At 35.0% G+C, this 144,179-nt stretch overlaps 1 annotated feature.

The window, feature by feature from the left end:
* Window positions 76,026-76,544: an enhancer, noted in NCBI's record as "NANOG hESC enhancer chr12:61375160-61375678 (GRCh37/hg19 assembly coordinates)". NCBI's record gives its function as "activates a minimal SCP1, AML or CMV promoter by ChIP-STARR-seq in naive H9 embryonic stem cells {active_cell/tissue: H9 hESC(naive)}" and the evidence as "EXISTENCE:reporter gene assay evidence [ECO:0000049][PMID:30033119]".

Genomic DNA, 144,179 nt, shown 5'->3' on the forward strand with positions numbered 1-144,179 from the left:
TTATTGCTATTACTTTCTTTACATATATTTTCAGTACAATGTCCTTTAACAAACTTAGAAAATCTAAGACAATAGGAAACAAATTGTGACACAGAACAAGACAGATGTTACCATATGTCAAGATGTTTCAAATGTACTCTTCCCCTGAAAAGTCCTAACAATCAGATATCCCTTATTAATTGGAAAGGGAAGAAAGGAAGAATTTTCCACATCTGTAATTGTATACTAGGTGCACTAAGCTGGCTGACTCAGTACAGTCAGCTTTAATACAGAGAAAATATATGGAAAGGTAATTGCAATTGAAGTAACAATAGAATAAGTTTTTTATTATATAAATTTGAAGTGTACAACATGTTTGGATGTGTATATATATAGTAAAGTTATTACTATAGTCAAGCAAATTAACATATTCATCATCTCACATACTTACATTTCTTTGTGTGCTTGTATGGTAAAAGTATCCAAAATCTGCCTTTTACCAAAGTCCCATTATGCAATGCAATATTATTAAATAAAATCAACCCTCCATATCCAGGAATTTTGTATCCATGAGTTCCACATCCCTGGATTCTGCCAACCATGGATCAAAAGTATTCTAACCAAAGGATAGTGCATCTGTACCGAACATATACATACTTAAGTTTCTTGACATTATCCCTAAACAATGCAGTATAACAACTATTTATGTAGCATTGACATTGTATCAGGTGTTGTAAGTATATATCCCACATCAAAAATTTCACTTCCAGCATATATTCGAAGTAAATAAAATCAGCATTTCAAAGAGTTATCTGTATTCTCATGTTCTTTGCAACATTATTTACACTAGATATGGAAAGATATGGAAAACAATCCAAGGTAATGGAAACAACCCAAATCCTACCTAAAGAAACAAAGCCAGGTAATTAAGTTTCTCATTAACAGTGATAAAGCATGTTGATAGTATATGCTCTTGTTATATAATTAAACTGGCAATTTATCTCTATGGTCTTCCTTCCAAAAATCCAGAGCCTCAGCTGAACAATGAGCAAAAACAATGAACAATGAGAAAATTCAATTAAGAGGAATTCTACAAAATATCTGACTAGCCCTCTTCAAACTGTTAGTCCTCAAAAACAAGATAAGTCTGAGAAAATATCACAGACAATAAGAGTCTAAGGATATCTGATAGCTAAATGTCATCTAGAATCCTAGGTGGACCCCCAGAACAGAAAAAGAACATTAGATAAATCTTAAGCAATATTAATTACATAAAAGATCCCTCACTTGATCTAACATACCTTATAAGATTCTTAGGGCATTCAGTTTCATCTCTGGACTGCTCAGGAAGGATGGCTCTTCAGAGTATGAGAATCCTATTTCTAGGAATATTGGCCCAATATTATATTAAAAACAACCCTTAATAAAAGCGTCATCCACTAATCCTACCAGAACTTTCTCTAGGATAATAGAAGAAAAAGATTGCTTTAAATAGTAGAAAATCAAAAATTACATATTTAGTGTATTTTGGTTGCAAAGAACTGAAATGTAAAATAAACCGATTTTGGTAAAAAATAAATTAATCAATACAAGTAACTGAAAATTGCCAGTTGAGATTGGCTTTATCTTATGGTTTGGGCTACAGGTTCATGACGTTAGGGCTCAAGCTTCATATAACTGTCGTTGCTTCTAATATGTCTTCTGCTATTCAGGCTGTCTTCTCAAATGGTAGCAAATATGTCTTTAGACATTTGTGACAGAACATCTGAGATCCATGCACCAGCACTTCCCATAAAATTCTTCAAGTTCACCCTAATTGGAGGACTTTATTTGCATAGTCACCCTGGAGTTATTACTGTGACAATAAGGATGTGATAATCTGCTTAACTTTACACCATTCAGTACACAACCCTAGAGATAAGTTGACGACAATCCCAAACAAATATAAAAGAGAGTAAGAATTGGGTTAATTGTGCCCAAATGTAATGTTAGAGAAGTAGAATGAATACTAGAAAGTGAAAAACAAATGTATATAAAAACATTATCATTAAAACATACTCGGAGGGATGTATATAAATTCATGCATTCATGATCAATGCGTAACATAGCTTTTAAAATCATCCAAACAGATTAGAGAAAATTCATCACATAAATAGGGGATTTTGCAGACGGTGCTTCTCAGTCCTTTTCATCTGATGGCACATGCAGAAAATATGAATGTGTACACAGAAAAATGAGATAATCAGACAAGGCTGTTCTCTGTAAGAGAGACCTGGCATAGAGCCACTGGCTATTCCTGGTCACCTACAGTGTCAAAATTAGGAGGAATCAACATTACAGGCATCTCTGGAAACCAGTCACAGTCCAACTGATGTATCATGTCATAAGACACTGACCAGAAAGCTCTTGACTAGATCTTTTCCAAGGTTCTTGTAAATTTTAAAATATTAAAATTTTTGACTATTGACATCAACAGTAAAAACATCCAGGTTGATCTGGTAGCATAACGGGAAAAATACAGGATCTTTCCTCATGTTTGTAAAGTCAAGAACAGACCATGAAGAAGAATTATATCCTTTTCCAAAATAAGTCCTTTAAGGACAACAGAAGAAATGGTGTAAGAAATATGATAAATATTTGATTAAATTTGTCATTGCATCCATTTTTTCTTAATCTTGTATTCCATCGAATCCTAAGAAAGATTCTACTGAATCCTAATTCCAGTTTTATAACCCATTAAAAAATGAGCTGTGGTCCTTAGGGTAAGAAAAGAAATAATCTAGAATTCATGAAATATAGTCACAGAAGGAAACCTAACCTGCATTTGTAAAGCTTAAAGCACCCAGAAGTTTCTCAAAAACTTAAAAATATTTCTGGTCCGAGGTGGGTGGGATCACCTGAAGTCGGGAGTTGGAGACTAGCCTGACCCACATGGAGAAAACCCACCTCTACTGAAAACACAAAATTAGCCGGGTGAGGCGGTGTATGCCTGTAATCCCAGCTACTCGGGAGGCTGAGGCAGGAGAATCACTTGAACCCAGGAGGCGGTGGTTGCGGTGAGTCGAGATCGCACCATTGCACTCCAGCCTGGGCAACAAGAGCGAAACTCCACCTTAAAAAAAAAAAAAAAATATATATATATATATATACACATATATATATGTATATATATATATATATACATATATATATGTGTATATATATATATACATATATATATGTGTATATATATATATACATATATATGTGTATATATATATATACATATATATATGTGTATATATATATACACATATATATATATGTGTATATATATATATGTGTGTGTGTGTGTGTGTGTGTGTGTGTGTGTATGTGTGTGTGTGTGTGTATTTCTGGAATCTTCTGAAGAGTTTAATTTCTACTTTCCTCCAAAAGCAGAGTTTGTCATGCATCATTTAGAGGTAAAGGCTCTCTATTGTTCATATTGCTATATATGTTATACTTCTGCTGACTGAAACATTATTGACAATGATTATGATGTCATGTGTCAAGTATCAAAAAGTGGAGCATTAAAAAAAATCACCTATAACAAGGCAAGAAATAGGCCCAGTTGTGAGGGGTATTTTGAAAATTTGTTTTAGAGTCCCTTAATAGGTCTCAACATGTCTTGAAATGACTTCCTTGTACATATAAAAATACATTATAATGATACAGTGACGATCTGATGGGTGAAATTGAACTGACTAAATCTCATCTCAAAACAACTATTTTTTTTTTCTGGACAAAACGGAATTTCTGATTTTGGGATTTAATCTATAAGAACTTTCCTACCATTGAACTGAAGAATGGGGCAAGGAATAATTGCAGCACAGTACATTTTTTGATTGTTGAGTATACATAAATAAGCGTTTTAGAGGAAAACAAATCAGAAGAGATAAAAATATGGCAGCTTAGATTTTGTGTACTTGTGTTCTTGCGTGCGCTTGCATTCTTGTATAATTGAAGCACCCTTGTTTATTGCAATAATTTAGCAGAGCAAAAATGTGGACTATACAAGCAATATATTGCATATTAATGTCTCTGATTTACCCTTCGTGCTCTTTAAATTAATTTATTCAGTAAGGAAAGATACTATCAGTCAACAAAACTCATACAGACAAGATACTTTTTATACATTAGGAGGATATTAAACAGTGCCTAACTCTACCTCTGCCTCTGCTGGCTAGGTCTAGAAAGGTGAATACAGGGCTGATATGGGAGTGCAGAGCACAAGCTCATGGATCAAACTGTCTCATTTGAATTCCGGCTTTACCACTTGCCAGCCATTTGACATTGGGTAAAATACATCATCATCTCTCTATGCTTCAGTTTCTTATCCCTGAAGTGGGGATAATACTAGTACTTACCATCAGTGGATATCTGACCAGTAAGCCAATGACTTCTCACCAGTCCTTTATGGTTACTTCTTGTTCTAGATGGTCTGTGCGTCATTCAGCTGCATTACCTGATATTCTAGCAGTTGGAAAAATTTTGAATGTCGCCTAGATCTTTATCATAGATTTTTTGTGCTTAACAAATGAGTTAATTTGTATAAAACAATTGATTAAGTTTCTGGCACTTAATGATTTTTCAAACATATATAACAATCTATTACAAATCTCAAGAAATTTAGTTTCTTCTTGGATATTAACAGTTTACAGAAAAAAAAATCCTTGAATCCTATGCCATCCTTATGCTTGAGCCACAACAATTTAGTGGAAAATTTTGTATAGAGTCTACTGTTTATTTGAGAAATGGCTTGGCTTAAAGAAGTGGTAGTAATCATTATGGGAAAGAAAAAAGCTCTCAGCTTGAATATCTTGAAGGTGGCAGCTAAATGTGTATTTAGCTAAGAGTTTCTCTATTCTTTCATATCCCTATAACCTTAGTGGTAAGAAAATAACTATATATAAATAAGCCTTAACTATGTAGGGAGACATTGACTTCTGATAATTCAATGCATTTTGACTTATTGACTATGATTTGTCAAATAAGGTGCATTAATTTATAATATACCAGGAATAATTCCTTTTTAAAATTGTATTTTTATATGGCACTTACAGATCTAGGCCTCAATTACCCGAACATGTCCCTTTTGAGAAGAACCTAACTTCCTAATTTTTCCTCATAAATAAAGCATAACTATGTTATGTTAATTCTGATCTATTTTCTTGAAGAAGTTTGCCTTGGTTTTCCAATTCAAAATGAACCAATAGAGTATATTACATTGAAAAAAATGTGTATATTACAGATCACTAGATAAATGGCATGTCTCATTCTATGTTTATAATACACTAAAAATAAATGAGAAATGTTATAATTGTTTTTGTTATTGAGAATGTCATGACAAACTTAGCTCTGAGTTCCCTTTTGTTGGATTAAGCTATGTCCTGAGGGGTTCGGCTCTCCCACACTTCACTAAATAATCTTATTCTTTCCCCTTAGAGAGCAAAGATTAATCATTCAGAAACTTAATGAGCTGGAAAAACAAATACCAGTAGAATAAAGGTGCCTGAACACTTTAAATAAAATAAATTAGTTTTCATTTGAAAAGTAAATTAGTTGATTTACAAATCCCTTTTGTCTTTTTTCTTTTCCATTTGTAGTTCTCTGTGTTTTTACCATCTTCATCAAACCCTGTATCCATCCAAAGGTGAAGTCCAGTTTAACAGTTTTTGACTTTTCTTCATTTTTCATTTTAAACATATCTTCTCACCAGCAAATATTTTTACTTTTTATGTTTACCTTTCCCTAGGTTGCATTTCTTTCTAAATATTTACTGACGACTTAGCTACTAAACTACTATAATTAAATTTTGAAAAGTTGTAGAGATATTAAGATGGGTATATAGAAATCAAAGTTAAAGGGGTATTTATATAATAACCTACTGGGAAAATATAAATTTTCTCCTATTAAAAGAGTAAATAATTTTAGTTTTGACATATTGTAAAATGTTATTGCTCTGCTTATTAATATGATATATTTTTAAAAATTTGTCTTAATCTTAAAATGTTTTAAAGTATATTATCTTATTTAATTATTATGAAATTTTATATAGAAATGTATTTTTAAGAAGCCTTCAATAATGTTATCCTAATTTACAAAGAAGACTACTATACTCCATCTAGAATTTGTATATCCTTTCTCTAATCAATGCTTGAAATTTTGAACATTTAATTTATAATTATGTAACATTAATATAAATTATTATAAGGTAAGACACTTATAGAGAGAAGCGTAAAAACAATCTGTACACATACATAACGGTGTATTCTTATTTATTCAAAAGTATGGTTTTATTTTTTTAGAATGTGCTGCATCATACCACCATTTTCTTACTTTTTCTACCTAGTATCAATATATCTTTTAAATTATTGCTTAAATATGACTTCTCCACAAATCTTCTCTGATTTCTTAAATCTAAAGTATCAGTTAAAGAATTGTGATTCCATAATACTTTTACCAACCCCATCATTGATGTCATTGTTATAATTTTATTTTCTGAAATGATCTGTCTTTATTCTGCTATCAGAAAACAAAAAAAAATCCCCGAGTGTAAACAGGAGAAATGTGCTACTAAGTTACTCATCATTATCTTACTATTAACAAAATAAATCACTATCTATGTTTACAGTCATAGAAAAAAAAAAGAAACAGCCTGGAGAGAAGTTGGGACTTTGAGAATGGGGAGGAGAGAAGACGTGGTGGTGGGGGCGGGGGCAGACACAGACTCCACATCTTGCCCTGTGGGATTTGGGGTTCCCATACTGATCGGAGGGCTGTTTAGATCTTTAGAGTCAGGTGCCGATGGGATTTGATTTCCTTAGGGAACTAACTTGATGTCATTATTATATCCTCTGGCACACAGTTAAGACATTAAATTTTCTAGTTAATGCAAGGTTTTCAGTTGTCATCTAGAAAATTTATTACTCTCCTGGATCTTGTGGACCTCTGCTAATTTACCTGTGAATGCTTAGGGGACCATAGGTTATGATTTGAGGGGAAAAATAATTTATCTAGGTAATGGTTTTTTACAAATTAGGAGTATCCTTGCATTTAACAGTAAAAGTCCTGGATTTCAATTTGTGGAGTCGGTGAAACTACTGAGGAAATCTAAGCAGGACTAGAACATAATCGGTTTTTATACAGAGGGAGTCTTCTGCTAGTGCTATGGAGAACAGATTTGGAATTGGGAGTTGATACGACAACACCAGCAGCTTGATGACAAATAGATGAGAAATGATAAGTTCTAAGTAAGTGCAATTAGAATAAAGATAGAGGAAAAGTGACAAAGAAACAAATTTAGGAGAAGAAAATATTAGGAAATTGATAATCATATATGAGAAGTGAGAGAAAACAAATTTCAAGGCTGACAACTTTCTCAATAAAACTGACAAGCTAAAGAATCCCTACACATTATTGATTGTAGTTTTTTCTTATATATGAGTGGCATTGAGGGAGTTTCAGGAAAATGATTTTTCCACTTGTTTATATTATGTAATACAAAATACGATAATTTTTTCAGATTTCTTTATACTTCTGACTAATTTTAAATAAATGTTCTCCTTTATATCACTTGTAATTATTTTTTCTTGCCTTAGAAACATTGGAGTCAGGGATTAAATAAATTTATTGACTAAAAATAAGATTGGAGGATATATAGAATATGAGGCTGTTGATATTTCTAAAAAAATTATTGTCATTGTTTTCCATTCTTAAACTTAACTTCCATTGAAAAATATTGTGTCAGTTATATAGATTTGTCCATTATGTCTATGGATGAATTTCCCAATAGGCCTATAAGTGAAAGTTAAATAAAAATGAACTCTAGTATTAAATAATCATGTCTATAAGAAATGGGAAATATATTTGTTTTAAATAAGAAATATCTTTAAAAATAGAGGTATTTGAGAAACAAAGGATAGAATAAGTTATAAAATAAAAATTGTCTTAATAAATTACAGGTTGAAATTATAGGTTGCCATCTCTCTCTCTCTCTTTTTTGACAGGGTCTCAGCCTGTCACCCAACCTGGAGTGCAGTAGCACAAAGTCGTTCATCACAACTTTCTCCTTCCAGGCTCAAGCAATCCTCCTTTCTCAGCCTCCCAGATAGCTGGGACCACAAACGTGTGCCACCATGCCTGGCTAATTTCTGTAATTCTGTAGAGACGGGTCTTGCTATGTGGCTCAGGCTGGTCTCAAACTCCTGGGCTCAAGCAATTCATCTGCCTCAGCCTCCCAAAGTGCACCTGGCCGCAATCTCTCATTTTTGTAAATGTAAATGTTCTTCTTTTCTTTCAAACTTGAAACACCATTATATTAAAAAAATAGAAATTAATTTTGATATTCTCTGATTCTTTAGTACAAAAAGTCTCTCCCAACATTTTCCAATTCAATCAGTCACCAAGTCACGACACACTGGCTGATGAATAGCAGGAGAGACAAGGCAACTGCCACTGCAAGAGTTATAATTGTATTTCTAGAGACATGAGTCCACAAAGTTTATCTAAAATAAAATGGTAATAACTATCAGAAGTGAATATACATAAGTGAAAATCCTGGTGGAAAGGTAGAACAGTTGTGGTTTGATATCAAGACCATAGCAACTCCTGTGCCTAAGGACCAGCTTTCTGCCCCACAATGTTTTCTTTTATTATTTTTTCATAGCTGAGCACCTGTCATTATTTAAGACTCAACGTCAGAGTTACTTTTTTTTTGGAGAGAGTGTTCCTGAACACATTATCTAAAGTAATGCCCCACACCTGCCCCACCTTCAGGGCTTTATCTCATTTAACTCTTCATTTTCTTCTTGATATTCTTCACTGCTGGAATTGTCAATTACAGTCACTTGTGCAAGAGTTTGATGTCTGTCTCTCTTCATTGAGAAGAGACCCATGGAGACAGGAACATTCTCTGACTTTTACTGTTGTGATCTCAGGACACACAACAGGGCCTCACTTGTAAGAGGACCACAAAAAAGAGTTATAAGAAGAAGCTATAAATGGAATTTGTATTATAGAGTGTCCTTCAGGAATATTATAGGTAATCTTTCTTAGGTTGCATAAATCATGGCTAATTGATATCAGTGTGATTTTGGACATTATAATTGCACACTATATGTTATAAATTTCAGCCCTCCCAGGCAAACTATGCTCAAGGGTAGTTGTTTTTAGAAATTTGACCTTCATCTCTTAAAATCTTTGGCTCTTTATCAGTTTTCAATCCAATTTGTCAATTTTCCTTACTCTTTGACTTTACATGTTACTCATCAGCTTCTAGTGCTGAATATTATACATGGTTCTTGAAAACCTAGTTAGTACATAATATTTGTTACATACTTATTTTTGATGCCAGGTACAAAACCACATCAAATGCCCAGAAGCTAGTCAAACGATCTTCCAACTTCAAATTTAGCTTAAATAAATGAACTATGGTTTTGTTTTCTAGAACTGTCATTGGGAATTTGAGTAGTCGATCTCTGTAAATCTGTGAGAACTATGGTTAAAGGGTAGTTCAAAATCATTTGGAATAGTCGGTTCCTACTTGGCAGTTTCTGTGCCATTATATTTTTCTGTGTGTGTGTGTGTGTGTGTGCATGTGTGTGTGTGTAAGAAGATGCCAGATAGCATAGAAAAGTTACTAAAAGTACCTAAACATGATACACTTTCACCTATTACAGAGAGGAATGGAATCCTACATGTAAGGCACTTAGAGAATGAGAAAAACAAAACCTTATGAGGATAACATTTTTTATAATAGAAATCAGATGTTTTCTTGTCTCAAATAAATATTACTACTTTCATTTCATTTCTATTAAGTTGCTTTCTATGCTAAAAATTATATTCAAATAAAAACAAATATTCAATTTTTAAAATTTATTTGCAAGTTAGTGAAGATATTTATCTTGGATATTTAATAGGATTAAGTAAATAGCAAAATATTGAGTGAAGCAGTATTTGTTTTAGTTCATTAGCCTTATTGTCAGGATTTTTAGAAGACTTTTTTTTCCTTCAGATGTATTCACTGTGTTTTCTTTATTGTGGCTAATTTTGATGGTTACTGGCATGTGCTTATTAAGACGAAAGTATTGCCATACGTTTTGACTTGTGGAATGATTAGTGACTTCTTCTTGCTCTCCTATTTCATTTTATTCCTATTTCGTAAATAATGTCAAATTTTTCAGACATTACAACATATACTACAAATAATTGTTTACTGCATTTTTTTTTATTTGGTGCTTTCTATTTATCCATTTGTTGTTTCTCTGTCTCCCCAACTCTTGGGGATGTAGCAAATCTTAAAGTCTTAAGATTATTGTTCCCAGGTTAAGCAAAGGGGAAAAACAACAACAAAAACCAAAGGCCCACTAAAATTTCAATTTCAGATAAATAATGAATTCATTTTCAGTATAAATACCCATGTGGTATTCGACACATGCATGATTTTTTAAAATTATTGTCTAAATTTAAAATGTAACTCAATGTCTTGATTTTTTCCTGGCAGTCCTAAATGATATGGAAGTTGTCCAACTGTTTTAGGCCCCTCAACTCTTCAATATATCACTCCTGCCTTGTATGACCCCCCAAATCTTGACTGGTTTCTCTGTTCCTCTCAGTGGCCCTGTGCCTGGGCCCAGCTTAGATTCGCAGCTTCTGGCCAATAATCAAAACAGACCATTAGAACAGGCAGAACAGAAACTTGAAATTTCTTTCCATATAAATAAAAGTTTTTATATGGGCATAGTGACTTAACCTTCCATAAATACCAAATCCAAATGGACAGTGATACTATCTACCTATCCTTTTACATAGAGCTTTTTGTGAATGTAAATACCTGGGAAGTAAATTTGGTTGAAATTGTTTAAATTTTATAGCTACCTAAAGAACGTATCTTTTCCTAGGATGTGTTCTGCAAAAAAAAAAAAAAAAAAAAAAAGAAGAAAACTAGTGTCAACCCTGTGGTTTTAGCAAATTTAAGAAGGAAATATGTGTTGCATTTCTTATAAGCACACAATTGTATTATAAATGCATTTGGTAGGTTTGAAATTACAAATCCACATATTTGGTTAACTAATATAGGACTTTGGCTGCAGTAAAGTAAAAATCACTAGCAAAGAAAAAAAAAAAAAGAGACAGATTGCTTCTAAAGAAAGCTACAGTACACCACCCCATTCCTTCTATGGAGGTTTATTTGCCTAAATCTTCATTAATGCTTTGGCAATCTATTGCCTTTAAATAAATAATTTTCCTAATTTGTCCAGATTTTTGTTTGTTTTCAATGGGATGGTTGGGCTATTGCAATCTATTCCATATTGTTCCACATCCAGTATGATTTTGTATGAGCTATATTTTATTAACTTTTAGCTTAAAATATTTTCTTAATTTTATTATAGTTTCTTGTTTGACCCACAGGTTACTTCAAAGTATACTTTCAAAATGGTTGACATTTTAACATTTGTATGTTTAAATATTTTTATGTTATTGAGTCATAACAATTACATTTTGGTCAGATAATATTCCATAATATTTTGATGTTTGAAACTTTGCATTTTCTTCATGGCTCATTATTTGGTCTGTTTTTGTTAATGTTCCATGTGTTTAAAATGAATATTTTGCACATCATTTATGCAGTATTTTATATATCATGTGAGTCAAATATATTCAGTAAATTGTTTAAATATTCTACATAAATACTAACTTTTAGCTTTTTGTTCAGTGAACAACAAAAATCAAATTTATAATTTAGTATGCCTTTCCTTTTAATTCTGTCAAATTCAATTTAATACAAAATTGAAGCCAATGTATTAAGTGTAAACCAAATTAAATTTATTATATACTTCTCATTAATTAAACCTTTAATCAATATAAATTGGCCATCTATATAATTAAATTTTCTTGCCTTATATTTTTTGTTATACTTGAAGCTGGCTTATCAATGTTAAGTATAACAAAAATTATACTTAATTTGCCTGGAATATTATTTTTTACCTTTTTACTTGACTCTTCTTGTTTCTTAATATTGTAAATGTTTTCCTTATATTGCTAGATATGTTTAGCCAGACTGACAATCTATCTTGTAAATGAAGCATTACACACATATTGTATGTATTTTATTTATGGATATAGTTGAATGTAACACCAGTGTATTCTTTGATGTCTACAATTTGTTCTTTAACTTTTCTCCCCACTGCTAATTTGCTTTATTTTGTATTTTTTTAAACTATTCCACACATTTCCTTGTATTCAATTGGTAGGTAAACATTCTTTTAGAAGTTGTCTTACACACTAATCATCAATATTTAACCTATTAAGACCTTATTTAATTACTATCTTTCATGCCTTGTTGAATAATATAAAGATGCTAGAATACTTCATTTACTCCATAAAGACTTTTGTGCTATTATTATTTTATTTTAAAACTCTTACTTTTAAATCTCACTAAGTTTGTTATTGCTTTACTGTATTATTAATTTTGTTTACAAAGCTTTGGTTAATTTTATTTAGGTACACTTACCACTTTCTTGCTCTTTATTCTTTCTGCATCTCAGGACTTAGACTTGAGATAATCTTCTTGAATTACATGTCAATAATATCCATTAATGAGAATCTACTTGTATAAAACTATCTTAAATTTTAGGGTCTGAAAATGACAGGGCATATTATTTTCCTTGAGAACATTGAAAACATCACATCACATAATTTGGCTTTCATGGTTTCCGATGAGGTGTCAGTTTTTGGTTTGCCACTGATTGAAAATAATACCGTTTTTTTCTGGCTAATGTTAATATCACTGTTATATTTAGTATTTTCTGGTTTCACTATGATGTATTCATCTTTAGTTTCCCTTTTATTTATTCTGTTGGCATTTTGTAGTATTCTTTTTATTTTTAATCTGTGGAATCTAGGTGGGTATAATCAAGTAGCATCATTAAACACCAAATATGTAGGAATACATCTAACAAATGATGCACAAAACTTCTGAAAAATAATCTACATAGTGATATAGTATTCTAACATCTTTATATCATTCAACAAGATATAAAAGATACTAATTAAATGAAATTGTAATAGGTTAAATATTTATGATTAGTGTGTAGGACAACTTCTAAAAGCAATATTAACATTAAAATGATCCAAATACATAGCAGTATATGCCATCTATATAGACTAGAAGACTCAATATTACAAAGATGTTGTTAGTTTTTCTCAAATTGAACTATGTAATGAACATATTCCCAAAGACTTCAGGCTTTGTGATATATGAAAAATGCCAAACTGATTTAAATATTTCCATGGAATGCCATAGGACAAAAATATATAAGTTAGTTTTAAAGAAGTATGACAAACTTAGGACTTATGCTTCTACATTAAAGTTTTCTATAAAGGTAGTGTAATAAAGACAAGATGCTATTGGTCAAAAAGAAACAAATGGGCGTAAAACCTAATAGAGAATACAAAAACTAACCCACATATGGTCACTGAATTTATGAGTACAGTCCTCTAGTAAAGCAGTGAAAAAAGTGTAGTCTTTGAGTAAGTGTTGTTGAATCAGTTGGATAATGTCTTAGCCCATATGTGTTGGTAAAATGAAATACCTGAAACTTGGTAATTTATAAAGAATAAAATTTTATTTCTTTATACTTTTGGAGGCTAAGAAGTCCAAGATAAAGGCACCAGTATCTGGTGAGGGCTTTCTTGCTGCATCATCCCATGGTGGAAGATAGAAGGACAAGGGAGAGCAAGAGAATGCTGAATTTGCCCTTTTATAACTGCACCATTCCCACCTGTGAGCTGAGAGCCCTTGTGGCTCAATCATGTCTTTAGGGTCTAACTTCTTAATATTGTAACAATGGCAATTGAATTTCAACATAAGTCTTTTAGGGGACAGACATTCAGACTATAACAATAGTCAAAGTGAGGGAAAAAACAATCTGGACTCCTAACATATAAGAAATCCAGGTAGATCATAAATCTAAGTTCAAAAGTTACAATACAGCTTCTAAAAAAAAACAAAAAAGCAAAAAAAAAAAACAAAACAAACCCAGAATATCTTTTTATTCTTAGGGAAGGCAAATATTTTTTAAACATCACCCAAAATGTACTAACCACAAAAGAACCTATTGATTAATTTGACTTTAATAAAATTAATAACTTCTGTTAATCAAAAGATCCATTAAGAGATGGTATTACAGAGAAAAAGTTATTTGTAATGCCTATCTATGACAAAGGAGTACTATGAAGAATATGTAAATAACTCCTATAGAGCAATAAGAAAGTCTCAGGGAACTCTATAAAAAATGAGCAAACACTTGAACATTAATTATTTTAAGAGGATATTCTAAATTGATGAATGAGAACAATGCATATTATTCAGGTGATGGGTACCCTAAAGACCCTGGCTTGACCATTACACCGTCTATGCATGTAATGAAATTGCACTTGTACCCCATAAATTTATATAAATATATAAGTATATAAAAAGGTATTCATAACCTTTTTTTATACTTATGTATAACAAGCATTGGTGAGTTGTGAACCAATTTTATCTCTCGTATACTATTTGTAAAACTATAAACGAGTAAAATCACTTACTAAAACTTTTTGACAGTATCCACTAAGGCAGATGCCTTCCCTATGAATAAAAAAATTATATATATTATATATAGAGAGTCATATATCACATAATGACATTTTGGTCAATGATGGACTGCATATTTGACAGTCATCCCAAAAGGTTATAATATTATGTTTTTCCTGTTTCTTTTCTATGTTTAGATCTATTCAGATACACAAATACTTACTATTTGTTACCATTGCCTACAACTTACAATATTCAGTACAACAATATGCATAGAGGTTTGTAACCTAGGAACAATAGACTATACTATATAGCTTAGGTGTATAGTAGGCTATACCATCTAGGCTTGTGTAAGTCCAGTCTATGATCACTCAATGACAAAATCAGCTAATGACAAATTTCCCAGAACATATCTTCATTGTTAAGTGATGCATGACTGTATTTATATTTATAAATATGTACAAGTGCACTAAAAGAAATGAAATAGATATAAGAATTTTCATAGCAACATTATTTATTAGTTCATTCTCAATGTTCATCAACTACAGAAGGGATACAGTGGTTCCAGCTTCTCCATGGAGGATATGTTCCAATGCCTCCAGTGGATGCCTGAAACCATGGATAGTATTAAACCCTATGTATATTATGTTTTTTTCTATATGGATTTTACCTATAATAAACTTTAGTTTTTAAATTGGGCACAATAAGAACTTAACAACAATAGCTAATAATTAAAATAGAAGTATTATTACAATATACTGTAATAAATATTATGTGAATATCATCTCCGTTTTTCTCTATTTAAATACTGTAATATTTTCAGACCATGATTGGCCACACGTAACTGAGACTGCAGAATGCAAAATATCAGATAAAGTAGGTACTGCTACATATAAATTGTGGTTTGTTCATACATGAAATAGTATATAACAATAAGAAATAACAAATTATATTTACAGACAACAAGAATAAAATTCACACACATGTATTAAAGAAAAGACCCATACTCAAATGTATATCTCGTGTTAAAGCATTTTTGATAAAGTTAGAAAACAATCATGGTGAGGTAATTCAGGATGACGGTTATGTCTGGAGAGTGAAGTAACTGGGAAGGAGCATGACTGTGCACTTTTCTGTTTGTAGATTGTAATTATTTTTTAAAGGATTTTTTAAAGTAAATTAAATGCATAGAAATTACAAATGCATTAAAAAATGAGTAAAACAAATCCTTGACTCAGTAAACATTGCATCAAAATATTGCAAAACATCAGATTCTGAGTTGTTGAAAAATTAAAGACATAAAACAAGACTTGGCTTATGTCATAGTAGGAATTAGGAGGCCTTACACATTTGTGCCACTCAGCTACTTTGTTTACAAGATTTCTGACATGTCTACACATGTATGCTTTTGAGCATGCCTGAAGAAAATGCCTTCTCAGAAGCTTATTCTTAGTGTCATATCATGATGCAAAGATATAAAGTATCAAATCTGTATTCTAAAAATTACCATAAAATAAAAAGTTTATTTAACTAAAAGTTATTTTTCATCTTCATTTTCTATAATTCATTTATTTTATTGTGAAGTATTTGTTAAGAGGAAACTCTACTTATTTTCCTCATTAAATATAAACCAGGTGTGCACAATTTCACACCTTTGTAATAATGGTTGTGATTCCAGTAGAAAAAATATCAAGACTAAGACAGGAATATATGTTAGCATGCATTTTCTTCTCCGTTAAAGAACATGCTGTACTTCCTTTATTTTTAAAATAGTTACTGATCACGGGGTTACAGCATTTGAAATGGACACATCATTAGAATGGAACGTGTTCCACGTTCTTTTTCCTGAAAAGGTCAACAGGAAAGGAAAAATCTAAGAAATGGGAGTCAAGGTGTCTCCTTGCCCTATTATGGTTTCCAACTTTATGAGTTCTGAATGTCATTTATAATTTGAAAAAGTATAAGAATATAATTTTTCAAAATATTAATATTTGTTCTTGTAATAAGCATTTCAATTTTAAAGAATTTCAAGTTTATTAAAAATGAGAATCCTAGAAGTTTTAAAAATAGCAACATAAGAATAAATATCATACAATTTGATAATATGCAGGAAAAATATTAAGGTACTCCATGAATGAGAATAAAGGACATGTAAATAATCTAAAATTTTTTTATCTTTAATACATATTATTAAAATTGATTTAATTTAAAAGAATGTCTAGCAGATACAAGTATAATGAAAATGGAAACCAAAAACAGCAGGGGTTGCAATCCTAGTCTCTGATAAAACAGACTTTAAATCAACAATGATCAAAGAATAATAATTATGTTTATAGAATATGGCTAGTGCCTTCCAGAATAAGATATTTATGTACTTTATCTTTTGTTATTTTCATGGAATTGCAACTAAAGAATGCTAAGAAAGTTATATTTGTGCTCAGTTCTGAGATTACAAAGAAATTATTTCCATTACATTCTACAAAACAGAACCTCTGAAGTTAATGTAGAACTACAACACTGAAATTTTAAAAAGGCAAATCTGAACAAAACCGTAGTCATTAAAGAAACATTTATTTATGGGTTATGTAGTTAATGTTTTTTAAGATGGAAACAGTAGTGTTTGAGGTTATAATAATTCACTGAATTATTGTAACTCCAATATGTATGTAGAAGTGAAAACTACAATTTTTTGACATTTTATTGATTACGCTGAGAAGAGCTGAAACGAAATCCCATAATTATATGAGAAGTGTGATAAACTTCAAAGCTTAGAGGAAGAGACAGAGTTCATAAAGGCAATTTTCATGTGCTTGGCAGCTTTCATTTACACTTTTCCCTTCCTTTTTCATTTTTTTTAAATTTTGATATCTTGCAAAGAAATCTATAGGACCACAATGTTTTGAGTGGTTATAACTGTTGTGGAAAAAAGAGAAAAAAAGCAAAGTGAACTTAATCTAACAAATGATGCAGCTAAAAAAAGTCTAAATAATACCATGGAATGTTAAGTGAATAAAGAATTTTTGATAATTTGAATGCAGAAAAGCAGTCATATAATTAATTCAATATACAACTGTAGACATATGAATATTTCAAAAAACACGTATACCTTTGGGACCATATCATATTCTTGGGGCAGGTAGTGATTAAATTTCAGTGAAGCATCAACTATCACATCAATATGGTAAATTTGAACGTATTGATTTTGGGACTTTAGTTATCTTCAATATGTATCATTAAAATAAGTTGAATTTTAAAAGAATGTCTAACAGATATAAGTGGTTACATGCCAGTAAGTAATTACATCTTTAGAATATGATTTGTAGAGTTTGTCGTTACAGATAACCTGCTACCAGACAACATTCCAATTTCTCCACTTCCAATAACAGCAGAATTGTGATGAAGCTTCATGAAAATAGAAAATATTTTCCATAGTGATACAAATATTAATAGTATTGCATTTCTTGAAAGATCTGTGTCTACCCTGCCCTGAAAATTTCTCAGCAAGCATTTAACATATGCTACAGCCCAGAATGCCAGGCCTGCTCACGTGTTCTCTCTCTCCCTCTCTTTCTCTCTTACTCTTTTCTGACTCCCTTCTTTTTCTTCATCTTGCTATTTATTCTCTCAATTTAAAGATTTGGTTAATGGGTTATTGCTGTCTCTGTTTCTTTGCTTCCTTCAAGTTCATGTCATTGGTGGGAGTAAGGATATCTAATTTTCCACACATACACCCTTCCCAAAGAGGCATACTATGGGCATTTACACCACAGTGTTTTCTCAGTAAGATGGTAGCTGTATCCAGTTTTTTGAAAGAACATATTTCCACACTAATTTACTGCTTGGAATAGTTCATAAATTTTATGAATTAGTTTAGAAGATTTAATACTTTTATATATAAAAAATATGTTAGCTAATAACTAATCAAGGAAAATATGGGGGCAAATCTTAGCATTGCAAGCTAACTAAATAGTTCCAAACAGTTTATGGATCAACAAAATCTTTTATGAATCTGATAAAATCTATGGACATCCAATATGGACTCCACATTGCAAACCTTTGGCTAGATGAATGTCAGGGGCCTTCAAACTCTGTTGTTCTAAGTTTATCAGTTACATAAATTTCACACTGGTTAAATTATTTTTATTCTTATAGTGGCAAAACCATAATACCATTATAGTGAAAATGAAAATAAAATACAAATTAAAAAGTAGCCTCAAATTACTAAGCAATTCCTTTTTCATATTAATAGGCTTTATTTTTTAGATCAGTTCAATACTCACACAAAAACTGGGCAGATAATTCCTGTTCCACTACGGTTTCACCTATTAATATCATCTTACTTTTGTATGGCACCTTTGTTATAATTAATGACCCAATATTGATACATTGTTATTAACTACAGTCCATAGTTTACTTAGACTTCCTTTTTCAGTTTCTGGATCCTATCTAGTATATGCTACCACATTTAGTTGTTACCTCTTCTTTGGCTCATTATGGCCGTAATAATTTCTCACACTCTTACACATTTTTGTTGACCTTGAGAGTTTTTAGTTATGCTGGATCATATCTTATGTACAAGGCCTTCTATTAGAATGTGTCTGATGCTTTTCTCATTATTAGAACTGGGAATATGGGTTTAGGCAAGGAAGATAATAGAGGTAAAATGCCAATTTCATCATGTCATATATAAGGTACATACTATTAATGTGATTTACGACTGTTAATATTGACTCTGATATCTGGCTGACATAGTGGTTGTCCAGTTTCTTCACGATAAAATTATATTCTCTCCTGCCCTTTCCAGCTTGTACTCTTTGAAAGAAAGTCACTATTGCAGCCTACATTTAAGGATTGAGGGAGCTATACTCCCACCCAATTAAGATACAATATCTACATAATTTATTTGAAATTCTTTTGTACATGATATTGGTCTCTTCTTCCTTTAGTAATTTATTCAATTATTTATTTATATTAGAATGAACTCATTATATTTATTTTATACTCTGGGTTATACTATCATTGCATTCATTTTCTTGCTCAAATTATTCTAGCTTTGTCCATTGAGAGCTCTTTCAGTTGGCTCCTGTATTACTTTGATATAACCCTGTCACTATAGTGGGTTATTTTGTTGAACTACTTTTAACCAAAGAAAGACATATTTTTATGACTGTAGAATCTGGGTCTTGTTCTTGTTTAAACACACATACACGTAAAAACACAGAAAAGAATGAGGGGAGAGAGAAAGTACAAGGAGAGATTTTCATCATAATAGATAGGTTTATTTTATCCAGGGATTTAAAAGAAGTACTATCAATTTTGACTTTAAAACTTTACTCAGATAGTCAGAAATACAAACAGTGTCCAACTAAGGGATGTAAAACCAAGTCAAGTTCTATTACTATAATACATGAGATAATTTTCGAATGGCTATAGATTTTGTACTTCTATGTGTGAATGAGTACTCACAGAGATGAGATGAGAAGAGAAATTACCAATTTTAAGCTTGCAAATAATTTTATCATACATCATCTCTAAGCTTCAAAGAATTCAGGATCACTCCTTGTGCACTTAACGGTTTTGGTTCATTTTGAAAGTCTGACATAAGAGAAAAAAACATAATGTAGAAGCTTTACTTTACTTGTACATAGGTCACATCAGAATTGACTCACATAGAGTGGCTGTATTGTAATTAAATGCAATGGTTAGTTTCATTTCTCATTATAGTATAGAAAAAGTAACACTGAGATAAATGTTTTTACTCTTTTTTTGGTCACTTTTACTTCCTGGTCATTCCTATAAGATACTTAATTATTCTGGCAGTATTAATAAAAGACTTAAAAATATAGCCTTTCAAATAATGAAGAAGAATGCAGATCATTTCATTAATATCCCTTGGCAGCAAATATCAAGCCAAATGCTCACATGGATATAAAATATTCTCACATTTTTCTGAATTATATATTTCTGAGCATCAGTCATTATCAATAAAATATTTGCAGAGTGTAACTGAGTACTCAATATGTCGCTGAAATAATGTTATATTGTTTCAAAGAAGCAGCAGACATGGGCTACTTTCCTGAAAGAAACAAATATTCTTCGAATGTATTATAGAAACTTTACATATTTTTGGCTGTGTGTGTATCTATATCAATATGAAGAAAGGTCTCATTCCTGGAAAAGGTAACAAATTAAACCATTGTTTAATTTTGTTTAATTCTGCTGTATTTCCACCCTTTCAAACCCACAATTATTCTGTATTTATTGCTCTGCTATTCAGATACTGCTACCAAGTGCTAAGAATATCCAGTGGTGAAAAATTTCAAGAATTTTATCTATTCCCCCCCAAATCATCATGTCCAGAGAAGTCCAGTATTTTGGCTTTATAGTATACTATTTAGGAGCCCAAGGTTTTAAGTCAGATAAGCCTGGCTCGAGCACTTACATTGTAATCTTTTCTAAGTAATCTTATTTAACCTTTCAACACTCCAGTTTCTTTGCCTGTTAAATGGCCTCATTAGGAGTTTTATAAGGATTAAATGCAGTAATCTGTGCAAAGCACATAGTGCAATGCCAGAAACCTTCATTGTAAAACTCTCTATGGGAAGTCAACCATGTACAGAAAGTGAGTGATAGATGGTAGTTATTGTTCTTATCATCAGCATCATTATTACTCAAAACACTCTGGTCAGCTACTCACAGACAAATATAACATACAGTTCCTTGGGAAAAACATTTCTCACATTTTTTGCTTCCAACTGTATGATCGCCTTATACTACAGAGAAAATAAAAGGGTTCTTATTCAATTTTCTAGGCTGTTTTAGAAACCTAAAATCAGAGGCTGAGGTGAAGAAATGATGAATTGCCAAGTAAGACCCTCAAATTTGTAGAAGACTTTCAATACCTAACCTGAGTCACTGCAGTTTTAGAGGATTTTAGTACAGCTCAGCAGGTATAAATAGGTAGACAAAAGTAGACAAAGGAACCTCTACATAATTTTTATACATGTATTATCCCTGAAAAACTCTACAAAGATAAGCATTCGTAAGAGAAGGTATCTCATGTGCTCATATCTAAAATATTAACCTTCTGTCTGGAGCTTAATACCCAAACTGCAGAGTCAACCAGGGGAATCCCAGACTTAGCAAGATACAAGAATATTTGTTAGGTAATATACTAGGATTGAAGGCCTAAAATTAAGAATAGCTTCACAAATAGAAAGAAGGGGAAATTGTAGGTTAAGTAATCCAACATTATTAGGGTATAGTTACAGTTTAGAGATAAATGAGAGCATATAAAACATTTCATGAGGCAACAGCAATAGCTGTTTAGAATTTGACAAATCTAGTTAGATTTCCCATACCAATTTCACTTCCATTTATTAATATGTGTCTTCAGTATATTAAAAAAAGACATTTAGTAATCAGCTTTTTAGAGACACATATAAAATTAAAATTAAAAATAAATTATTTAACTAAATAAACCTTTAGGAGGAAAGCAACATGAAGAAACTGCACTTGGGGAAGAATGTTGAAAAAGGAAAAGAGAAGATAAAGTTTAGTAGCCAGGAGCCAATTTCAAAAGAACACCCAAATACCTTACTAAGTGAGTAGGTGTCTAGAGGTTAGTATGTTAAGCCTGTCCTGAAACAGCTGACCACATAAGCAAGCATGAAATAGGTAAGGTAATAGTGGACTTAAAGGCCAAGCATCTTGAAGGCAAAGATCAAAAGATTAGACTTCAGGAGAAACACAATTGGCAGCTGCTTCAGTATAATGACAAAGAAGGTCATGTTGCTTTGAAGGAAATAATTCCAGTTGCTTAGAGTTAAATAAATTGGATAGGAGAGAGGTTGAAGACAGGGCTCTACCTTGAAGGCTGTCTCATTAGCCCTGGCACAAGGTAAATGTATTCTAGATAAAGACTGTGGCAGTGTGAATAATGAGTGGACCTCAACAATGTCCCAAAGGGCAGAGTGACAGGATTGTGATGGACTGAATGACAAAGTCAAAAGAGAAAGTGAGAAATCAAACATCAGTTTACTCCTATGGCTCTCAGACCTGTTAACTTGCGGGTATAAGAAAGTTTCTCTAAAAAGTTTACGGAGCTAAAAGCTCTACTTTTGTCCAGAGGGCTATCTATCAGATCCTGGTAAACATGGAGTGCTAGAATATGAGAAGTAAAGTAACTTTAGGTAAAGTAACATTAGGTAGATGAGCTTCTGGAAATACTAATAGAAAAACAGAAGAATGTAAACATGTGAAAAAAAGACTTCTGTAAATTGTAGTATTCTAGGGATATTATACACATGAACTCATCTTCACTTTATGATAATTGAATTAACTCCTGGACTAATAGAATAGTCCTTCCCATTTGATAACCAGCTCACTGCTTGGTATATAAAAGCTGCTTAAAAATACTTGTTAATAAGGACCAGTATAACCTTTGTCTTTAATGTGAAATATTGAACAAATCACCGAGTAATTAGATTGAATAAGATGTGTTAGTCAAAGTGTGTGTGTGGCCGGGGGTGGGGTGCGTGTTACAAAAAAGAAAAGAATGAAACAGAAAATTAACTTTTAAGATTGGGTACAATTATTCTCCTAATTATCAACTTTAAAGTTTTTCTCTGTTAGGCAAGTGTGACTATTGACTAAAATATTTGTGTTTTTCCTTCTCATCCTAAAGTGAGTTAAATAAGTTAGGTGAGCTAAAATTCAATGCTTTTTCAGAATCAATACAGTTTATCTAGAACATATTGTACGTTTATTTCACAGTTTGAAAAAAATAGTTTTCATTTTTTGATTTATTTAATAGGAAAATGTAGGCATTCATGCTTCAAAAACATCGTGAGGATCAGTTAATATCAAAAAGTACAATTTTCAGATGCTTGGATTGTGAGAGGCAAGGCAATTTATATATTGTAGTAGTGTGCCTTCTTTAAGTATTTCTGATTTTTCTTTCAGTGTACCTACTGTGTTCCAAAAGAGTGAAAGAGTGATAGGACAGTTATTTTGATCTCATTTGTAAAGGCCTCTGTCCCAAGGGAATTGAAAGAGGAGTTCCTGAGAATGTTCATTCCTTTCTATCATTAAAATTATTTTTGCAAATCAACATAGGGCCAATCCCTGCAAATACATTCTATTTGATGTGAAAATTAAAATACTATGCCACCCTATTTTGCAATGTCTTGATAAAAGTGTGACTCTACTACACATAAAAAATGCATATCTTTGAAATATTTACCAATATTTCCAGTAAAGGGGAAAAATCTTCCATAGTAATTAATTTTGTTATAGGTCTATTTACCAGTTACATGAAATGATGTTAGTATGTCAAAATCTAGATCTTACTCTCACGCAACTATTTCATATAGCTCAACAAATAATCTGTTTTAAAGAAAGCTAGTTACGCAGAAAACCACCTGAAATTTGTGACTTAATTTAGGAGAGGTGAAAAAAAAATCAAAGGTCTCAACGTATCTGTCTCAGTGGCTTTCTAAAAAGAAGTTATTCCCTAAAAACTAAATTTTCCACCAGAGCACTTTGTTTCCACTGCTTCAGTTTTCAGTGGACTTTTGTATCCAATTATCTCCCCTCGTTCCTTCCACCCTAGGCATGACAATGCCTTTCCAGTGTTCTTGCTGCTGTCTTAACTGACTACATCTCTGCCAAATGGTAGTTTCTATCATTGAACCTGTCTGGATCCTGAATGAAACCGTGGTTCATACTGGAGTAGCCTCAGGAAATAGATACTTGAGACAGTTTTCAGGTACAGGATTTTACATATACCTATTTGAGATAAACACGGATAATTTTCTTGTTAGGGAGATATGTAGAGCTGGTAATATATGACAATCGTGTTATCATTTGGATTTCAAATATTATGATTTTCTAAGAAAAATCTCATAAGTATTTTTCTATAGCCATTTTTCTCCAAAATTCCAAACATCCCATTTTCCTCAAAGCATAAATCTTAATCAGTGTACCTATCACGAAGCAGGTAGTGAGAAGCTATTATTTTTGAAGAACTCTAATTCCTATTTTGATGGAGTAGGAAAGCACAAGATAAAAGCCATCCAAACAGACAGATACCCAAGTTTTAAAACTAGAGGTAGTTAAAATCCAGAAAATTATTAGGTCAAAATAGCAATATGCATAAACAGTATACTGTTGAATTTGTAAGTGTGTATTTGTGTGTGTGTGTGTGTCTGTGTGTGTATGTTTCTCTTCATGATTCCTATGGCTAGAGTTATCTTTGACAGGTTGAAAGTATACATTATTTATTTATTCTTTTAGAAAAATTGGTTTAAATGTATAACCTTCCTGATGATTAGGCATGTAGTTAAATGGGGATAAGCAAAGAACAGAGCCCAAAGGCAAGGTTTGTAGGTAAGATAAGGAGAGTTAAGCTGTTCTGCAAGATAAGCTGGCAGCAAATGAATGTGTGTTAGGAGAAGAAGGAAGAACCATGACAGCTGAACAGGAGACATGAACAAGGTTTTAACCAGTGGAATACTAGAAGGAATCCATTTCCCTTTGCTTCATGTGTTCATAATAAGAAGGAAAATGTAGGTCAAAATTAAGTTGAATAAAAGTAAAGTAAAAGTGATGTTAAAATATAGAAAAAGAGAAATCAGACTAAAGACAAAACTTAAATATTTATTTAAGTATTTGTAATTGTTATTTGTTTAAATAACATTTGTAATTTAAGTATTTGTAATTGTTATTTGTAATTGTTATTCTGTTTAAAATTATAATTAAAATCTCACTAGGGTCATAAGTTGAGAAAGAGAAAATTTTCAAAGAAAACACTAAATGCAATTGAAATATTTATATGTACTCAATGTACATATTTAAAGGTAAATGTATACATATATAAAAATGTTATATATACACGCATATGTATATGTATGTATATTTTCACATGTGTGTATGTACACATAGATATGCATATATATACATAAATATGTGTACATTTTTACATATATACACATAAATATGTTTACATATTACACACATATAAATATATGTATAACTGTACATGTATATGTATATATACGCATAGCTATGTGTACATATGTGTATGTACATACATGCATATATGTATGAAAATTTTCCACGATATATAAGACAATAAGTAAGCTAAGCACTTCTGATGAATAAATTAAATGTAAGTACAGTTGTTTAAAGAGTTTCTGACTCTAAATTCTAGTATCACTTTACAATTCTGTGTTTTGTGAGAATGCTTGAGTTTCAGATTATTTATTATCCTACCTTATGATATTAAATATAACCCAAATAAAACTGTCTTCTTGCTCTCGTGTTAAATCTAGTTTCAGCATATCTTCCATGTAAAAAAGTGCCCTCTTTCAAAAGTACTGAAAAACTATAGAAACCTTTACTGAAGTTTTGTCAATACACTAAGGAGAAGATGACACAACACATCACACATCATAACTCCTTAAAAAATATTCTTAAACATTTTCTCTACTCACCCAAGTTCCACCCATTATGGCAGCCTCTTAACTCTCTCTGATCTCCATCTTCCCTTCTCACTTAACCTTACCCATTGGCTTGCCTTTTCTGTCAGATATACTTGTTTCTTCCATGTCTTTCCCTCTATTTCTCTTTTATCTTTTCTCACATACAGAAACATGAGGTCTCTCAGTTACTCAAATTCTATTTGCCTATCCACTAGGCCGCCCAAGCAAATAGAAACATAGTAGCTGAGCAGAACAGTATCCTCCTTAGAAAATGATGTTCTGGTTTTCTATTGTATAATTAACTACCCCCAAACTTAGTGAATTGAAACAATAATTACTTAATTATACATTGTGTGGACCAATATTTCAGACAGGGTTTGGCTGGGTGATTCTTTAGTTTCATGAGTTTCCACCTGGAGGCTACACAGTGATATTCTGCTGGTGTTTAGTGTAGTCTGTAGGGTCTAGGAAGACTTTGCTTACATATACGTGGTTCCCCAGCAGCAGTGGTTGGAAGACTCAGCTGAGCTGAAATCCTCTACTTCTCAGGGCCTCTTCATTTGTTCTATCTAGCTGGGAAGTCAACTCTTTAAATGTCAACTCAGGAATTTACGGTCAAGTGTTTCTAGAGATTCAAGAGGAAGCTCAAGGCCTCTTACAACCTAACTACAAAAATCCAAAAAAAGTCACTTCTGCCTTATTCTATTGGTCAAGCAAGTCACTAAGATCAGTGCAGTTCAGGGTAAAAAGAATTGCACTCCATCATTCAACAGGAGGAGTAGCAAAACAAACAAACAAAAAACAGTTTAAATTACCACAGAACGTAAAGAAAAATGGGTGGAAATACTCACACTTTAGTATGCTGTGTCTCTTTTACACAATACACGGTCTGAACTACCTGGAGATTTATAAAGCAAGAATGATTATATAGCATGTCTCACACATCAGGGTGAATGAATTGAGGAGACTGGAAAGGGAATAAAATATTATGTTCCAAGATGAATAAAATTATTTTTATATTCTTAAAGTGAAGCAAACAATGGGTCATGACAGCATTACAAAAGTTAAAAACTGAATATTATACAGGCAACAAAAATATGAAGTTTATTTCTGTAGATTAGCACATTGTCAAATTTAAATATTATTTGAGCCCCACTTGTAATTTAAAATTTTCTAGTAACCACAATAAAGCTAGAAAAATATGGGTGAAACTAATTTAACAAATGTATTTTATTTAGCTCAATATATTTAAGAATGCTATCTAGTCAACATACAATGAATATAAAAATTAGAAACATTTTTCTGACTTGTTAGTGGGGCTATTGGTTTTTATCTTGTTCAGTTGTTTGGGTTTCTTGTAGATTCAGAATGTTAGTCCTTCGTCAGATGCATAGGTTGCAAATATTCTCTCTCATTCTGCATGCTGTACTATTACTCTGTTGATTGTTTCTTTTGCAGTGCAAAAGCTTTTTATTTAAGTCCTATTTGTCTATTTTTTGTTTAATTTTTATTTGAGGCTTCATCATAAATTATTTGCCCAGGCCAATGTCCAGAAGAGATTTTCCTGGGTTTTCTTCCAAGATATTAATAGTTTGAGGCCTTAAGTTGATTTAAGTCTTTAAATAATGTTGACTTAATTTTTGTATGTGGTGAGAACTAGGAGTCCAGTTTCATTCTTTTACATATGACTATCCAGTTTTCCTAGCACCATTCAATTTATAAGGTATCTTTTTCTTAGTGAATATTTGTATTGACTTTGTTAAAGCTCAGTTTATTGTAGGCATTTGATTTTATTTCTGAGTTCATTATTTTGTTCCATTAATCTATGTGTCTGTTTTGTACTAGAACTTACTGTTTTGGTTACCATAGCTTTGTATTATAGTTTGAAGTCAGGTAATGTGATGTCTCCAGATTTTTTCACTTTACTAAGAATTGCTTTGGCTATTTGGGCTCTTTTGGTTTTATATGAATTTTTGAATTATTTTGTAATTCTATGAAAATAATGCTAATAATTTGATGGAAGTATATTCAATCTGCAAATTTATTTTTGCAGTATATTCTTTATAATGATATTGATTCTTCCAATCCATGAGTGAGGATTGGAAGTTATCTACAATTCTAAATTATCTACACTTTAAATAATTTAAATAATCTATCTAAATTATCTACAATTTTTTTGTCAGTGTTTTGTAGTTCTCCTTGTAGAGATATTTCAAATCCTTGGTTAAACGTATGTCTAGGTATTTGGGATTTTTTAGTTTGTAGTTGTTGTAGATGGGATTGAGTTCTTTGTTTGGGTCTCAGTTTGATTATTATTGATGTATAGAAATGCTACTGATATTTGAACATTGATTTTGTATCCTGAAACCTTACTGAGGTCATTTATTGAATCTAAAAATCTTTTGGAAGAGTCTTTGAGATTTTCTAGGTATAAGATCATATCATTAGCAAACGGAAATAATTTGACTTACTCTTTTTCAATTCGAATGCCTTTTATTTCTTTATCTTGCTTGATTGCTCTGGCTAGGACTACCAGTGCTATGTTGATTACCAGTTAAGTGGGCTTCTTGTAAACAGTGTGTGGTTAGAACCTTTTTTCATCCGTTCTACCGAACTATAGCTTTTCAGTGGAGCATATAGTTGATTTGCATTCAAAGTTAATATTGATATATAAGATTGTGTTTTTGTCATAATACTAATTGTTTCCTCATTGATTAGTATTCTCAATTGTGGAACTGCTTTATAAAACATGTGAGTTTTATACTTTCATGTTTTTATGATGCTGAGTATTAACCTTCCATTTCTCAGATTTAGAACTCCTTTGAGCATTTCTTATAAGGATGGTCAAGTGTTGATGAATTTTCTTAGCATATGTTTGTGTGGGAAAAATTTTAATTATCCTTCCTTTATGAAGCCTAGTTTAGCAGAACACAAAACTCATGGCTGATAGTTTCTCTCCTTAAGAATACCGAAAATAGGACCCCCATCTTTTCTGACTTTTTAGGTTTCTGCTGAGAAGTCTGCTGTTAAAGTCTAATTTCCTTGACAGCTAATTAGACACTTTTTTCTTGCTACTTTTAGGATGTTTTTCCACATTTACTTTAGATGGTCTGATGACTATATGCCTTGGTGAAGTTTTCCTTGCTATATATCTTCCAGTAGCTTCTTGTATCTATTTGTCTAAATCTCTACCAAGACCAGGGAAGTTTTCCTAAATTATTCCCTCAAATAAGTTTTCTAACTTTTTCACCTTTTCTTCTCCCTCAGACATATCATGACTCATAGATTTGGATGCTTTATACAATCCCATATTTCTCAAAGGCTTTGTTCATTTTCAAAAATTCTTCTTTAGTTTTGCCTGAGTGAATTAATTTGAAATATCTGTCTTTAAGCTTTGAAATTCTTTCTTCTGTTTGTTCTAGTCTATGTTAAAGCTTTCAACTGTAATTTGTAATCCCTTCAATTAATTTTTATTTCCAGAATTCTGTTTGTTTGCTTTTCAAATATGTATTTGTTTAGTAAATTTTTCATTCATATCATCAATTATTTTTCTGATATATATGTGTTGGTTTTCAACTTCTCTTAGATCTCATTGAGTTCCCTTACAATCCATATTTTGATTACTTTATCTGGTATTTCAAGAACATATTTGGTGAGGATGCCTTCCCGGAGAGATAGTGTGATCCTTTGTAACTGTCATAATACCTTCTTTTTCATACTGCCAAAATGGTTACTCTGGTTCTTTCTGACTTGAAGAAGCATCACTTCCCATTTTTGAATTCACTTTCATTTGAATGAGACTTTTGTTTTTTCCCTTGAGGGTATGACTGTAATGTATGTTGAGCAAGGATGTTTGGCTTTGCTTCTGGGTACTTTCAAGGGGAGAAGTCTCTGTATGAATTCCTTGGAATCTATTCACTAAAGTTATAGATAGCTTGGGTATGGTTGTTTTCTCAAATGCTGATTGTGGTCATGGTATAGTAGACCTATGCATAGGAAGGCAGAGTCTTGAGGAAGCCCATCTCATTCCCAACCACTGTGCACTTGAGTCCGTAGATTTTGTATTGGGTTGTGCATTTTGACCTTTAGGCCAGTAGGTAGTGCTTGCAAGTAAGAGCTAGCTGCAGTGGTAACAGTGAGGTATACGTTTGATCTATTTTTTCTTGGAGAAGCTTTCTGACTCCTCAGGCCATGGGCTAGGCTCCTCAGGCCAATGAATTTCACAGCGGCCTGGGCTCCATTCTCAGCCTGAGATAGGGTAAAGCTGGGTAGAGCTGTTCCACACTGACCCACCCTCAGTCCTCCAATGGTGGGTGCAAGCACCAGCCCTGTTGGAGGTGGCAGAGGAGTGCCATAGACTCTGTACTATTTATTTGGTAAAACTCTATTTCTCTCTTACTAGCTTCTCTCTTACTATTTCTTTCTTACTAGCTTCTCTCTTAATTAGCTTCTTTGTTGTTGCATTGCAGCCAGATACTTAAGTCTTCCTTCAAATTTTTATATGTCAGACTCTCTTGTACCTTCAAGTTTTTACATTCATCTCATCAACTCTACCATCTACTGTTATACTCTGATAGCAGTGTGGTAGCTTTCTCCAAATCCAGTTGCAGTAGTTATCTACTGGCTGGGTGAGCAGGCTCAGGGTTTCCTGAATCTGTGGAGTGTTTTGGGGGATGGTAGTAGCTGCTGTCATACAATGCTTGTCTCCTCCCTGAGCACTGCGAGGTTGTGTCTGCAAATGTTGTAATGGGCTATGCAGACTGAACTACTGGCCAGCAGGTGTCACTTTCAGGAAAGAGCCAGCTGAGGTGGTGAGATTTGTGCTTAACCAGGTGAAGTGCTCCGATGTCCCTGGCAATGGGTAGGGCTAGGGAACTCCCAAGGGTATCTGTCCCATGTTCTGTCAACAAAGAGGGTGGGGAGAAAACTGGGTGGGACTGGGTCCAAAGAGCCTGTGTTCAGGCTCTCCAATGGTGAGCACAAGCTTGGACCCCAAGGGGGAATCATAGGATGGCTTCTAGGCTGCGAATGAAGTGCTCCGGGGAGGAGCGGAGCTACCTTCACTGCCGAAAGAGCCTCCACAGAGAGAGAGGGGCAGCCCAAGCTCCACACTCCAGCAGGCAATAGTGACAGCCACCCAACTCCTGTGACCTTGACCCAGTGGACTGCTGCTGGCAGCAAGCTGAAGCAGCCAGTGGAGTCCCGAGCAGCCCACACTAAGATCATAATATTGCTCAAAGTCACAAGACTCACATACTAGGGAAAACAAAAAGCAAAAAAACAAAAACAAAAACAAAAAAAACCCTGCGGCTCCCAGATCACATGTCTACTGGTCCATGTTCATAAAATGGGGGTGCCCAATTTCTTCACCCACAGCAAGAGCCCACTCTCCACACCACCTCTCAGTTCTGGCCACGGGGCTTCATCTCTGCTCGAGATTAGGCTGCAAATCTCAGTCGGAAGCCTTTCCCAACCTGTGACCGCTGCTCTAGTTGGCCGGCAGGTTTCTGTGAAGTCCTCCATGAATTAGAATCAGAAATGGCTTCCTTTTATTGGCACCAGGGTCTGACAGTGCACACAAAACATCCCCTGGAGCCTCTTCTCACAGACTCGCCTCCCCTCACCAAGTCAGATCCAGCACTGGGTAGGATTGAGGAGCTCCCATGTGGCCCAGTTCACCACGTTCCCCAGTGGGAATGTGTATCACGGAGATTGACTCTCCCCCCTTTTCATGCTCTGAAGACTTGCACTTTTCCACTGAAACCCCAGTGAAGGCTGGTGCCCGCCAGACCATTCAAAGTATCCAGAGATTCTTTTGCTTTTTCTGTTGAGACAGCGTGAATCTCTACACACTATTTTGCTCTTTCCAAGTGGATGAGGCATGCTAACAAAGCCTCCAATCCACTATCTTAAAAAAAAAAAAAAAGAAAGAAAAGGATATATAGTCTAGATCATATAATAACTAACACATAGTTGCCATGTCAGAAGCTTAGGGGCCATTTTTTATTCTGCTTCTTTTCTTTACTCGTGAAGTCTCAGTGATCTTGTTAATAATTTCCAACATCTAAGGCCTGTCTCAACTATCGCCTTTTAACTTGTCTAATATTCTAATATTCCCTTCTGCTCCCCTCCTATCTACTCTCTATAAAATAATAGAAACCAGAATGACTGAAAGGCCATGGCATTTTCTGCAGTGCATAGGTGGTAGATCTATCCATGCAGTAAGCAGAATTCTACGTTGGTCCCCAAGATTTCCACTGCCAGTGTATATGCCTTGTATAATTTTCTTCCCTTTGAGTGTGAGTGATACCTCTATCTTTCTTTTAAACATGATAAAACTATGAGATACCACTCCATGATATAACATTATACGGCAAAGGTGAGGGGATTTTGCATGTGTAATTTTTGTTTTTCATTAGTTTACTATAGGATGATAGCAGGCGGATTACCTTGGCTAGGCCTAAACTAATCAGGTGCCCTTTAAAAGACAGATACTCTCTTGCTGGCCAAGTAGATACAAGCAGCTATGTTATAAACTATAATGACGCAGTAGTCTGAGAGCTTCGGGGAGTTAATGGCCTCAGTCCTAAAACTCTGAGGGACTCAATTCTGGCAACATCTTGAATAAGCTGAGTAGAAGAGCTCTAGCCCCAGTTTCAAAGTGTGGCCAACATTCTGATTGTAGCATTGTGAGACCCTGATCAGAGAGGAACCAGCAAAGCAAAGTTTGAACTCCTGATCCATGAAATATGTGAAATAATAAATATATGATATATTGACAGGGGAAGTTATTTAAATCTTTTGTTTAAAGTATTAAGTGGGTTCACAGCAACCTCAGCATAAAATCTTTGGCACGGCCTATAAAGGTCTTCATAAAGTAAGCTTTGCCCCTCTCTGCAGCCTTCTCTCTTACTAGCTTCTCTGTTGCTGTATTGGAGCCAGATATTTAAGCCTTCTTTCAAATTTGTGTATAAGTCAGATTCTCTTGTACCTTCAACTTTTTACATTCATCTCATCAACTCTGTCATCTACTGTTATCACTCTGATAAAAGCTACAGTCATATTATTCCTGAATTCCTGGAATAACCTTCTCATTAATCTCCTTGTCCTTCCCCCTTTCCCTTTCACCATAGCCTACACCTGACAGGGCAGTTAGACTAAAACTATTAATGTGTAAGTCAGATAAAGATTCTATTCTGCTCAGAGCTTCACAAAGTCTCCTGCTTCTCTTTTGTCTTTTACTTTGGAAAAAAAAAAAAAAAAACTCTTCAAAATGGCTTCAAAGGCCATGCATAGTTTGATCCCCTATGATTTATCTAATCTCATTTCCTTCTGCTTTTCCACTAGCTCACTCAACTACAGTCTGACTCCTTTTTGCCTCTTTTTACCCTGCAGCTTCTTCCACCTGAAAACTTAGCTGTACTTTCTGCCTGAAATATTTTTCCCCCAGTTACACACATAGCTTATACCCTAACTTGCTTTTAGTCATTCTAATGGTACCTTGTCATTGTATCTTTCTTTGACCACACTATTTAATATAGCAACTCCCCCACCACTTCTTCAACTATTCTCTGCTTGGTTTTTTTCTCTGTAGTATTCGTGATGGTCTTTCGTAAACGCATAGTTGATTTTTTATACATATGTGCTGTGATGGTTAATACTGAGTGTCAACTGGATTGAAGGATGCAAAGTATTGATCCTGGGTGTGTCTGTGAGAGTGTTTCCAAAGGAGATTAATATTTGAGGCAGTGGACTGAGAAAGGCAGACCCACCCTTGATCTGAGTGGGTATAATCTAATCAGCTGCTGGTGTGGCCAGGATATAAAACAGGCAGAAAAACATGAAAAGGCTAGACTAGCTTAGCCTCCCAGCCTACATCTTCCTCCCAGGCTGGATGCTTCCTGCCCTCAAACATAGGACTTCAAGTTCTTCAGCTTTGGTACTAAGACTAGCTTCCTTGCTCCTCAGCTTGCAGATGGCCTATTGTGTAAACTTGTGATCATGTGAGTTTAACACTCCTTAATAAACTCCCCATATATAAAATATATATGGATATATATATACCCATATATATACATACATATATATATACACATATATATATACATACATATATATATACATATATATATATATACACATACATATATATATATGTATATATATATTCTATTAGTTCTGTCCTTCTAGAGGACCCTGACTAATATATCTGCTGACTAGAGTATTACTCCCATGAAGGCATGGATTCTTTTCCTCTTCATTGCTGTGTCCTCAGTGCCTAGACCAGTGGCTGATACATAGTAGAAAGTAAATAAATACTTGTAAAATTATTAGTTGTAAAAAAAAGTATGGTTTGTTATCTCCAATAAACTCTCCTCTACCTTCTATCTCCCCTACCCAACACTCAAGAAGCACATCCACTTTTATTTTTCCTAGTAAGACCATATGTATCCCCATGCTCATAGAATAAGTTATGTCTCTCCACAAAACATTTTCATAGAACCTTGTATATAGTCCAATTATAATGATACTTGTATTTAACCACTATGGCTATAAATGTGCTGTTGGTTTCAATTGCTGAATGTGCATTCCTAAATAGAGGGAAGCTGTATTATTCATTATTTTGTCTCTTGTGAGTAGTACTGTATCTGCAACACCATATGCACTGCCTGGGTATCTGTTGTAAGCAGTAAGGCATATAGCATGTAGAATACAACAGCAAATCAAATGAATCTTTCCTCTTTGCATCAATTCTCACCTTGACTCTGTTTTGCTCAGCAGAATATCAAGCATATAATTAGTACTTGATGCATATTTATTGATTAATTAATTGATTTGAAGATCTTTTGAGTGTAGTTATCTACATAAAGGTAATGAGTTTGAGACATCATCAGGTCTTGTAAAACTAAATGCATAAACATATTTAGCACTGGGAAACAAGTGGAAAGTAACTGACTGCCAGAAGTGCAACAATATTACTTAGGAATCAGTAATTAGAACTAAAGAGAAATGGCCGAATTAACCATGGAGTAATGAGGTGGAGCCATAGATTTCAACTAGAAGTGATATAAGTGGTCACCTCCATTACCAGAAACCTCTCCCTGCAATTGTCATCTGGGGAGCATAAGGTCTCCTAAATATCTAAATGCAAAAATTAAAGCTTACTCAATAAATTATCCCTTTGAAAGTAATTTTGCATGACATTAATGCTTTCCAAGGTAAATCAGACTATTTTGAGATTTAAAATGAGGTAATATGTGTGTATATGTGTATCTGCAATAAATTTGTTTGTTGAATTTTTAAATTATGAATCATAACCTTAGTATAATGTATTTTTTTCCAAAATGATTTTAAACTGCATTTTACTTTTATGTATGATTTTATAAATGAGTAAATGACTATGTTTTTTACCCAAAGGCTTGAGTAGCAATTGTCACTGCACTTAAAATAAATGTTACATCTTTACTTATAAACACTTTGCCACACACACTTCCCTTATTTGTAGAGTCATGAAGCATAGGGTTCCTGGACAAACTCAATTCCTCCATTGCTGACCTCTGTCATAAATCTTTGCATTAAAATCTCTCTTTCAGCAAAAAATAAATGTTTTGCTGTTTGCATTGTTCATTGCAGGTTTTATTCAGATTCCCTCAACATTATATAAATCTTATAACAATTTAAGTAAACTAACCCTTTAGTAGTCATTTCATAAATTGTTTAAATGATTGAATCTTTCCATTTATACTTCTACTTTTTCCATTCCTATGTTTAACCTATCCAACTAAGAAAAAACCCAAATGTTCGTAATGGCTACGTGAATACAAAAATTATAATTTATCATTTTACAATAAGTATTTTTAATATTTTACATTTCTAACTGAAGAAATTTATGGACACTTATGCTTAGTATACCTATTGCAGTGTTATAAATTGCCCAGAATATATTATGCACTTATATTTAGTTGAACACCATTTTCTAACATACTTTAATAGCTTCATATTATGGAATATAATTTATTTATTCCCGTGCTGTCATTTTTTAACAGTTCTTGGTGTGTCATTTAGTGGCATACATTCAACATAATGACAGATTATGAAAAAGGAGGACATGAGAATAAATGTTCATAGTAAGAGAAAGTATATATGGCAGATTTTTCTTCTTAATTCTCTTAAATTAAAACCTCATATTCTATGTTAAAATTTGTCCCTCTGTCATGAGGTTCTACAAATGGAAGAGTCATGAGTGAATCTGTAAGAATTTAACTTTTCCTTTCACCCTAATGACAGATATCTGAGGAAGACAGAAATGCAAGATTATGATATTGGATAATAAAACCAAACTTCTTAGAATGGAAAATAAGCAATTTAATTGTATGTTGTAATTTTTGCTACACATTCCCAATTGCACTGTCCTTTCTGCAATTCGTGAGAGCCTGAGTTTCCCCACCTAACAAGTAACTGAGTTGTTGTTTAGCAGATAATGTACAATAAACTTGAACCCCATCTCGACAACTGAGACAGGCAAATGATCAGTGTGAGGGCACTAAAAGCAAGTTTACCTAGGACTACAGAGGCCATAGATCGAGGCTGAGTGGCGTGAATCTGTCAGTATAATAACCGTGCTGTTGTTTTGGTGATTGTTATTTTTAGACAAATTAGTACCTCACTGGGGATAAAACAGTACAGCAATAGAAACATCTCCAACCTTCCACTTTGTGTAATAAAATGTTTTCATCCGTACAACTCAGGAGAAACTGATATGCATTTTGACTTTGAAATGGCTTGAGGCCCTAGGTCAAAAGAACAGTCTCAATTAAAGTTAAGTACTTTACAGGCCTCATTACTAAGGTTTAATCCTTGCTTAAAATTATGATATTGCATTACCTGAAATTATGATTTATAAATGATAGCAGTGTAAAAGTTTCACTAATTCATAATTTTAGGAAGTATAGCTCACAGAAATTTTCTCTGATATGTTTTATGAAAGGAAAAATACTCAAGCCCTTTAATTAATAACCTGCCCTGAAAACCATCTTTCTAGAAGAGAACTAAAATGACTTAAGGATAGCCAATAATAGCCTGACATCCCCTTTTATTTCAAAAGAAATCATTTGCTATTAATAATGATAAGCAGGGTTTCGGGACATTTTATAGGCGCATCATTCCTTTACCTTGTCAGTTGGTTTTATGTTGTAGAGAGAAGGGTGATGGGGTGAACCAAGCTTGCAGGCATATATAACATTATGGAAGGTGAAGAATCTATGATGCTTCATCAGACAAGACATTTCATTTTGTCATTGAGTCATAGCAAAGTCATTGCTATCTGAGGAATTATTGCAAAGTTATTATTTGCCATCCTAGGTTTTGTGAAATAATTTTACATATAAATGTTAATATCAGTTTATAATCACATAATTCAAGAAAAACTTAGATACAAATATTTAAGATATTTTGTTTCCTTTGTAAAAATCAAGTGTATACATAAATTTGAATTATGTCTGAAAAATTAGAAATATGATGATAAAATCTTTTATTGCTTGACATTTCTGCTGGTTGATGAAAATTGTTATAGCTACATTGCTGATATTCTCTCCTCTTTCTACTCCAAACTCACTCTCTCCTATGACCAATGACTATAGTCCAAACTTCTACCTTAGGAACATAACAACAAAGAATCAAGATACAGAACATTTTGGACATAGGTATTAGAATATTTACATAGCATTTCCTCTATATCTTGAGAGGCAAAGCCCCTGAACAAACATGAAATAGCAAGAGATGAATTCACCAAAATGTTATTAGTGTTAATATTATAAGGCAGCTTATTATATTTACCAATATTATAAGTAAATTTATTACATGAGATGTTCATTCATTCAAAACAATGTACTAAAGAGACATTGTTCACTTTGGTGGAAAGGAATGAACAAGGTCATTTCCATTGAGCTATCTTACTATAATATGACAGATAATGACAAAATACACATTTAAGTACTATCTTAAGCAAATACATTACAAATAGAATGAAGTGAAGTGAGGAAGAACTAAAACAGAATACTATCATAGAAAGTGAGTTGGGAGAATTAGATTGTACCCGTAGGACTATGTTCGTGGATATCCTTTCCAACATTACATTTAACCAAGATCTGAATTATTCTATTCTGTGAGAATACAATAATCACAGCAAGCACTCAGAAAAAAAGCATTTCAGGCAAATAGAACAGTAAATAGTTTTCAGCTGCCACCTTTGCCCTTAGTTGAGAGATTTCAAGATCTTGTCATACATTGGCAGCCTCTTAATACTATCAGATCTTCAGAATCTCCCTAAACACTGAAGATCTCGGCCTCTTAGACTATCTGCCCCTCAATCCTGAACCTCAAGAATGCTGAATTTCTATCATGTTGATAGTATGCTACAAATATTCAAGTTCTAGGAGCATTTAGATAAACTTAGGCACTCTACCTCCATTAGCAGCCCAGTTAAAAAACAAACAAACCAAAATACAGATCTCCAAATACTGAGAATTATTAAGAATTATTTTGCCTTGTAATATCTCCAGCAGTAGGCAGGCAACGGACTCACATTTGATATTTTCTGCTTCCTTTTATTTCAGTTCCACTTTTGTTTAATATCTGGCCTCATAATTAATATATCACAAGGAAAAAAACTAAAAAATAATAATGGGGGAATTATATAACTTTGTAAAATGTGAATTCATGTCATGAGGAATATCATGAGGAATCTTAGAATTTACTTATGACGTATGCATTACTCAGCATGGCAACTTTTATGTAAGAAAATCTGATCCTGAGAGAGGACCAGATAACGAGTCCAATTTGGGTTCAAGCTCAAGGTCCAGCAAATGCCCTTTATCAATAATATGCACCGCAAATGTCCACAAAATTCCTAAAAGAAGTGAACCAGAAATTCATCTATCTCAATGGACACAGTATTGGTAATTAGGAGGTGGGGATTGGAGGGAGGAGATTGTTGTGTAGCAATGTCCCTCTTTCAGTATGTTGATGCTTCTACCCACTAAATGTCATTGCAACTACCTACCTAGTCAAAATGGACAAACAGAAAAGTAAAATGTTTCACATATCTCCAGATGTCCATTGGGCTAATCTCATTTTAAACTGTGCTCCTAATAATATACTCTCTTGTGGGACATTAATTTGTGTTACATTAAGAAAATGTGTTCATAGGTCAAACATTGTGTTTAGCACATAATGTATCAAATAGTAAAGCAGATTTCTTTTTGTAGAAATTTTCTAAACCTTAATATGATAATGAGAACTGCAAATTTCAAAAGAATGAGGGTAAAGTGTTTATAAAATTTTATAAGCTGATTTCAATCATAAACTTTTTTTCAAGAACCATTTGTAAGAAATGGACTAAACAATCTTAAAAATTCACACAAATTACATTACATATCATATAATTGCCAATTTCATTTATTCTTTTTTGGGGAGTTTCCTGTGAAAGACTAAAAAGCCTACAGAAAAGAAAGCTCTTATGCAGAATATTTTATATACAGTGTCAAATAATCTAATGATAATATGAATATTTTTAAATCAGAAACACAACATAATATATCAGATTCTATATTAAACATTTTTCTTATGTATTCTTTTTTGATAACTGTAACAGCCCTACATGTAAACTAATTATCTTTAATCTTCTACTGGAAAAATGGAGATAAAGACAGGTGATTTGCTCTTTTAGGGTGTAGGCTAAGTTGCTGTGGAAGAAAGATCCCAAAATGCTCTAACACGATTAAAGTCTATTTTTCCTTCATTTTTCAAGCAAAACATATGTGGTTATTCAAGGGTCAGTGCATGGCTTAGATTCACAAAATCGTCCAGAGAGTCACAGTTTTCTTCAATCATATTTTTTTACAATCTCCTAATGTTTGTTTTATTTGTATGGTTGATACCAACTTACCAACACCATATCTGTATTCCAGCTCTAGGAAAAGGGATATAATGAGAGGAGGGCAAGCCTTAAAGAAAGTTACCTAAAAGTTTCTTCATGCATTACTTCTCTGTTAAAGGAATCTGAAAGAAATTAGTCTCCAGCGTGTTCTCTGCTAAAGTTTGATTAGGCATGGAAAACATTCTATCATGTAAAAGACATTCTTTTATTTAAAAAAGAGAGAGTGGGCCAGGCACAGTGGCTCACGCCTGTAATCCCAGCACTTTGGGAGGCTGAGGTGGGTGGATCACCTGAGGTCAGGAGTTTGAGACCATTCTGGCCAACATGGTGAAACTCTGTCTCTATTAAAAATATACAAATTAGCCGGGCGTGCTGGCAGGTTCCTCTAGTCCCAGCTACTTGGGAGGCTGAGACAGGAGAATCATTTGAACCTGGGAGGCAGAGGTTGCAGTGAGCTGGGATCATGCCACTGCACTCCAGCCTGTGTGACAGAGTGAGACCCTCTCTCAAAATAAATAAATAAACAAAAAAAAGGAGAGTGGATACTGGTGGTGGGATTTTTCAGTCTCTGCCAAAAAAAGAGTGTGTAATATTATGAAATACATACTTTAGATTTTGTCCACAGTTCCTGGATCACAGCTCTTATAAATTTTGTAATTTCCTAAATGACTAAAGCAATAGAAGAATCTTTTGTTCTAATATTTGGTCTCTGTCCCAGTTCCTGAGCCAGAACTCCAAATTCTGTAGAAGATAAGATTACTAGAATAATCTCTTATTCTAATATTTAGTTTTGACCCTGGTTCTTGATAAAGAATTCCTAAATCCCTTGGGATTTCCTGGGTAATAGAAGCATCTTTTGTTCTAATAAGGTGATTCTTGGTGGGTTCCTAGATAGGAGCTGGTCACCAGAAAGACAAAGCTATGATTACAATCTTAGAGCTTTCATTCTCACCCTCCATTCTTTGGAGAGGGAGAAGGGATGGAAATGAAATTAATAATCAATCATACCTACATGATGAAGACTCCATTAACATTTCTGAATTTGGGTTTGAAGAGCTTCCAGGTTGGCAAACACATCCTTATAAAAAGAGGATGATGCGCCCAATTCCACTTTATGGGAGCTCTTGGACTCAGAGCCACCTCAGACCTTGCCCTGTGTATCCCTTCATCTATCTGTTCATCTGTATTCTTTATTATATCCTTTATTAATAAACCAGTAAATGTAAGTAAAGTGTTTACCAAAGTTCTGGGATCTGCTTTAGCAAATTAACTGAACTCAAAGAGGGGGTCTTATGAACCCCAATTCATGGACAGCAGGTTAGACAAGCACATGTCACTATCTACTTGCAACTGGCATCTGAAAAATGGAGGGAAGTCTCGTGGGACTGTGTACTCAACCTATGAAGTCTGACACCATCACAGGTAAATAGTACCAGAACTGAATTGAATTATGGGACACCCAGCTGATGTCCACTTGAGAACTGACTGGTGTGTGAAGAAACAAGCTTCACGCATTTGGGGCCACAGAAGTGTTCTGCTTACTCTGTAAGAATGTTTTTTTCTCCACCTCTACAGAGGGAGAAAACAGAAAAAGAAAAAACTTATTTACACTGAAATACAGTGTCTCTCAATAAACATTCCATACTGCATAATGATAATAATTATATCAAACTTTTTTTTAACTAACTATATACCACATACTGTTGTAAATATTTGCATACATATATGAATTTATTTAATTCTCACAACAACCCTATGGTATGAGTGCTTTATATTATTGTTACCTTACAGATGACAAAATTGAAGCAAAAATTTGCAAAGACACACACTAACAAGCAGTGAACCAGAAATTCTAAAACCGGCTGTCTAACTTGAATCTGTGCTTTTCAGTGTCCTGTTCTGCTGGTTCTCCATTACTACTTTTTTAAGAATGAAGAATAGAAGGGTTCCTTATGTAATTTTATTATTTCTATATGCTTGACTATACTGTGATCCAAAGTCACAGTGGTTTTATTAGAAAAAAGCGGATAGATTTAAGTCTTTAATAAATATCTGTTTTTCTTTTTATATCATGGTAGAAATAGTAAGAAATGAGTTTTGTCTTATCTAGATCTACATGACACCACACCATATTAAACTCCAGTAGCTATTACAGTGTGCTATTTCAACATCATTTGGTTTCAAAATTCAGTGTGATTTGTCTCAGCTTAGAAAATCACCAGTCATAGCATATCTATTATTACAGACTCTTCATATTAATGATATATAAACATATCTAGGTTCTTAGATTTTTTTTTTCTTCAAAAACACTCTAAGTGGAACATAAGTACATAATAATTTGAGATATCTTCAAAGGCCCTGAATATCTGGCATGGTGCCAATAGATCTTATGTGACTCTATCTTGATGCTCACTAATTGTGCCTGAATTGTGTAGCTCTGAGAGTATCCTGTTCCTATTTCAAAGTGGAAGACGCCCATGAATGGAATAACATTGCCCTGAATAGAGAGAGTAGTAATAGAAGGGTTGGTGATACCAGTGCCTGCATCGCACAAGGAATTTTGGTAGGGCTTCATATATTGCTTATATATGAAAGTCCATCATGGAGAGTCTAACCACACAAGGATGAATGAGAATGACAGTCCTGAAGCATTTCATAAGTGCATTTGAGTCATAAAGAAGTGAATGGACCAGGCGCAGTGGCTCACGCCTGTAATCCCAGCACTTTGGGAGGCCGAGGCTGGTGGATCACGAGGTCAGGAGATCCAGACCATCCTGGCTAACACGGTGAAACCCCGTTTCTACTAAAAATACAAAAAAAAAAAATTAGCCTGGCATGCTGTCGGTCGCCTGTAGTCCCAGCTACTCAGAAGGCTGAGGCAGGAGAATGGCGTGAACCCGGGAGGCGGAGCTTGCAGTGAGCAGAGATCGGGCCACTGCACTCCAGCCTGGGAGACTGAGCAAGCCTCCGTCTCAAAAAAGAAAAATAAGAAGTGAATGGAGACTATGAGCCAATGACTTGCTTCAGTGTTGCTATCATGCACCATGACTGTGGTTCTATGCCACACAACACTCTGCTAATTTACTGAGGGACCCTATTTAGAAGAACCAGTTTGATGAAAAATGTATGTACACAGAAGTATATGATTTTTCTGATTATTTCTAATATAAATCTTCCCATATCTGTGCCCCATCCAGAGCCTGAATTAGCTAGTTAAATAAACCATTTATCACATACTGCTGACAAAACAACCGTAAAGTGGTTCTTTATTCATTACTGAGTCTCCAAAAATAAAGTGTTAGGTTTGAATTTCTAAGCCCAGAGGTGATTTTTTAAAGCTTTATTAAGCCATTAGAAGATCCAAATTACCCAGACCAATTGATCAGCTAGATATCTTTCAGTTCTAGCTGTCTTTTCCCCCCCAGTTATTTGTGCTCATAATAGCCCTAAATTGTTTTGTATTAAAATGCTGAACTTGGTTTGCATTCAAGACTGCCTGAGAAATAAAACTTCTTTCACAAATGTGGAGTAAAAATATGTCTTTACAATCTTAAATAGAATACAAATATTTTCTCCTTTTTAAGTGAGATACTCCTAAATGTGACAGCTGTAAATAGATACATGCTTTAAGTATGAATATTTTTTTCTCACACTTATAAGTTATTTCTTCCCACAGGAGTAGTGCAAGAGGGTTTTTCTATCTCTTGAATCTCATTATTTTTCCTGTCTGACCTAAAGTCCATGAGCAAATTAAAACCACACAAACTTTAGTGATTTCTTCTTTGATTTTAAGTTTAACTTTATCAGAATCCATCCCTGTAAACAATACAAAATAAACTCTATTCTCTGCTCTTCTTAATTCTCTCCACCCCACCATCATCTTCTTTCCTCCTCCCTAGTTCAATCAATATTAATTGACCCACATTCCTCTCAGGAACCAAATACGCTTTTATAATGGTCTTTTAGTGCTTTCTCCAAGAATATCATTTACAACCAAGGTTAATCTAGCATCAGCCGGATTTTCAGGCCAGCGTACTTAGGGTATCTGTGTACTTGAAACACTCTTAGAATCTTCTAACAAAGGTAATTGTTGTAAAAACATACTTTTCAAAATTGAAACAAAAAGGATGGGAAAACGTGGCAGTCAAAGGCCATTTGAAGAATGTAGTAGTTAGACACTCAAGAAAGAATATAAGAAGGAGATCATTAAGTTAGATTAAGAGCCAGTTAGAAACCCCAGGGAAATAGAACCGTAAATAACTTGGAGTCATTTTTTTTCTACCAGAAAGAAATTATTTGAACCTCTACAGACTAAAATCAACAACTGCATAGTAGCGGTTCCCTAATCAATGATAAATAGCAAGTCAAACAAAGCTAAATTTTGCTGGACAATTAAATAATCTTTGAGTGGGTCTGTTAGGCAATGTTCTAGAATGACATTCAGTAGACACACAGGCATCCTTTTGTTTGTATCTCCTTGTTTCTGGTACTTTTCCTTAACATTATACTTCCATCCTTTAATGAGAATGGGCTACTTCTCTCATAATTAAGCCTTATTAGTATAACTAACAACAACCTGGTTTAAATATATATTTTGCTTTCATTGGAGATTTTAAAAAGTAAAACTTCTAGAGTAAGTTAAATATAATTTTTTAAGACATGAGCATTGACAAGACAGAAAAGTGGTATCAGCTTCCCACAGTGAGCAGTATAATATTTATTTAGAGTTTTTGAGGATGATTACAATTTCATATAATGTTATTTTTAAATAAAGGTCACTTTTTATAACAGTTAGATTCTTTTAAAATCATTTACAGATACTTTTATATAAAGAAATATACATATTATAAAAAATACACTATACGAAATATGTTCTGATTTTTGCTCTTTAAATAAAAGTATCCAATTGTTAAGTAAAGCTGCTTCTTTAGGCACAAGGTATTTATTGAACATTTACTATGAGTAGGGTAGTAAGGAGGATGAAAAATAAATAAAGTCTCTTTGTACCAAGATTACTATCTAGATGATGCATGAAAATGCTGAGTTATAATATATTTAAGACTGTGTGTAGTACTTAAGGGAACTGAACAACGGATTATACTAGAGCACAAGAGGGAGAAGTCTGTTTTAATGATCAGGAACAGGTATAATTTGGGTCATGAAAGAACAGCGAGATTCAACATGTTGAGATAAAGCAGTGGGCAAAGACACGGTATCAGGAAGATCAAGACCAAAGCATGGAATGACAATAGGAAATTCCCCAGGAATTTCAGATATTTGACTTGAGGATATTATAATTTGCAAAGAAGACTAAGATGAATTATGTATAAAAAGCTAATATTAAGGCAGTTTTTCTTTCATCCTAAAAATTCTATGTTTCTATAGAATATGAGAATAATGTGTTTAACCACTTGGAGAGAATAATTATAAACATTTTACAAGTTCTCTGCAAAGTACAAATGAATTAGATTATCTCAATTATTTATTTTATTTTAAAAATTAAAACATTTAACTCATGAGATGGCCTGTGTTTAAGCTGTTTTAAAATATAACTTATTAATATGTTCTAGCAGTCTACAAAGAACACTGGGAGTTATAAAAAATCAAATTTGAAAGTCTATATAGTAGACACCTGGGTTAAAAGAAAATCTTAACACAAATTCAATTTAGCAGAGTTTATTAAAGAAAAGAAATAATTCATGAATTGGGTGGTATCCTGAACCAGTAAATGTTCAAGAGAGCTTCACTTAGCAATATGGGCAGACAGTATTTGTAGTTGAAAAAGGAAGTGACATATAGAAATAGCCTAATTGGTTACAGCTAGGGGTTTGCCTTATTTGAACTTACTCGAGCAGTTTGTAACCTGTGATTGGCTGAAAGCTTAGCTGCTATGATTGGGTGAGGCTTGGTTACCTTTTCATGAGCATCTGTGTGAAGAGACCACCAAACAGGCTTTGTGTGAGCAATAAAGCTTTTAATCACCTGGGTGCAGGCGGGCTGAGTCCGAAAAGAGAGTCAGTGAAGGGAGATAGGGGTGGGGCCATTTTATAGGATTTGGGTAGGTAAAGGAAAATTACAGTCAAAGGGGTTCTTCTCTGGAGGGCAGGAGTGGGGGTCACAAGGTGCTCAGTAGGGGAGGTTTTGAGCCACATGACCCAGGAGAAGGAATGTCACAAGATAATGTCATCATGGCAGGAACAGGCCATTTTCATTTCCTTTGTGGTGGAATGTCATCAGTTAAGGCAGGAACCGGACCATCTGGATGTGTACGTGCAGGTCACAGGGAATATGATGGCTTAGCTTGGGCTCAGAGGCCTGACATTCCTGTCTTCTTATATTAATAAGAAAAATAAAATGAAATAGTGGTAAAGTGTTGGGGCAGCGAAAATTTTTGGGGGTGGTATAGAGAGATAATGGGCGATGTTTCTCAGGGCTGCTTCGAGCGGAATTAGGGGCGGCGTGGGAACCTAGAGTGGGAGAGATTAAGCTGAAGGAAGATTTTGTGGTAAGGGGTGATATTGTGGGACTGTTAGAAGAAACATTTGTCATTTAGAATTATTGGTGATGGCCTGGATATGGTTTTGTATGAATTGAAAAACTGAATGGAATAAGAGAAGGAGAAAAACAGGTATTAAAAGTCTAAGAATTGGGAGGACCCAGGACATCTAATTAGAGAGTGCCTAAGGACATTCAGCATAGTCCTGCCAGCCACTCTTAAGAGTGGCAGTTTGGGGATAGCACCAGGAGATATCAGCTGTGATGGCTTGGAGAAACAGTGTAAACCGGCAATGTAAACAAGAGCAGGGCATGTATGAGTAGTTGAGAATGGTGAATAGGAGTATGACTAGACAGAAGATAGTAGGGATGACAAGTTTTTTGGGGCACAGTCCAAGTTGGTCTGGTGTCTGGAATGAGACTGGGGCTTAATAAAAAGGAGCATCCATACAGGAGCTCAAACGGGCTGTACCCTGTAGCATTCCAAGGACAGGCCTGAATTCTGAGAAGGGAAAGTGGTAAAAGTATTGTCCAGTCCTTTTGAAGTTGGTGGCTGAGCTTGGTGAGGTGTGTTTTTAAAAGACCATTAGTCCGTTCTACCTTTCCTGAAGACTGAGGACCCTAAGGGATATAAAGATTTCACTGAATACCAAGAGCCTGAAAAAATGCTTGGCTGATTTGACTAATAAAGGCCGGTCTGCTATCGGACTGTGTAGAGGTGGGAAGCCCAAACTGAGGAATTATGTCTGACAGAAGGGAAGAAATGACTGTGGTGGCCTTCTTGACCCTGTAGGAAAGGCCTCTACCCATCCAGTGAAAGTGTCTACCCAGACTAAGAGGTATTTTAGTTTTCTGACTCAGGGCATGTGAGTAAAGTCAATTTGCCAGTCCTGGGCAGGGGCAAATCCCCTAGCTTGATGTGTAGGAAAGGGAGGAGGCTGGAACAATCCCTGAGGGGTAGTAGAATAGCAAATAGAACACTGAGAAGTGATTTCCTTGAGGATAGATTTCCATGATGGAAAGGAAATGAGAGGTTCTAAGAGACGGGCTAGCGGCTCGTAACCTACATGGAAGAGGTTATGAAATGACGACAGAATAGAATGGGCCTGTGAGGCTGGAAGGAGATATTTTCCTTGGTCTAAGAACCATTTGCCTTGTGTGACAAGAGATTGATAGGTGGAAGTTTCAGCAGGGGAGTAGGTGGGAGTGACTGATGTGAAGGAGAAAAACTGGCCGTGAGGGACAGAAGTTGGAAAGCTAGCTGCTTGTCTAGCCACCTTATCAGCATAAGCATTGCCTAGAGCAATGGGATCTGATGCCTTTTGATGGCCTTTGCAGTGAATGAGTCCAGCTTCCTTTGGAAGTAAAGAGGCCTTGAGCAGAGTTTTTATTAAAGAGGCATTAATGATGGAGTACCCTTGTGTAGTGAGGAAACTTCTTTCAGCCTATGTAACAGCATGGTGGTGCAGAATATGAAAGGCATATTTAGAGTCAGTATAAATATTGACGCACAGTCCTTTTGCAAGAGTGAGGGCTTGAGTTAAGGCAACTAATTCGGCTTGCTGAGAGATAGTGGAGGGGGGCAGAGCAGTGGTAGCCTCAATGATAGATGTGGAAGATACTATAGCATAGCCTGCCTTTGCTGGTGAGTGGCGATTAGGCCTGGTGGAACTGCGATCAATAAACTAAATGTGATCAGGGTGAGGAACAGGAAAGAAGGAAATATGGGGAAATGGGGTGAATGTCAGGTGGATCAGAGAGATACAGTCATAAGGGTCAGGTGTGTTATCCAGAATAATGTGGGAGGCCAGACTGAAGTCCGTGCCAGAAACAATGGTAATTATGGGAGACTTAACGAAGAGTGAGTACAGCTGAAGGAGCCAGGGAGCAGAAAGTTTGTGTGTCAGGTGTGAGGAAGAAAATAGATTTTGGAAGTTATGAGAACTGTAGAGAGTGAGTTGAGTATAGTTTGTGACTTTAAGGGCCTCTAAAGTATTAGGGCGGCAGCAGCCGCTGCACGGAGACATGATGGCCAGCCTAAAACAGTAGGGTCAAGTTGTTTGGACAAAAGGGCTACAGGACGTGATCCCGGTCCTTGTGTAAGAATTCCGACTGCACAGCCCTGCACTTCGGCTGTGGGTAATGAAAGGGGTTGGGATGAGTCAGGGAGAGCTAGATTGGGGGCAGTCTCTAAAGCTGTCTTCAAGGAACAGAAAGAGGAGTGGGGAAAGGATTTAGGATCTATGGGGTCAGCTAGGTTTCTTTTTGTGAGTTTATATAATGGTTTTGTTAAGATGGCAAAACCAGGTATCTAAAGTTGAAAGTATCTAACCATGCCTAGGAAGGAAAGGAGTTGTTGTTTTGTAGGAGGTGTTGGGGTTTGAGAGATCAGCTGAACATGATCAGCAGGGAGAGCACGTGTGTTTTTATGAGAATTATGCCAAGATAGGTAACAGATGAGGAAGAAATTTGGGCTTGACTGAAGTAATGGGGGCTGTCTGTGAAGCTTTGTGGTAGTACAGCCCAGGTAATTTGCTGAACCTGATGGGTGTCAGGGTCAGTCCAAGTGAAAGCGAAGAGAGGCTGGGATGAAGGGTGCAAAGAAATAGTAAAGAAAGCATGTTTGAGATCTAGAACAGAATAATGGGTTGTAGAGGCAGGTATTGAGGATAGGAGAGTATATGGGTTTGGCACCATGGGGTGGGTAGGCAAAACAATTTGGTTGATAAGGCCCAGAACCTGAACTAACCTGTAAGGCTTGTCTGGTTCTAGGCCAGGTAAAATGGGGGAATTGTAAGGAGAGTTTATAGGCTTTAAAAGGCCATGCTGTAGCAGGCGAGTGATAACAGGCTTTAATCCTTTTAAAGCGTGCTGTGGGATGGGATATTGGCATTAAGCGGGGTAAGGGTGATTAGGTTTTAATGGGTTGGTAAGGGATGCATGATTGGTCACTAAGGAGGGAGTAGAGGTGTCTTACACTTGTGGGTTAAGATGGGGAGACAAAGGGGAGGATGTGAAGGAGGCTTTGAACTGGGGGAAAAGGCAGCAATCAGGTGTGGCTGTAGCCCAGGAATAGTCAGGGAAGCAGATAATTTAGTGAAAATATCTCGGCCTAATAAGGGAACTGGGCAGGTGGGGATAATTAAAAAACAGTGCTTAAAAGACTATTAAGTTGGCACCAGAGTTGGGGAGTTTTAAGAGGTTTAGAAGCCTGGCCATCAATTCCCACAACAGTTATGGAGGCAAGGGAAACAGGCCCTTGAAAAGAAGGTAATGTGGAGTGGGTAGCCTCCGTATTGATTAAGAAGGGGATGGACTTACCTTCCACTGTGAGAGTTACCCAAAGCTCGGCATCCGTGATGGTCTAGGGGTTTCTGAGGCAATCGGGCAGCGTCAGTCTTCAGCCGCTAAGCCGAGAAGATCTTGGAGGGAGTCAGTCAGAGAGCCTTGGGCCAGAGTTCCAGGGGCTCTGGGAGTGGCTGCCAGGTGAGTTGAACAGTCCGATTTTCAGTGGGGTCCCACACAGATGGGACGTGGCTTAGGAGGAATCCTGGGCTGTGGGCATTCCTTGGCCTGGTGGCCAGATTTCTGGTGCTTGTAGCAAGCTCCTAGCGGGAGGAGGTTCTGGAGGAATGCCTGGCTGCTGCAGTTCAGGCGTTTGGAAGTTCTTGTGTGCTGGAGATATGGCTGGGGTTTGTCTCACAGTGGAGGCAAGGAATTGCAACTCAGAAATATGTTGCTACTTGGCTGCCTCTACTCTATTATTGTACACCTTGAAGATGAGGTTAATTAAGTCCTGTTGTGGGGTTTGAGGGCCGGAATTTAATTTTTGGAGTTTTATTTAATGTCGGGAGCAGATTGGGTAATAAAATATATATTGAGAATAAGACGGCCTTTTGACCTTTTAGGGTCTAGGGCTGTAAAGCATCTCAGGGTTGCTGCCAAACGAGCCATGAACTGGGCTGGGTTTTTATATTTGATGAAAAAGAGCCTAAACACTCTCTGATTTGGGATAAAGAAAAAGGAGCATTAACTTTGACTATGCCTTTAGCTCTAGCCAACTTTTTAAGAGGAAATTTCTGGGCAGGTGGGGGAAGGCTACTTATGGAACGAAACTGTAAGCCGACCCAGTGTGAGGAGGGGAGGTGATAAAAGGATTACAGGGTGGAGGAGCAGAGGCTGAGGAAGAATTGGGACCTAGCTCAGCCTGGCGAGGAGGGGAGAGGTCAGATGGGTCTGTAGAAAAGGAAGATTAGAAAGACTCAGTGATGCTTGGGGTTGGGACTGAGGGGACAGGTGGGAGGGAAAGAAGGAAGATTTGGGACAAGTTGCATTGGGAACAGAGACTAGGGAGGGACTGATGTGTAAAAGAATGCCTGGAGATCAGGCACCTCAGACCATTTGCCCATTTTACGACAAGAATTATTTAGATCTTGTAGGATGGAAAAAATGACAGTGCCGTTTTCTGGCTATTTGGAACCGCTGTCGAGTTTGTATTGGGGTCAAGCGGCATTGTAGAAGAAAATAAGGCATTTAGGTTTTAGGTCAGGTGTGAGTTGAAGAGGTTTTAGGTTTTTAAGAACATAGGCTAAGGGAGAAGAAGGGGGAATGGAGGGTGGAAGGTTGCCCATAGTGAAGGAGGCAAGCCCAGAGAAAAGAGAGAGTAGAGACATGGAGGGAAGGGATTTGGGGGTTCTTACCCTCCAGAAAAGCAGGAAAGTGGTCGGGGCACGGAAATGGGTTGGGGTGCAGAGATAAGAGGTCAGGGCATGGAAATAAGGGATCGGGGTGCAGAGATAAGGGGTAGGGGCACAGAAAGGATCGGGGAGTTCTTGCCCCCCGGAAAAGCAGCGAAGGGGTAGAGACAGGGAGAGAAGGGGTCAGGGTTCTTGCCCCTTCCCCAGAAAAGTGGGACTTGCCTCTAAGGGTGAAGGACCAAGGCAGGTGTCCCTGTGTGGTCAGACACCTCTGAAACGTGGGTGAATAATCAGAGGTGTCCCTGCAATGATTAAACACCAAGGGAAGGCTGCCTTCCCGAGTCCGTGACCAGTGCCGGAGTTTTGGGTCTACGGATAAAACATGTCTTCTTTGTCTCTACCAGAAAATGAAAGGAATTGAAATTAAGAGAAGGGAGAGATTGAAGGGTGGCACCAAGATTGAAAGGAGAAAGTGGTTGAGGGATAGTGAGAGGTTGGAGAAGAGAGTAAGAAGAGGCTGCTTACCCGATTTAAAATTGGTGAGATGTTCCTTGGGCTGGTGGGTCTGAGGACCCACGGTCGTAGGTGGATCTTTTTCGTGAAGCAAAGAGCAGGAGGACAGGGGATTGATCTCCCAAGGGAGGTCCCCCAATCCAAGTCACGGCACCAAATTTCATGCACATCCATGTGAAGAGACCACCAAACAGACTTGTGTGAGCAATAAAGCTTTTAATCACCTGGGTGCAGGCAGGCTGAGTCCGAAAAGAGAGTCAGTGGAGGGAGATAGGGGTGGGGCTGTTTTATAGGATTTGGGTAGGTAAAGGAAAATTAGTCAAAGGGGTTGTTCTCTGGTGGGCAGGAGTGGGGGTCACATGGTGCTCAGTAGGGGAGCTTTTGAGCCAGGATGAGCCAGGAGAGGGAATTTCACAAGATAATGTCATCAGTTAAGGCAGGAACAGGCCATTTTCATTTCTTTTGTGGTGGAATGTCATCAATTAAGGCAGGCACTGGCCGTCTGGATGTGTATGTGCACGTCACAGGGGATATGATAGTTTAGCTTGGGCTCAGAGGCCTGACGTACGTGTTACAAGAATATTCTCTCAAGTTGGTTTGCAGTTTGTTTACATATAAAGTTAGATTACAGGCCACAACTTATAGAGGCAGCTTGAGCCAAATTTAACTTAATTTAACACCTAGGAGCCACTGATGATTTTCTATTGAAGAGCATGACACAGTCACCTAATACATAAGGGTAAATTGCTCTGGTCACAACAGAATGGATTGGAATAAAGAGAGAAAAAAGTTGGTGAAACAAAAGTTCTTAGAGGTAAAGTCATGAAAAAGAAGCAATTCTGTTCAATTTGAGGAGAAAGAACTTGACATAGAACAAAAGAAGAACACGAGGTTGACATTAATTTAGAATTGCTATCCATTATGAATTGCTCACTTACTCTGAATCAAAACAGCCACAATTTACCTATAGTATAATTTAACCCTTCACCTCTTATTTTGATAACGTGTGAACTGTTTTTGTCACTATGGATTGACTGACTACTGCTGTGTACTTAGATGTAGCATTATTTAAATTAATAATAATCAAGATATTAAACTAGAACTCTGATGGAGGCAGATACCCAAATGTAAAATGAATACAGCAGAAAAGATACCCCTTTTTGTTTAATAAATTTGAAGATGCAGAATAGTGAAATAATAGAGAGCAGCAACTCTCTATTTGACTATGACAAGTCACGAAACATATCTAACACATATTCTAGACTCACTATTTACTAGCAATAATGAGTGACCAGTGATTGTATAAACTATTTATTACTTTAATTTGTTCATATTTAAATGAGAGGCACATAGTATGGAAATATGTAAGTGAAATAATGCTTATTAGATATGCATTGAGAGGATTATTAAAATGTTCTATAATGTATTATATCTATTGAAGATATATTTATTTATTCTTACCTCTGGCAGTTAATATGAGGTGCAGTGCTTAATAATTACATATGGGGCCAGGTGCGGTGGCTCATGCCTGTAATCCCAGCACTTTGGGAGGCCAAGGCGGGCGGATCACGAGGTCAGGAGATCGAGACCATCCTGGCTAACACAGTGAAACCCCTTCTCTACTAAAGATACAGAAAAATTAGCCGGGCGTGTTGGCAGGTGCCTGTAATCCCACCTACTCGGGAGACTGAGGCAGGAGAATGACATGAACCCAGGAGGCAGAGCTTGCAGTGAGCCGAGATTGCGCCATTGCACTCCAGCCTGGGCGACAGAGCGAGACTCTGTTTAAAAAAAAAAATTACATATCGGAATGTTCTAATTGTATGTAAAAATGATTGTGACCTTACAAAATTAAAATATAATCTACAAGTACCAAGATGTAAGAAATAATATTACATAATAATATCAGTAGTAACATTTCTTAATTTATGATAGTGGAGTTCAACTGGAGACAAATCCCCTGCCTTCTGGCCAAGGGATATTTGCAATGCCTGGGACATTTAGGTTGTTATAATGGTGGAATGGCCAGGAGGCTACTAGCAACTAGTATATCGAAGCTAGTGATGCTGAAAAATATCTTACCATGCAAAGGACAATGCTCCAGCTCCACAACAAAGAATTACCTTGCACAAAATATAAATAGTGCCAAGGTTGAGAAACCCTAACTTATAGTAAAGGTTCAAACTTTAAGCTGTAAAAAGCAAATTTACTTAATGCACTTACACATAGTTATATCTTGATGGATAACAAATAGATTGTAAAGATTAAATAACATTCTATATGCATAAAAATTTGTCTTAATTCACTTGAAGCTCTTTTTTTATATATGCATAAGAATATGGTGACTGAAAATGTCCAGTCTCTGTTTATAGGAAAGTTAAAATGCAGTAAAACACTCTCCTACTTGTTTTCTGAGTATATTTAAATACTTAAATACTATGATTTTAAAATGAAAATTTCTCTATATTTACCAACGGAAAGAATTTTATTAACCAATCATTAGTATAAAAATAAAATTACTATCTAAAGACAAAGAAAATACAAAACTATAATAGAAAGGGTACTGCTTTGTAAGATAGTAAGGCTCAATTTTCATCAATTTGAAATCATGATAATGTAGAACCCAGAATTCTGAAAACTTTAGATCAGAATTTTCTTAGTGCTTATAGATCTATCCCTAATTTTCTTTTCCTTAAAGGGAATTTCAGATCTGGCATGCAGTTTCATCTCTATTCATGTAAATTTCATACTTTCCATCCACACATTTTCCATCTTTTAGAAACCAGTTATAGGAAAGTATAGAAGAAATTTAATTTACTGTTACCAGGCCAATGATAAGCAATAATAGACAACAAAATGAGTGCAGCAAGATAGATAGATCTGTAACCAACAGAGATTTGTTAGATTATTTCTGGGTTAGTGTCAATCATGCAAAACATTATAGCTTTTAGTTAGGAGTTTCAAGAAATGTTTTGAAGTATGTATCCAGCAATTTTTTGATAGTGACTGCTATAGTGTGGCTCCGTGTCCCCACTGAAATCTCACCTCGAATTGTGATGATCCCCACATGTTAAGGGTGGGATCAAGGGGAGATAATGCAATCATGGGGGCAGTTTCCCTCATACTGTTCTCATGATAGTGAGTGAGTTCTCAGTAGATCTGATGGTTTTATAAAGGATTTCCCCTTTACTCTGCCCTCATTCTCTCTCCTGCCACCCTGTGAAGAAGTGTCTTCCACCATGATTGTCAATTTCCTGAGGCCTTCCCAGCCATGCAGAATTGTGAGTCAATTAACCCTCTTCTCTTTGTAAATTACCCAGTCTCGGGTATTTCTTAATAGCAGTGTGAGACTGGACTAATACACTGATCATAAAAGATAATATCACATAATTATAGCAGATAACAGAGCCGGCAGATATTTTCAGGGCGGAATTCAATTAAAAATGAACCAGTTCTTGAAGGATTCTATAGAATAAAGTAGAATGCAAAGTAATAAACTCTTCATTCAACGTAGTATGGAAAAACAGTTGAAGACAATAGGCAAACAATAAAAATGGAAGACTGGTAATGAAGATCTATGAGATAAGCATCCAAAATTTAGTAATACTTCAAGCTACCAGAAACATCCTTTCCATTTTGGGACACAATAATTAATGGGAAATGCTAAGAACTTAGAAAGGCTTTGAGGAACAATCACGAAGACTACAATATAAAACACCGTTCACAGATAAAAATATTAGTATGCTCCTAATTAAAGAGTGAAGAGTGCAATAAAATATAACAATAATATGGGTAAAAACTTACTTTTACACAATTCTCATGGTAATGTGAATTGATACAGCCATCTGTGAAAATAATCTGGCAGCACCTATTAAAATTTAAAAAGTATATCTTATAACTTGTTGACTAAGCCATAATAGTGACAGTTCCATGCACATGTACCCTAAAACTTAAAGTATAATAATAATAAAAAAATTATCTAATGTTAAACATTAAAAAAAGTGACAGTTCCAAAGATAAATATGTGAGTAGATGTGATATGCATATTTAATTAATTAATATCAATAAAAATTATATTACAAAGGTTGTAATTTAACCAGAATATTTGTACAAATGCATTGCCCAAGGAAGACCTCTTAGAGAAGGTAAATTTTTAATATTTCACAGTTTATAAACCTCAGAAATTTGTTTCTATCTCACTATAATGTCAGTTGGAATAATCATGGTGAAATAATACCAATTTTTCTCAAATTTGTTAGCCATGTCTTTATAAGAAATCTAAGGTTTTACATTACTGTTAATATTTCAATATAATTCAGAAAAAAAGTCTAAAAATAGAGGTATCCCCAACTATTATTTAGATAGGCACTGAGGTGAGAATACTTCTGTTGGTATCACAACAAAAATTTTCTAACACTACAGTAACCTACTTTTGTAGACTACTTGATCACAACAACTCATTCAACAAATTAGTTCTCTAAATATTTTTTAAGCTAGCTAAGGTGTACAAAATATTAATCTATGGGCTAAAGATCAGTTACGCTTTTTTTTCTTTTTCTTTTCTTTTCTTTTTTTTTTTCTTTCTGTGGAGAACAGGTTCTCACTATATTGCCCAGGCAGGTCTCAAACTCCTGGGCTGAGCTATCCTCCCGCCTCTGCCTCCCTAAGTGCTGGGATTGCAGGCACAAACCACCACACCCCATGAAGGATCAGTATTAAAAATCTCTATCTCTGTGGAGTTTACAATTATAGTAAGAAAAGTACCCAGCCTGTCACTGATGGGCATTTCAGTTGAGGCCAATGTTTTAGCTATTGTAAATAGTGCTGCCATGAACGTTCACATGCCTGAGTCTTTATGGTAGAATGATTTATATTCCTCTGGGTATATACCAAGGAATGGGATTGCTGCATCAAATGATAGTTCTGCTTTTAGCTCCTTGAGGAATTGCCATACTGTTTTCCACAACAGTTGAACTAATTTACACTCACACAAATAGTCTATAACTGTTTCCTTTTCTCCACAACCTTGACAGCATCTGTGATTTTTTGACTTTTTAATAGTAGCTATCCCAACTGGTGTGAGATGGTATTTCATTGTGGCTTTGATTTGCCTTTCTCTAATGTTAGTGATATTGAGCTTTTATTCATGTTCTTGTTGGCTAGATGTATGTCTTTTTTTTTTAAGTGACCAGGTTAATATGAGACCTTTGTCAGATGCATAGTTTGAAAATATTTTCTCCTATCCTGTAGGTTGTCTGTTCACTCTGTTGATAGTGTCTTTTGCTGTGCAGAAGCTTTTTAGTTTAATTAGATCCCATCAATGGTATATGGGATAAAGAAAGTGTGATACATATATAATATGGAATACTACACAGCCATAAAAAGAATGAGATCATATCTTTTGCAGGAACGTAGATGGAGCTGGAGGCCATTATCCTTAGCAAACTAACCCAGGAACAGAAAACCAAATACCGCATGATCTCACTTATAGTTGGGTACTGGATACTGAGCTTAATTCCTGGGTGATGAAATAATCTGTATATCAAATCCCCATGACATAAGTATACCTATGTAACAAACCTTAACATGTACAACCAAACCTAAAATAAAAGTTAAAAATAAATAAAGAAATTCAAGACCCTGAAAAATTAGTACAAATTTAAACATATATATATATAATTATCTTAAATTATGATAAGGGGTATGGTGATAAAAAAAATAAAGGAAACAGCAACAGTGAGTTCAGGGGCATTGGTAGTAGTGGGTGGGAAATTTCAAATAATATGTTTAAAGAAGGATTTGCAGAAACATTGACATTTTAGCAGATACCTGAAAAAGGTTGTGATAGTGTAAAAAAAAAATACCACCCAACCCCAACCCCCCACCCCCAAAGATACCCATGTCCTGATCCCTAAAAACTATTAATATTACCTTTTATGGAAGAAAGAAAAAAGGAAAAAAAGAAAGAAGGAAGGAGGGAAGGAAGGAAAGAAGGAAGGAAGGGAGGGAGGGAAAGAGAGAGAGAGAGAAAGCAAGAAAGCAAGCAAGAAAGAAAGAAAGGAAGAAGAAAGAAAGGGAAGGTGGGAAAGAGAGTGATCACACATATAGATGTGATTAAATGAAGGATCTTGAGATGGAGAGATTATCCTGGACTAGCCAATTGGGCCCTAAATGTTAAATGCAATTGTGGATGTTTTTTAGAAAGGAAACAAAAGTGATTGTATTCATAAACAAAAGAGGGGAAAGTAATATAACCGCAGATGCAGAGGCTGGATAATGCAACTACAAGCCAAAGAATGCCAGTAGCCACCAGTAGCTGGAAGAAGCCAAGAATGAATTCTCCCCTCGAAACTCCAGAGGGAGTGCAATCTTGTTGACACTTTGATTTTGGCTTGATATTACTGGTTTGAGACTTCTGGCCTCCAGAACTGTGAGAAAATAAATTTGTATTTTCAATCCACTAAGTTTGTTGTAATTTGTTGGAGCAGCCATTGGAACTAGTACAGGGGATGAGGATGCAAATTATGCAGAGCTGAGGACACAAGCTATTTGGTGGGTAAATATCTGGAGTGAGTTAACTTTTGGATATGTTAAGTTTGAGAAGTCTAGTAGACATCCAAGTGGGGAGATGTCAAGGAGACAGTTAAGTGCTCAGGGGAGAGTCCTGGGCTGTCTAGATAAATGTGGAAATTATTGGCATGTAGATTGTAATTAAGCCATGAGACCAGATGAGGGAGGTATTCAGAAACAAAGAAAAGGTAAAATGATTGAGCTCTGGACTCCCCCAGGATTAGGGATTAGGGATATGAGAAGGAGCCAGAAAAGGAGCCTAAGAAAGGAGTGGTCTTAATGCAAAGAGGAAAATCAGACAAGTTCAATTCCCTGGGAGTCAGTGAAGAAAAAGTTTCAAGGAAGATGGCATAGTCAACTGTGGTCAACTCTATCAAAAGCTAGAATAAGATGAGAACTATGGGATTTATTGTCTTTTAGTCACAAGGTAATTGATATTTTTTTAAGAATAGCTTCAGTGGAAGTGTGGGAACAAATATCTGATTGAACTGGGTTCAAGAGAAAATGGAAGAAAAGAAATAGAAGATCATAAATATAGCCAACAAATTGAGATAATGTCATTAAAAATTACATGGAGGAAGTCCTCTTTTAGTTTCCACATTTAATCTAATCTACACATAAAATAAGCTAACAATAACCACATATAGTAAAATAAAATTGGTCATGAAAATATTTCTCCAGAATGTCTTTAACCAAAGCGACATATGATGGAAATTCATTATGCTTTAGCCATAGTGTTTTCTACATTTCCCATAGAATTAAAATATAAAGTAGTCAGTTGGTATCGATATAGTGAAGTAATTCTTAGTAATGTCACAGTACAGATCATACTTTGTCTTCACAGAAACGTGTGGATATTATAGCTTAAATGTATACTATAAATATTTACATTTATCAAACTTAATGGTTTCTATTCTGTCTTCTTTATGTCATATTTGTAATAAATATTCAGGTAAAAGTCAGAAAATTATAAACCTAATAAAAGTAGAAATCGTATTTACCTTACCATAACATCCCTATTGTGCTATTGTGCAGAACAGTGGCTGTGAACGTGGTAAGTGTTCAATTAGCACTTACTGAATGAAAAAAAAGTTGCCAGTGTAAGACGTTTCGGCCGGGCGCGGTGGCTCACGCCTGTAATCCCAGCACTTTGGGAGGCCGAGGCGGGCGGATCACGAGGTCAGGAGATCGAGACCATCCTGGCTAACACGGTGAAACCCCGTCTCTACTAAAAATACAAAAAATTAGCCGGGCGTGGTAGCGGGCGCCTGTAGTCCCAGCTACTCGGGAGGCTGAGGCAGGAGAATGGCGTGAACCGGGAGGCGGAGCTTGCAGTGAGCCGAGATCGCGCCACTGCACTCCAGCCTGGGCGACAGAGCAAGACTCCGTCTCAAAAAAAAAAAAAAAAAAAAAAAAAAGTTCAGAAGGGGATACCATTCATAAGAAAGAGAAGAGCCCTGAGGAAAGAAGAATAAACATGAAAAAGTCCTAATGTCAACAAATATTGACATGTTCAAAGAACTGAAAAAAGACTACTCTTTTAAAAATATTAAATGTGGACACCAATGGAAATGGCATGAATTTGGAGAGTTCACTCAAGTCTCTGATTCATGATGGGCTTGCTATGTACTAGGTGCTGGGTGTAAACCATGACTTGTATGACCAAGACAGCTCTCATGGATCTTACACTCTGATAAACGTGGTTAGATAACACTTAACTAATGAACAGAAAGTTCTACACTGTGCATTAAGTGACAAAAAGGAGAGAGGATACATAGGTGACATTTGTTAGAAAACGTGATGTGGAAGAGAACTGAAAATCTGAAATTGGTTTGAAAAGAATAAGGGAGTAATACCTAATTTATCTTTCCAAAAATAATCAGCTGCTGCACTGCACATATAAAGAAGATGTTTATTCTTCCAGGTTTTGATTTTTCCAAGATAGTAGGATGGAGACAGAAGGGGGAAGGGAATTGATCATGTTCCAATGAATATAATTGAGTCTATTTCAATAAATAATAATAATAATGCATTATGTTATTCTGGTTGGACAAATAAAAATCCAGAAAGAGGCTTTGGATAATTAGAATTTGGTGGTTTCAATGCATTAAAAGGCATTGTGTTACATTCGTAGGTTACTAGAATACACAAGTTCAGAGAATCAATCACCCTGGCAGGAGAGCAGGGTTTTAAAATTTTTAGACTCCACAGTTTCTAGTGAATAAATCCAACATTAACTATGTAAGTAAATAGGAGAGATGAATTAAAATAGTCATTAAAATAGAAGAAGGGAGGAAGCCAGAAGCTAAGATATTCATCTGAAAAGTGAAGTCAACAAAACTGTCAACATTAAGGGATAGGATCACATTAATGAGAAAGATAATCAGAAGGTTAATTGCTTTACATCGTAACACTCAAATTTGCTTACATTTATCATACTCTTTAAATTTGAGACCATTTAGTAAAAGCTGGTAGCAAACATTAGGTGATATTTATGATTACAGTAAGAAACTAATTAGAGGTTGTAAGTAAATGTGTGATTACTAATAATATCATATGTAATCATTTAATTGCTATTTAATGTTTATGCAAGTGCAATAGTTGTATTGAAATTAAAAAATATTGAGAGCACGCTTACCCTTTCCCCTAGCTGTTGTAAGAACTTGATAAGAATTAGCTAAATTAATAAACAAAACACATTTAAATCAACAAATTTCAAGAGGTATTTTCTATAACTTCAAACTGTCTTTCTTAATTTGGAAGAACTATATGTCTCTTAGGGGAGAGGTTAACTTGAGACATCCTTTGAGAGTGTAATGAATGATAACAAGTAGGCTATAACTTATTAATCATGGCTTCATCCAATGACATCCTATCCTAGTTTAAAGGAGGAAAGTCCATTCTTATAGAACAAAATCTATTGAGTGGTAGGTATTTACTTGTTTGTAAACACTATTCATCATGAAATTTCTCTCCCTTCAAAGAAGACAGAGTTGAAAAGCGTATTCCCACATTTCATATTCCCAAAAGGACACTAAATGAAGTCTTTCTTTTTTCCCCATCATATATTAAGCACTAAGTCACTGAGATTCCAGAGGAACACACAGATAATAACTTCTCCCTTTCGAAGAAGTAATAGTGAGAACAATGCATTAGAAGTCGAGTTTAATTTCAAGTGTTAGTACCTTTACTTGCTACACTACCTTCAGTTATATACTTAAGCCACTAAATCTTAGTTTCTTTTACTTTTTGATAGTAATAACAATATTCTATCATCTTACTCACAAGGAAACTAAAATGAATTAAAATTAAATATCATGTATAGAGAAATAAGCACATGAGCTAGCATATTATAAAAGCTCAGTAAGTTGTAGCTATTGTTTTTATTGGTAATAACAAAACTTCCTTGTGAGATTGATATTGTTATGCAAATGCTTTTAATTAGTATTCCATATTACAGGATTGGAGAACAAGTCTAACTCAAGAGTTTTATATTTTGGTTTAGGGAATAGAATTAATCTCTATGTTATATTGTTTTGAGAGGGCCCCCAGAAAGCCCATTTTTTATTTTTAAGAAGACTATATCTTTCAAATAATACAGATGTTGCTCTACTTTATCAAAATTTCAATTCAGAACCTTTCCTATGGTGGTTGAAACTGAATAACTGAATTGAAACTGTGAGTTTTGTTTTATCTGTACAAAGAAAAAAGAGATCATTACCCAATGTCCTGATTGTATCCTTTGATACTTCCTTTTCAGCTGTTAGGTGATAAGCATGCCAAATTTTACAAGTCAGAAATAAAGTGATGGTTAGACAAGAATATATAGGTGGGTTTTGGGTTTTTTTCATGTGTATTTTTATTTTTACTTTTTGTATTTATCAAGAAATATGTGGAAAACAGAGAAATATTTGTAAGGTCTGGCTTAAACAATTTTATTGTTTTGCACATTGTATTCAGACCAAATCTTGTTTAAAAATTATTCTAGTTTTAAAAGGAAAAATATTATACTTAAGGCTGCATGGCAATATAATAATACTTCAATATACAATGTAGCCAACCTAAGTAACCCAAGAAACTGAAACACAAAAATGAGAAAACCTGCCTACAGATAGGCGGTTACTTAATTACAAATTTATATTGTAGAACACAAAATAAAGAAAAATTAAGAAGAAAGAAAGGAAGGAAGGGAGGAAGGAAGGGGCATAGAGAGGAGACAGAGGGAGAAAAGGAGAAAGACAGGAAAAAGAGGGAGAGAGGGAAGAAAATGCATGTAATCAGGCTTCCTGCCAGGTAAACTGAACACAGGGAAGTGACTAATGTTTTTAGAATAAGATTCTGAAATGCTGAAAATATATATTGAATAGTATGAACTAATTTGGTGTATGATGAACATTTTTATCTTTAAGGATGTTAAATAAAATGTATGAGATGTCATTGTTTTGTACTAAGCTGCTGCACTAGGCCCCAACAGACCAGATCAAACCAGAATAGAGTCACTCATGCTCAATGCCATGTAATCAAACTGAACTTTAAAACAGGCTAGTTTTCCCCAAAAACAGATTCACAGCAACCAATCATAAGGGGCCCAGTCAACCTGAGCCAGCATGATAAGAATATCTTTGCATTCACCCATACAAAGAAAGTAACTTCGAAAAAAATAAGGTAAATATTTTAATAGATTTTTTAAAAAGTAAAATAAATGTAAAAAAACAGGATGAACAAAATATCAAATAAATACATTATCAATATTATTAATTTTTCCTTTTGCCTTAGGCTCAAGTATGGCTCAACCTCAAAATTACTTATTGCATTATTCCAAGCTCTGGCTAAAATAAGCTTCATTAGAAGGATATTAGGTGGTTCACAGAATTGTCAGGAATTAAAAAAACAAGTCTCAGGAAATTGATAAGAAATAAAATTATAGGCTGCCAATAAATCAATCTATATGATTATTGTACTTTTTTTCATTGGATACTTAATTACCAAACTCTGAAATGAATATTTTTAAAATTGTCCTGCATCTTTGTATCACTCCTCTGGATTCATGGTCTTGGAAGATCAGGGCCCAGGACAGATGCTTACGTTTTAGTTGTCAGGGATTAGATAGAAATAAGTCTTACTCCTGAAGTCACCCAGTGGAAATTTCATTGAAATAACAAAAATATTTAGGTATTCAATAGTAATAAAAAGGTCTCTGTCTACTACATTCATTATTATCTGGGACTCCGGAATATATCAAAAGTGAAAGCCCATCATTGCCAGTTGTTCAAATGGAAATACAAAAAAATACAGAAACAAACAAATTAAAAATAAAAAGGGTATTATAAAAGCAAAATTAGCCTTTAAACTTGTCATGTAGATTTCCAAATTCGGTAATAACACCAATAATTTCAACTATAACCTAAAAAAAAGAATTTAATAGGAAACAAAAATATTCCTGAGTCATAGACTGTTTTTAGGGGGTGTTGAAAATTAGAATCATTCCTGTAGTGCTCAAACTTTTGCTTCTGTAGATGTGGAAAGGTGTGATACCTTTCATCACCTGTCGTAATGATTACAGCTGACACTCCTTCAACGGAAGACAGGTGAACAACAGAAATGCTTATTAATTTTATTTAATTAAAATTTTATGTGACAGGGAGCCTTCAGAAATGAAGCATGAAAGACCAAGGAAAAACTATCTATTTTTCTGCTTAGGTTTGTTGAAGAATAAACAGCCATGTAGAAATGTGATCAGACAAAAGGGCATAATCTAATGGTAACAGACTGAGGGCTGCCCCCCTCAGACAAGCTGGGCAAAGCTTGTCTGTTCTGATTCTTCTTGGCCTCTCTGTGTAGCATTCCTCTCCGGGATGGGGCAAGTATGGGGCAGGGCCCCAATGGGAATGAGTGCCTTCAAGAAAGAAGGAGGAAGAGAGAAAGTGACTTTCCTAGGTTTGATGGCTTGCTTTGGAGGACAAAGAAGGGTGGGCGATAAGAAGTCAGGAGAAGTTCAGAAAGGCCTTCCTTCTGAGGCCTTTCCAATCTCCTCTAGTTCAAAGTACTCAGCATCACCATGTGCCATACTTTGGACTATCATCCTCTGAGTCCCAACACTTATTAGGAAAAACAGACAAATGAAAACAGATAGACTTAAAGGGCTGTAGATGAGAAATTCAAAGGAAAATACTATACTTTCCAACTATTATAGGTATACTAAATAAGTCATTCTGGAACATGTGTGCATATAAAGCAGATCATTAAAAAGCAACCACTTAATAGTGCACAAACAGGTCAGAAATCATGTTCCCCAAAACAAATATACGAGACAAAATTTTACCCAAATAATCATTTCAAGGCTCTGAGTATTGCTGAAATAATCAGTAAGTTGAGAAGTGTTTATTCATGGAAAAGCAATTAAAACTTTTTGGGATAAAAGCTGAGTCTGTAGCCTTCTTGCTTAGGCTGCTGCTTTTTATCCAAACCCAATTTTTTCTGTTGTTTCATCACCCTGCTATGAAAACCAGCAGTGCCACTGCCAGAAGGACAAACTCGATTCAGGGTTGAAGGTGAAAATTCATGATTGGTAGCATTGTCAGTAAAAGTAATAAATATCACAGGAAATCATGGAGAAAGCCGGAAGCTCTGTTATCCTAAAGTAGCTGTCCACATTGGTGTGCAGAGTGAAATCGGCCAAAATTTTAATGGGGAGATCTGGAAATGAGAGAACCCAAGAAACTCCAGCAATATAAGTGGCCCACACATCTCTGGCTAGGAAATTGCTTTCATGCACAGGGAGACCTGGTAGGGTCCCGTGGAAAGGAAAAGTCAAGGCATACTTGAATCCTGGGTGAACTGTTAATGGCTTTTCAGTCCACAAACAGAGCTATCAGCAGAGTATGAAAACTTTAGAGGCTCAGCTCAAAGTATTTGAGTACAACCTCTCCCCAAATCACTGGCTGAACAGTAAACAATGCAAGCACATGGGACACTCTTTAGGTTGCTAAGCTAAAAAAATAAAAATAATATATATAAATCTGAGCGGAAACATCAGTGGCTACAACAGAGGAACCAGATGCCTGAGATTAACACAAGGCAAGTTAAAAAAAAATTCTGAATTTGGTATATTATAACTCATCCCATCTAAAATATTCAGGTTTCAACAGAAAAAATGTCAGGAAATGCATACAATCATCAAACAAACAAAAAACCCACAGGAAGTTTTATCACATAGAAAAAAAATAGTTAATATAGACTAATTCTGAGTCCAGATATTGGACGTAGCAAACAAGAACTTCAAATAAGTTATTATTACTATATTCAAAAAATTACAAGAGCTTTTTAAACAATTAAAATATGATGACACAATACATAAAGAATTTCAGCACATTAAATTTAAAGGAAGTCTAGAGATGAAAAATACAACAAATAAAAAACCCACTAGATAGGCTCAAAGGCAGACTTCAGAGGGCAGAATAAAGAATAGGTGAATTGTAGGAAGAACAATATAAATTATCCTATTAGAATAACAGATAGAAAAAAAAAACAAAAAGAGCCTCAGAGACCCGTGGAACAACATCAGACATGCCAATGTATGTATAATGGGAAGCTGTATGAATTTACTAAAAATCATTGAGCTGTGCATATATAATAGGCATATTTTTGTGGTATGTAAACTTCACCTTCACAAGGGTTTTATTTTTTTGGCTTCAATTATTTTTCTTGTTGCTTCTATTAATGACATTTATATTATAGGTTGGTACAGAATTCATCGTGGTTTTTGCCATTACTTTTAATTGTTTTTAATTACTTTTAATGGCAAAAACTGAAATGAATTTCACACCAACCTAGGATTAATTAATTTAATTTTCTATATGTATTGCCTATTTTATACTAAAGAAATATGTAAAGACAATGTTGAAAAAATATACATGATATTCACATAATTGGTAGGGTCTGAGTTAAATATTATCCAGAATGGCATTGGCCAGGATAATTTCTTTACCAGAAAGAATAAATATAAGTTCCTTAACTGTAATATAAACTTGAATTTTCTGTTTCAGTAAATTTCTTTATATTGGCATATGATTATAGAACTTCTGTAACCTTGGCTTTACATATAACTTTTCCCCAAAATAAAACTTTATTTTTTAAGCAAATATTTTTTTCAGATGAACATCAAAAGTGAGTCCCACAACCATTTCCAGTTCTCTAGTCTCAGCCACCTGCATTTCCATCCTGCTTCATTGTAACATCTTTCAAATTAATATCTCACCATCTGCTCTTGTGCCACTCTTCTATGTTTGCTTTAAAAATACAAAATCATCTTACTTGATGATTGATCATCTTACTTCTGATTTTAAACCCTTGAATGACACCTCAGTGCTTTTCAGGTAAAGGCAAAATCCTTTCCATGTTCTGTAGGGCCGTGCCTAGTTTTCCAGTCAATGCCACAACATTCGTATTTTTTTTTATTACACTTTAAGTTCTAAGGTACATGTGCACAATGTGCAGGTTTGTTACATATGTATACATGCACCACGTTGGTGTGTTGCACCCATTAACTTGTCATTTACATTAGGTATATCTCCTAATGCTATCCCTCCCCGCTCCCCCCAGCCCATGACAGGCCCTGGTGTGTGATGTTCCCCTTCCTGTGTCCATGTGTTCTCATTGTTCAATTCCCACCTACGAGTGAGAACATGCAGTGTTTGGTTTTTTGTCCTCGTGATAGTTTGGTGAGAATGATGGTTTCCACATTCATCCATGTCCGTACAAAGGACATGAACTCATCCTTTTTTATAGCTGCATAGTATTTCATGATGTATATGTGCCACATTTTCTTAATCCAGTCTATCATTGATGGACATTTGGGTTGGTTCCAAGTCTTTGCTATTGTGAATAGTACCGCAATAAAAATATGTGTGCGTGTATCTTTATAGCAGCATGATTTATAATCCTTTGGATATATACCCAGTAATGGGATGGCTGGGTCAAATGGTATTTCTAGTTCTAGATCCTTGAGGAATAGCCACACTGTCTTCCACAATGGTTGAACTAGTTTACAGTCCCACCAACAGTGTAAAAGTGTTCCTATTTCTCCAGATCCTCTCCAGCACCTGTTATTTCCTGACTTCTTAATGATCGCCATTCTAACTGGTGTGAGATGGTATCTCATTGTGGTTTTGATTTGCATTTCTCTGATGGCCAGTGATGATGAGCAATTTTTCATGTGTCTTTTGGCTGCATAAATGTCTTCTTTTGAGAAGCATCTGTTCATATCCTTTGCCCACTTTTTGTTGGGGTTGTTTTTTTCTTGCAAATTTGTTTCAGTTCTTTGTAGATTCTGGATATTAGCCCTTTGTCAGATGAGTAGGTTGTGAAAATTTTCTCCCATTCTGTAGGTTGCCTATTCACTCTGATGGTAGTTTCTTTTGCTGTGCAGAAGTTCTTTAGTTTAATGAGATCCCATTTGCCAATTTTGGCTTTTGTGCCATTGCTTTTGGTGTTTTAGACATGAAGTCCTTGCCAATGACTATGTCCTGACTGGTATTGCCTAGGTTTTCTTCTAGGGTTTTTATGGTTTTAGGTCTAATATGTGAGTCTTTAATCCATCTTGAATTAATTTTTTATAAGGTGTAAGGAAGGGATCCAGTTTCAGCTTTCTACATATGGCTAGCCAGTTTTCCCAGCACCATTTATTAAATAGGGAATCCTTTCCCCATTGCTTGTTTTTGTCAGGTTTGTCAACGATCAGATTGTTGCAGATGTATGGTATTATTTCTGAGGGCTCTGTTCTGTTCCAATGGTCTATATATCTCTTTTGGTACCAGTACCATGCTATTTTGGTTACTGTAGCCTTGTATAGTTTGGAGTCAGGTAGCATAATGCCTCCAGCTGTGTTCTTTTGCCTTAGGATTGTCTTGGCAATGCAGGCCCATTTTTGGGTACATATGATCTTTAAAGTAGTTTTTTCCAATTCTGTGAAGAAAGTCATTGGTAGCTTGATGGGGATGGCACTGAATCTATAAATTACCTTGGGCAGTATGGTTATTTTCATGATATTGATTCTTCATATTCATGAGCATGGAATGTTTTTCCATTTGTTTGTGTCATCTTTTATTTCTTTGAGCAGTGGTTTGTAGTTCTCCTTGAAGAGGTCCTTCACATCCCTTGTAGTTTGGATTCCTAGGTATTTTATTCTCTTTGAAGCAATTGTGAATGGGAGTTCACTCATGATTTGGTTCTCTGTTTGTCTGTTATTGGTGTATAAGAATGCTTGTGATTTTTGCACATTGATTTTATATCCTGAGACTTTGCTGAAGTTGCTTATCAGCTTAAGGAGATTTTGGGCTGAGACCATGGGGTTTTCTAGATATACAATCATGTCATCTGCAAACAGGGACAATTTGACTTCCTCTTTTCCTAATTGAATACCCTTTATTTCCTTCTCCTGCCTGATTGCCCTGGCCAGAACTTCCAACACTATGTTGAATAGGAGTGGTGAGAGAGGGCATCCCTGTGTTGTGCCCGTTTTCAAAGGGAATGCTTCCAGTTTTTGCCCATTCAGTGTGATATTGGCTGTGGGTTTGTCATAAATAGCTCTTATTATTTTGAGATACTTCCCAACAATACCTAGTTTATTGAGAGTTTTTAGCATGAAGGGCTGTTGAATTTTGTCAAAGGTCTTTTCTTCATCTATTGAGATAATCATGTGGTTTTTGTCATTGGTTCTGTTTATATGCTGGATTACATTTATTGATTTGCATATGTTGAACCAGCCTTGCATCCCAGGGATGAAGCCCACTTGATAATGGTGGATAAGCTTTTTGATGTGCTGCTGGATTCGGTTTGCCAGTATTTTATTCAGGATTTTTGCATCGATGTTCATCAGGAATGTTGGTCTAAAATTCTTTTTTTGTGTGTGTGTGTCTGTGTCAGGCTTTGGTATCAGGATGATGCTGCCCTCCTAAAATGAGTTAGGGAGGATTCCCTCTTTTTCTGTTGATTGGAATGGTACCAGCTCCTCCTTGTACCTCTGGTAGAATTCAGCTGTGAATCCGTCTGGTCCTGGACTTTTTTTGGTTAGTAGGCTATTAATTATTGCCTCTATTTCAGAGTCTGTTATTGGTCTATTCAGGGATTCAACTTCTTCCTGATTTAGTCTTGGGAGGGTGTATGCGTCCAGGAATTTATCCATTTCTTCTTGATTTTCTAGATTGCCTAGAGGTGTTTATAGTATTCTCTGATGGTAGTTTGTATTTCTGTGGGATCAGTGGTGATATCCCCTTTATCATTTTTTATTGCATCTATTTGATTCTCATCTCTTTTCTTCTTTATTAGTTTTTCTAGCAGTCTATCAATTTTGTTGATCTTTTCAAAAAACCAGCTCCTAGGTTCATTGATTTTTTGAAAGGTTTTTTGTGTCTCTATCTCCTTCAGTTCTGCTCTGATCTTAGTTATTTCTTGCCTTCTGCTAGCTTTTGAATGTATTTGCTCTTGTTTCTCTAGGTCTTTTAATTGTGATGTTAGGGTGTCAATTTTAGATCTTTCCTGCTTTCTCTTGTGGGCATTTAGTGCTATAAATTTCCCTCTACACGCTGCTTTAAATGTGTCCTAGAGATTCTAGTATGTTGTGTCTTTGTTCTCATTCGTCAAAGAACATCTTTATTTCTGCCTTCATTTCGTTTTGTACCTAGTAGTCACTCAGGAGCAGGTTGTTCAGTTTCCATGTAGTTGAGTGGTTTTGAGTGAATTTCTTAATCCTGAGTTCTAGTTTGATTGCACTGTGGTCTGAGAGACAGTTTGTTATAATTTCTGTTCTTTTACATTTGCTGAGGAGTGCTTTACTTCCAACTATGTGGTAAATTTTGGAATAAGTGTGATGTGGTGGTCAGAAGAATGTATATTCTGTTGATTTGGGGTGGAGAGTTCTGTGGATGTCTATTAGGTCTGCTTGGTGCAGAGCTGAGTTCAATTCCTGGATATCCTTGTTAACTTTCTGTCTCGTTGATCTGTCTAATGTTGACAGTGGGGTGCTAAAGTCTCCCATTATTATTGTGTGGGAGTCGAAGTCTCTTTGTAGGTCCCTAATGACTTGCTTTATGAATCTGGGTGCTCCTGTATTGGGTGCATATATGTTTAGGATAGTTAACTCTTCTTGTTGAATTGATTCCTTTACCATTATGTAATGGCCTTCTTTGTCTCTTTTGATCTTTGTTGATTTAAAGTCTGTTTTATCAGAGACTAGGATTGCAACCCCTGCCTTTTTTTGATTTCCATTTGCTTGGTAGATCTTCTTCCATCCCTTTATTTTGAGCCTATTTGTGTCTCTGCACATGAGATGGGTTTCCTGAATACAGCACACTGATGGGTCTTCACTCTTTATCCAATTTGCCAGTCTGTGTCTTTTAATTGGAGCATTTAGCCCATTTACATTTAAGGTTAATATTGTTATGTGTGAATTTGATCCATAATATTGTTATATGTGAATTTGTTATGTGTGAATTATGATGTTAGCTGGTTATTTTGCTCGTTAGTTGATGCTGTTTCTTCCTATCCTCGATGGTCTTTACAATTTGGCATTTTTTTACAGTGGCTGGTACTGGTTATTCCTTTCCATGTTTAGTGCCTCCTTCAGGAGCTTTTGTAGGGCAGGCCTGGTGGTGACATTCGTATTCTTGTTCAAACTCTTCTCACTGAAGCCTTTCTGCAATTCTTGAAATTATACCACAGGGCCTTTGCACCATCCTTTTTCTGCCCAGCACACTTTACACTACGATTTGCCCTTAGTTAATGCCTACTCACACCTCAGGTCTCACCACAAATAACCACAATTTGTAAATTAGTTAATGATATTTTTGCTTCATGAGATAAAATAGCTAATTAAAAGCAACTTTTAAAAGACTACAGTTGTGTTATAATACTAGTTACTATGATTTGCTTAGCATTTTAATTAGGTGAGTCCTCTAAGTCCACAGCTCTTAGGTTCTCTGGGTTTATCTCTCAACATAACAAGATAGCTTTCACAACTTAGCATCGCATCTTTTTACAAGTCCAAAAGTTGGGGGAAAGAGCAGGGGCCACTAGGCAAAAAAAATTAGCTTCCTTTATAGTGGAGACTAAAATATTTATTTATAAAATGCCTAGTACATAACTCCTTTTACCTCATTCAATAGAATTCAACAAATGAATAAATTAAAATGCAAATGAGGTAATGAATTAATTTCTGGTAAAGAAGAATATGTGTCATTATCAAATTAGGTATTTTGTCACCCAGAACAAGTTCAAGTTCTCCTAGGAAAGAAGGAAGAAATAGTTATGGGTTGGCAAATAACCCTGTCTGCCATCATTTATCAGCATACATCTGTTTTCATAATAATTCTGTATGTCTTCCTCATGAGACTCTAAGCATTGTGAGGTCAGAAACTGGGGATGAGTTGCTCACTATTATTTCCTTAGTGAAAACAAAATGAAACATAAGTGTTTTTCTAAATATAGTCATTGTGAAAATTCAAACTCCACACAGGAATGTCAATAGATACGGAAAAAAAATATGCTTAACTCACTCAGTTGTTCTTTACTGAGTGTGCCCCCAGATGGGATAGTTGTGAATGTCAGAAGACATTTTTGATGATCACACTGGAGGAAGAGATGCTACTAGCATCCAGTGGATAGGAGAACAGGAATGCTTCCAAACATACTGCAATTCACAGGCAGCCCCTGCTCAAAGAATTGCCTCATCCAAACTTACATGACATCTGATCTATGCCAACAATATCAAGGTTAAGAAACCCTAGCTTAAAGTCATTGCACTTATTTGAAATGTTCTAGAAAAATTAAAAAACAGCTTCAGCAATCACTTTTGAATTTTTACCTTCACACTATTTCCCTCCCCATATCGTTCTGTCCTAAAGAAAAATATATAAAATATATGTTGTGTGCAAAAAGACAAAGAGTATATACTATGTCATTACTCCTGATTGAGGTTGGAAAGTTCAGGACCAACACCTCCAATATGGATCAGTCAGGTATTTAGGCAAGAGATATTTCATGAGCTGGCAAACACTTTCTCTTATCTTCTTGCTGGATTTTAGGAACTCATGTTCAAGACAAATTGAGCACATGTTCTATCTGTAGAACGTATGCTCGAGTCATATTTTCTATCTAAAGAGGTATAAAATAAGTTTAATAGAAAGAACACAATTAAGAATAGTACTTTTGTGTCCTGCAAACCATTAATTTATAAATTATAGTTAATGTTTGTTCATCATCATATTTATCAGTAACAATGAACAAGAATATACCATTTCCAGGCAAGGAATCTTAAGATGGAGGGTCCCATAAGACTAGAAGGCTTGCCAGCCTATGGAATATTTCTTAAATGGTAATTTCAGGCATCCTAAATTGGCTTTCCTGATTATATTTGTTAGCTATAGCTGCCTTAACAAACGATCACAGTGGGGTGGTTTAAAACAAGACAAATGTATTCTTTGACTATTCTGTAGGTCAGAAGCCTGAAATCAAGATTATCAGCAGAACTGCACTGCCCCCAGAGGCTCCAGGGGATAATCCTTCTTTGTTTTGTCCAGCTTCTGGTGCCTGTCAGCATTCTTTTCCTTGGTTTTTGGCTCCATGAGTCCAATTTCTGCTTCTGTCTTTTCACCACCTTCTCCTCCGTGTGTCAGTTCTCTGTATGTGTCTCTTATAAGGATACTTACTGGAGTTAGAGCCTAGCCTGAGGATCCGGGATGAACTTATCTCAACATGCTTAACTTAATTACATCTGTAAATACCCTTTTTCCAAAAAGGAGACATTCATAGCTTCCAGATATCTTCTGCAGAGTCATTTTTCACTTCACCACGTTGTTCATCGATGGTTGAATATTTTGCTTTCACTTTAAATATTAATTTCTAAAAGATTCTATACTTCAGTCACTTCACCTTAGCAAAGGTAATACAGATTTATAATATGGCTCATATTTATAAGTCTCCGTTATTGGTTGCATTGCTGTGGGGATATTTTTCCTTCTGTCATGCAGCTGGCAAAAATCATTCATTTTTTATCAATGTCAACTGCATTATTTGTTTGTTTGTTTGCTTGTGTTGAGACAGAGTCTCTCTTGCTCTGTTGCCCAGGCTGGAGTGCAGTGGCACATCTTGGCTCACTGCAGCCTCCGCCTCCGGGATCAAGCGATTCTCCTGCCTCAGCCTCCTGAGTAGCTGGAATTACAGGAGCATGCCACCATGCCCAGCTAATTTTTGTATTTTTAGTAGAGACAGGGTTTTGTCATGTTGGCCAGGCTTGCCTCAAACTCCTGACCTCAAGCAACCCATCCTCCTCGAGCTTCCGCAGTGTATTATTTGTTTATAATGACAATATTACACAGAGTATAAAAATCTAATCTAGATCACAATTTTCCGACGTTGAAACCTACTGTGTAGCCATACCCACCATAGCAGGTGGGCTATTCCATAAATGTTCTCTGATATTGCAATTCATCTTATTGTTAAAAATGTAAATACTTTTGGAAAATATTTCCAAATATGTTTCCCCTAGGTCTCTCAAAACATGTAAAATATTAAGGTGATGTAAAACCTGGTTTCATTTTGTAATTGTCCAAAAGAAAGAAAGTAAATTTTTCCTCATATTCTAAAATATATGTTTCATGCACGTCCATGTGAAGAGACCACCAAACAGGCTTTGTGTGAGCAACATAGCTGTTTATTTCACCGGGGTGCAGGCGGGCTGAGTCCGAAAAGAGAGTCAGAGAAGGGAGATAGGGGTGGGGCTGTTTTATAGGATTTGGGTAGGTAAAGGAAAATTACAGTCAAAGGGGGGTTGTTCTCTGGTGGGCAGAGTGGGGGTCACAAGGTGCTCAGTAGGGGAGCTTTTGAGCCAGGATGAGCCAGGAGAAGGAATTTCACAAGACCATGTCATCAGTTAAGGCAGGAACAGGCCATTTTCACTTCTTTTGTGGTGGAATGTCATCAGTTAAGGCAGGAACCGGCCATCTGGATGTGTACATGCAGGCCACAGGGGATATGATGGTTTAGCTTGGGCTCAGAGGCCTGACAATATGAAGCACTGGGAGCACTTCTAATTAATTAATCTTATTGCAAGACACAATATAAATACAAAAAAAATAAAATATTTTATACTTGCACTTACTTTTTTTTGAAAACAAACTTTACTTTTGTAAACTTTAATAAACATAAAAATAAACAAATGCACATACACATACAATCCTTAGCCTACAGATTTTTCAGGGGCGAGTAACAGGAAAGGTTAATTTGAATTGCATATACAAGACAGCACCTATAAAAGCCAAAAATAGTTTGTTCTGGTTTGTTAGCTTCCAAGCAGATATTTTTACAAAAAAAGGGTACATTTTTAAATAACCGTGAAGAAGTTATGTGCAAAAATTCTGTTCATGTATAACAGAATTTGTGCTAATACCTCCTACACACTACTTTTAAAACACACCCCTCTCTGGTTTAGAGATTGTTGTCAAAAAAGAGACTGTGACTTGAAAAGAAATGGATATTTACAGAAAAAAAACCTTGTTACCAGCAAAAAACCTTAATACAACTGATAATTTAAAATAATAAATAGAAAGATAAATACGTACATATATATGGGTATATGTACAAATATGTTTATATAAGATATATATATATCTTATAGATTGCCTTAAAAAATAAACAAAAACCTAAAAGTAAATGAAGATCCCAGACTTAAAGAAATGTTAAAAATATATTATTTACAATACAATTTTCTGTTTAGAGATCCTGTTTTTCTAAATGCCTTTACGATATTATATTGGAAAGAAGTCTGATTTATAGTATTTAAGAATGCTGGCACAATAACCTGAATACTAGTGTGTGATCAAGGAAAAGAAACTATATAGGTTACTATATGCCTAGGCATTTCTCTTTACAAAAGAATAATGATGTCAGGAACAGTATTTTTGTTGAAGAGCCTCTGGTCAAAAGCAAAGGACATTTGATAGCTAAATCTAAGGAGGAGGCAGGAAGTGAATGAAGACAAACACAAGGAAATAAGTATTTGATTGTGGCTGAAAGACTGGAGCACATAAAACCATGCAGATTAGCAAACCAAAGGTGCCAGCTTTCCTTCTGAGCTGTAATTTCCTGAGAACAAATAGGCATTAACTGGGTACCCTCAATTCACAATGCCTACTAATTGCCAATGATAAAAATAAGCCTCCTGCTTCTAATCCCCAAACCTCCCACTTTGTTTCTGTGAATACCATTTGTGAATTTGCTCCTTCTATTTCTCCTATGATAAAGCATGCCTCGAAGTAGCATAACTGTTTTGTATGCTTCTATATTTAAAATTAGACAGATCTAATCAAAACAAGGAATGAATGCCTTAAAAAAAACTTTCATAAGTGTAAAGATTTATTAACATTTTAACTTGTTGACCAGTCATTTAAAATTATGCACCCATAGAGACTTTTATAAAAAAAAGTCTATAATTAAACACCTAAGAAGATACCAGTATATGCTGTATCAATGCTTAATATTTTGCAAAACAAAGATATCTCATAGTTTTCATTGGGATTTGAAAATAACTGATTTCGAAAGAGGAATTAAATATCCATATGAAGCTGTCCCATTATGTTTTAGGATTATGTGTTTCCTACTTGTTAATATTAAAGAATATAATTTATCTGAGTTAAACAACATACTTGTTTATGGTAACAAAATCTGAAGCTAAATAAAAGTAACAAAAATGGCAATTTTTAAATCCTTAATAAGTAGTTGCTACTGTTAAGAATATTTTTACAATCAAGGCTTTGTAAAGACAGCAAAGTCTATACTCTCATTTAGTGATGAGGGAGACCAGAATATGCCACCCCAAAATATGCTTCTTTGGCATGAGGATTGTTTTGAGCTGAAATAAATTCAGGAGTAGCATATGCAGGAAGGCTCTTGGCACTCAATCTATTTGCTTAACAGCAGGTCATAGATTAACAATGACAAAAAGTATCACCCCTACCTTGCACCAAGGAAGAGAAAGGATGATCTCTGAAGACACGTTTAAACCTTTATCAGCCTAGAGACCACATCAGTGGAATCTACTTAATGAGATTTGCTAACTTATCTGCCATTTGTTTGCGTTCTCCCAGTTTGCCACCCCTAGAGACTTAAAGCTCTTTTTTTGGGGGGGGTCTTGTCTTTGTCAGTTGTCACTGTAAACTGAAATGTAAAGCCACCTCTCTGAGAATTACTCATTCCCTGGTTATTTTCCATGTAGACTATATGAACCATATGTATTAATAATATTCTGTTTGTTCTTCTCTTGTTAATCTGTCTTTTGTTCCAGGGGTCCATTGTAAGAATTTTTGAGGGTTGAGGAAAAAATTATCTTTCCTCTCCTACAGGGAAAACTTGCACTTTTTTCGTACTTTTCTTTTTTATTCTCTCATAACTGACATATTCCTTTTTGGCCTCTGATAAATATCCTGCAATATCTTATTGGTTTCTTTTCCAAATTGCCATATAATTGTTGAACGCTGGCTCACCAAACATCATCAAATATCCTGTCGTTAAGATAAAGTTGAGCTAATTGCTTATAAGGGTAAAGGAGAACACCACTTCTGGGAAGCTTTGGCAGTGTCTGGAAGGGAAAAAGACAAGGTCTGAATTTACTGAGAGGTGGAAGCTTGGCTTAAGGAGGATCTCTCAATGTGAAGAGAAGGGTGGACTTGATTGGGCAGTCAGTGCAGTCAACTATGATCAACAACGGGATCAGTGAAAACTGCAAGATGAGTATTTTGAGGTGAGAGATTCAAAAGATTTTAGGGCATGACCTGTCTGATTATGCATTTGTCAACTTAATAAAGACAAAGTTCATAAATTTGGAAAGGAGAGCTTTATTTCTCATGTAGAGTTGCAGCCTGCATGGTGGCTATTGTGATAGGCTGGGAAGCATAACCTCTGGGTGGAAGCCAGAAACAGGCACTTCAGGCATGGAAAGATAAGATGGGAATTGATGCTGAATGGCGTGGCTGAGTATAAGCATTCAATAAGCTATAAGAGGAGTCATAATTTTTAGTGAAAGGAGAAACATGAAGATGTGCAATTGAGCTCCATCCTCTTTCCATGGGTCAAATAGCAGCTTTAGCATGATCCAAAGGTAGAATTTTCAACCCTGTGAAGTCAAAAGGTGAAGCAGAGGACATGAAGGTACTCAGTGCCCATCGTCCATAGTCTGGCCAGAACCACTCCATAGTCAGTGGTCCCTTATCAGGACGGAATGCTAGTCAGTTGTGTCAAAACTGCAAAATCAAAGGGGAAGCATCAGTGGTGGAGTGAGTCTTTCCACGGGGCTGGTTTCTATTTAACGCTTAGGAAAGAAAGCCTAATGGTGGTTGGTGAGGTAGAGGGTATAATGAAGCATGTCAGGAGCTCACTTTTCTAGGTTTTTCTGAGGTCTCCTTGGCCAAGAGGGAGTCCATTCAGTTGGGTGGGGGGCGTAGAGTTTTATTTTATTTCTAAGTTTCCACTGAAGAGTGGATGGAGCATTCTTTAAGTTCCTGTAATGAACAATTACAGAAATTATTATTATATTTATACATGCTTTTTGACTTGTTTCTTCTGTTTTTGTTTTTCTAATATTTAATGTTTATTTTTATTTTAATAATTTTGGGGGTACAGGTGGTTTATAGTTACATGGATAAATTCTTTAGTGGTGATTTCTGCTATTTTAGTATACCTGCCTCCTCAGTAGTGTACCTTGTACCAAGTAGGTAGTCTTTTATCCCTCACTCCCCTTTCACGCTTCCACCGAGTCCCCAAAGTTCATTATATTATTCTTATGCCTTTGCATCCTCATAGCTTAGCTCCTACTTATAAGTGAGAACATATATTTGGTTTTCTCAATCCTGAGTTACTTCACTAAGAATGATGTCCTCCAGCTCAATCCAAGTTGCTAAAAAAGTCATTTTTTGTTCCTTTTGTGGCTCAGTAGTATTTCACGGTGTATACAGACCATATTTTCACTATCCACTTGTTGGTTTATGGGCATTTCAATATGAAATACATGGTTCCATATCTTTGCAGTTGCATATTGTGCTGCTATAAACATGTGTGTGCATGTGTCTTTTTCATATAATGATTTATTTTCCTTTGGGTAGATACCCAGTAGTGGGATTGCCGGATTGAATGATAGTTCTACTTTTAGTTTGCTAAGGAATCTCCATACTGTTTTCCATAGTGGTTGTACCTAATTTACATTTCCATCAGCAGTGTAGATGTGTTCCCTTTTCACCATATCCAGGCCAACATCTATTGTTCTTTGACTTTTAGTTATGGCCATTCTTGCAGCAGTAAGATGATATCTCATTTTGGTTTTAATTTGCATTTCCCTGGTGATTAATGACGTTAAGCATTTTTTCATGTTTGTTGGCTGTTTGTATATCTTCTTTTGAGAAATGTCTATTAATGTTCTTTGCCCACTTTGATGAGATTATTTTGTTTTTTCTTTCTGATTTTAGTTCCTTGCAGATTCTCAATATTAGTGCTTTGATATCTTTGATCAAAAGGCCCCAGTGACAACTATTCTACTTTTTTCTTCTGTGAATTCAACATTTTTCCTATTTCTATGAGTTCAATTTTTTTAGATTCCACATAAAAATGAAATCATGTGATATTTATCTTTCTGTGCCTGGCTGATTTCATTCAGCATAATGCCTTCCAGTTTTATTCATATTGTCAAAAATGACAGAATTTCCTTCTATTTTATGGCTAAATAGTATTCTACTGTGTATATATACACCACATTTTTTAATCCATTCATCTGTTGATGGACACTTAGCTTAACTTCAGGTTTTGGCTATTATGAATAGTGCTGCAACAAGTAATGGAATGCAGATATCTCTTCAAGACATTGATTCCATTTTCTTCTTTTTTTTCTTTTAAGGTAGGGTCTGACCCCAACACCAAGGCTAGAGTGCAGTAACATGATCACAGATCACTGCAGCCTTGACTTCCCTGGCTCAGATGATTCTCCCACCTCAGCCTCCTCAGTAGCTGGGACTACAGGCATGCACCACCTCTATTGGCTGATTTTTTGTAGAGACAGGTTTTTGCCATGTTGCCCAAGCTGGGATTGAACTCCTGGGCTCAAAAGATCCACTGACCTCAGCCTCCCAAATTGCTGGTATTACAGGTGTGAGTCACAATGCCTGGCCACTGATTCCATTTTCTTTGGATACATACGCAGCAGTGGAATTACTGAATCCTATGGTATTTCTCTTTTTTAGTGTTTTGAGGAAACTCCATGCTGTTTTCTATAATGGCTGTACTAATTTACATTTCCACCAGTAGTGTACAAGGGCTCCTTTTGCACCACAACCTCACCAACACTTGTTATTTTTCAGCTTTTTAAATAAAAGCTGTTCTAGCAGGTGCGAGATGAACTCTCATTGTGGTTTTAATGTGCATTTCCTAGATGGTTAATTATATTCATTTTTTTTTTATAAATTTGTAGGCCATTTGTATTTTTTCTTTGAAAATGTGTATTCAGGTCCTTTGCTCATTTTAAAAATTGGGTTATTTGTTTTCTTGCTATTGAGTTGTTCAAGTTCCTTATCTATTTGCTTATTAACCCCTTATCAGATGTATGGTTTGCAAATATTTTCTTCCATTCAAATCAATTTCTCCCAATCAATTGCATTCTATTGATTGCAGTCTTTTAAATAAATGGGATTAGAAAAACTGAATACACATATGCAGAAGAATGAAATTAGTTCCTTATCTCATACCAAATACAAATACAAACTCAAAATGGATTAAAGACAATATAAGATCTGCAACAATAAAACTACTGAAAGAAAACATAGAAATAAAATCTTCATGACATTATCTGGCAATGATTTTTTGGATATAACCCTAAAAGCAGAGGCAACTAAAAGCAACAATAGACAAGTGGATTACATCAATATAAAAAGCTTCCCCAAAGCAAAAGCAACAATCAATAGAGTGAATATGTAATCTATAACATTATTTTTGCAATTTGTTTTATTTTGTTTTATTTCAGTAACATTTTTGTTTGTTGTATTAGTTCCTTCTCACACTGCTAATAAAGACATACCAGAGACTGACTAGTTTATAAAGGAAAGAGGTTTAATTGACTTACAGTTCAGCATGGCTGGGGAGGCCTCAGGAAACTTACAATCATGGCAGGAGAGGAAGCAAACAGACCCTTCTTCACATGGCAGCAGCAAGGGGAAGTGCCAAGCAAAAGGGGGAAAAGCCCCTTATGAAACCATCAGATTTCATGAGAACTCACTTAATGATCACAAGAACAGCATAAGAGTAACTGTCCCCATGATCCAATTACCTTCCACCAGGTCCCTCCCATAACACGTGGTGATTATGGAAACTATGGAAACTATGAGATGAGATGTTGGTGGCAACATAGCCAAACCAAATCATTTGTTTTCTTGTTTTGTAGTTATTCTGACATTTTAACCCTACAAACAAATAAGCAATGAACTATTTTATCATTGTTCTTGTATGTTTGTATGTGTATGCCTGTTTGTTTTTTATATAGTGTATCATTGTTATATAAAATGTATGTATACAGGAGTATTTTGGATAGGTTTAGAAGATGTGGCTTTTAAATTTTAGTAGGTTTTACTAGATTATTTTCCCAGAAAACTCTACAACTTTTTTTTTTTTTTTTTTTTTTGAGATGAAGTCTCGCTCTGTTGCCCAGGCTGGAATGGAGGGGCATCATCTTGGCTCACTGCAACCTCTGTGTCCCAGGTTCAAGTGATTCTCCTGCCTCAGCCTCCCAAGTAGCTGGGACTACAGGTGTGCACCCCCACGTCCAGCTAACTTTTGTATTTTTAGTGGAGATGGGGTTTCACCATGTTGGTCAGGCTGGTCTTGAACTCCTGACTTTGTGATCCACCCACCTTAGCCTCCTAAAGGGCTGGGATTACAGGTGTGAGCCACCGTGCCCAGCCCCAACTTTTTATTACCATCAGTAGTTTGTGAAAATAATTTTTTACCCACATTAATGTTAATACTGTATTTTTATTATTGAAACAACAATAACAGCAACAAACTGAAATCACCTTACTGGTGGTGATATGGTTTGGATCTATGTTCCCACCCGAATTGTAATCCCCAGTGTTGGAGGTAGGGCCTGGTTGGAGGTGCCTGGATCATGGGGGCGGAATTCTCGTGAAGGGGTTAGCACCATCTCTTTGGTGCTGTTTTCATGATAGCGAATGAGTGAGTTATCATGAGATCTGGTTGCTTAAAAGTGTGTAGCACCTCCCCTTCCTCTTCCTACTACTCTAGTCATGGTAAGATGTGCCTGCCTCCCCTTTGCCTTCTGTATGATTGTAAGTTTTCCGAGGCCTCCCCAGAAGCTTTTTAGAATCAATATTCAAGTCAATTTGTTAGGCTCTTTCAATTTCAAATCAATTAGTGATGATAGAAAAAGGTACTTCAATTTCATGCTTTACACAGACCAGAAATCCTTGGGCCCTTTGTTGTTTCTTGGTGGTAAGCTTTTTTACCCCCCAAAGTCTCTCCAGGTACTAGAGTTACAATCTCCCAACCCTAGGGACCAGGGATAATTTAGTCCCATAGTGCTGTTGCCTGTTTTGTTGTCCAAGTATCTTCAAAACCACATGCTTCACTTCCCTGAAGAGGATTGTAAAGATTACAGTACTTCCATCAGTTAATTCTCTAATGTCAATAAATTACACTGCACATCTCTTCTGAGTTTCCTTTGGCTATTAATTTAAACTGTTATACTAACAAAATTTAAAACTGCACACAAAAAATTTCCAAGTCATAAACTAACATGCTAATAGCTATGACCCATCAAAGATCTATTTAAATGTTTATTATAAACTATGTAGAGTTCAGTAAACACAAATTATCAGAGAAAAGAGGAAGAAAATACACCCTTGTATAAATAATATAATCTACTCTCAGTAATTTTAGATCTTTAATTTGGTCCTGCATCATATATTCTTTCTTTCCAGTTTGAATCAATTGTAAATCTTACAGTACTTCACCATTAAATTGCCTACTGTCATTCAATTATATATCAATAAATTACATATATGGATACATAATATATACACATATATACCTGTATCCACTTATATGTATATTAAACCATACATTATTTTATACTGATATCTGCAACTCAAACTCATTCCCTTGTGAGTCATTCCAGCTTTCTCCCCTCTTTGTTGTGACCTCCCACTCCAACAGTGAAAATATGCTTTTTACCATATGAATTCGTTTACCTCCATTCCACTATATATATGTATAGTGGTATCAGAGGTCACATAGACTTTCTCTAATGGTTTGTACTTCTGGATATTTTGAAGTTTTGCAGCTAGCATTTAGGTTAAAATACATATTGAGTTATTTTTGTTTAAGGTGTAAGTTATGTCTTAGTAGGGCTTTCTTTTTTTTTTTTTTTTCACAGTCATTCAATTCTTCCAGCATCATTTGTTGAAAAGAAAGGGCTACGCTTTCATTATTGAATAGTTTTTTTTTTTTTTTGCAATTTTTGTTAAAAGCGAGTTGAGTATACCTCAGTAAGTTTATTTCTAGGTTTCTATTTTTGCCTTTGCTCAATATATTTATTCCTTTGCAATCCTATACTGTCTTGATTACCATAACTTTATTAAGTCTTGAAATCAGGAAGTACACATTATCCAACTTTGTTCTTTAGTTTGTGATGGCCACTATAGGTTATGCCATCCTATACAAATTTTCAAACCATTTAATTGATATCTATAAAATACCTTGCTGAGAATTTATTTGGGATTTTATCAAATCAATCAATAAATTTGGGAATAATTGACAGTAGCATAATATTGAGTCTTCCAATCCATGAACATAGAATATATTTCCATTTATTTGTTTCTTTGATTTTTAATTAGTTTTCTTAGTTTTCTACATATATATCATGTAGATATTTTGTTAGTTTTATACCTAAGCATGGGGAGGGGTAATTATTCACAAAAGTATTGCCATTTTAATCCTTATATCCTGCAACCATTCTATATTTGCTATTAGTTGCAAAAGCTTTTTGTTTTTTGTTGGTAATTTTTGTGTTTTTGTCTACAGAGGCAATTAATGCAACTGAGAATAAAAACATTTTAATTTCTTCCTTTGTAATTGGAATGCCTTGTATTTTTTTTTATTGTTACATTGCCATAGCACATAATTCAAGTGTAATGTTAAATGGGAGTGGTAAGAAGAGATATCATTGCTTTATTCTTGATTTTAGGATAAAAGCATCAAGTTTCCCATCATTAAGTATGAATATAGGTTTTTATAGATCATTGTTTTCAAGATAGGAAATATTTGTATCTGTAGTAGTTTCCTAGGGATGCTATTATAAATTACAACAAACTGAGTGGCTTTACATGGCAGAAATGTAGTCTCTCAAGTTCTGGAGGCTAGAAGTTCAAAGTCAAGGGTCAATAGGGCCATGCTTCCTCTGAAGGCTCTAGGAAAGATTCTTTCTTTACCTCTTACTGGCTTCTGGTGATTCCTTATCAGTCTTGTTCAACATCGTACTCTAAAGGTGGTCTAGGTATCTTGCTAGAGGTACACCACTATGGTACTATGTAATTATCCAAAAGGGAAGCTGGGACAGGTGCTGGCCAATATGGGCTGCTGTCCTTCACACACTGTAAGAGATCACTACTGGAAAAGCTGCCTGGGCTGCTTGAACACGACATTTGCAAAAGCACACACACTTTAGGAAATGGAGGCTGGAGAAGTTGCGTACACTGTAGCCACTTGGCACTGAAGAAGCTCTGTGTGGTTCAAGATCACGTGCTGGGCAGACATAAGCACTGAAGGAGCTAGATGCTACAGGGGTACTAGAGAAGCTGATAAAACACACCAGAACCAAGAAGAACCCTCTTGTTTCTGCAACATCTTTTCTGTACCTTTTACAAATAAAGCATAACACCATGCAAACTAGAAACATAAAGAAAGAAATAAAAGAATCAGCTGAATTTTCATAGAGCAGGCAGTGAGGGTGAATTTGCAGAATAGAAGGAATTTTTTATGATTTAATATTGTCTTTTTTTTTTTTTTTAAACATTATCTCACTGTGTTACGCAGGCTAGGGTGAAGTGGCACAGTCCTAGCTCACTGCAGCCTCAAACTCCTAGGCTCAAGGATTTTCCTGCCTTGGCCTTCCAAAGTGCTGGGATTACAGGTGTGAACCACTGCATCTGGCCCATTTATCTTAAAAATAAAATGAAGTACAAAGTTATCTAGTTAACTCTCATTTTCTTTTTCTTCTGTTTTTAAAAGTAATGTGGTCTTGTAATAGCAGCATGAAAAAACAGAATAAGAACACTCTCTCTTCTTTCCTTTTTACTTTCCCTCTCTCAGAGTAAGTGAGAAAAATATGCATAGTGTACAGCTTCATAATTCATTTTCATTCTGTTTCTATCTTCCAATGCAATAATATAATATTTAGGTCTTGGCTTTTTAGTTTATTATATGCAACCAGAAATAAAATTATATCATAATATAGTAGTTGTATAATTTTAAAATGTGCTACTAAGTTTATATAGCCTGAGTCTATTAAATATATAGTACCTGAAACTTGGAATTTATTTAAAGTAGAAACATGGTTTTTAATAATTGCATATTATAATCTCTTCACCAAACCTGTGGCAAGTCAGATTTACTACCTGTATTCAAAAATATAGATATTCAGTAGGTTCAAGTAAGGGGCATGAAGTGCATTTTGTTTATCCAGCTTTAGTAGTATTTTATTTTTATTCTTTTATTTTATCTATAGACTTTGATTTTTTTCTATAGTGGTAGCTACCCATCATAATGATTTTTCAGATAACAAGAGTTCAGCTAATGTCTTCGTAGACTTTAAGTCCAATTAATTCTGTATTAAAATAAGAACTTTGAATGTGAAAATGGGTAATAGTGATGCTAGAACAAGGCTCTGCCCACAGCTTCCATCTGTTAAACTAATTGTGTTTATATAAAATAATAGAATCACAGAACATTAGTCCTGGAAGGAGACATTTATATTATTTAAAATAATCATCTTTCTTATGGCTGAAGAAATGGAAACCTAGGGTATTTTCTCAGAGTGAAAAAGTGCTGGGATTTGGAGTGGGGAATTGAGCAGTTCTACTTGTTTTGACATAGAACTAAAATTAAAAAGAAATTGTAATATATACAAAGTCCCAACTGTCAGTGGCTTAAAAAAATACCACTTTATTTTGGATCACGTGAAATCCAATACAGATGTTTCTGTTTGGGGGCCAGCTTTCATGTCAATATTCATATATTCTCCTTTGATCTTGTGGCCTGGTTATTCCCTAGAGCTCAGAAGTCATTTGCTCAATCTTATGATCATCTCAGACAGATAGAGTAAGAAACCATGTAGAATGAACATGTATTTGACATTACTAAAGGCTCTATAAGCATTAGTATTTTTCTGTATAATATTTAATTACACATGAGTTTGTATGTTATATATATATAAATATATATTACATTATATAAGTATATATGTGTATTTGTTCCTACATACCTAGCTATCTGTAGTACTAGTGGTTAACACTAAACTAATATTATTTATTTTGATGGCAAAAATAAGTTTTGGTACAGATTGGCTGTGGTCAACACATACTGAAAGCTATATAATCTTGAAAACTATGTATTATGCTTACAGGTGCTCACATGACTAAAACGAAAGTGGTCCTCTTCAATTACAAATTTCTACTATGTTAGGTTGCTGTAGCATCCAATTAATCACTGTTTGACGAACTGGTGAAGTATGTAACATTAAAACTGACTTGAAAATAAAACCTTAAGACACTAACACAACAATCTTATATATATATCCTGATCTGCCTCATATCATTAATTACTTTTTTACTTTTTGTTTTTATATTTGTAAACTGAAATAGGATAGATTTTTATCTAACATTACAAAATAACAAGGTAATTTTTGTTAACAAATGATAAAATTTATTATGATAAAATCACAGTAAGACCAAATAGGACCAACATGGACTAATACTTAAAATTGTACAAAATACATTGGAAGACACCATCAGGTATAACCTCAGAGTTATTAATTAAAGTTCATTTACTATTCTCATTTTAAAGCTGAAGAAGGGGAGATTCAGAGAGCCAGAGACTTCTCTCTGGTTCAGTTAGTATTTAAGCAGTGAAATGGGAACACATAAGTAAATTATTTTACTCTAAATCCTGTGCACTTAGATTTTTGTCATGCTGATAAAAGCTTGGCCTCCTAAAATTCACTTTAGTGTCTAAGTTGAAGATTAAAAAGATAATTTCAACCCACTTTTATTTTTCAGAGAAAGAACATGAAACTCAAAGATGTAAGGTGGTATGAGCAAGCCTCAAAGAAGGTTCCTAACATACAGTATTCCAGTAAATTCACCCACTCAATTTTAAACTTGATGCTAACACTAACCTAAATCCTAAACTTGATCGTTACCCAAATATTTAGCTAAAATTAAATCTGTACACAAGATTTCTTAAAAATTATTCTCTAAAAGAGCCAGTAGTTTTTCAGCATGAAATCAATTCAAGGGACAGTTGTAAAATTTTTTGTCAGAGAAAATAATCACATTACTAATAAAAACTGACTCAGCACTTAAGATTGCTACAGGGTTTTCAAAATAGGAGGAAAAATAATATAAATATACTAGTATTTTGAAATAAAATATCCAGATAACATGAGAAAATACTTGTAATTTTGTTTACCCAGATTTCAGACAAGTAAGAAGTACATAACAAGTAGTATACGACACTATCTTAGCAAAAAAAAATTCAGCATATAGTAATTTATCAAATAGCTCTAATGTTTAAGTAATATCACCTAAAACTAGCCATAATCAACTTTGTCTTTTTGTGAAAACTTGAACTGGGGAGAGAACTGTCTTTATATCTAAAAACATTTGTATTAAAAGATTTAGGTCCTAACAACAAATACAGAATTTGAGGAAAGTACCTCTTTTAAAACTTTAAAAATATCACAGGTTTTGAAGCGATTTCTTTATAGCTCTCATTTTTATCCAATTGTGAAATAATAGTTCTTGGTTTTTATTTCAGTGCAAAAAGAGAGTAGCCCATGATATTGTCATTCAATAACGAATGCGTTGAGACTCAATGCAAAAATGCATTAATAGAAATTTGATCTTAATCCAAGTTGTGGTTGTCATTTTTTTCCAAGTTTTGTAATTATTTTAGGCACTAAAGTCAACTGATTACCTTTTCACTGAGTAAAGACTCATTTTGTAATTGGGATTAAGACTCAGCCTTTTTAATACTGACACCAATATTTCCTGTAATGCTACTTAACTATATTTAAGTATTAATATCACCCTTGTCAATAATTTTAATTCTTATTCCATTTTAGTGCAGAAGGTTATAGCAAAAAGGAAACCAGTTTCACAAATCTATCTAGATTCTTTCACTTAGCCATACATAGTTCAAATCTAACTGTAGCCACAAAAATTGAAAACAATATAAAGAGTTATTAAAGGTTTGAAATGAAATATTACTTCTATCATCTTGGTTTATTTTCTAATATTTAGCTCGGTTGAAAGAAATAAAGAGACTTCCCTATTCTCTTAGTTCACCTAAAGGGAATCTCTTTGTGCCAAAACTGAACAGCGTTAGATGAAACCATGCGGAGAAAGTGGATGGATTAGGGCTGAGTCAGCGGACTCCTCTCCCTGCTATTAGAATTCTGTTCTGGTCCTATGCCTTTCAACTTCTTAATCTAATTACGGCTCTCAGGCACTAACTCCTTCCCCTGCAATTTTAAAGATGGAGACCACATATATAATTGATAGCATAACAACAAATGCAGGCCTCACAAACAGGTCCATCAGATGAAAAGACACTCCTGAAATTCAGTCAGGAAGTAGTTTACTGCAGTTAAGATCCTGATTGGTTTGGGCCAAGGATACTTCTCTTCTTCTCCTTGTTGGTGAGATTCTGAGAACCCCCAGACCGGTTAGGATTCTAGTATTTACAGCTAAAATGTAATCAATTTAAATTATGAGACAAGAAATCAGAAGTCAGAGGGATGAAAGTTCTCTGAGTTATTCAGTGAGAGCTAAGAGTTATATTCAGAAGACAATTATGGGTATAACTAAACATAGTATTATAAAACTTTGCAAGCTTTAAATATGTGGGTTTTTTTAATTAAATGATAAACAGCTAATGAAAGTATGTCAAAATCATGAGCTTAGAAACGTTTGTGTCATTTTAACTAGTAACAAAAGATTCATACATTGTATTAGTCCATTCTCACGCTGCTATAAAGAAATACCCGAGACTGGATAATTTATAAAGAAAAGAAGTTTAATTGACTCAAAATATATGGAATTTGGACAAACAAAAATGCTTTTCAAAATATTATTTAATATCTTTTAGAAATTAAAGAAATGATATTTGTGTGCTGCACCTGGAAAAAGTTGTAATAACTCTTAAAGGGATAGCATTTTCTTAATTGAAATAGAAAAACAATCAAAACACTGTGTAACATTAAAATGACTCCAAAAGTAACCAATATTTTAATATTGCACAATTATTTTATGTTTTTGTATGTGAATACATAATACTATTCTTTTAGTAAAGGTTCATTAAAATGCTACATATTTAGTACTTCTGTCACATTATAAAATAGAGCTATCTGGCTAGAAAAAGTTAAAGACAATAGCCTCTCTGCTTTCTTCAGATGACTTCATTTTTACTGTTGTAGTCTAAGAAGAAGATTATCTATACTGTTCTAACATTCTAGAATGCATTTATTACTTCCCAAATGTATAATATAATGTTGATATTTACTAGAAATGAAGATACAGGGGAATATTCCGAGTAATTAGAAAAACAATTGTTTGGTCAGTGAAAAAGCCATTAGGAAAGAGAAAATATCAATTTTTTTTTTTTTTTTTTTTTTTTACTTTTCTGTTTTTCAGAGATGGGGACGTACAATATTCCCTAGGCTGGCTTCAAGCCCCTGGGCTCAAGCCTTTCAAGCCTCCCAAGTAGCTGGGACTACAGATGAGTGCCACTCTGCCAAGCTAAGGAATATTTTCTTAATACCACCTTGTATAATTTAATTCCACAGTTATGCAAACATATACTAAACTTGCTTCCCCAAAAATCAGTAAAATGAAGAGAACCTAAGATTAATTACAGGAGCAGTGACCATTAGTCTTAAAGAAGTTAGATAGCACATGACAATGGTCAGGTGTGCCAAATGCAGAAATGCAGGTATGGAGATTTCTGGGAGTCTAACTGATTACATTAGGATTACATTAGCATTTATCTTACTAGATAGCGGCAGTAGTCTTTAGGGACATCCATGTATTTTCAGATAAAGCATATAACATACAGAACAGAGGTCAAAGCTTACTCAGTTGCAAAGCCATCAAGGGTGGAAAACAAGGACAAAGTGAGTTCATGAAATAGGCCTGATTGGATTGGGCCAAGGATAGATATCCTTTTCTTTTCTTACCCTCTAGCTTCTGTTACTCGGCAGGATCTTAATACACTGGTTTCTTCCAGTTGGCTCAATGCAGCAAGTGAACTCACAGTGTAAGGGGTTAATAGTGAGTGTGAATAAGGAAACACTGAGGCAGAAATGAACTCATTGCATATCTGATCATATGCAAGTACCAATGCAGAGATGATCAAAGTTGTCATAACACTAAAAATATTTCCTAGGGACTGGACTATGTATTAAATAAATCCCTTCTCAATCATGTCTCCTCCCTTTTAATGATGAAATCTACCTTTGCTTTCCAAATAACTTGTATTGCTCCATTCTCTCATTGATTTGAAGAAACTGCAGAAATGTGCAGTGGAGAAAGTATACTAATAAAAAATAGCTGCACAGTGAAACTGCAAATATCTGAAAAGGATTGGGAATATCTTGAAATTTATTCAGATGACGTCAGAGACAAATTATACCTCACCTAGATGTTTTGACTCATGAAGATCTGGTGATGAAATCAGATAAGAATTGAAGTTAAGATCAGTGAATACAAATGAGGATACCTTTTCAAAAGAAGATGGTTTGACTATCAAAAAATTAAGGGAATTCACTGGTAAAATGGTTGAAATAGTTTTTAACACTGATCAACTTGATAGCCAGCTATAAAAATTATAAAAAGTAAAATTTATTCCTTTTTATTGTACCATCACATATTTTGTCAAAGAAATACTATCATCAAAAATCTATTCTTAATATATTTTTGTGTTAAAGATTAAGTGACTAGTAATTTTTGACTATATTCTTTAAAAAGATGTCTTAATTCATAATTGTGTTATTTTAAATATGAAGTCCCAATAATTAAAAAATGTTTCCATCTGTTTATTTTTTCACCTTGTTTGTTCCTCTGTGGAACTGTCTTGTTCTTTTGAGTCACTCTGGATTCCCTATGTGGCCTTTTATTCTGATACCAATTACAGAACAATAAGGAACCTTTGTATCTCACTTTTTATTCATTTTTAAAATGTTCACAAGGCTGGCCTTGGTGGCTCAGGCCTGTAATCCCAGCACTTTGGGAGGCCGAGGAGGGCGGATCACGAGGTCAGGAGTTCGCAACCAGTCTAACCAATATGGTGAAACCCCGTCTCTAGTAAAAATCACACAAAAATTAACCGGGCGTGGTGGTGTGCCTCTGAAGTCCCAGCTACTCGGGAGGCTGAGGCAGGAGAATCTCTTGAGCCCAGGAGGTGGAGGTTGCAGTGAGCCAAGGTTGCACCACTGCACTCCAGTCTTGGTGACAGACTGAGACTCCATCTCAAAAAAAAAAAAAAAATTCACTAGGTAAGGACATAATTACATTTGATGTAGGTTTGCTTATGTTTATTTAATTGGAGCCTGGGAACTTTTATATATATATAAATGTATTTATAAATGTTTATAAATGTTTTATATATATATATATATATATGTATTTATCTTTTTGACCTTTCTTTTTCTTCTTGACTAATGTCATCTACCAGCTCGTTAGAAATGTAGAATATCGAGAGCTACTCCACATCTATTAACTCAGATTCTCCATTTTAACAACATCCCCAAATGATTCATGTGTGCACTCAGGTATAAAACTCTAGACCAATAGCTCTCAGCCTGGCTTGCACACAAGGCAAATCTGAATTCTTGTTAAGTAGCTAGGCATCAGTATTTTTTATATGCTCCTCAGGTGATTCTAATCTATAACCAGGGTGCAACCCACTGTAGACAAACTCCAGGAGGGCAAGACCATGTCTTTGTTAATTTTATGACTTTTTCTTAAGGGCCCAATAAACTCTCTTGGCAAAATAATTGGGTCTTTGTCAGACCCAGAATGGCATTTCCTATGCTCCTAGGATATTTGGTTTGATATTACATGAATTACTAGTGGTTAACTGAGTTTTGGGATTTCAATTCTGACATGCCTTCCTCAGTTACGTTCTAAGGAAAATGCTGTTATGGAAACATAAACCCCAGTGACCATGAATAAAGCATGCTGACCTTGAGTTAGAGCTGACAGTGGCCTTTTCTTTATGAAAATAATAGCTTTTGTCACTCACCTTATGAGGTGAAATCAAAAAAATAAATAACCAAGAATTCTGCAAATACAAAATTTTTTTATGTAAGAACAAAACTACCACCTCATCAATATTGTTTCATAGAACAAAGTATATATTCACAGATAATAGAAACTAAGATCTACAGAACTATACGTATGCAAGGACCCAAAACCGAGTTTTTCTTTGTCCTTAATTTGTACACATTTCTCTTCCTTTAGAATACTTTCAATATACACAATAAATGTCACATGTGGTTCTTTGCTTCCTTTCTCTGTAACCTTTCTCACTAAGGTAAATAAAATATCAATTTTAATGTAAGTCAACATAAAATATTAATATTTCAGATTTAAAAAAATCACTTATAGAAATGCATTAGTTATAATTCACTTAAGTATTATTGGGATGACGTCTTCAGCATAAAACTAGTTAGCTCTAAATTGTCACTGGGCTATGTAATATACAAATTAATTCATATCATCTTTATATTATACAGCTAGCAATTTCTAAGTATTTGTACATATAGATATCATGGACTTGTAACAAACTCCTTGTAAAAATATCTGTTGTAATTTTTCCCACAAGTTTCACCTCTTTAAAAATTCAGAAAATAGCTAATATAGTAATATCTAGGGCTGCCACACTGACATGATTTATGCTTTGCAATCATAAAATATTGTATCTAGTCAACTGAATTTTAAGCAGTTGAATACTAGTCAGAAAATTTTATCCCACTTAGGAATAAGTTCACAGTGACAGAATATATTTCCCTGGTGAGTCCAGACATTGTCAGTGACGAAAGGCTTTTAGTTGCTCCCAGTCTGGGCTTGAATCTCTAAAGAAAAAGGCACTTACTAAAACTATTATCTGTGTCACTTAAGATATATGGCTCTGACTAGCAGTACTTTCTCTATTTTTCACTTCAAGTGTGAACAAATAAGAGCTATTCCTCTCCCAGAAAATCTGGGAATATTTCTTCAAGTGGGAAAAGCTGAAAGACAGAAAGAGGATCAAGGATCTCTCCATTTTTGTTGGGAGGAGGTCATTTCTTTTGGTTTGATTTTCAAATATTGCTCTCATTTTTGCCACTCAAACATAAGCCAAATTTTTCTTTCCATACTGTGTTAATTTTATTTAAAAATCTTGAAATTTACTGGAGATCAGAAAATAAACATTTGTGTTTCTTTCTGGATTAACACTTTTTCTACCAGTTTATGGAAGAAAACTGGTCTTCCATTGAGTAGACCCAAAATGCCTTAAACAAAATGGATATTTATAAACAAACCTCTTAAGGCTACAAATTCATCCTTTTGGTTTGTTTCTTTGAGAAGCTCTGGAGAGTTTTGTGATTTACTAGCTAGGGGGTAATTTATTTATTGCTGACAGCTAGACTCTGAACAAGCAACCAGCACAAATAACAATGTGGAATGGCACTAAATAAAGATTACCAGGATATTATGTCTTTCCCCATGATATTTAGGGGTCAACTAGTGAGAAACTGATTTGAATTAATATTTTGTATCAGATTATCACACTTGGGACACCAAGTCTTCAGAGTATTCTAAAAGACTGTTATATCATTTGAATTTCAAAAAAGAAAAAGAAAAAACATAACACTAGACTGGTTAGTTCTAAAGCTCTGATAACTGCAGGAGGTAAATGACTCTCTTGGAAGACTGAGAAATATGAAGAATATTGACACAATTAGAGCACAGTACAGGTTTACCTACAAAAGTCTATGTATTAATAAATACAGCTAATGGTATTAGAATGAGAAGAAATAGAAAAATACTATTAAAACATTATTCTTTACTGCCTTGTCCATAACCCAGGCACAGTTTAAACAGTACACTGCCTTTGCACTTCTGTGATCAGTTTCTAATATAAAACTCACCTCCTGTATGACAAGGTCAAAACTTGCTTGCAGGATGACCCTGAAGTTTTCTGGACCAGAAGCCCTAAATCAAGATATCTGTTGTGTGGACACATCAAACAAGATAATATATTTTATAAAAATGAAAGACATCAAAATAAAAACACCATTTGTTATTTTTTAACTTTGTGTTGTTTGTTTACATAGTCAAGACTTTTTTCAAATATTGTGTGTGATGGCCTTTATTTTTCTCAAATGGCTATCAAGCAAAAGAAGATCCACTCTATTGTTTTTTTCTTGTTAATTTCTTAATAAAATACATAACTTATTATGTAAAATATATGAATTTGATTAAATCAACTCAGTTTCTTCGTAATGATATCAATCACCATTTTTGTTTGTATCTGATATTGCTGTTTCCCCATAAGACACTTTACATTTAGTGTCACAGGCTTACAAACAAGTAAGTAGGAAATACACAAAATCAAATTCTAGTTTTATATACAAAGGTGCAGTTAAACAAATCTGATTTTATTTCCAGTTTTTCCTGTATACATTGTGTGAGCTTAAAATTACTCAACCTCAATGATCTTTATTCACCTCACATGTAAAGTATAGATTATTAGAGTTCTCCATTTGATAGCTTTTTATTTTGATTTTGATACATTACATAATTTATATGAAGGACTAAATAGAGGTGTATTAGTTCATTTTCGTGGTGCTATAAAGAAATACTTGAGACTGGGTAATTTAGAAAGAAATGCGGTTTAACTGACTCACAGTTCAGCATAGCTGGGGAGACCTCAGAAACTTAAAATCATAGCAAAGGGGAAGTAAACATGTCCTTCTTCACATGACAGCAGGAGAGAGAAGTGCAGAGTGAAAGGGAGGAAAGCCCCTCATAAAACCATTAGATCTCCTGAGAACTCACTCACTATCATGTGAACAGCATGGGGGACCCACACCCATGATCTAATCACTTCTCATGATGTCCTTCTCCGGACACGTGGAGATTACAATTTGGATTACAATTCAAGATGACATTTGGGTGGGAACGTAGAGCCAGACCACATCAATAGGGCCTTATCTGTAGAAGGTTAGTAATCTCTTAACTACTAAAAGTATTATTACTGGCACTATAGCTACTACTATCATTAATATTAATTTTGGTATCGCTGTTTAGTGTTGAATAAGTACTTGCTTTATGCATGGATTACATGCATTTTTTGGATATTCACAATGTTTTTTTATTTTATTATTATACTTTAAGTTTTAGGGTACATGTGCACAATGTGCAGGTTTGTTACATATGTATACATGTGCCATATTGGTGTGCTGCATGCATTAACTCTTCATTTAGCATTAGGTATATCTCCTAATGCTATCCCTCCCCCCTCCCCCCACCCCACTACAGGCCCCGGAGTGTAATGTTCCCCTTCCTGTGTCCATGTGTTCTCATTGTTCAATTCCCACCTATGAGTGAGAACATGCGGTGTTTGGTTTTTTGTCCTTGTGATAGTTTGCTGAGAATGATGGTTTCCAGTTTCATCCATGTCCCTACAAAGGACATGAACTCTTCATTTTTTATGGCTGTATAGTATTCCATAGTGTGTATGTGCCACATTTTCTTAATCCAGTCTATCATTGTTGGACATTTGGATTGGTTCCAAGTCTTTGCGATGGTGAATAGTGCCGCAATAAACATACGTGTGCATGTGTCTTTATAGCAGCATGATTTATAATACTTTGGGTATATACCCAGTAATGGGATGGCTGGGTCAAATGGTATTTCTTGTTCTAGATTCCTGAGGAATTGCCACACCGACTTCCACAATGGTTGAACTAGTTTACAGTCCCAACAACAGTGTAAAAATGTTCCTGTTGCTCCACATCCTCTCCAGCACCTGTTGTTTCCTGACTTTTTAATGATTGCCATTCTAACTGGTGTGAGATGGTATCTCATTGTGATTTTGATTTGCATTTCTCTGATGGCCAGTGATGATGAGCATTTTTTTCATGTGTTTTTTGGCTGCACAAATGTCTTCTTTTGAGAAGTGTCTGTTCATATCCTTCGCCCACTTTTTGATGGGGTTGTTTGTTTTTTCCTTGTAAATGTGTTTGAGTTCATTGTAGATTCTGGATATTAGCCCTTTGTCAGATGACTAGGTTGTGAAAATTTTCTCCCATTTTGTAGATTGTCTGTTCACTCTGATGATAGTTTCTTTTGCTGTGTAGAAGCTCTTTAGTTTAATGAGATCCCATTTGTCAATTTTGGCTTTTGTTGCCATTGCTTTTGGTGTTTTAGACATGAAGTCCTTGCCCATGCCTATGTCCTGAATGGTATTACCCAGGTGTTCTTCTAGGGTTTTGTATGGTATTAGGTCTAACATGTAAGTCTTTAATCCATCTTGAATTAATTTTTGTATAAGGTGTAAGGAAGGGATCCAGTTTCAGCTTTCTACATATGGCTAGCCAGTTTTCCCAGCACCATTTATTAAATAGGGAATCCTTTCCCCATTGCTTGTTTTTGTCAGGTTTGTCAAAGATCAGATGGATGTAGATATGTGGCATTATTTCTGAGGGCTCTGTTCTGTTCCATTGATCTATATCTCTGTTTTGGTACCAGTACCATGCTATTTTGGTGACTGTAGCCTTGTAGTATAGTTTGAAGTCAGGTAGCGTGATGCATCTGGCTTTGTTCTTTTGGCTTAGAATTGACTTGGAAATGCTGGCTCTTTTTTGGTTCCATATGAACTTTAAAGTAGTTTTTTCCAATCCTGTGAAGAATGTCATTGGTAGCTTGATGGGGATGGCATTGAATCTATAAATTACCTTGGGCAGTATCACCATTTTCACAATATTGATTCTTCCTACCCATGAGCATGGAATGTTCTTCCATTTGTTTGTATCCTCTTTTATTTCATTGAGCAGTGGTTTGTAATTCTCCTTGAAGAGGTCCTTCTCATCCCTTGTAAGTTGTATTCCTAGGTATTGTATTCTCTTTGAAGCAATGTGAATGGGAGTTCACTCATGATTTCGCTGTTTGTCTATTATTGGTGTATAAGAATGCTTGTGATTTTTCTACATTGATTTTTGTATCCTGAGACTTTGCTGAAGTTGCTTATCAGCTTAAGGAGATTTTGGTCTGAGATGATGGGGTTTTCTAGATATACAATCATGTCATCTGCAAACAGGGACAATTTGACTTCCTCTTTTCCTAATTGAATATCCTTTATTTCCTTCTCCTGCCTGATTGCCCTGGCCAGAACTTCCAACACTATGTTGAATAGGAGTGGTGAGAGAGGGCATCCCTGTCTTGTGCCAGTTTTCAAAGGGAATGCTTCCCGTTTTTGCCCATTCAGTGTGATATTGGCTGTGGGTTTGTCATAGATAGCTCTTATTATTTTGAGATTCATCCCACCAATACCTAATTTATTGAGAGTTTTTTTTTTTTTTTTTATTATACTCTAAGTTTTAGGGTACATGTGCACATTGTGCAGGTTAGTTACATATGTATACATGTGCCATGCTGGTACGCTGCACCCACTAACGTGTCATCTAGCATTAGGTATATCTCCCAATGCTATCCCTCCCCCTCCCCCGACCCCACCACAGTCCCCAGAGTGTGATATTCCCCTTCCTGTGTCCAAGTGATCTCATTGTTCAATTCCCACCTATGAGTGAGAATATGCGGTGTTTGGCTTTTTGTTCTTGCGATAGTTTACTGAGAATGATGGTTTCCAATTTCATCCATGTCCCTACAAAGGACATGAACTCATCATTTTTTATGGCTGCTTAGTATTCCATGGTGTATATGTGCCACATTTTCTTAATCCAGTCTATCATTGTTGGACATTTGGGTTGGTTCCAAGTCTTTGCTATTGTGAATAGTGCCGCAATAAACATACGTGTGCATGTGTCTTTATAGCAGCATGATTTATAGTCCTTTGGGTATATACCCAGTAATGGGATGGCTGGGTCAAATGGTATTTCTAGTTCTAGATCCCTGAGGAATCGCCACACTGACTTCCACAATGGTTGAACTAGTTTACAGTCCCACCAACAGTGTAAAAGTGTTCCTATTTCTCCACATCCTCTCCAGCACCTGTTGTTTCCTGACTTTTTAATGATTGCCATTCTAACTGGTGTGAGATGATATCTATTGTGAGTTTTTAGCAAGAAGTGTTGTTCAATTTTGTCAAAGGCCTTTTCTGCATCTGTTGAGATAATCATGTGGTTTTTGTCTTTGGTTCTGTTTATATGCTGGATTACATTTATTGCTTTGCATATGTTGAACCAGCCTTGCATCCCAGGGATGAAGCCCACTTGATCATGGTGGATCAGATTTTTGATGTGTTGCTGGATTCGGTTTGCCAGTATTTTATTAAGGATTTTTGCATGGATGTTCATCAGGGATATTGGTCTAAAATTCTCTTTTTTGGTTGTGTCTCTGCCAAGCTTTGGTATCAGGATGATGCTGGCCTCCTAAAATGAGTTAGGGAGGATTCCCTCTTTTTCTATTGATTGGAATAGTTTCAGAAGGAAGGGTACCAGCTCCTCCTTGTACCTCTGGTGGAATTTGGCTGTGAATCCATCCAGTCTTGGACTTTTTTTGGTTGGTAAGCTATTGATTATTGCCACAATTTCAGAGCCTGTTATTGGTCTATTCAGAGATTCAACTTCTTCCTTGTTTAGTCTTGGGAGGGTGTATGTGTGGTGGAATTTATCCATTTCTTCTAGATTTTCTAGTTTATTAGCGTAGAGGTGTTTGTAGTATTCTCTGATGGTAGTTTGTATTTCTGTGGGATCGGTGGTGATACCCCCTTTATCATTTTTTATTGCGTCTATTTGATTCTTCTCTCTTTTCTTCTTTATTAGTCTTGCTAGTGGTCTATCAATTTTGTTGATCTTTTCAGAAAACCAGCTCCTGGATTCATTAGTTTTTTGAAGGGTTTTTTGTGTCTCTAATTCCTTCAGTTCTGCTCTGATTTTAGTTATTTCTTGCCTTCTGCTAGCTTTTGAATGTGTTTGCTCTGGCTTCTCTAGTTATTTTAATTGTGATGTTATGGTGTCAAGTTTAGATATTTCCTGCTTTCTCATGTGGGCATTTAGTGCTATAAATTTCCCTCTACACACTGCTTTGAATGTGTCCCACAGATTCTGGTATGTTGTGTGTTTGTTCTCGTTGGTTTCAAAGAACATCTTTTTTTCTGCCTTCATTTTGTTATGTACCCAGTAGTCATTCAGGAGCAGGTTGTTCAGTTTCCATGTAGTTGAGTGGTTTTGAGTGAGTTTCTTAATCCTGAGTTCTAGTTTGATTGCACTGTGGTCTGAGAGACAGTTTGTTATAATTTCTGTTCTTTTACATTTGCTGAGGAGAGCTTTACTTCCAACTATGTGGTCAATTTTGGAATAGGTGTGGTGTGGTGATGAAAAAAATGTATATTCTGTTGATTTGGGGTGGAGAGTTCTGTAGATGTCTATTAGGTCTGCTTGGTCCACATCTGAGTTCAATTCCTGGATATCCTTTTTAACTTTCTGTCTCATTGATCTGTCTAATGTTGACAGTGGGGTGTTAAAGTCTCCCATTATTATTGTGTGGGAGTCTAAGTCTCTTTGTAGGTTACTCAGGACTTGCTTTATGAATCTGTGTGCTCCTGTATTGGGTGCATATATATTTAGGATGTTAGCTCTTCTTGTTGAATTGATCCCTTTACCATTATGTAATGGCCTTCTTTGTCTCTTTTGATCTTTGTTGGTTTGAAGTCTGTTTTATCAGAGACTAGGATTGCAACCCCTGCCTTTTTTTGTTTTCCATTTGCTTGGTAGATATTCCTCCATCCCTTTATTTTGAGCCTATGTGTGTCTCTGCACGTGAGATGGTTTCCTGAATACAGCACACTGATGGGTCTTGACTCTTTATCCAATTTGCCAGTCTGTGTCTTTTAATTGGAGCATTTAGCCCTTTTACATTTAAAGTTAATATTGTTATGTGTGTATTTGGTCCTGTCATTATGATGTTAGCTGGTTATTTTGCTCATTAGTTGATGCAGTTTCTTCCTAGCCTTGATGGTGTTTACAATTTGGCATGTTTTTGCAGTGGCTGGTACTGGTTGTTCCTTTCCATGTTTAGTGCTTCCTTCAGGAGCTCTTTTAGGGCAAGCCTGGTGGTGACAAAATCTCTCAGCATTTGCTTGTCTGTAAAGGATTTTATTTCTCCTTCACTTATGAAGCTTATTTTGGCTGGATATGAAATTCTGGGTTGAAAATTCTTTTCTTTAAGAATGTTGAATATTGGCCCCCACTCTCTTCTGGCTTGTAGAGTTTCTGCTGAGAGATCCGCTGTTAGTCTGATGGGCTTCCCTTTGTGGGTAACCCGACCTTTCTCTCTGTGTTGTTTTTTTTTTTTTTCTAATTTTTTATTTGAGATTATTGCTCTGTCGCCCAGGCTGGAGTACAGTGGCATGATCTTGGCCCACTGCTACCTCTGCCTTCTGAGTTCAAGTTATTCTCCTGCCTCAGCCTCCCAAGTAGCTGAGATTAGAGGTGCCTGGCACCTTGCCCAACTAATTTTTGTATTTTTAGTAGAGATGGGGTTTCACCATGTTGGCCAGGTTGGTCTCAAACTCCTGACCTCAAGTGGTCTGACCATCTTGGCCCCAAATTGCTGTGATTAGAGCGTGAGCCCCCATGACCAGCCCACAATGCTCTTTGATGTGGGTACATTGCCTACAAATATATTGTGTGTTGGAGACTAGGGAGTTGTTTAGAGTTGGGGACCGATGATAGTCATGTAGCATTTTTGGTCAACACAATGAATGCAGTAATTAAGTCATTGCCATTATAATTGAATTATGAATACATCAAATATAAAACAATATAATGAAATAAAAAGTTTGACAGCCTTTTTATAAATAAAGAATTACAGTTCTTAAGAATATATTAGAAAGTATTTACCAATCATCTGATACAAATCCCAGGCTTTGTTGACCCAGATATAGCATATAGTAACAAATATCTGAGAATCTATTTTTGGGTAACTCTTTCTTGAGAAGTCTTTACTTAGTTTTGGCATTAAAAAGGCCATTATTTTCCAGTGGAGGATATACATAGTAGAATATTTGGTGTGTACAGAACAGTATAAATAAGAAAATAAATGTGTTTATAGTTTCTAACAGAAAACACTCATATTTTGGTCATATACCTTTCTTATGTTTTTCTCATATGCATGTAAATTCATATTTTTATGTTATATATAAAATTATATTTTATATTTGGTAAAATGCCTTTTAATTCTATATCACAAATATTTTTACCATATTATTAAATATTATCTATGACATAATTTTATGGCCACATACAGCCCAATTGTATAAATTATGTCCTTTCATATTAAACTTACAACTTATTGTTGGTCATGTAGTTTTTTAAGCCCCCCCACAAGCACACTGTTTAAAAATGCCTCTAAAATTTTAAAGTCACATAAAAAATTTTAAATGAAAAAATTTTAAACTCTTTAAAAATTTACTCTAAGAATATTAGTTAAATATATTTAAAGATGGACTGGACGTTCAATGAACAAAGTTGGACATTATTGGACTTCCATCTTTAAATGTATTTTAAGCAGTTTTCTTTGATTAAAATTCTGGAGGTGGCATTACAGAACCAATGAACATGAATATGTTGAATTTTGTTTAAATTAGAGGCAAATTATTCTACAAAATATGTTTACGTTTAAATTGAACTGTTTTGGTTCTAATTACTTAGCTTTAGGCAGCTTCTGAACGATAACAACAAATTGGACAAGATACTGTATCTCTTTGTTATCCTAAGTATATTTTGATACATAAAGAATATATGTGTATACATAAATATCTGTATATATACACATATATAAATGTATATTTATACAATAATATGTAAATATGTATATATGTATACTTAAATATGTATATATACATATTTATGTATATATGTATACTTAAATATGTATATATACATATTTATGTATATATGTATACATAAATATGTATATATACATATTTATGTATATATGTATACATAAATATGTATATATACATATTTATGTATATATACAAATATATAAAAATGTATGTATATATACATATTTATGTATATATTCTCCTTCTAAGATGTATATTATTTTTTCTTCCCTCTATCTTTTTCTTCTTATTTTTCCTTTTCTAGTTCTTTACACTTTCACTTTCATAATATTTTATAATATTTTTTGAATATATACAATATTTACAAGTCTTTAGAAGGCATACAATAAATAATACCTCCTTTCAAACTGCTACTTATCCGATATGTTAAAATAAATAAAAGTATACATATATTACAGGTAGAAAGTGATTATTTCCTTAAAAGAGGATGCATCCTTCCACTTACCCATCTTAAAAACATTTGTTTTATTTTCAGTAATGGTTCCAGATAGAGTAATAGTTTAAGTGAAAACCTTATCAAATATCCAATAGCTGTATAGAGTGATACTGGGTTCTTAACATGTCACTCCCATCAAAACATAGACAGGCTGTGTTTGGTGAACACTCTTATTCCTCACCTTGGTGGTCATCTTTAGTGACTGCCATTTTTACAAGAACTCTATTCTGGTTTCAGTCAGAAATTCAGACTTCATTAAAATCAGTGAGAAAGGATCATTGATTCAGGCCTATTTTCGACGGAGAATGTTACCAAATATAATTCTCTGGAGAGTAACAAAAGTATACAGAAAACTTCTCTGAAACACTGTGTGCATTCAGGAAACATAGTATAAGAATTAGTATAGCTTAGCCCAACACTTCACAATTAAAGTAATTATCATAGTATTTAGAGTACTCAAATGTTTGAATTAATTTACATTTGTGCTTTGAGTTAATTATTTTGTAGCCTAACAAAAAGCTTAACTATTTAAGTGATTTGTACTCAATCTTCCCAAATGTCTAAATCATACTTGGCAGTAATTCAAGCACTGAGGACAGAAGAATTAATACTGTTACGAGGTTAACATATGTAATTATTACGTCAAACTTCTAAGGTAAATATTTCTTACCAGTTGAGAAATGAACTTCTGCAAAATGAAGTGTTTTCTCACAGTTTATGCAGTTATTAAATGTGAGAGAAGTTGGACAAAGTCAATCACATGATTGAGGCCAAAGTCACTATGAGGAGGGACAAAAAAAGGACTTAATACAGGGAAGCTTGAATCACTGAGCAACAGCACAGTAAAAGTCTGGTATAACTTTTATTTTCTTGAATTCAGTATTAATAAATTCATAGAACTCCTTATTTAGAGGTTTTTAAACACTTTACCAAAACATGTTTTTAATCTATTACAACAGTCACAGAAATGTTCATAAGAATTGACTAGTTCCTATGGCTGGAAATATGGAAACACAAAACTTTTCAGATGTTCTTGACTCATATTTATTTATTTATTTATATTAATCACACACTCTTCGTATTCTAAAAAGCACTATGGCAGCTGATAAAACAGATAGGCATATTTTCTATGCTTATGAATATCAAAAGGATATCAAATAAGAAAAATAACTCTAAAATATATTTGTGATAAAATTCTAATTTTAAAAGTTATTTACATATAGTTAAACAGCAAAAAAGAAACATGATTAATAGCTTGTGAGATACTTTTAGTGGCTTCAGATTTCTAAAAACAGAAAATAGATAAATAAATGAGTAAAGTCTTATAGACTTCCCCTTAAATTAATTTTGTTTTAGAGGTTAACATATGTAATTATTATGCTTTCTGTTTTAATCTTGTAAAGTTTGTAGAACTATAAGATTATTTGAACAATGGAGGCATTTATTTTGCAGTATAACCAATACAGTTCATCAAAATTTCTCATAATCAATGCCTAATAAATACTTGGGGCATACAATTGAATGTGTTAAATGTTCCCCCCAAAATGTCTTGACTTTTAGTGTGGTTCTTTTGATCTCTTTCATTTCATCATAAGATTAAAATAAAAGAAGCTTCTTTTAAGAATCATTGATCATGTACTTGATCTCATTTCCATGGCCAGTGCAACCTGGCAGTCATGACACATAATACCAAGTTACATATTCCTCTGTATCAAGGACCCAGAGAGAGATTTTCGAAAAAGGGTCAACATGGAATACTCAAAGTAGAGGTATGGATTTTAAATGAAGCCACAGGTCCAAGCCATAGCAGCAAGATAAAAATTATTTCCACATGTTGAGCTGAGAGCTTAAACAAATAAAAAAGCGAGGCTGGAAATTGGGCAATTTTGAAAATGATTGAGAAATAGAGAGTGAAATAAATTGAAAACATCATTATTAGAATTGCATAACTTTATGTTTAAAATGCTTAGGGCAATATTTTTCACATGGCAAGCACCACCTGTGATTTAAACAAAATAATATTCATGGTTCAGGCCACATTTGACAAAAAATATGCAAATGGGCTGGGTGTCAAAAATGACCTTATGAGTGGTTTGATTCATCTCACAGGGAGGGGTAAACATGTCATTTTAAAGAAGTCAAGCAGGATTGAACATCAGCGTCTGTTTTACATAAATACACTTTTCTATCCATATGTTCACATAAGGTCTCATTAATTATAACTCTTTGAGGCCAGACATGGTGGCTCATGCCTTTAATCCCAGCACTTTGGGATGCCAAGGCAGGTGGATCACCTTAGGTCAAGAATTGGAGACTAGCCTGGCCAACATGGTGAAATCTCGTCTCTGCTAAAAATACAAAAAATTAGCTGGGCGTGGTGGTGTACGCCTGTAGTCCCAGGTACTTGGGGGGCTGAGGCAGGAGAATTGCTTGAACCCAGGAAGCAGAAGTGCAGAGAGCAGAGATCATGCCAGTGCACTTCAGCCTGGGCAACAGAGCAAGACTCTCTTTATATATTTGTCTGCATCCCCATTGTTTTATAAGCTGGTTGCATCTTCAGTCTTTATGTCATCAGACTCCTGCCTGATTGCTTTGAACTTCTGATAATCTATTTGATCACAGTGTCTGTTATTTCTGTTCATTTGTTTTGGTCTACTTTGTTTCTGGTCTATTGCTTGCTTTGTCCTAGCTCTAATAATTCTCTGATTGCTGGTTCTTCTTTTGCCATCAACATTTTGATTGCTTAGCTCCATCTCTTTACTTTTCCTCTGACTTCTGGCTTCTTTCATCCACTACTCACTTTCAACTGTTTGCCTATTCTATTTTATTTACTTATTTATTGAAACAGGGTCTTGCTTCTTCACCCAGGCTAGAGTGCAGTGGAGAGATCATGGCTCATTGCATCCTTGAACTCCTGGGCTCAAGCACTCCTCTTGCCTCAGCCTCCCAAGTTGCTAGGATTACAGGCCCCCACCAATACCTGACTATTTTTTTTTTTTTTCTTTTTGTAGAGACAGGAGCTTGCTATATTGCCCAAGCTGGTCTCAAAGTCTTGGACTCAAGCAGTCTTCTCGCTTCAGCCTCCCAAAGTGTTGGGATTATAAGTGTGAGCTGCCACACTCAGCCTAATTATTCACTTTTTTCCTTTTTTTATCCATAATTTGTAAATACCAACTTATTCTATGCATAACCACATTTTTTATAGTTGATATATAAATATGATGCATTGCTCGCATACTTCTTAGTGTTATTTTGTACATACTTTAAAGAGATTTTGAGATAGGGGATGACTAAGAAGAGGAAGAAAAAAGAGTGCATAAAGCATCAAGTAAGGACACTTCCAAACAGTAAGAAAAAAATTTAAGATATTTTATGGGAGATAACTTTTCTAAAACACCATCTCTATGCCTTGGAAAAAATACAACTTAAAAAGTAGAAAAAGCATAAGTAAGAGTAGTCATAGTTTGGTGACATCCTTTAAAGTGCCTAGAGAAGAAAAAGCTGAAATAAGTACAATCTAAGCAGCTGCTTACTTGAAAAAGCATATTGGAGATAAGGAATGTTATAACAACTTTATTACTGTGGCTTTTTTCCTAGTTCTGCACATCTAGGGAAGCTAAATGTTACTGACTTTACACGTTGTGTGTAGACCCAAACACCATGACAGCCAAAGCACTGGCTAATAAGAGGATTAGAAGCACCAGGACAGGCATCCCACTGACAGAGGGTTGGGATGTCACTGTTACAGGTCACTAGAAGACCTCTGTCTTTTACCTCACCCTCCCCCACCCACTCTCACTTGTGATAAAATGCTTTATTCTGTAATTCTATATAGAAGCTGTCCACGTACAGAAAACTTTCATAGAAGTTATCATCTACTAACTTTAGATACAAAATACATATTTCACATTTGATCCTGGAATATGTCCACACTATTTCTTTACATTATTTACAAAAGGAAAGAAAAGCATAGGATTCACTTTCACAATAGGTCAACAATGCTATTTCATATGATGAAGAGAATACTGTGTTACTTTGGATGCAATAGAAATTATAAAAAATTGATTGAGTATAATTGGAGATATGCGAATAAAATAATTATCTTCATATTTTGTTCCCATAAAAACAAATTTTCTGAATGAGGGCCAGGGGATAAAACTTTCTCTCTCAAGTAACTTGTTAACTTAAACTACAGGTAGCAGATGTAGGGAAAATGGCAGTAGTGGCATCATTTTTGAGACTTCCAGAATCCTAACATAAAATCAGAAAGAGAAACAAAACAAAAACACAAAACAAACACAAATTTCTGGAGATATTTAAAACAGAACTAAGTGACAGTGAATCAAATGAACTCCAAAATGAAAGCTTATTGTCAGAGAGGCACCCATAGCAGAAAGATAGGCATTTGTTGGTTTTAAAGCATGGCAGATGGATTTGAGTACTGCAGCAGCAACTGGGAGAGTTTCCCCCACTCAGTTAGGGAGCAAATGTGAAGGTACTCCGGTAATTTGGACAGGACTGGAACAACTTAACAACCAAAAATCACTTAAGCTGAGCTGCCAGAGTTCCTTCTAGGATGGAACAAAACATAGAAGAGAAATGTCTATGAGTGGAATCAAAATTAAAAAAGATAGGAGAAACAGAGACAAAGAAAGGCTATAGAGCCTCCAGCAAATTCTAGAGAGTAAGCTGCCATACTTTTAAATACCACATGAAACCACAGAAGAGGAAGCTCTCTAAAGTTTGAAAATTACCCTGAGCTATGCCTCTTTCTAAAAGTTCAGAAACTTTTGCATGAAAAATGATCAACTGAAAGTCATGAAGGCCAAATTCCATGTAAGTCGCTAAAAAAAGAGAATAAGATGCAAAACAACATCCTCACAGAAAATGTAACTATGTCATAAAGACATGTTCAAAAATCAGATTATACCTGTAATGTCCTAAGTGCTTGAAAATAAAACAGCACATTACATGCATTAAGAAAATCATATAATGTGAAATAGTAACATTAAATATTTTTTAAAACTCAGATAAAATGAGGGAACACAGGAGATTTTTAGAAATAAAATAATTTTATAAATGAAAGCTGAACTAGAAGAAACAGAAGTGAATAAATGCAACAATAAAATGCCTATGCCTTAAGGTAAATAGAAGATAGAAAGGATATATATATATATATATATATTTATTTGTGTGTATGTGTATATATATATATGTGCATTATATATATACATATGTGTATTATGCATGTATATATATACACACACACATAAAAAATCAAAAAGGCAGAGATAAAAATAAATCAAGAGAAAGTAAAAATGTTGTATATAGACAACAGGAGATCTTAAAGAGGAGATCCAAAACAAGAACCAAATTAATACTTAAAATTACTTTAAAACAACTTTTAAAAAGCTTTCCTGAAATACTAAAGATTTGAAACTACTATATTGAAAGAGCACACTTGGTACCCAAAAATAAAAATTTAGAATGAATAACAAGATATATTCTAGCAAAATGCCTAGATATTAAAGGAAAAGAAAAAAGTATTTGTGTCTCTAGATAAAAAGAATATATGCAATATAAAGAAAAAGGCTGAGACACAATGACCAACACATGGCAATGAGCATTTGTGACTTTGACTCAAAATATTATTTCACATGAAATGCAGTCAGGATTTCTTGGAGGAACAATTCTCACATGTAGAAGATAAATCTGGAACTCTGATATACTACATAGCAAGTCACTAGATCCCAGTGTTTGTTTCAGGCTCCAACATTGCCACAGAGCCCACTGGACAGTGAAGTATCTGGCTATGCATCTTTCTTTATTAGAAGTATTCATTGTCACATTCCTCCCAAATTTCAAAAGCACCTGATAGCTGTCACATTTCTAATCATCTAGTCACTAAATGGCCATTTTAGTATATTTTCCTTCCTTCTTAGTGCTGCTTTTTCTTATGCATGTATATATTCTGAATATATCATATATATCATTTTCCATTTGTATATCATAAAACTATTACATTATTCTTTTTTAAATTTATTATTATTATTTTACTTTAAGTTTTAGGATACATGTGCACAATGTGCAGGTTAGTTACATATGTATACATGTGCCATGTTGGTGTGCTGCACCCATTAACTCATCATTTATTATTAGGTATATCTCTTAATGCTATCCCTCCTCCCTCCCCCCACCCCACAACAGTCCCTGGTGTGTGATGTTCCCCTTCCTGTGTCCATGTGTTCTCATTGTTCAATTCCCACCTATGAGTGAGAACATGCGGTGTTTGGTTTTTTGTCCTTGTGATAGTTTGCTGAGAATGATGGTTTCCAGTTTCATCCATGTCCCTACAAAGGACATGAACTCATCATTTTTATGGCTGCATAGTATTCCATGGTATATATGTGCCACATTTTCTTAATCCAGTCTATCGTTGTTGGACATTTAGGTTGGTTCCAAGTCTTTGCTATTGTGAATAGTGCCACTATAAACATATGTGTGCATGTGTCTTTATAGTAGCATGATTTATAATCCTTTGGGTATATACCCAGTAATGGAATGGCTGGGTCAAATGGTATTTCTAGTTCTAGATCCCTGAGGAATTGCCACACCGACTTCCACAATGGTTGAACTAGTTTGCAGTCCCACCAACAGTGTAAAAGTGTTCCTATTTCTCCACATCCTCTCCAGCACCTGTTGTTTCCTGACTTTTTAATGATTGCCATTCTAACTGGTGTGAGATGGTATCTCATTGTGGTTTTGATTTGCATTTCTCTGATGGCCAGTGATGGTGAGCATTTTTTCATGTGTTTTTTGGCTGCATAAATGTCTTCTTTTGAGAAGTGTCTGTTCATATCCTTTGCCCACTTTTTGATGGGGTTGTTTGTTTTTTTCTTGTAAATGTGTTTGAGTTCATTGTAGATTCTGGATATTAGCCCTTTGTCAGATGAGTAGGTTGCAAAAATTTTCTCCCATTATGTAGGTTGCTTGTTGACTCTGATGGTAGTTTCTTTTGCTGTGCAGAGCTCTTTAGTTTAATTAGATCCCATTTGTCAATTTTGGCTTTTCTTGCCATTGCTTTTGGTGTTTTAGACATGAAGTCCTTGCCCGTGCCTATGTCCTGAATGGTATTGCCTAGGGTTTCTTCTAGGGTTTTTATGGTTTTAGGTCTAACATTTAAGTCTTTAATCCATCTTGAATTAATTTTTGTATAAGGTGTAAGGAAGGGATCCAGTTTCAGCTTTCTACATATGGCTAGCCAGTTTTCCCAGCACCATAAGAATATTACATTATTCTTAACTGTCCTTTGAATATAAAGATTTTGAATTATCACATTGAATCACATTAGACATCCCTGCATTTTCTAACTAACCTACTATACTCTACTTGCAAATTGTCCTATTAGAAATCAATCTTAGAAGAGTATCGTTGTCTCTTTGTTGTCTACATAATGGATTTTACCATGTGTTTCAAAAGGATTATGCTATTTTCCTATCAAACAATTATTACATGATAATATCACTGTTATTTGAGTTGCCTATTCCACCAGTAAATAAGACTGATTAAAATCAAAGATAATGTTGGTGATAATATCTTTAAAATATTCTTCAAGATCCAATGTTATTCCAAGCATCTATCAGTGAACACAAGCCACTTTAAACAGAATCCTCCAATATGCAATAAGGTTAGAGAGAAAAAAAGAAAGAGAGGAGGACAGGGATGGATGTCAGAAAGACAAAAATGTGGATGGGTGGGGGAGGAAAAGAAAAATGTGCTGAAAATAGAAATAGGTGAAAGGGATAAACAAGGACAAACAGAAACAGTTAGAGATTAGAGAGTGAGCCCAAGTGGAGATAGGTCCAAGTTATATAGGAAAATAATAATTCCTAACTTAGATATCACTCATTCCTTGCAGCCATGCAAAGCTAACCATACTTACTACCCTTCAATAAGCAAACAGTGAACACTCATTTCATTCCACCAACAGAAAGAGGAATTATACCTCCATTATTTAGCAAAGACACATAGATAAGAAGTGGTGTTCTTGCCCAAGAACAACTACTCTAACTAAACTGAAGGAGACTTCCCCAAATGTGGAAAAGTTTAATTCTATAATCTACTAATAAATTTATTAATTAAAACTTGTCTCAGCAATTATATTTTTTGGTTTCAGAATGACTTTTAAATGTTTAAAAAAATATTGAGGTCTATAAAGAGATGTTCATGTGGGCTATATCTGTTAATATTTTTCATGTTAGAAATAAAAATTGAGCAATTAAAATATTCACTTGTAAAATCATTATAAGATAATAAAACCATTGCATGCTAACATAAACTTATAATATACAATTCCCAAATAAAACACTTTAGTGAGCAGAATGGCATTGTATTACACACATTCAAATCTCTGTAATGCCTGGTTTAATAGAAGACAGTCTATTTCTCATATTTGCTTCTACATTCAGTCTGTAACAATACATTGTTTTGGTTGAGGTAAGTTAAGAAAATTCAGTCTCACATGGATAGTTAATTAGATATGTGATAATTGTGGAAATGTGATAACATATTACAGCAAAAGTCAACAAATCGTACTTTCTTAATATTTAGTTGCAATGTGAAATCTAAAATAATCAGTGCGTTCATTTTGCCTTGTAAAATCCATTGAACTGTTTGCTGTTTGAATAGGCCTTTTACTCATACATAAATTTTACAAAATCAAGCATAGATTATTTGGGACATATTGGTTCATTGAGTTTGGCAAATATTCCAAATGTTTGACATATCTCATTACTCAAAAACAAAAAGCCATATTTTTAATATAATATCTGATCTCAATAGTAAAGTATATTAGTCCTGATGCTTTGAAGCCCCTGGTGGGTGATACAAGTTTTTCAGAATTTTTATTTTCACTTGAAGGTTCAAATTTTATCCTTGACAAAAATACTTTCAGCCTGTAATCCCAGCATTTTGGGAGGCCAACACAGGCAGATAACTTAAGCCCAGAGCTCAAGACCAGCCTGGGCAATATGGCAAACCCCTGTCTATACAAAGAATTTTTAAAAATTATTGAGGCATGGTGGCACATGCATGTAGTCCCAGTTATTTGGGAGGCTGAGGTACAAAGATTACCTGAGGCTGGGAACATGAGGCTGCAGCGAGCCAAGCCATAATTGTGCCTCTGCATTACAGCCTGAGGGACAGAGCGAGACTCTATCTCAAAACAACCACCACCACCACCATCAACATAACAACAAAAACCTTTCCATTGTTTTCATTTAAATTATAGGCTCTTTATTCATTGTTGGGAAAATGTGTATCAAATTCTTTTGTCTGGATAACCATATTAGTTAACTTTTGGCCAGAGGCATTTGAAAGTAGAAAACAGACAGATGTAGACATTTGTATGACCTATACGACAATTTGTTAGTTGCTTACCTTATGTTCCCTTCCTTTTCCTAGTCTTTCAAGACTTTTTCCCCATCCCTTACTGAATATATGAGGTTTTACAAAGAAATTCTAATTTGGTATTTGGCAAGCCTGATCCTTCTGAAATAAGGAAAATTAAATAACACAGAGCATAGCAAAGCGATCTTATCACTAAGTAAACTGAAAATAAATATTTGATCCAATCCTATATTTTTTAAAGAAAGGAACATCTCCAAATGCGTGGAACAGGATTTCAAAATGTTGAAAGGGAAATGTCAAAATATTTTAATAAGTGGGAGATCAAAAGCTGGTTTTGAGAGATGAGGAATAGAATTCTGGAACATAAAGATAGATCAGTAATGTATAATATTCAAAGAGCATGTAAAAAGACTGTGCAGATCACCAAAGAACTTCGTAGGTAATAATTTTAAATTTCAGGTACTGTATATTTATAACCATAGCAAGATCAAATTTTGTTAGTATAAAAATAATTTCAAAAATCACTTTTGTGAGTAAATTAACGTCTTTATTTTTAAATTAAACTTTTGGCTTTGAGATAATTATAGATTAATATGTAGTTGTGTGAATTAATACACATAGATTCCTTTTACTGTCTGCCATGCTTCTTTCAATAATAACTTACAAAACTGCAGTATAATATCACAATCAGGATATTGACATTGACACAATCTACTAATCTTGTTCCTATTTCTTAAATTTTATTTGTATTCATTTGTGTGTCTCTGTGTGTATTTATTTCTTGGCAATTTTATCATATATGTAGATTTGCATATCTATTACTATGGTCAAGATACTGAACTGTTCCCTCGCCAAAAAGATCTTTTGTTACTCTTTTATAACCACACATACTTTCTGCCAGCCACATACCACCACTCTTGTCTTTACCTCTGTGTGATGGTAAATTTTGTGTGTCAGCATGGCTAAGTCATGGTGCTCATATATGTGGGCAAACATTATTTTGCGTGTTTCTGTAAAGGTGAATGAGATTAACATTTAACTTGGTGGATTTTGAGTCAAGCAAATTGTCCCTCATTTTGTGGATGGCCCTCTTCTAATTAGCTGAAAGTCCAAATAGAGAAAAATGCATTGACCCCCACCTTGAGCAACAGGGAATTTTGCCAGCAGTCTTTGAACTTGAAGACTTCAACTATAGTGTTGGCTTTTTCCAGGTCTCCAGCCTGCCCACCCTGCAGATTTTGGACATGGCAGCTCCATAATCATGTAAGTCAATATCTAAAAATAAAACATATATAAAGGGACTTCACAAAGTTCAGGGAAAAATGTAATTAAAAGATAAAAGTAAAACGTATAAACTTTATTTTTCAACACAAGCTTCATCAAGTTCAAAAGATTTTTATAAGTGACAATACTAGCCTTTTAGCTCATTTCTAAAGAACAGAGGGTCCTAAGAATTTAACCATGTAAATACAATCTCTTTTTACATTAATAACTGAAGAAAAATTAGTGTCCGTTACAGATTTTTTAATATTATGATCCAAAAAAAAAAAAATGTCAGAAGAAGCCAAATCGGGACTATAAAGTGAATGCCTAAGGATTTCCCTTTGAAACTCTCACAAAATGGTCCTTGTTTGATGGGAGGAATGAGCAGGAGCATTGTCATAGTGGAGAAGAACTCCCTGGTGAACTTTCTCAGGTGTTATCTGCTAAAGCTTTTTTCTAACTTTCTCAAAACACACTCATAACAAGCATGTTATTATTATTTGGCTCTCCAGAAACTGAACAAGCAAAATGCCTTCAGCATCTGAAAAAATGGTGGTCATGACCTTTGCTCATGACACTTCTGTTTTTGGTTTGACTGGAGCACTTCCCCTTTTTGGTGGCCATTGCTTTGTGCTTTGTCTTCAGGATTGTACTGGTAAAAGCATGTTCCATCTCCTGTTACAATTCTTCAAAAAAAAAAAAAAAATGCATCAGGATCTTGATCATACTTGCTTTAAATGTTCATTAGTAGTTCTGTTCCTGTCTGCACCTGATATGGATACAATGATTTCGGCACCCATCTAGTGGAAAGTTTGCTCAACTCTAATTTTTCAGTCAGAATTGTGCAGGCTGAAGCAATTGAGAGATCAGTGGTGGTGACTATTGTTTCTGCTGTTACTTGTCGGTCCTCTTCTATTAGAGCACAAACAAGACGATTTGTTTTCTCTGCAAATTGATGTAGGTGTCTCCCACTGTGGGTTTTATTTTCAGCATTTTATTGTCCCATTTTAAAATGGGTTATTTGTAAGCTGCTTATTTGCAGCATTGTCCCCATACCACACTATTTTTTTCATTTCCATAGATTTTTGGGGAACAGGTGGTATTTGGCTACATGAGTAAGTTATTTAGTGGTGATTTGTGAGATTTTGGTGCATCCATCACTCAAACAGTATACACTGAACCCAGCTTGTAGTCTTTATCCCTCACCCTCGTCACACCCTTTTCCCCTGAGTCTCCAAATTCCATTGTGTCATTCTTATGCCTTTGCATCATCATAGCTTATCTCCCACTTATGAATGAGAATATGTAATGTGTGATTTTCCATTCCTGAGTTATTTCACTTAGAATAATAGTTTCCAATTCCATAGACGTTGCTGCAAATGTCATTAACTCATTCCTTTTTATGGCTGAGTAGTAGTAGTCCACCATACATATATATATATATACATATATATGTATATATATGTATGTATATACACAAGTATGTACATACATGTATGAGTATATACATGTATGAGTATATATACATGTATGTGTGTATATATGTATATACATGTATGTGTGCATATACATGTATGTGTGTATAACATGTATGTGTATATACATGTATGTGTGTATATGTGTATATACATGTATGTGCATATACACATGTATGTGCATATACACATGTATGTGCATATACACATGTATGTGCATATACACATGCATGTGCATATACACGTGTATGTGCATATATACGTGTATGTGCATATACGCATGTATGTGCATATGCACGTGTGTATGTATATATACATGCATGTGTATATACACATGTGTATGTATATATACGTGTGTATATACGTGTGTATATACATGTATGTGTATATACATGTGTGTATATATACATGTATGTGTACATGCACATGTGTGTATATATACATGTATGTGTACATACACACACACACAGTATCTTTATCCATTCATTGATTGATGGACATTAGGGTTGGTTCCACATTTTTGCAATTGCAAATTGTGGTGCTGTAAACATGCATGTGCAAGCATCTTTTTTGTATAATGATTTCTTTTCCTCTGGGTAGATACCCAGCAATGGGATTGCTGGATCAAATGGTAGTTCTACTTTTAGTTCTTTAAGTAATCTCCACACAGTTTTCCACAGTGGCTGTCCTAGTTTACATTCCCACTAGCAATGTAGAAGTGTGCCCTCTTTTCTGCATCCACACCAACATCTATTATTTTTGATATTTTAATTATGGACATTCTTGCAGAAGTAAGATGGTATCACATTGTGGTTTTGATTTACATTTCTCTGATCATTAATAATGTTGAGCATTATTCATATGTCTCTTGGCCATTTGTATATTTTCTTTTGAGAATTGCCTGTTCATGTCCTTAGCCCACTTTTTGATGGCATTATTTTTTTCTTACTGATTTGCTTGAGTTCATTGTAGATTCTGGATATTAGTCCTGTGTCAGTTGTATACATTATGAAGATTTTCTCCCACTTGGTTGATTGGTTGTTTACTCTGCCAAATGTTCCTTTTGTCATGCAAAAGCTCTTTAGTTTAATTAAGTTCCAGCTACTTATCTTTGTTTTTATTGCATTTGCTTTTGGGTTCTTGGTCGTGAAATCCTTGCCTAAGCCAATGTCTAGAAGAGTTTTTCCAATGTTATCTTCTAGAATTTTTATAGTTTCAAGTCTGAGATTTAAGTCCTTGATGTGTCTTGCCAATTATCCCAGCACCATTTGTTGAATAGGGTGTCCTTTCCCCACTTTATGGTTTTGTTTGCTTTATTGAAGATCCGTTGGCTGTAAAGATTTAGGTTTATTTCTGGATTCTGGATGCTGTTCCATTGGTCTATGTGCCTATTTTTATATCAGTACCATTCTGTTTTGGTGACTATGGTCTTATAGTATAGTTTGAAATCAGGTAATGTGATGCCTCCATATTTGTTATTTTTGCTACTCTTGCTTTGGCTATGTGGGCTATTTTTTGGTTCCATATGAATTGTAGGGTTGTTTTTTCTAATTCTGTGAAGAATGATGGTGGTATTTTGATGGGAATTGCATTGACTTTGTAGATGGCTTTTGGCAGTATGGTCATTTTCACAATATTGATTCTACCCATACATGAGCATGGGATGTGTTTCCATTTGTTTGTGCTGTTTATGTTTTGTAGTTTTCCTTGTAAATTTCTTTCATCTCCTTGGTTAAGTATATTTCTAAGCATTGTATTTTTTTGCAGCTATTGTAAAAGGACTTAAGTTCTTGATTTGATTCTCAGCTTTGCCATTGGTGTATAATGGAGCTACTGATTTGTGTATATTAATTTTGTACCCTAAAATTTGTTGAAGTCATTTATCAGTTTTAGGAGCTTTTTGGAAGAGTCTTTAGATTTTTCTATGTATACCATTATATCATCAGCAAACAGTAACAGTTTGACTTCCTCTTTACTGATCTAGATGTCGTTTGTTTCTTCCTCTTCTCTGATTGCTTTGACTAGGACTTCCAGTACTATATTGTATAGAAGTGGTGAGAATGGGCATCCTTCTCTTGTCCCAGTTCTCAGAGGAAATGCTTTCAACTTTTCCCCATTCAACATTATATTGGCTGTGGGTTTGTCATAGAAGGCTTTTATTACAATGAGATGTGTCCCTTGTATGCTGATTTTGCTGTGGATTTTAATCATAAAGGGAGGCTGATTTTTTCAAATGCTTTTTCTGAGTCTATTAAGATGATCATGTGATATTTTTGTTTATAATTCTGTTTATGTAATGTATCACATTTATTGACTTGCATATGTTAAACCATCCCTGCATCCATAGTATGAAACCCACTTGATCATGGTGTATTATCTTTTTGATATGTTGTTGGATTCAGTTAACTAGTATATTGTTAAGGATTTTTACATCTATGTTCATCAGGGATATTGGTCTGTAGTTTTATTTTTTGGGTTATGTTCTTTCCTGGTTTTGGTTTTAGAGTGATACGGCCTTCATAGAATAATTTAGGGTGGGTTCCCTCTTTCTTTATCTTGTGGAATAGTGTCAATAACATTGGTACCAATTCCTCTTTGAATGTCTGGTTGAACTCAGCTGTGAATCTGTCTGGTCCTGGACTTTTTTGGTGTTGGTAATTTTTAAATTACCATTTCAATTTTGCTGCTTGTTTTTGGTCTGTTCATGGTGTCTAATTCTTTCTGATTTATGCTAGGAGGCTATATTTTTCCAGGAATATATCCATCACCTCTAAGTTTTCTAGTTTATGTGTGTAAAGGTGTTTATGGTAGCCTTGATTTTTTTTTTTATTTCTATGTTTTTGGTTGTGATATCTCCCTCTTTTTTTCTCCTCTGATTGAGCTTATTTGGTTGTTCTCTTATTTTCTTGGTTAATTTTGCTAATGGTTTATCAATTTTATTTATCTTTCAAAGAACCAGCTTTTTGTTTCACTTATCTTTTGTATTGTTTTGTTTCAATTTTATTGAGTTTTGCTTGGATCTTGGTTATTTCCTTTCTTCTGCCGGGTTTGGGTGTGGTTTGTTCTTGTTTCTCTTGTTGCTTCAGAGTGTGATCTTAGGTTGTCTATTTGTTCTCTTTCAGACTTTTGATGTAGGCATTTATGGCTGTGAACTTTCCTGAGAGCATCACCTTTGCTGTATCCCAGAGCTTTTGATAGGTTGTGTCACTATCATTGTTCACTTCAAATAACTTTTTAATTTCAATCTTGATTTTATTGTTGACCCAATGACCATTCAGGAGCAGGTTATTTAATTTCCATGTATTTGCATGGTTTTGAAGGTTCCTTTTAAAGCTGATTTCCAGTTTTATTCCACTGTGGTCTGATAGAGTACTTGATATAATTTCAGTTTTCTTATATTTATTGAGACTCGTTCTGTGGCTGATGCTATGGTCCATCTTGTAGAAAGTTCCATGCACTGATGAATAGAATGTATATTCTATGGTTGTTGGGTAGAATGTTCTGTAAATATCTGTTAAGTCTAGTTGTTCCAGGGTACAGTTTAAATCCATTGTTTCTTTTGACTCTCTGTCTTGACCTTGAGAGGTGACAACATGCTAGCAGCCCTCTCTCGCTCTCGGCACCTCTTTGGCCTTGGTGTCCACTTTGGCCACGCTCCAGAAGCCCTTCAGCCCACCAATACGCTGTGGGGGCCCCTCTCTGGGGCTGGCCAAGGCAGGAGCTAGCTCCCTTTGCTCGCAGGGAGGTGTGGAGGGAGAGGCGCAGGCAGGAGCCAGGGCTGCGCACGGTGCTCGTGGGCCTGCATGGCTTCCAGGTGGGCATGGGCTCAGCAGGCCCCACATTCCATGTGGCTGGCCAGTGCCTGATGGGCTTGATCAGAGGCTGGGTCCCGTGCGTGGACCGCCATTCCCTCTTCATGGGGTCAGTGGCCATGATGGCGGGTCTCCATCTCTTTCGTCTCTTTCTCGCTTCCCCTCTTTTCCTCTTGGTTGTCTGGGATGAGCTCCCTCGGGGCTGTCAGAATGCCCAGGCTAGGTGATGCAAAGTCCCACAGTGAGTGCCAGTGAGAGGTGAAGCCGGCTGGGCTTCTGGGACAGGTAGGGTTTGGAGAACTTTAATGTCTGGCTAAAGGATTGTAAATGCACCAATCAGCACTCTGCATCTAACTAAAGGTTTGTAAATGCACCAATCAGTGCTCTGTATCTAGCTAACTGGGTGGAGACTTGGAGAACTTTTGTGTCTGGTTAAAGGACTGTAAATGCACCAATCAACACTCTGCCAAAATGGACCAAACAGCTCTCTGTAAAATGGACCAATCAGCCCTCTGTACAATGGACCAATCAGCAAGACATGGGTGGAGCCAGATAAGGGACTAAAAGCATGCCACCCTAGCCAGCGGCAGCAACATGCTCGGGTCCCCTTCCACTCTGTGTGGAAGCTTTGTTCTTTTGCTCTTTGCAATAAATCTTGCTGCTGCTCACTCTTTGGGACTGCACCACCTTTATGACCTGTAACACTCACCGTGAAGGTCTGCAGCTTCACTCTTGAAGCCAGTGAGACCACGAACCCACCGGGAAGAATGAACAACTCCAGATGCGCTGCCTTTAAGAGCTATAACACTCACCACAAAGGTCTGCAGCTTCACTCCTGAAGTCAGCAAGACCACAAACCCACCAGAAGGAAGAAACTCCGGACACGTCCAAACATCAGAAGGAACGAACTCTGGACACACCATCTTTAAGAACTGTAACACTCACTGCGAGGGTCTGCAGCTTCATTCTTGAAGTTAGTGAGACCAAGAACCCACCAATTCCAGACACAACCTATCTAGTGCTGTCAGTGGAGTATTGAAGTCCCTCACTATTAGTGTGTTGCTATCTATCTCATTTCTTAGGTCTAGTAGTAATTGTTCTATAAATTTGGGTGCTCCAGTGTTAGGTGCATATATCTTTAGAATTGTGATATTTTCCTGTTGGACAAGGTCTTTTATCATTATATAATGTCCCTTTTTGTCAGTTCTAACTGCTATTGCTTTAAAGTTTGTTTTGTCTGATATAAGAATAGCTACTTCTGCTGGCTTTGGGTGTTCGCATGGAATGTCTTTTTCCACCCCTTTACATTAAGTTTATGTGCATCCTTTATGTGTTACTTAAGTCTCTTGAAGGCAGCAGATACTTGGTTGGTGAATTATTATCTATTCTGCAATTCTGTGTCTTCTTAGTGGAGCATTTAGGCCATTTACATTCAAGATTAGTATTGAGGTGTTAGGTACTATTCCATTCATAATGGAATTTGTTGACAGTATAAAGTGTTTTTTTTTTGACTGTATTTTTATTTTATAAGTTCTGTGAGATTTTTGCTTTACAGAGGCTCTATTTTGTTGTGTTTTCAGGATTTGTTTGAAGATTTAGAGCCCCCTTTAGCAATTCTTGTAGTGCTGGCTTGGTAGTGGCAAATTCTCTCAGCATTTATTTGTGTGAAAAAGGCTGTTATCTTTTCTTTGCTTATGAAGCTTAGTTTCACTGGATACAAAATTCTTGGCTGATAATTGTTTTGTTTAAGGAGGCTGAAGATAGGGCCTCAATCCCTTCTAGTTTATAGGTTTCTGCCAAGAATTCTGCTGTTAATCTAATAGATCTGTCTTTATAGGTTACCCTGTCCTTTTGTCTAACAGCTCTTAAGATTCTTTTCTTCATCTTGATTTTAGATAACCTGATGACAGTATGCCTAGGTGATGATCTTTTTGCAGTGAATTTCCCAGGTGTTCTTCAAGCTTCTTGTATTTGGATGCCTAAGTCTCCAGCAAGGATGGGGAAGTTTTCCTTGATTATTCCCCCAAATATGTTTTCCAAACTTTTAGATTTCTCTTCTTATTTAGGAATGCCAATTATTCTCAGGTTTGGTTGCTTAGCATAATCCCATACTTCTTGTTGGCTTTGTTCTTTTTTTAATTCTTTTTTCTTTGTTTTTGTTGGATTGGGCTAATTCAAAAACCTTGCCTTTGAGCTCTGAAGTTCTTTTTTCTGCTTGTTTTATTCTATTGTTGAGAGTTTCTAGAACATTTTGCATTTATCTAAGTGTGTCCTTCATTTCCTGAAGTTGTGATTGTTTTTTATTCATGCCATCTATTTCACTGAAGATTTCTTCCCTCATTTCTTGTATCATTTTTTAATTTCCTTAAATTGGATTTTATTTTTCCCTGGTTCCTCCTTGATTAGCTTAATAACTGATTTTCTGAATTGCTTTTCATATAAATCTATAGTAAACATTACCATTGAGTAGAGTGATTCCTGTTCATTTGTTTTTCAAGATTGTTTTAGATATTCTGGAACTTGGGCCTTTCCGTAAAAATTTTAGAATAAGATTGTCTATGGTCTATGTCTACAAAAAACCTCTCTGACATTTGGATAGAAATTGATCAATTAGAAAAAAATGAAAACTATAATGTTAAGCCTTTCAATTCATGGACACCATGTATCTTTCTATTTATTTAAATCTTTTGATTTTTTTAAATTTTGTAATATTAATTTACAAATCTTGAACATGTCTTGCTAAGATTATAACTAAGTATCTCATTTTCTCTGGAGCAATTTTAAATGATGTAATTTTAAATTTAATTTTCTAGAGTATGAAAATTTGATTTATTTGTGTTCACCTTTTATTCTGTGATCATACTGAACTCACTTATTAGTTCAGAGAGGTTACTAAACATTTTTTTGAATTGTCTATGTTTGTCATCATGTCAGTGAAGATAAGGGTGATTATATTTCTTTCCAATCAGTATACCTCCTTCCTTCCTTCCTTTCTTCCTTCCTTCCTTCCTCCTTCCTTCTTTTTTTTACTTTTTACAGTATCTAAAACTTTCAGTACTATGTCATATAAGAGTGACAAGGGCATACACACTTGCCATAGGATGGATCTTAAAAAACAGTGTTTTATTTTTCAGTGTTAACTATGATATTAGCTATATTTTATTTAAGATGACCTTTAGCAAATTGATATAGATCTCTTTTATTACTAACATACTGAGATTTTTAATCATAAATTGGTATTATATTGTGTCAAATGCTTTTTTTGTGCCATTTGATATGATTATGTAATTTTCCTTCTTTAGCTTGTTCATGTAGTGGATTACATCAAATGATTTTGGAATTTTGTACCAGCCTTGCATACTTAGAGTCACACTTGGTCATGATGCATATTTCTTTTTTACATTGTTGGGTTGATTTGCTAATTTTTTGTTGAGAATTATGGCAACTGAATTTGCAAGAGATATTGGCTTATAGTTGTCTTAATCTCCTAGGACTGCCATAACAAATTACCCTAAACTGGGTGACATAAAATAGCAGAAATTTATTCTTTCACAGTTCTGGAGACAAGAAGTTCAAAATCAAGGTGTTGATAGGGACATGCTCCCTCTAATAGCTCTAGGGGAATTCTGTGAACTAAATCATGTGCCCTGAACATTCACATGTTGGAGTCCTAATCCCAATTTTATGGTGTTTTGAGATGATCCCTTTGGGACATAATTAACTTTAGATGAGATCATAAGGGTGGGGGCCCCCTGCTAATTTTTTTTTTATTTTAGTCCAGGAGGACCCATTCCAGATTTCTGAATTCCAAAATTGTAAAATAATACATTTATGTTGTTTTAATCCACAATATTTGTGGCAATTTGTTACAGTAGCAATAAAAAATTAATACAGTAACTTAAGAATTTGAGGAAGAGGATATTTATATTACAGTGTTCATCTTTCTTTCCTAAAGTTCCAGACCTTCTTTTCTTATTTTTTTTTTTCTGTTTGGAGAGTTCTCTTTAGCCATTTCTTATGGGTACATCTACTGGTGACAAAGTTTTAGTTTTCCTACATCTCAGAATGTCTTTATTTCATTTTCATATCTAAAGTTTAGTTTCACCATATATAAAATTGGCAGTTTACGATTCGGTTTTTACAGCATTTGAAAAATGTGTCATTTCCTTCTGGCCTACATATTTTGAGATTAAAAAATAGGCTGTCATTCAAATGGATGTTCACTTACAGATAATCTCTGGCTGCTTTTAAATTTTTTTTCTTAAGTTTTCAGAAATTTAATTATGATATATCTTGGCATATATTTTTTAGGCTTATCCTGTTTAGGATTCATTCACCTTATTCAATTTGTAGTTTTATGTCTTTTGTCAAATTTTTGAAAATTTTAGCCATTATGTCTTGTAATACTTTTTCAACTCATATAACTCTTTCTCCTCCCTTTCTGATATTCCAATAATAGGACCTTTAGATATTTTTTATCATCCCCCAGATGCCTGAGGCATTGTTCTTTTTTTTTCTACTTTTATTTTGTTTGTTGTTCAGATAAAGCAATTTTTTTCTTTTATTATCAGATTCACTAATTTTATTTTCTGTCTCCACTATAGTATTGGTCCCATCTAATGGCTATTTAGAATTCTGTAATTTCCATTCAATTCTTTTAAATAATTTTTATATCTTTGCTAACATTTTCAATTTTTTCATTTATTTCAAGAATATTTGTAATTACTTGTTGAAGGAATTGTATGATGGCTGCCCTAGAAGAGTTTTTAAATAGTTCCAACATCTGATTCAGCTTGCTATTGGCATCAGTTGGCTGTTTTTTCTCATATAAGGCATGACTTTTCTGGGACTTGCTATGATATGTGTCTTTCTATTAAATTTGGAGCATTTCAAATGTTATATTAGAAAAGTGTTAATTATATTTAAATATTATATTTTAGCAGGTACTTGCTCTGTTTAGGTTTAAGTTGTAGGTTCTGACTTTTGTGATCTGTATTTCTAATGATGACTTCATTTTCTGAGCACTTGCAGTGCTAGTCTGGCTTGCTTTTTCCTGGCTCTGTTTGAGCTCCTTCTGGATTCCTAATGATGCTTCTTTCAGTAATGGAAGTCACTTCATTTGATGTTCTGGTCACTTGATATAGGATGGGTTTTGACAGGCCTGTAGAAGGGACAGCATTTCCCTGGGTTTGTTTTGAGGTCACCTGGTCCTGGTGGGCTCTCAACTATGTCACTATTGTACCGCCAGTGGACAGAAGCATCTACCTGGGCTAATTTATGTCTGTGTGTGGAAGGCCAGGAGATGAGGAATATAAATGATTCTCTGCCATTTTATGAAAGGTCAGGAGACCTCAAATCTAAATCATCCTTATGTCATTGTGTGGACGGCTATGAAATACTTGGCCTGGGTTTTCTTTTGCCACTCCTGGAAAGCCAGGAGCCACTGGGACCACACAACTTTCTGTTGTTGGATGAAAGATTTAAAAATGCCTTTCCTGGAACATATTTTGTCATTCATTGAAGGGCCAGAAGACACTGCATGGTTGACACTTCTAGTGTGAGTAAAGAGGCTGCTGCTTTCAGTGGAGATAGAGCATAGGATAGTGGGCCTGTCCCAATTCTGCTGTTGCCTCTGCTGCTGGCAGGTCAGGCCCACTGCTCTCAGCAGGCGTGGGATGTAACATGGTCTGCTGGTACTGCTGCTATAGCCAGATCACATCTACTTCTGCTACTAGGCAAGGGTCATTTTACTACATTCCTGGCAAACTTTCTGTCTCCCAGTCCTCTGGCAAAAACAAAACAAACAAAATGAAAAACGTTTTTCTTCTTCTCCTGTCTTCTTCTCCTTCTCCTTCTCCTTCTCCTTCTCCACCTTCTCCTTCTCCTTCTCCTTCTCCTTCTCCTTCTCCTTCTTCTTCTTCTTCTTCCTTCTTTCTTCTTCGTTCTCTTTTCTTCTTCCTCCTTCTTCCTTCTTCTTCCTTCTTCTTCTCTTCTTCTCTTCTTCTTTCTTCTTCTTTCTTCTTCTTTCTTCTTCTTCTCCTTCTCCTCCTCCTTCTTCTTCTTTCTTCTTTCTCCTTTCTTCTTTCTCTTCTTCTTTCTTCTTTCTCTTTTTCTTCTTTCTCTTCTTTCTTCTTTCTCTTCTTTCTTCTTTCTCTTCTTCTTTCTTTCTCTTCTTCCTCTTCTTCTTCTCCTTCTCCTCCTCCTCCTTCTTCTTTCTTTTTTCTCCTTTCTTCTTTCTCTTTTTCTTTCTTCTTTCTCTTCTTCTTCTTTCTCTTCTTCTTTCTCTTCTTCTTCTTTCTCTTCTTCTTTCTTCTTTCTCTTCTTCTTTCTTCTTTCTCTTCTTCTTTCTTCGTTCTCTTCTTCTCCTTCTCCTTCTTGTTCTTCTCCTTCCTCTTCCTCCTCCTCTTTCTCCTCCTCCTCTTCTTTTTTCTTTCTTCTTCTGTCTATGCCTATTGGCACTTCTAAGTTGCAGAGTTTGGAAAAGCTCAATCTGGTATATGTGGGAAATTTAAAAAATTCCAGGAAAATTTATTTCAGTGTCATGATTTAAGTCCTCAAAGACCAGTCAGCTCACACTTTTTTCACCTTTCACAGTCCTAGATAATATCTGTCGAGTTTTTTCTAGGGTATTTTCTGTATTCAGAAGCATAAGGAAAAGAGAACCTATGTCATCTTATATCAGAACAAAAAAAACCTGAATATTCATTTTATATTTAATATTTTATATTTCATCATATATATACACACACACATACTCTATCTTATATGTGATGGTTTGAATATGTTCCTCAAAGTCTATGTGTTGGAAACTTAATCCTCGATGCAGTAGTGTTGAGAGGTGAGATCTTTAAAGGGTGATTACATCATGAAACCTCTGCCCTGATGAGTGGTTTAACACCATTATCATAGGCGTGAGTTATCTCAAGAGTGGGTCCTGATAGAAGAATAAGTTTGAACTGTTTCCATTCTCTCTCTCATGGATGTGCCTTTGCCCTTCTGCCTTTCCACTATGGATGACTCAACAAGAGGCCCCTTGACAGCTGCTGGCACCTTGATATTGGACTTCTTGGCCTCTGGATCTGTGAGAAATTTTATTTTCTTTATAAATAATCCAGTTTGGGGTAGTCTGTGAAAGAAACAGAAAACAGGCTAAGACACTACTGCATATATTTAATATTAATATTGTAATTTAAATAATCACAAATATGTGTTTTTGATACAGTATTCTGCATAATGTTGAAAGAACACTAAATATGTCCCATATTTTAAGTAAATTTAGTTAAATAATAACAAAAAAGGAAGATTCTTAACACTTGCAGTTTGCCCGTAAGAAAATTGAGAAACATATACTAAGCTACTTTCCCAAGTTTATATGATGGCTAGTTCATATAGCTGGATAAACTTAGACCAACACATAGTCTATCCAGTACATTGTTTAACCTATTGTTTCAATATTTTGGAAACAAGAATATGCTGAAATTTCCTAGAATTAATAAAATCTATTCCAGTTTTTTATTTCTTAATCAAACTTAGTAGTTGAGTTTTGCCAAGACCAGCTCGGTCATGGAGACTAAACCAGTGTCGCTAGAGGAATTAAAGACACACACACAGAAATATAGAGTATCGAGTGAGAAATCAGGAGACTCACAGCCTTCAGAGTTGAGAGCCCCAAACAGAGTTAGACCCACATATTTATTGACAGCAAGCCAGTGATAAGCATTATTTCTATAGATTGTAGATTAACTAAAAGTATTCCTTATGGGAAACAAAGAGATGGGCCAAAACAAAGGGATGGGCTCTGGTTAGTTATTTGCAGCAGGAACATGTCCTTAAGGCACAGATCGCTCATGCTATTGTTTGTGGTTTAGGAACACTTTTAAGAGGTTTTCTACCCTGGCTGGGCCGGGTGTTCCTTGCCCTCATTCCAGTAAACCCACAACCTTCAGCGTGGGCATCATGGCCATCATGAACATGTCACAGTGCTGCAGAGATTTTGTTTATGGCCAGTTTTGGGGCCAGTTTATGGCCATATTTGGGGGCCTGTTCCCAACAGAGTTTGTTGTTGTTGCTTGTTGGTTTATTTTCCAAAACCTGGGAAAAGAAAGTTCTAGGTCTAGCATCAGATGGTACTTGCTGGTCAAAACATTTTAAAAAATGTTTTGATTTCTTATTTAGAGATCTTAACACTATTTTTGAAGATAAAAATAGTGCCAGAAGTAGACCAATCCAAATTTTTATGGATGTGCACCCTGGCCAGATTGATAGGATTGATGTCAACTCTAACTGTAAAGTAAATAATTTGTTCCAAGAATACAGATTGAAATTTTTTTAATATTCCAAAATTTAAGGAAATGTGCTTAATTCAACAGAACTGTTATAAAAATAAGGACCTTTTAAAATTTTTGAAATACTAAGAAATAATTACAATTATTTGTGAAAATTTCTACACTTCAGAATATTTATATGTTGAAAGAGAAATATTCTAGCTTTTGAGAAAGCTGCTGTTAACACATAGTAAATTATTTAGTTCCATGCTAGACAGATTCTCAAAATATTAGTTCTCAGTGTCTTAAATCTGTGCCTATAATGAGGTCACAGGTGACTATACCAATGCTTGTGCAATCTTCATATAGTTAGCTATCTCTAACTGCATATCTTTGTCATTCATTTGTACTGTTTCTCCCTCGGAGTTGACCTGATGTAGAGAGACATCATAATCCACCTCAGTAAGACATTGAACAATCAGTGGCCAGAGGACATTAAAATTAGAGTCAAATGGAATATTTGCTGCTTTAGTTATAATTGCCTAATCAGTGAGAGATGTACTAGAATAATTATCCTTTAATTCTCTAAGTTGGAAGTAAGAAGAGCCCATAGGATCCTCCCACAACCTTCTTTCTAACAGCCCCCACCTGCTAAAACCACATGAAAACCAACTAAACCAAACCAATCCCAAATAACCCTAACAAGCAAAAATTTCAATATATAATTATAATCATATAATTTTGCTTAAATGTCATTAGTGATTCTGCATAGAATATTACAAATACCTCACAAATCTCAATCTGTCTGTGTTTCCCCACATTTATAAAGCATCACACATCCTGTTGGGTACAGAATATAGATTTTCTAGGGGGCATGTCAAAAGTTAAAGCAGCAGAAAAACATTTTTTAACAACTGACTTCACTTATCAAACTGCAGAACCTGAAAAAGGTCTCTGGCACCTGAAATCATTTAATGTTTTTATGTCAGTGATAAAAATCACTTCAGGTGTTGCTGCAGCAACAACTTTGAAAGCAATAGAGTTCTGATGTTGAGAAGATCCATCAAAAATAAATCAAACCTTGTTTCACTGGTGCCAAAGGAAGTGTGTGTAATGGAAAGTTATTAAGACCAAATCCATGTGCAGGCTTTGGCCCCAGCACAGGGCCCTCTTGCCTGAGTATTCCCCAATCAATCACTGCCCTTCTCTTTGTTTCTTCTTGATATTGTCTGGAGACGTATGGGCTGTAGATTACAAAAGGTAAGTGCTTTAAGGCTCTGGGATCCTTTCCTAGAGTACCATTTTGCCATCACATTACATAAACACAAACACACAGAAAAAGACGAATGAGAGAGGGAAAGTTGCTGCAAATAGTTTCATAGAATCTATAAGCCAGGAATGTTTAACATCTACTAATTTACTAAAATATTTAATGTAAGTAATCTTATTTAATATTCACAAAATCCTAGGTATGACCCTGAAGAAATGTTTTCTTTATCTCAATTTGCATACTAAATATCAAAGCTCATAGAAGTTACGTGTTTTACAAAATGAACGAAACTAACCAATGATGAAATTAGTTTAATATGCATTCTTCAATATCATCTTATGTATTCCTTCCATTAAACTTTTCTACCTTTAAAGCTAAGTTTAAAAAAAAAACTGTGCGTGTGTATTTCTAAAATAGAAATAATTTCTATATAAAAGTAATCTTCTTTTCTGAAAAGTGTTAACATTCATTTTTAAAAGTACAATATTATTTAAAATTAAGCATACTCTGTAATAACTTTTGAAAACCATAAAAACAAAGTAAAAAAGAATATCTGCTGAGAAATATACAAAATTAAAATGGAGCTCAAGTTAACATGATCGAATTGTCACTAAATTCTAATCATCATTGCTCACAATGTGACTATGTAGCTGATTGCTAATAGGACAAGTTCACTTTGGTTGCATATGCCTAAATCCATGTTTGACTGTGTGATACCTCAATTTCCACCTTTTGTCTCTCTTTGGAATACATGAAACCAGTATTTCTATGTTATGCTGTGGTGTGCCATCAGCGAGCCTTTGGTTTATGTTTGTGAATCTGCCTCTTTTCCTTTTGTATTGTCTCCTGATAAGTTATTCATCAACTACCGTCAATGTAGCTTTCTACGATCAACTTCCACCAGCTCTCCAGTTTAGAGTATCTTCTAGGTAGCGGTCCTAACTGCTGACTTTACATTCAAATAACCTAAAGAATTTTAAATAGCAATCATACTCAAGTCCCATCTTCAAAGATTCTTATTTACTTGGTCACAAGTGGGACCTGGGCATAAGTTTCTTTTAAATAGTTCCCTGAAAATTCTATTGTAAAGTCAGAATTAAGAATAATTGTTCTAGTTAATCAGGAAAAAATGTTTTTAAAATAAAATATGTCATAGAAAGTTTTAAATATCTATCTTTTCTCATGTTATTCGTTTTCTGACTTGTGCATATCCATTCTTAGAGGCCAACTTACATATCCTGAAATATTCAGGTCAAATAACCATACCCTGAGACACCTTTCTACAACAACGTAGACTGCATTGATTACTCTCTTTACTTTTCTCGTGGCACTTAAAACTAACCAAATAATAAAGCATATATTGTAATGTTTTAAGCCCTTCTGTATATATCTGTAATCCAGTAAGCCTGTGACTATAAACTTGGGCCATGTAAGGGGCCATAATTCCAATAACATGTATTAGACATTTGCCAGGGATTTTTCTGAATGAATGAAAAAAGAAGAAAATTTAAAAAGTCATAAATCAATAAATATTTTAAAATATTACATATTTTAATCCAGTGTTGTTCTCAGGCTCTACCTGGGTGTACAGAGTCATTTGCATCTACATTGAATTTACATTGATAAAGCAGTAGCTACTTTATCATTGCTTCTGTATATCCTTATTGTTCATTATCGCTTCTCATTAGATCAGCTTTACACAGGCTCTGCCTATATTCTTTAGTATTTTATTTAGTACTGCATACAAGAGAACTAAATTTGTTAAACTAGCAAATAATTTTACTTTATCAAACTGAAGCTTTTTTGATATAAAAGTATTTGTCTTCAGTGGTATCTATTTTTACATATTACATATGTTTCACTAATTTGCATTTCTTTGCATTCTGTATCATTGAGGTGCCAAGAAGCCCAGACAGTAGGTAAGAGTTTTTTCCTGTGTTACAGTCTTCTCAAATTACCCCTGCTACTAAAAGAGGAAAAGGGCCTTCATACAGAGTTCAGAGGCTAGTGCCCAGCCTTATGAAGAATACACAATAGCAAATTCTCTCAATGTCACCTCATCACTGAATTTTTAAAATCAATCTATTTAAAATAGCACTCTCCTACCCTAGTACTCCCTAACCACATTTTCTGTTTTATTTTTTTCTGTAGTTCTCATTATCACCTATATTACTTGGCTAGGTCTACCTTAACTAAATACTACCAATTGCGTGTCTCAAAGCAACAGAAATGTATTCTTTCACAGTTCTGGAGGCAAGAATTTTAAATCAAGGTGTCAGAAAGCCCATGCTTTCCCACTCAAGAATCTGGAAAAGAATCCTTCCTCGCTTCTTCTGGCTTCTGGCGGCTCCATTCAATCCTTGGTCTTCTCTGGCCTGTAAGATGCACCACTCCAAATCTCCCTCCATCTTCAGGTGCTCCTCTGTATGTCTTCTTCCTTACTCATAAGGACACATCCCATTGGACTTAGGTCCCCCCGCCAGTCCAGTATTACTTATCTTTACTTGATTGCATCAGTCAAGTCCCTATTTCCAAATAAGGTCACATCCTGATGTTTTAGATGGACAAGAATTTGTGGGAGATAGTATTCAAACTATTACACTACCTGATGTACAAAGTGTGTTGTGTATTTACTTACTTGCTGTCTTACCACACTAGAATACATTCATGAGGACAGGGACTTTATTTTTCTTCTTCATTCATGATAATGTTCCTAGATCCTACAGTGGTATTCAGTAAATTATTGTTTTCAAATAAAAGAAAACATTGTAATCCTGTAGTCCAAGTATTATTTAGGAATGATATTCCTTTTGTGAATCAATATTATAAACCATAAATCAGAATTGATACCCATAGGACCAAGTATGTCAGTATAAGACTTTAAATTATCAGCATTTTTCCGATTACACTGTGTTATACAGATTGCCCATGCTCAGGAATGATTATCTTAGTTGCTAAATATGATCGTTTACAGAATCTTGACCTTAAATCTTATTATATCAATATTTCCCTTGTTTGAGACACTCTTTCTCTTTTCTTTTTTTGTATTCTCAAAAATCTCTCATCTCTTATCATTTCCTAGGACCAGCCAGGGTCAGGACATTGATCTAAAGAATAAAAGAGAAGTTGAACTTTATCCATAAAATAGGCCAAGTAAATTTCTACACTTCTAAGTCACAGAGGACAATATTGAGACACAGGTTATTGTCTCTCTTCTTATACTCCCAATTTGAAAAACTGATTCTAAGTATAGGAAAATTCTCTATTCTCATCTCTATGACTTTCATTTTAATCAATGTGGTTACCAGCACAGTGGAGCATCTGGAGTAATACATGAATATTTCAAAAGGATAAATGAATAAAATAGACTTTTAAAACAAGGCAGTATTTAAAACCATTTATTTAACAAAAGAGAAATGATTTTAAGGTCCATATAAAGTGGAATGGTTTCATACTTTTAATTTTTTCTTGTCCCACCACCAATTCAATTAGTTTAACATCCAACTCACAACAATGTATAACATCAAATGAGAAAAATATCAAATTGGATATTGAAGCAGATTTACACTAAACATATTGCAAATATTGAACAATTCCTTCAAATAACCAACAGGAAACTTAATATTTAAAAATGTGGCATACAATATACATATTTAAATATATTATAGAATTATTAAGAAAAGTAGACTATGAAAATATTTCATATGATATTGTTTCTAATCTATGCTAAAGACCACATTGAAAGTCTCAAAAATTTCCTTGTCAGTAAGGAGTATTTTAGGTTTTGTATGGAATACAAATGGACCAATTATCTATATGTATGGAATTTCTCAGATAAATCAGTAAAATATTTGCCACCAGATTTCTCAGAGCAGCTTAGCTAGGTGGTTGTGGCTCAAGATTTCTCAAGAGATTGCAGTAAAGCTGTTGGCCAGGACTTCGGTCAAACAAATGAATGCTCAACTGGGGCTCAACAAATGCTACAACTCTGCTTCCCATCTCACTCAGACTGCTGTTGGCAGAACTTTCTTCCCCTTTGGCTATTGGGTAGAGACATCAGTTCCTTGACTTGTGGACCTCTTCCTAGCCAGTCCTGAATGTCCTTATGACAGCGCAGCTGGCTTCCTCCAGAGCAAGTCTGAGATAGAGAAAAAGCAAGTGCATCTAAGTGTCTTTTATAGTCTAACCTCAGTAGTAACATATCATTTCTTTTGCCATATACTGTTGAACACACAGACCACCCTGGTACAATATGGAGGCTGGAAATATACAAGTGTGTGCACACCATGAGTTGGGAATCTTTCAGGGCATCTTAGAGGCTGGCCATCATACACATTAATCTACATTTTGGGCAGAACAGTTATATATTGCGCAGGAATATCCTGTGTATTCAAGGATGTTACCATTTCTGGGGGTTGGGCATGGCGGCTCATGTCTGTAATCCAAGCACTTTGGGAGGCCACAGTGTGTGAATCACTAGAGGTCAGGAGTTTGAGACCAACCTGACCAACATGGTGAAACCCCATCTCTACTAAAAATACAAAAATCAGCCGGTCGTGGTGGTGTACACCTGTAATCCCAGCTACTGGGGAGGCTGAGGCATGATAATCACTTGAACTCAGGAGACAGATGTTGCAATGAGCTGAGATTGTGTCACTGCACTGCAGCCTGTGTTACAAAGTTAAACTCTGTCTCAAAAAAAAAAAAGTATGTTACCATTTCTATCCTCTCCATCTCTGTGTTCTTCCCCATGAAATTGAATGACAGTCATTGAGGAAATAAGAAATTCCCTCTGACATTTCCAAAATCTTTTCAGTAGAAAGCAATATGTGAAATAGGAGATTCTGTTTGTTTTCAGATGCTGCTTTTTTAAAGAGGAGTCTCTGTGAACCTATTAGAAATGCAAGAGAAGTTTATGTGAATTAGTCAGCAGATCCTTATTTAGAGGCAAGTCAGCCAGCCTGAGCTCCCCACCCCATGTCAAGGTGCATCAGAGTGTTCAGAAAGGTGATTCATTGTGACAGCAGGAATGTCTAATGATGTGCATAGCTCATTGAATTTTTAATAGAATATCCTATACATGAATCACTGTAAGATATACTCCTATATAACAATGTCTGTGTCTATTTTCCCATTGTTCTTCATCAAACAACATTAGTGTTGAGTCCCTCGATTCCACCTACTGTAACAAAGCTGTGATTATCAAATCAATAAGTCCTTAGCCTGTTCAGATTCTATTTACAAAAGTCTTTACCACAGTGGTGTCTACAGACTTCAAATTATTTTTTCTTTTTAAAACAAATAAAAGTTCAGGGATTAAATTTGTTTTTCTCTGTCACAATAATGAAACAATAAATCATTTATTTCAAATTTATTTTACAAGTAACATATTCATATTCCTTATCATATGCTTGCATGTCAAATGCCAAAGAGCACAATTTTTCATTCACTCACTCATTTGTTCATTTATCCAGAATTGAATACCTTTATTCAATAAATATATTTATTCAATATTCTGACTACTTCAGAAACCCCTGTTAAATACCGACTAGGTTACCAAGATTAATCTCATCTGGATTCTTCCCCCCAAAAGATCTGTACTCTCATAAAGAATGTTCATGTGTCATAATTACAAGGGAATTCATTATAGTCTTAATCAAAGGCTAGCTCAGGTAAAATGTAGGCAAAAATCATTCTCAGATCTATATTACCATAAAAGTCCCAATAGACATACAACATAAATTTCTTTAGAGTTTTAAATATTCAGGTATTTGAAATGAAGAAACAAATTATTTATTAATATTGAATGCATAAGAACTACTAGACCAAAGTTAATGTCCTCTTATCAGGAGTTTTTCTTTATGGCACCAGGTTGACTTAAAGTTATGTTATTTGAAATGGACAATTTCATGCCTTCTTAGGTAACACCAATGCAGTGCAGTGCTAGAACCAGTATATGTGGCTTAAAATACCTAATTGCTGGTTTTAAAATCTCTCAAAATTGGTTGCCGCTGCATTTATAGCTTGAAATATTCCCACTGTGGTGGGAATATTTACTTCATGAAAATGCAGAAATACTACAAACCAGAGATTTTTAAAAATTCCCTTTAGAGAGCTTGTTGTTAGACATTTACCAGCACACTACTGAAGCAGTTTCTAGTCTTAAATTTGTGACCAAATGAGATAGGGCCATTCTAGTAGCACACTCAATATCATGTCATTTTCTTGAGTTTCATGGCAAGACTATTACCCTCGTCAACCAAAAGGATAATAATTTTCAGTCCAAAGGAACAAAGCATTCCAACGTCATTCAGAATATATATTTGGGATATATTACACTCCAGAAAATCAATCCAAGTATTCAAGAAAGAAAATTATCAATAAAAGTGTCTCATTTGTCTTCAGTGTGATAAATACTTCAGATCAGTGAAAATAAAAAATACAAAAGAGAAAAAAATTCGTGGATGAATATTTGGATAGATCAAATTTTACCACTTCTCTTTTAGGTAGAGAGTAATGGTTATTATTGCTGCTGCAAATTGGCCTCAAAATATTAGAGAACAAGGAGCTATCATCATAAAGCATGTAGTTTTAGTATTGTTTCATTAAAATAATAAGTTACTGGGCCCTCGACAGAACCTGTATGTCTTCTGTTAGGTAGTTATAAAATGTAAGTTTATGAATGTACACTTATTCAAAACTACCTTTATTTCTCTGAGCAATCAATATCACTATTTTCTTCATATATTTTGAAAATAAAGCAAGGAAAGGAAATGTTTGCCAAAAACTGTATTACTATGATTTTAAGACTTTGATTATGAATACACCTGGGTCAGAAAATTTCAGTTCATGGTTCCCAGAGTGAAAATAGCTCTGGCAGGCTACATATAGTATATATAAAAAGACATACACGTTAGAGTATATATGCAGTGCCAAAATGCTCCACCTGTGCACAGGGGCAGAGTTACTGTTGCTGGGGGAGATATAACCTTCTAATGTACTTACTTCCATGTCTCTCAAAATTTTACTGTACTGAAGACTTTTGTTCTTATAGTTAATATATTTTAATATTGGAAATTTCAAGTACAATATAGAAATACTGAATCAAATAAGCTTTTTAATAAAATTTTAACCCCTAAACTTACAAATGGATGACCACAGACAAAATAGATACCTGGAAAATCAGGGTATTGAACATGAACAACACTTCCCACTCCTAAAGCATGTGGGACTTTATTTTATATGAAAGAAACTACATACAAAATGTTTATCTGTATCCGGAACCTAATTAACAATCTTGAAGTCTCTATTCCAATTAATGACAGAGTTATTCAATCTATCACTGTCATTTTGAATTTACCATAGTTTTAAAAGAATGACCTAAAGACTATGGAGATGCAATTGCTACTAACTATAGTGCTGGCATTTACATGCCATATTGTTGTCTTACAAATGTTGTTATACCCAATCATATCTTTCATATTATCACACTGCGTTAAAATATTTCTTTATGTGGTTGTCACTTCCCAATAGTTTTTAGGTCCCTTTAAATTAAATAATATTTATAGTTCACTTTTACTTATTGAGCCCCTAACATCACCTGATACATCACATTTATAAGCATTTTGATGAAATGTATAAAATCAGTTATGTAATTTGGGATTTATAGGTTTTTAAAAACCTACAAATTTTTGAATTCCATATTTATAATCAGTATTTGTGCACTGTAATTATTCATTTTCCTCAGTAGCAGTTCTTGTGAGATAACTCAGTGTCTCTTTATGAACCACAACAACAAAAAAACAAGGTCTGTAGGACTTCCCTTGGTCAATATGAGTTTGTAGTTGGGGGAAGAAGAAATACTTGAGTTTAGTGTCCTTTTTTAGCCCTTCATGTACTAGCAGCACTCATTACTTCCCCATAGAAACCTAAAGAGTTGGCCATGGGAAAGAATAAGGAAACAAGTAGTAGAGTGAGAAGGGAAAGAATGTTTTATATGTATATATATATATGAAAACAATGAGAGAATGTAGGAAGCAAGAAGCAAGAAGGGTCAGAGAGAAAGAAAAAACATGCAGGATGCCAAAGCTCTGTCAACTCGCTGACCTTAATGCCTACTTTTAAATTATCATTACTTAATCCAGATAAATGTTCCATTTCTTTCCATCTGGAAATGTTATCATGAGTTTGTATGGAAAAAATATAGCTACAGAAGAGTACACACATGCACATGCACGCACGCACACACACACTCACATATTATTAGTGTATTCTCACACTGGTATAAATAAATACGTGAGACTGGGTAATTTACTAAGAAAAGAGGTTTAATTGGCTCATGATTCTGTAGTCTGTACAGGAAGTATGACAGGATCTGCTTCTGGAGAGGCCTCAGGAAACATAATCATGGCAAAAGATGAAGAGAAAGCAGGCATGTCTTACATGGCAGGAGCAGGAGGAAGAGAGAGAGTTGGGATGTGCCACAAGCTTTTAAACGACCAGATCTCATGAGCACTCTACTATGAGAACAGCACTAGGAGAAACTGCCACCATGATTCGATCACCTCCCACCAGGCCCTCCCTTCAGCATTGGGGATTAATAGTTCAACATGAGATTTGCAGGGGATACAGATCCAAACCATATCATATGCCCTCTACCTTTCCATTCCACAGCACATGTTATTAATTGGATGAATGTCAATCCTATCTATAGATTTGGAAGTCAGAAAAACAAAATAACTAAGATATGTCTTTTATTGAATATAATAAATTAGTAAACAAGAAAATGGGTTTCAAAAATCTTTAGGGATTTCTTCTTTTATGAGGTTCTATCGACAGATAATCACTTCACTCACACATGCACATGCATGCACACACACACACAAATTCCATGTAAATAAATTTTACTGAACAATGAATAGAATTACAGTAGCCATAGGTTAACATAAAGCTAGTTTGTAATTATGTCATTATATTTCAACATAATCTATTACTATCTACTTTCCTTCACTAAAGTAAAAATTTCTAGATGGTCTCATTGTCCTATTTTTTCAATGTTTTGATCAGCACAAATCCCATATTTAAATATTTGGTCTTTTGACAAGATAATATTCCCTTTTCAGTTTGTTCTAAAACCTTAGATGTAGGTTCTTATAGATGAAGTAGTGACTTTAGAGTGATTACACATTGAGATTGAAAAGAACTTTCATCTCCTCTGAGGCATTGGTGAAGTGCATGGGTTCTGAAATCAGACAGTTTAGTATTCCCTGTCTACAGTTACCCAGTCACATAGATAACTATAGACGAATTATTTAACCTTTCTGCCTTTAGTTTCCTCTTTGTAAATTGAGAATTATAATATTACTTATCTCTATGGTTGTAAAGGTGAACTATTTAGATTAGTTCCTCACGCATAATAATGAGTCTAAAATATTGCTTTTATCTTTTTTAGTGTTATCTAGTACAGAAGCATCAAATTGTTGAGAACATAAAGCCAAGAAATAATGAATAATGAGTAATTTCTGAAAGATTATAGAATTTATTAGTGGCACAACTAGTACTAGAAACTAGACAATATATTATCCAGAACTTGGAAAAATAAAAAAAAGAAAGGAGAAAGATAGGAAAGATGTGTACCCATTTTGTTGTTGGTGGTGGTGGTTTCTCATAAGCATGATTTAATCTCATGATTTGAAAATATTTTGTATATACAGGTAGTATTATTGACCTTGATGCATACAGCAATACTAACAATGCTATATATATATATATATATATATATATATATATATATATATATATATATATAAAATCTATACCTGAGACTTGTAAACTGCAAAAATTGGTTTGGGTGAAGATTAAAAATATAGAATCTCTCAGGGGCATTGGTGGCTTTTATACATATTTTTTTCCCAAGGTAAATTAGGCAACAATGGTCCCTTCTTTGTGTTGGTCAAAATCATCCAAAAATGTTTCTCAAAATCTCTAAGAAACTTATATGATTGGAAAAATCTATTTTCAAAGTTAAAGACATGCTTAATAATGCACTGTTTAAATCTATATCAGTAATGGTCATTTTTGAATAAAAGTGTTAAGATCACTGACTCAAATGACTTGAAAATAGATAACAACCAAGTAAATAAAATTATTACTAGAAGGACACCTGGGACCTTATTCCATTATATTCTAGCCACATACATGTTGAATGCATGATAACAGGTCCAAACATAGCAGACATTCCCAGGTCAATTTCCAGTGGAGGAAAGCCTCCTCATAGTGCCTACTTAAGCAAGTATAGCATTATGTAATGTAAAAATATCAGACTATTTGATAGGAATTTTCTAAAACAGAATACACACGTACACAAGCACATGCACATGTGTGTGTGTATGTACAGATCTTCATATATGTATATGTGTATTTATATGTATATGTGTGTGGATATATATGCACATATATACACTTATACATACAGAAGGACGGCTACTCAGATGACCTTGCTTGATCCATTTTCTCCCCCTTGTGCTTGTAGTTCTTAGATACAAAAATGCAACATCCTAAGTTAAAGAGAAAGTGCTGGCAAAACCTGAGCTATGTCTTCATCACTCCTAGAACAGGATATTCTGCAACACTTGAACTTAGTGATTCAAGAATCACCCAAGTGATCCAAGAAACACCTTAGTGATTCAAGAAAAACCCATCCAAGCACCCTAAAACTACTCTGTGCTGAAGTTAGAGCCATGCCGTTTCAAAAACATTTAAAAATCGGTCTGATAGGTTTTTCCTTTATAAAACAAACAAATAAACAAAAAACAATTGCAGAGCCTGTATAATGTAAAGGAGATCTTATTGGAAAATAGGAGAAATGACTTTGGTATACCTTGAGTTTATCGTAGATAAAGACCATAAGCACTTTTAAATCCAGTTGAAGTGCAGTGAAAAAAAGTCATTTATATCTGATAGTTATGAAAGGTGTGGAACTCAGGGTGACGTTCTTTACAAATTCATCACCCATGGTGCAAAACGAAGCATGCACAGACATGCCTTCATAAGCCCTGGGCAGCCTAAGGCACTGGCTCACTTCAGATCCCAGGGGTTATGGTCTGCAAGTTTGTTCCCCCTCAAAATTCATATGTTAATACTTAATCCCAATGTAATAGTATTAAGAAGTGGGGACTTTGGCAGGTGATAGATGATTTTATAGGAATTTTCTAAAACAGAGTACACACATACACATAGATGGAATTAGCGCCCTTATAAAAAGGGCCAGAGGGAGCTTGTTTACCTTTTTCACTATGTGAAGACACACAGAAAAGTCACCATCTTTGAAACAGAGAGTGAGCGCTCACAGGATGTTACATCTTCTGCTATCTTCATCTTGGACTTCCTACCATCCAGAACTGTGAACCATAAATTTCTATCATTTATAAGTTACCCAGGCTAAGATATTTTATTATAGCAGCTCACATGAACTAAGGTGCTTCTATTTATTGCCACCCATTTGTGAGTAATATATATGCTTTGCATGACTTGTGTGGGTGTTATGTCTCCCTTGTAGATGTATTGGGTCTTCTTTGTACCCCACAACTGTTCTCATGATGTTGGGACTGCTAGGGCATCTGGGTCTACTATAACCCTGACCAGCCTTAAGAACTTTTGTAATACACCTACACATTCTCTTAAAAATATAAAGGAAGTGGGAAATCCTTTTTTCAAATTTTATGTTCATTTTTACAAAGGTTTGCATGTTTGGCAAAGCTTAAAACAGACGACGCCTTCAATTTTCTATGTCAACAGATAGGAATAGTCATCTAGACAATTCAAAGAGTGTTTAGATTTTTTTCTAGTCAGTTTATTTATATAATTATATATTTGCTTATGCTAATATTAGTTGGAATTGCGACTGCCTGGATAAATATTGTCTAGGAGACAGGAAACAGCTGGAATATATTTGAAATAAGGCATGAATTAAAACTTCACCAGTTTTAACTCTCAGCACAGATGATCCAAAGTCAGCAACACTTATTTACTTTCTGGTGTGTGTATGGCTTCTTCTGTGGCCAAATACCTTTAAGGGTTTCCAGTGTTTGGAAGAGAAGTCATTTATTTATTCATTCAACACTCATTTATTGAAATACTTCAGTCATTGGCTTAAGGGATGCACAGATAAATAAGGTACTGATGTTATGAAGATTACATAACATTTTAGAAGAACATATAAGAAAATAAATTATAATACAACAAGCAAGGGTTATAAAGTGACAAGAAACAAGTTGGTTTACAGTTTAGATATTGGATTAATTGATGAGATATGGTTGAAAACATGCTTCACAAAGTTAATTTTAAACTAAAGCTTAAATAATAGCTTCCCAACATCAAAGGAGGAAATAAAATATGCAAGTAGTTACGGTAATCAAAGGAATGTCTTCATTTAGCAAAATTTGGGAAGTGTGGAAAGAATGAGGAATAGGTGAATGATAGGAAAACTGAGATGGAGAGAAACATGGAGTCAGACTCGGGAGACAGCATATGCTACCAGTGAATTTAGTCAGACCTTAATTAACTGGTAGCATAGGAAAAAGTGTTTAAAGTAATCAGTATTTGAAATTCAGCACCAATTTTTTTTTGTTTTTCCAAAGTTTAGTAAAACTCTTAATTGCAGTCCTCAGCTCAGCTCTAGATGTTTAGTTTATACTGATCTTCTATTTGGTACAGCAATTTTAAGGGAATATTTAGAAATGTGACTGTTGTTCATTTAGGATGCTAAAGAAAGGAGGAGAATGAAGAGAGAAACATACGTGAGTGCTGAAAATAAAGTTAGTAAGTGGTAGGTAATCAGACCCTCATCCCCACAGAGAGTTTTGCTGAGCCCAGTGTACTCTTCTGCATGTGCTGTAGGTTACCTTTCTAAGGAAAGTATTCCACCTCATGTTTCTCTCCAATTTCATCAGACAAGAGCAACTACAACCCTACCATTGGTCTATAAACAGATGTCTTAACACCAAACCATTCTGTCAAGTTTATGGGTAAGACAGTTGCTAAGCACCTGTAGAACTTGAGGTCAATGGGAAGTTAGAGTCAGGCACAATACTTCTTGTTAGAGGGAAAACAAACAAACAAAAACAAACAAAACCAGAAAACACCAATTTACTGGGAAGCTAAGGTTAAATGAAACTTATCCTGCTGGTAAAGCAGAATTCCTAGTCCCAAGAAGCTCTTTATTACAAAAAGTCAAAGTGAGATTCCAGACCCAGTGCAATGGCTCATACCCGTAATCCCAGCATTTTCAGAGCCTGAGGAGGGAGGACCACTTGAGGCCAGGAGTTTGAGATCAACCTGGGCCACATAGCAAGACCACATATCTGCTAAAAAAATAAAAAATAGCCAAGTGTAGTGTCATGTGCCTATAGTCCTAGCTACTCAGGAGGCTGAGGCAGGAGGATCTCTTGAGCCTAGGAGCTTGAGGTTATAGTGAGCAATGCTCACACTACTACAATGCAGCCTGGGTGATAGAGTGAGACTCCTCTCAAAAAAATAAATGAATGAATAATTTAAAAGAATTTTTAAAAAGTTGAAGTGAGATTTCAAGTTTATTTTCTTTTTTTTTTAAATTTTATTACACTTTAAGTTTTAGGGTACATGTGCACAATGTGCAGGTTAGTTACATGTGTATATATGTGCCATGCTGGTGTGCTGCACCCATTAACTCGTCATTTAGCATTAAGTATATTTCCTAATGCTATCCCTCCCCCTTCCCCCCACCCCACAACAGTCCCCAGAGTGTGATGTTCCCCTTCCTGTGTCCATGTGTTCTCATTGTTCAATTCCCACCTATGAGTGAGAACATGCGGTGTTTGGTTTTTTGTCCTTGCAATAGTTTACTAAGAATGATGATTTCCAATTTCATCCATGTCCCTACAAAGGACATGAACTCATCATTTTTATGGCTGCATAGTATTCCATGGTGTATATGTGCCACATTTTCTTAATCCAGTCTATCATTGTTGGACATTTGGGTTGGTTCCAAGTCTTTGCTATTGTGAATAGTGCCTCAATAAAAATACGTGTGCATGTGTTTTTATAGCAGCATGATTTATAGTCCTTTGGGTATATACCCAGTAATGGGATGGCTGGGTCAAATGGTATTTCTAGTTCTAGATCCCTGAGGAATCACCACACTGACTTCCCCAATGGTTGAACTAGTTTACACTCCCACCAACAGTGTAAAGTTTATTTTCAGTCTCCTTATATCACAGTGCATTCCCTGATGCTCAATGCTTGTCAAATGTGTTCAGTTTATCTGGGGAATTATCCTGTCCCTATAAGAAACAGAAAAGAGAGTGATTACTGACAGTGATTTATTTGCACCTCATTATTTCTAGGGGTTCAGATAGGGTGTCAAATATGTCTATATCTAATCAATAGATATTTTTTTGGCCTTTCTCAGGGGGAGAGGCAGACATTTTGTGTCTTTAGAATATAAGTGACCTTCTTGAGATGTCTATTTTCATAGAGGAATGTTCCTAATTTGGTCTTTTGACTTACCCTTATGAATCCATAGGTCTTGCTGTCCCCTCATGACTACAGTTACAAAGGACATTGAATAATATTCCACAGGCTGCCATATGGATGAATGGGTGGTTGATTAATTAACCAGTGCACCATGTAGGGGCTTTAAAAAATCAGGTACATGTGAAATGTCACAATGTCTGGGAAGAAAATAAATCTCCATCTACTAATGTCTTCTTGGCTGCAAAAATTATAAGAGGCTTAGTTCTTTATTTTTCTTCATGTAACTGAGTGAGGCCTAATGTGAGGTAGGAAGGAGAGGTTCACTGGGGCTTTGATTCAGAACAAAGTACCATACTGGTTAATCTGGAGAGAGAAGACATGCCTTCCACACTCATAAAATGGATGTGAAGATAATGGCTAAATTCAAAAGGCAGTATTGCCATGGAGGCTACAGTCTGGTTTAATAGAAAAGCTACATTTTTCATATAGTTTTTCATGGATATTAATAAACCAAATTTCTTTGAACTTTGTCAGCAATAACAGCGATGGAAAGCTGATGCACTAATACAAAACACAGATGGGCATGAGAGAACATCCAGAAAGAGAATTCCCAGGTTGTGACAAATAAGCATAGATGATGGTTACAAAGAAGTAGAACAACTATTTGGGAAAAATATATTTAGATACACAAGGGACATATAGCACCGGGAAGATGATGAGTGGAGATTATGTTCTCCTGGGGAGAGATATATAATTTCCCTTAGAGGTTAGTTCCCCATGGTTGCCAGTACCTAAGGTGCTGAGCAGCTGTATTTCCCCAGCAAATCCAGTATGCAATTGATACACCAAATCCAGGCCACTGGATAATACAATAATAGTCTGTTTATTTCTTCACTGACATAAGTATTTCCTCCTTACAAATATGAGAGAAAAAGATAGAGTCCCTTCCCTGAAAGGCAAACCCAGAACAGATGCCCAACAGAACCCCTTGGCTTCTGTGTAAGAATAATGAGAATTTAAAAGACTTGAATCTTTATAGTTTACTTGGTGATTCTTTATATTTTTTCCAGTTAAGACTATTCTCAATCCATATTATATGCACCCAGTGAAGAATTCATCTACAGGAACCCACAATGATAATCCCCTTTCTTCTGAAATAGCTCAGGGCTCTTGTTCTTTCTTAGTTATATCTGCAGCTAATTTGAAGCTGATTCGAAGGCATATGAAAAGTTTCATACTTTATTCACCTCCAGGACACCTAAAATAGTGATGAATACTTTTAAGTGCACATACACAAAAAGTATTTGTTGAATAGCTGATAACTGGTTAAGACAAGATATCCTTGCAGTATTACAAAATGCGTGCTAGTACCAATGCAGTGAATTTAGATAACATATATATTTTAAAATTATATTTCATTTAAAATTATAGATGTCCTTACCTTACCAGAACCTTCACAATTTTAATAATATACCAATATAGCAATTTGTGGATCATTCATTAGCATTTAATATTTTTGGGAGAAAAAGAGTAGCTAAACAGATAAGATAATATCAAGCATAGCTACTAAAATAACTTCAGAATTAGTATGGCCAATGACTAACTCACAAACTAGTGACACTTATCTCAGTCCCCAGGGAAGAACTAATTCAATTGTAAGTGCACTCTTGAACATTTAGTCTTATTTGATTTGCTTTTTATATTACCTCTACAGGTTTTAAAAAATTACTAAACAAAAGATTTTAGAAATTAACTGGAAAAAATGACTTCTCTTTTACTAATCTCTACTGCTGTATAAATCTCACTGTTTTAATGCTATAATATATTCATGCAATAAGAGAATAAAGTTGTAGTTTATTCTAACATACCTTTTTTCAGTACCCCCAAACAGTAGCCCTACCCAAGCTTCATTAAATTAAAAGGATGGATTTTTTTTATATTTACCTGCTATATACAAAAGAAAAAATATGTTGACTATAAAGTAAGTATCTGTTTCCGTTGGTATTCCATTTTGCT

Source organism: Homo sapiens, chromosome 12 (assembly GCF_000001405.40).
Source record: "Homo sapiens chromosome 12, GRCh38.p14 Primary Assembly".
Classification (NCBI taxonomy): domain Eukaryota; kingdom Metazoa; phylum Chordata; class Mammalia; order Primates; family Hominidae; genus Homo; species Homo sapiens.